The sequence below is a fragment of the Protomyctophum parallelum genome (assembly GCF_964188405.1).
Source record: "Protomyctophum parallelum genome assembly, chromosome: 23".
Taxonomy (NCBI): Eukaryota; Metazoa; Chordata; class Actinopteri; order Myctophiformes; family Myctophidae; genus Protomyctophum; species Protomyctophum parallelum.
In genome coordinates, this window is record NC_139715.1 from 18,895,907 (window position 1) to 19,008,469 (window position 112,563).

Below are 112,563 nucleotides of genomic sequence, written 5' to 3' on the forward strand. Positions count from 1 at the left end.
GGAGGGTAAATAGTCTCAAATGAGGCGCACTCTAGACCAGGCATTGCCACACGTAGAAAGATTTCAGCCATTGTAAGGTTCATCAGCATCCGTATTTATCCCTTGGATATCTGTATACTGTACTTTGGGGGGAAAAAGCTGTTAGGAGCTTAGGAGGAAAGCTGGCCAGCAGATGTCTCCATTTGAGGGCTGATAAAGAACTTACATGGTATATAGGGATAATGTGTGCAAAGACGGGAATCATGTTTGGCTGTTATGCAACGTCTCAGCCTCCATCTCGTGGGCATGTCCCTGCCTATTTGGTTTCGGCTGCACTGGGCACAAATCAACAGAAAGGAACTTAACGTCCTGGCTTTTTGACGCGATAATGTAACCCCATGGAGCATTTATGAAGTCCCCGCGTTTCTCCAGAACAATTTGGGAGTCCCTGCCACCCAACGTTTGGAGGCAATGCCGCTGTTAAAAGCCACGACGTCAAACAATGTCAAGCGGTAATGATGGTGATGGCGGCGATTGCGATGATTAACTGTTACGGTCCCTCATGTTGCGACCTCAACAGTGGGACCCCTCCGAGCCAGACTTCGACCGACTGCCACGGCCTTGGCAAAGAACCCCCCCCCCCCCCCCCCCTCGCCTGGGCCTCTTAATTCTGCGGCGTGCAGAGGTAGTTCTGTGAGCCGCAATTGTAATTCTGAGACGTGGAGTAGTAATTGGTCTGGTGCTGCTGATGCTGGAGGTTGTTGCCCTGCGGCGTGGAATAGTAGTTGTGGTGGTGGTGGTGGTGTTGGTGGTGGTGGCCGCCGTTCTGGATGTTCCCGTAGGCAAAGAGCAGGGGGGCCGTAGAGGAGGAGGCGGGGGGCACCATGGCCCCCGTTAAGCTGCCGGCACGCTGGATGGAGCCGTACCAGCTGGACGGAGCCAGCTGGGGGGCAGAGGAGAGGAGGCTGAGGAGGGGGCAGGGAAGGACAGAGGTACACAGTAGGGGGAGGGGGAGGAAATCAATTAAAGACATTACCGTCTGAGACGAGAGACCGTATTCTGCAAATGTTCTGCAAAACAGTTTTCTGAAAAAAACATATCTGTCAAAATGAAAAATACATCATGGGTTAAATCTCATTAATCGCTTGGATCGCACAACCAGTTCCTGTCTGGTGCTGGACTGAGGTAAGTACAGTGAAATACTCCAACAATAGCAGATCTATGAGCTCAAAACAGCGATTTGGCATAGATTGAAATAAAATAAAAAATAAAAAGCCACAAGTATAATCAACTCAGGTCCAGTTTACTTAGTCTATTGCAGTGGTTTTCAACCGGTGGTCCGGGGACCACCAGTGGTCCTTGAGGGTATTCCAGGTGGTCCCCAGCCAAAGGATGGAAAGTTGGTAACCAAATTGGTTGGTAACCAAATGTACCCTTCTGGTTCCATTTGGTTTCATTTTACGCTCTTGAGTTACATTATGGTTAAACATCTGCATTACCTAATTTACAAGAAGTCTACACAATTAGAGAATGTAAAATAATTGTTATTTTGATCAACGTTTGCTTGTTCTCTCCTAAATGGTACCAACATCAATACAGCATGGAATTGTGGACAAAATCTTATCCAACGATAAAAGAATATTTAGTTTTGGGTCTGAGAGTCTAAATGTTATCAAATGGTGGTCCATGGCTCAAATTCTGAATAAATAATGGGTCTTGATATAAAAAAGGTTGAAACCCACTGGGTTTATAAGTGATTTTAAGACCCATTTTCAAAAGAGCAAGTTTATTTTAAAAATAGCTGATCTACAAGCTATTTTTGAAGAATTCACGGGGAATTTTCAAAATATTCACCCATGACATGCCCAAAATAGCTGCTTCAGGGTCGATGCGGTTACCAGAAAAATACAATTTGACAGAAATACAGAAGTGGCAATAAGTGTGTGTGTGTGTGTGTGTGTGTGTGTACAAACACCTCCATGCAGAGGAAGTGCAACACGTGTTCAATGTCTTTCCTGTCGTGCAAACATGCAGAGATGTATGCATGTACTGTACTGTATGTTTGTGTTCCTGAGAGTGTATGTGTGTGTGATGTATTGATCTGTGTGCGTGTAATCTAATCTGTAACTCGGTGTGTGTGTGTCTGTCTGTCTGCGAGTGCGTGCGTGCGTGCGTGCGCGTGTGCATGCTCACCTAGCTCTATCAGCTCTGCTGGTGATACTCCTGGTTAAGTCGTCATCACTGTCGTAACGTCGGGGGTTGTCAAAGAAATAAGCCCTGGAGTTGAAACTGTGACTGTTGATCATTCCCCCCGAAGGCTACAAGGACACGCCATATGCACCGACACACACAAAGACAGACACAGACAGACAGACAGACGCAGAGAAAGAGAAAGACAGTGAGACAGATAGAAGCAATGAAATCACATTTAGGTTATTGATTTATCTATGGATTTATTGGTTTTGACTTCAATTTCAGTTTTTATTAATTAGTTCTAGTCTTTTGTCTGCGTCCGCTAGCTGAGATTTACAATATTTCATGACTCAGAGGATGGACAACAATCAGTTACAACTTACAATGGAACATATCTCCAATACTTTTATATGCGTGTGTCCCTGATAGTGGCGGAATATAGAATAGAATATAATTTACCAGGTTTTGGTTGGGTTTCTGAACTCTGAAGAAGATCACCACTAAACTAGTTGGTAGAAGCTCCCAAAAGAACAAGATGATTCCAAACACGATGTAGGCTTCACCACTCACTTCCCGCACGTCAGCCTGGAACACACACACACACACACACACACACACACACAGTACATCTGTGAGGACATAGCATTGAATTGACTCATTAATTTCCTAAACCCTTAGTTTACCTCATTAGTACATGGCTAGTCCAGAACACGTGCTACTGATAAGAAGCGGATGGTCAGTCATTTAGAATGTACATTTTAGGCAGAGGACAGGGGTCGACTGCCTTGCTCAATAAGGCAATAAGGCACGTACAGTAGTCGAATGCCTGGCTCCAACCCTCTCAGACATTATAAAATACAAGGTAACCTCGGACCTCGTGTGGCTTATTGCTTTTCTAAAATGGTTACAAACATGGCAACATGAAAATCATGAAACTATTCCTTATAATTCACTAGAGAAAGTAGTTACACTTTGCAGCCACCAGGAAGAGACACTTCCTCGGTTTCTCAGCCAGTCCAGTCAGGCTTCGTGAGGATTTGATTATCGTGAGATTTAGTACTTGGGACTAACCGTTTATTCAAACATTTCAACACCGTCACTTGTACTGACGAGTCATTTGTGTTTTCAATGCAAATTCAATGCCCAGTTCGATACGTATTAAGGCCATATCTGACCCCCATTTGATACAAGCTTTATTGCTTACGCCAGGCCGAAGGCATGGCAGAGACTATGTTTTGCAGCCTGTCCGGACAGGGTGCTCTGCTCCTGGATGCCAGAGCAGAGCCTCTGCACCGATATTTTCACATAGGTTGGTTACAGCGCCACCAGCAACCCAATTTATGTAAAACACATTCTTTGATATTACTGTATTACAAATTTCACACAAATAGGCACACATGATCTCTAGAATCATAATCAAGAAGGATGCGTTTGATGTTTCATTTTCCATCCCGTTTGGCTAAGATTGACATCTAAGGTTTGCACGAGTGGACCGCTTTGAACAACATATGCCTTGAATCATGAACGCAGCGTCAGATTGCGGTGAAACATTACACGCACAACCGCACTGTATTAAAAAAAAGAAAAAATGCAAGAAAGCATTCCATATATGCAAGAACAACACAGTGGTGCTATCCTTAAATGAACACAGCACAGCTTGAGGCACAGTTTGGATACGCAAGCTGCAACAGATCTATAATCTGTAATTTACACACACACACACACACACACACACAAACACACACACACACACACACACACGTTTTGACTGGGTTATCTCAAAGGTTGAACCCTGATGTAGGACACACACTCACGCACATGCACGCAACACACACACGCAAAACACACATGCGCGCAACACACACACACACACACACACACACACACACACACACACACACACACAGACACAGTTATTTATAGACAAACAAAGCCCTTTGCCCCACTGAGCATTGCCTTCCCAAATCCCCTAAGATGGATTGTATGCACATGCATTGAAGCGAGGGTACAGTACCGCACCCACTCTCTCTCACACACACACACACACACACACACACACACACACACACACAAACACACACACGACTACAGCACCCACACACAGGGGACCGGCGTACCTGATCGGAGACATTGTACCAGCCGTAGTTGAATAGACTGGGCTGGTCTTGTGGCGACAGTGACACTACCACCAGGTTATAACAGGCTCTCGATGTGTACAACAGCACCACCAGAGCTCCTATAGCAGTGGCCTGACATACAGATGTACCCTGCACACACACACACACACAGCACACACACACACACTGTTGAGAATCACGGGTGCATGTGTTTGGTCCGACGTACGGACGTACTAACAGTCCTACAGTCATGAGTCTGACCCCCTGCCCAAAACCCAAACTCTATACCCAACCTCACAGGGAAGCCACAGGTTAGTTTTAACCTGCCACGGGTTAGTTGTAACCTGCCACGACCAATCACAACGCGGTGCTCACGTAACTGTAGTGACGATGGAAACACAACCAAGACGGGACCATAGAGGAGATTCATGTTATTTGTGCGCGGATAGTTTTAGGAATTAACACCGACAAAACTAGTGAAAGATGAAATAACGCCGAAAACGAACTAGCCATGTTAGCTTCAACAATCGACACACTGTTTTACTTCGAGTAGGACTTAGTTTTTGACTCTGCACCGAGTGAGGGGATGCGTCACATCCGCTTTTCTCGCTTACTCGTTCCCCCCTTTTGAAACTAGCTCCTCGCCACTCGCCCTACACACTTCCACTTGGTTTGAGCATAGATACTGTATATAAATAATAGACGGCACTGGATGGGAGGGGAATTCCGGTGCCGTCTCTATTATTTATTTATATATATATATTCAAACCGAGTGGAAGTGTGTAGGGCGAGTGGTGAGGAGCTAGTTTCAAAAGGGGGGAACGAGTATTCTCCAGACTATGATGGAAGCATTTAAAAATTGCGAGAGGCCACGCAAGACTACTCGGGGCCTATGCTATGCTAGCGTAACGCAACATGTGTTTTTCAGAAAACTAAGGCATTTCGATGCTGTCAGGCAGAAACCTCTTATCTCTGTATTCTAACTTTTTGTGTTTTTTCGTAAATTTAAAATTAAACGGCACAAAGCGACGTGTTTTGAGCTTGTCGATCTGCTACTTTTGCTGTTCTTGAATTTTAATCCTTATATGTAACAGTTTTGGACATATGAGGTTTCCACACGACAGAGCACCAGCACGTCTTTACCATAGAAACAAATGGCGCTGTCAACTCAAAAAACAAACAAACGAATGAAACATAGTAAAATAGTGCATTAAGATTTATATAGCGCCTTTATCCAAGGCGTAGTCTCCAGCCTTCGGCTAGTAGCCTGAATGAATGAATCAATTCTTATTGTTGCGTCTTGTCCCAAGGGGCCATCCTAGCCCCTCTCGGGACCCTACGTAAAGCTTTTCTGAAATTTTTATGAGTTTTACGTAGGGTCCCTGTTCATGACTATATTTTCGTATGGAAATCCCTGGACACGGATGTAGAAATTCTCTCTAAAATAGGATCTGCGCCAAAAGACGGCGTTATTTTACTTGAGTTATTCTGAATTCGGGAACTTTAAGTAGCTATACATCCCGCTGCGAATATCTCCTGTGGCGCGGAAGCCGCTAAGTATTTTTAATCTTTGTTTGACCGATTTGGTCGCTTTATTTCTTCTTGTTTGTTTACCGTTTATTGTACCGCCTCCCGGTGTGCGGTTGGCTTGTGCGGCTACGTCCCTGCCTCTGATCTGCTCTGTCATAGCTATAGCGCCACTAGCTAGCCAGATAGGCGGTACAATGAGGTGTCAATAAACAAGGAAGGAAGAGATTAATCCAAGCTTCCAAATCGGGCAAACATAGATTAAAAATACTTAACGGCTTCCGCGCCACAGGAGATATTCGCAGCGGCATGTATGGATACTTATACTTCACATATTCAGAAAGCCTCACACTGAATAATATCGTCATAGAGCGCGGGGAGCCACGAAACATGTTGTTTATGTTTTAAAATGGGTGCGTCCCAGGTGGCATGGTAGCAGTGGAACAGGACCCCATGGTCTGGGTCGAACAAAATGTCAGAAACTTCAGTACCATTGGGTTCTGCTTGGAGGGCTAGGGCCATCCCTTATGGGATTATAAACACCAAAATCACAATTATAAAACAAATTGCACTCACTTCTCAACGACAGTCACGATTTACACAAAGGAGAAATTAAAAAGGTCTGTGATAGTTACTTACTACTACTGTAACTTAAAGCTTAACTTAACATAATGCTTAGTTGACCGGGGTAAGCCATACTACCCCTCTAGAGCAAATCTCTTCGGCAAAAATAGTGAATGTTCCCCCTAGAATAGGGATGCTAAGGTTCAGGTGGTTAAATATCACAGTAGGGCAGAGAGGTCTTTGCACGGTTAACATTGGATAAGAAATAATAAAATCATTGTTATTGTTAATTATTATTATTACCTTGGACTCGAGGTAAACATTGGCAGAGGACATCTTGGCAATCTTAAAGAGGCAGACGGCAAGAGAGATGGCACAGAGTACAAACAGACTATCATTGACCAGCACCCTGGCCAACACTGCATGCCTTATACCTGCATCACTACAGAGAGAGAGAGAGAGAGAGAGAGAGAGAGAGAGAATTTTAGAAGACATTTAAATACCGGTAAGTAAATATTATCCACTTAGCCACAGAACCTTTTTTTAACAGCAGATCAACAAGCTCACATGTCGCTGTGAAACTTTGGGGCTTTTTGGGCTAATTTAGAAAAGTCTTCCGAAATGATATAAATTGTTTTCATTTTCGTCCATAGTAACCTGCCCAATATAGAGTGTTGCAGTCCCACCCCCTTTCAGAACAACGAGTGGCCCAGGAAATGATTCTCCATTCATTTTCTCTATAGGCTTTTCAAAAAGTATTTATTTAAAGACGGTTACGCAGCGGACAAAGCCAACTCGGATCGTGACAAATCATGACAATAATTACAATGTTTTGGGCCGATCAAATAATTAGTAAGAAGAAAAACAAAACAAATCCTGCCTTTATTTTCTTCTTTAAAATTATTTGATCGGCACAAAATATTGTGTTTGTTGTCATGATTTGTCACGATTCGAGTTGGCTTTGTCCGCGGCGTAACCGTCTTTATATAAATACTTTTTGAAAAGCCTATGAAGAAAATTAATGGAGAATCATTTCCTGGGCCACTCGTCGTTCTGAAAGGGGGCGGGACTGCGACGCTCTATAGGGGCACCAAGTATAGAGCACCGAAGTCTGACGTCACTTTCAGTAGAGGGCGTCAGTCCCCAGGTTCATGTATTTGTTTAGTTGCATTGAAATCCCCATTGAGGCGATTTGAGATCGCCTCATATAACAACTGTGTTTGAAAAATAAACATGTCACCCCGGCCGCTTCACTCATATGGATATGAAGAATCAACTGACTGAGAGAAAACGCTAATGTTACTGCTGCTGAATTAGTTAGATTTTCGCTAGAAGCAGACTGTATCATATATGAGTGACTGACTGTTGCAAACGATACAGAGACACCTTCCCGACAATAACGCCGAGACAGCTTGTTTATTTTTGGACCACAACGCTTATAGTAGACGATATTAAGATCACCCCATGTTATTCTCCATAGAGACATTACTTCCGCGAACCAGGGGAATCGTCGGGATGAGCGAGTTACGTCAGGACTTCGGTGCTCTATAAAGTGGTTCACAGACAACAACAAAAAATCAGTATGTGTGGTTCTCAAACTTTTTCCCCAAATCTTTTCCCCAAAATTAATATGTATTCGGCCGCAGACCACCATCTGAAAATAGTTTTGTGCAAAGGACTCCCATACAAAATTTGGGTGGTTAAAATGTTTAAAAGAATATATACATTGAAAAATAACAAAAATAAAATAAAAGATGCTATAGGTGCTATATAAACTTATTTGTCAGGGGACCCCACTTTGAGAACCACTGCACTGCTGTAAATAATGGAAGCTGTATGTGAGCGGCTCCTTTACCTTGGTGGTTCAAAGCGCTCCAGGGCTCCTTGCACCAGCAGTGCACAGGTTAGATTTACCACCAGGAAAAATATACTGAGACACAGAAAGGCCAAACGCAGGGGGATCCTGATATATATATATATATATATATATATATATATAGAGAGAGAGAGAGAGAGAGAGAGAGAGAGAGAAAAGGTTTGGGAATTCTGTTCATAGCACCGTGGAATGGCAGTAAACATATGAGAATTATCGCAACACATTATGAAAGCACACATTAAAATGCATTACATTACATTACTAGAGCGATGCCTGTTGGGCACTGGCCTACTTCTTGGAACGATGCAAGTTGGAAATGCATGCCCCACCAAGTTATTATGTCTGTGTCCCTTTCATGCCCATATATGCAGTTATTTTTCAGGCATGCCCAAATATGGAGTCTATGCAGATGTGATGTAATGCATCACTTTACTGCATTATAATTATGTTATAAGGCATTATTGTGTGATTATAAGTCACTATAAGTAGTCATCACATTTATGCAAGAACACGACAATAGGTACCTGTCTACACATCAGAAATGCCATTACTTTATCTAAAGTATAGAATGACCACTTAAAGTGACTTATAATTACACTATAATGCATTATAACAGTGAACATTACTACAGCGCTTGTATAACAAATTGTGATATATAATGTATATACCGGTATACTATAATCCTTGCAAGTATTATATGATCTTATAAGTAATTATAAAATGCTTAAAAATGCGTTATATTATACTTTTTATCAATCATGTTGAGTATTTATGGTTGCTTATAACTACAATTATACAGTGTTATGATATAATATATGCATAATATAATGCATTATAAGTATGTTTATAATGCATTATAGATGCATAGCAAGTGTTACCACCAGATTTTGCACTTGCTCATAAAGACCAATGGTATCGCCGCAAGAAAGCAAGTTCAGCCAAGGGCATCGCCGCAAGGGTAGTGTTTATTTTTGGTTATAAAAAATAATAAACCCAATTTTTATGGTTGCCAAAGTAGACGAATAGAAACTATTTGGCAAAATAACATCATAAATATTATACGACACGGTTTGTCAACAAGTCATCTTCCATTTATTTGGTGAAAAACCACAGATTATCACCAAACCAAAAACACAGACTTACTTGTACTTGGTGAGTTCTGGAGAGTACTTGGCTTTGGCCTTAAACATTACCTAGACAGACAGACAGACAGACAGAGACAAAGGCAGAGAAAGAGAAAGACAGTGAGACAGATAGAAGCAATGAAATCACATTTAGAACAATAATGTATAATAATAATTTCTTAAGTTCAGAAAGAAAACAGGAAATATAAAGTATGTGTTTGGTGAACTCTTGGTCTGTTCGCTGTTTGCAATCTAACCGAGGGGCTTCGTTCAGCAAATGCTGCCGGCAAGGAAAATAAACACTTATTCATTGCTTCCACTTGGGAGGATAGTGTGAACTTAACAGAGCCTGTGACAAATTCCAGTGTATACATTCAAATCACAGACAGTCAAAAGAGAGAGAGAGAGAGAGAGACACACACACACACAGTGCTCGATTTGTAACAAAGTAAAAGACACACACACACAGAATCTTATGACTTGTTTTTCACTGTTGTTGTGTGTGTGTGTGTGTGTGTGTGCGCGCGCGCGCACGCACGCACGCATGCGACCCTGCGTATGTGTTGTCTGCGTGTGAGGACTAAATCAAACCAATGCCTAAGAAGTTGATAGTAATGTAATGGTTTTGGACACAAGGTTACCCCCCCCCCCCCCGTGTGTGGGGGGCAATTAGCTTCTAAGTGACTTTAGGCTAAACTTGATTAGTCCAAACAGACGAACAGAAAGGACATGTCAATGCTGTCATAGATGAAAGGGTTTAGCCTTCCTTAATTAATTAATTATACTAGTCCTTACCCGTTGTGAGATATTTGCCCCCCCCCCCGGTGGCCGCGGGGGGTACTGCGCCCGGGTCGCATTTTTTATTCACTAATAAATTCATTATTAATCATTAATGTGTCAAATCGAAAAAAGGGCTCCGTTACGCCCTCCATATTCATATGGTCAATGCCTGTGTGAAAAGCGATTGGTGCAGGCAATGAGGAGATAATGCGGTGTTTCTGACACACACACACACACACACACACACACACACACACACACACACACACACACACACACACACACACACACACACACACACGTTAGAATTATAGTATGATGGGTAATGATGAATCGGCTCATTATGAGAGTAAATCACTGTAAATATTCAACTTAAACACACACGATCCGTCTAGTGCAAATATTATTGACTGACTAGAAACCTAGATATGAAGCCATCAGTCAACACCACGCCACATGTCATGTGTTGGGGTAAGGTATAGTAATAGAAGCGTGTGTGTGTGTGTGTGTGTGTGTGTGTGTGTGTGTGTGTGTGTGTGTGTGTGTGTGTGTGTGTGTGTGTGTGTGTGTGTGTGTGTGTGTGTGCGCGTGCGTGCGTGCGTGCGTGCGTGCGTTCAAGCAAACATAACACACACACATTTAGAAATATTGTCTTTGTGCCTTACTGAGCAGAGGTAACACAAAGGAGAAAGCAGCCTGATATAACATACCAACAGTGGGAAGGTTGTCAAAATGAAATTGGCATAGGGTCAGGATTAGTGGATGGAAACCTTATTTAGTAACGCACATGGGTGACAAAACTTCAAAGATGATACTCGGAATATCTTTTGGATTGTGGGGTGGAATGTGGCTTTTGTTTTATTACAAATGAAAATATTCTTTATAAAATGGTGGTGGCAGAGAGAGAGACAGACAGAGAGAAATCTTAAGGGGAACTAAATCACATGACACAACTTGTATCTGACTCATGAAAAAAGCAAACGGTACGAAGGATTTCCACAACCCGTGTGTCCGACGGTACAGCATGTCATAACAGCATGATGTTTTATCAGGGGGCAAGCTGCAGTACCAACAATAACAATGTTACCATGTAAGTTCAGCGCCAATGCAGAGACTTTTGGCCACCATAATGATGAGTATCTGTGTGACAGTGTGAGCACGCAAAACGACCTCTTAGCAAACATAACACTGGTTGGAATAGAACCCATTCAACAGCCCCAGGAGAAGGGAAAAGTAACCAGAGTTAAACTCAACAGAAATACATCTCATTCAGACTCGGTTTATAGTCTGTGTGTGACCAACTTTCTCTACAACAGACCTGCTATTCAGTGATTTGGTATCAGGGTCCCGAGCTATAAGAGATCCCTGACACCACGGCACCTTGCCCAGTGGAATTTAGGCAATTTAAGCCTCTCATTCACCCCATTAGACACAGCTGTCCTTGAAATGTGTCTCTTTGCATCCATCCTTCCTATGGTTTGGAGCCACACATACTGTATGTATTGCGGTTCATATTGTATGGCGTGGCCCCTCGTTGTCAATTCACTGCTCCGTCCACAATGCCGACTGAAGTGGATGGTTGTCAGGCGGTGGACTGCAGTCAGTGGATTAGAGCCCGAGTGATGCAACATTTTTAGATCCAAAGGCAATCTTGATTTTAGACAGTACTAGACCAGTGGTTCTCAAACCTTTAAAATTCAAGGACTGAATGTCAGTACAGTATACAAATGGAACCAAATGGACCCGTTAGGGTTAATTTGGTTCCATTTGTATACCGTCAGTTGCAGACTGTACAGGTCAATTTGAACCCCCTAACACAGTGGTTTTCAACCTTTTTCATATCAAGGACCATTAGTTATTCAGCATTTAAGCCACGGGCCACCAGTTGAGATTTGGCCTCGCAGACACAAAACTAAAGAATGTTTCGTTGTTGGATAAGATTCTGTCCCCATTTCCATGCTTTATTGATGTTGGTACCATAGGAGGCAACCGTTTACAATTCTTCTACATTCTCGAATTATGTGTAGACTTCTTGTAAATTAAGTAATAGGTGTTTTAACAATAATGTTCTCTTTCCCTTAACTCGAGAACGCAAAATGAAACCAAGTTGACCCATAAGAATATCTATAAGGGTCCATTTGGTTACCAACTCTCCATCATTTAGCTGGGGACCACCTGGAACCCCCTCAAGGAACACTGGTTGAGAACCACTGCCCTACCGGGACCCTGAGAGTCCCTGGATCCCACTTTGAGAACCACAGTACTAGACTAGACCACCGTCTACCTCTAGCTTTTAACGGGGCTGCTAATGCCTGAGGTTTGTTCAGCTGAATGTCAGAGATTTTGTACCAGAAAACTTTGTTAGGAATCTGTCAGCTACACTCAACTATCTGATGAGAGAACAGCAGCCCAGTGAGCCAGCTGCAGTATTAGAATTACAAAATGCACGATTAGAGTATATCAATGGTTTTCTTTGAGATTAATAGCCTGGGTAGTGCTGACAATTTGCACTTGGCCTGGCTGAAATCACCCTAGCTGCTAGCCCTTTGCTTACCAACATTATGTGACCAAGAAAGTCAAATAACAGAGGTCCGGAGTAGACCATATTGGTTTGGCTGACATGTCGGCCATTATTATGTTGCGTTCACATGCACGGGCAGACGCAAAGACGCAGTATACCATTCATTGTCAATGGAAGCCAACGGCATGACGATGCAAAGACGTAATGATGCTCAAAATGAGTCAATGACACTCCCATTTGTCTTTGCGTCTGCCCGAGTGAACGCACCATTAGACTTTTGCGACGACATTGGTAATTTTGTAACAGCAATTATGCAGGGTGTCATTATAGGTAAAACTAATGTCATCTACAAGCTCACAACGTGACACCGATTGGCTAACTCGACCAGTCGGCCTCACTGATTGGCTGAGCTTTGCTTCACGTTTGTACCGCTTCACAATATTACTGTACATATCAGAAAATGTGAGATAAGCCTGACATATGAACATGTCAGGTAACATGTACACATTGTCTACACATTGTATTCCCAAATTGCATCGTTCCAGACTTGCGTGGTGCACTGCAAATGTAATATTTTTTAATATACTAAAACTCACTACTGCTGACCTCAAATGCACAATGAACAAAGACACTTCAGAAGTTGCTAAAATTGCCAAATTAAGTTTAAAAAGCAGCTAAATTTGTCACTCTGTGCCATTCGTAGAAAGAAAAGAAAAAAAAGGAAAAGAAGGAACGTTGGTATAGTAGTCTCAAGTCTGAAGAGTTGCTAAATCTATTAAGAAAATTGCTAAGTTGTCAACAGTGCTTCTGAATGAGCCCTAGGTCAAACTCTTCACATGTGAAGACTGAAGTTCCTCGTTGAGACTGAGGACAGGTCAGCTGACTCAGGACGTTGGTTCACCAATCACAAGACTCCAACAGCCTCATTACCCAACCCCAAATCAGCTAAGTTGATCAACGACATGGAGGACAGTGTTGCAATCTAATATTTTCCTCCACATCATCCATTCAGGATGTCTGAATGCGTTTGTGTCTTTCCAGACAGCAGTTGTATGGGTTCCATTAGAGGACAGTGGTTCTCAAAATGGGGTCAGAAGGGGGTCCCCAGTTAATTTAGTTAAATTAGTTAATATAGCATCATAATATAGCATCAGTTCAACCACTTTAACCGTCCTAACCCCTACATACTGTACATCAGCCATTTGAAAATAGCCGATCTACAAGCATTTCAACAATTTAAAAAAAATAAAAAATTGTTTTTTATACATTTTAACAAAGCAAATCTTGTAATGGCTGCCACCAACTATTTTCAGATGGGAGTCCGTGGATAAATGTATACTAATTTGGGAGTCCGTGACATGAAAAGGTTTGAGAACCATTACCATACGACGATTATGTTTATAGGTAGCTGACTATACGATTCTCCAACACAAACCATAACCTCATGTAAAATTCACCACCTACATCTAAAGCTCCAAAGGCCTGGTCACTGAAACGTGTGTGTGTGTTGCAAAACAGTCTTTGATAGTTGGAGAGGGCAGCTGTTACACAACAACTGTGAGTAACCGACTGTCTACTCTACCCCATTCACTCTCTTGCACACGCTGGCGTGTGTGTGTGTCCATGCACACACACACACTCTGACAGAGACATTTGGCAGGCAGTCTTTTCCAGCTGAATAGAACACTGTTCACATGTATTCAGTACTGTGTGTTGTTCAGTGCAAAACAGGGAACTGTCCAGGTAAAAATATTTGAATAAACATCTGCATCTAACAAAGTACAGTATGGGACCCAGAGAGAGTCTTCCGGAGTCCCGTCTGAAGGAAACATATTATTTTGCAACAGAAATAATGCGTTAGACAAAGGGAAGGAAATCTTTCTTTCACCCATTCTCACCATGGGCAATTAAAACACCTAAACATTGCGAGACATCTGTTCACATTATGTGAATGTTCATGACTGTGGTCGCCTTTCCTCATGTGACAGAAATGATGCAGTCGGATAGATCGTACGTTCAACTTCACAACACGCCTGAGCATCACCAATCACCAATACGGCTGCAACTAATGATCATCTCCGTTGCGATTATTCTGTCGAGTACTTTTTCAGACCGAATAACCGAGAACCGTGTTTTTAGGGGGCAATTTTATAAATTTTGTAATAATGACATGAAATAAATTGAAGTTAATTTGAGCCCATACTCCATAATGAAAATCTATAGACATAAGGTGCTTGAGATTTTGACTTGCACATTATTGTGAAAAGTTGAAAACCACTGGTCTACACAAACACTTGCACTATGACTTCTACAAAATCAGCCATATCTGTGATCAGCATACAAACTACTTACTGTGCGTTTGTCCTTTGCTGGGATGCAGGGAAGACATCTAAATATACACTGCAGCTTTTGTTATATGAAGAAGACTCTAGGACATACTGTACTGGTAGTGCATTTTGGATTACAGGGATTAAAGTGTCCCTTTAAAATGAGGTGACAACGAACATCTCATATAAAGGTAAAATAACCAAACAATATTTACTTTTCATTAGTGGTATTGTGTCAGTGATCCTTCTTCATGCGTTCAACCTATAGGTACAACTGATGCAGCCATCTCTAAGATCGATTCAACTTGACCATCAACACAATGGACAGTACCACAGTGCTCATTCTAGAGCAGTTATCCCACCGTTCACAAAAACAACATGCATTCACAGCATGCCATCTTTGAATTGGAGGTCAGCAAAGGTAAAGCTTTGGATACAACCCAGGGTCTGCTAGACCAGTGATACTCAACATTTTTCATTTCAAGGAACCATAGTTTTATAAGATTTATATTACATTTTCTTTTATCTTTGAGACTACACTGCAAAATGTTATTTTAACTCTGAGAGCGGGTCACAGGGCTGTCACGATCATGAAATTGAAATTTAAGTGTGAATTTGGAGTTGAACATTGGAACATATAAATCTAAATTACAGTTCTGTTTTCCTTTTAGGCTTTGTCAACAAAGATTGCACAGGGCAGATATGACAACTTGATATGACAACATAAATGACTGACAATGACCTAGCTTGTAGAACATTTTTCCAACAGATGAATTTATACACACGAATGGAAACGATTCTGACGATTATGCAAAAATAACTGATTATTTCTAATAGAATTGCAATCAGGCACCAATCAATGTGACAGCTGACAGGCCTAGACACAACGTGTTGATGATTGGGGTGGGGTGACTGGGATGACTCTATACAAAATAAGTACTATATTTTCCCTTTCTACAATGGCCTACTGTCCTAATTGGGCATAAGCCCAGCCAGGTAAGTCTGAGCATGCATAGATCTGTACTTGCACACCACACAAAAAATGCAGTTGTGGCCCATTTTACATCCCGAGCCGTAGTTAATCAAGCCAACCAATATATAGCACACACAGACATCCACAGGGGGGGAGCTGCGTGATACTCTGGATATTACATATTGTTGCTGTCGGGCAGAAATCTCATATCTCCACATCTCTCTACTTTTAATGATTTCCAAAGATGCCCTACTCGGACAATAGTGTCACACAAAAATATGCCAATCTATTGTGACAATTTTCAGTTTAAAGTGAAAATGGTTGTCTGTGTGCTCACTGCTCTGTGGGTTTTCATGAACACTGAACCAAAGAAAAGCATCAACAAGAGGTTGTGACTAAATAATAACGACATTGATAATAACCAACGATGTGGATCCATTTGGAACACAGGTGTTTCATATCCTGATGAAAACTACAAGGTTTTCATCCGATAGCGAACGATATCACACTGTCTGGAACCACAATATTTATTGGGCTATAAAACATACTGTATATAACCCATGACATCTTTGAAGGACCCCGACCTTGACAACCTTTCAAATGGGTCTCTATTATGCACCACTGTCCTATGGGGCACAAAAGCAATGTTACGACTAGAAGAGCCAGATGTTTGGGTTCGATGCTGATCCCCATTTAGGAGAGTAAGTACAAGAAGTTCTAATCCATTTTAAAAACAAAACAAATAGACAATTCATGAACAGCCGATCTACAAGCTCACAAATTTGCAACGTGTTGTGAGCTTGACATGCCCAAAATGTAAAAAATTACACATGACATCGGCTGCGTAATTGCCAATACTGATCCACCGAAAGTCAAATGCAATATTATATGGGTGTCTTAATTCCCATCACCTGGATGGGAAGCAGCTGTGATAAACTAGAAGTGCATGGTTATACAATAGCTGCAGCAGGGAACACCATTACAGTGTGTTTGTGTAGCTATGTGAGAGAGAAAGATTATGATTTTGTTGGTTCCCAGCCAAAAACGAGGAACAGTTTAAACATCCATTTGCCTTAATATCTTAATATTAAGTAAGGCATCTTAATATTCCATTATGCCAGGAGCGGCTACTGGCATAATACAACATTAGGATAAACACACCATTATTATATTACTGGATGATGCTATAATGAGACGTGTGGCCTCTCACAATCTGGCTGGCCAATTATAGATAAACAGACAACCTAATAGAAGATATATGAAAATGCTCGACTGTGACAAGCATTTTGTATGAATGCGTGTGTGTATCTCTTTAGTCTTTCCACTCTGTTTCCAGTTTAAAATTAACCATGCATGAAGTTGTAGGAGCCTCTTTCTCTCAAAGCACTGACTCATACACAATAACAGCACCACGCGGCACGCCATTCATTTATATCACTTTTTCATGTCAGTAGACACCAGGTTGATATGTATTTGGCCCCGGACCCCTGTATCGAAAATATTTTGTGGCATGATGGATGGATGGATCCCCATAAGGTACGATTTGTCCAACAATTTTAGAAAATAGCCAATCTAAAAGCTCACAACAACGCATCAAACCAGTTGTACTGTAGTCTGTAGATCGGCAAATGGATGTTTAAACTGTTCCTCGTTTTTGGCTGGGAACCAGCCGCCTGGAACCAACCGCCTGAAGGAACCCACTTTGAGAACCAGTGCTTTACAGTTTACATGACCACATCTAGCTAGTCTGTATGTCAGGTTTGTCCTTGCATCGAGGGCACTTCAGCAGCTTTGAGCAATGTATGTACATAATATACACATGTATTTATGCTTGTACATCGGCTAATTTCAGTACTTTTCCCCATGCCCGAAATAGGCTTATTAATTAATAATGATGTATTGATTATTTTATTAAATTATGGATTATCGATATTTTTCATTATCAATTATTTTGATAATCTACATGTATGGCACACAGACAGTACATGCATATGGGTTATGGGATAAACCACAGCACAGACTATAAGGATCAGACTATCATCTCCATTAAGGCAGCGAGCCACCTTACCCAGCTGCTTCCATTATGGAGCGCGGCTTCAAAATCTCTACCCATCTGTGTCTTATACGACCCAGGCCAAATGCTTACTAGACTAGAATAGACTGTGTGGAGCGGCTCAACTGGAGCCCTCTGCTCTTTAGAGTAGATGTTATTGCAGAACAGGGCATTGTGTATCGATAAAGATTAAACAGTTGGGCTGTGATTGCTGTATATTAACATCATGGAATATGAAACAATGGGGGCAAATATTGCAATGTCAGCCGTTTTAATGAAATCAGGTCACACAATGTGCAAGGTGTGTCACACTGACACACACACACACACACACACACACACACACACAGACACACACACACACACACACACACACACACACACACACACACACACACACACACACAGTTATAGGGGGGGGGGGGGGTTGGGGTCAATTTACCTGGCTGTAAGTATTATAAGTAAGTTAAATCAAAATGTATTTATATAGCAGTAGCACTTATCACAGAAAGGACTCACAAAGACAAGAATAAAAACACAGCATGAATCATTCCTAGTAACAAACACTGTGAAACGCATAGAATACAGAACACAAGCTGTGCAATAAAATCTCAGGAAAACAAACACAGCTCAGCAGACACAGTCTGGCGCACACTGACTGACTGCATACATTTAACATTTACCTGTGCGAAGTACAGGTTGAGCAGGCACAGGGTGAAGAACTGCAGGCAGACGGGCAGACAGTAGAGCAGCCAGTAGACGAGGGGCTGCAGCCGGCTGGCTTGCGCCACAGTACTGTTCTTGAAGTAGAAGGAGAACAGGGTGGTCCTGAGCGCTGCCCACAGCAGGCACAGGAACAGGAACACGCTCTGGTAGCTGAATCGCTTGTGTCCGTAGTGCAGGATGAGCCACAGCTGAAGGTAGACGAAGACGAAGAGACAGGAGTACAGGACGGTGTAAATGATGGTGATGCTCAGCTCTAGGCTAGGGGAGATGATGAGCGGTGCGTTTGCAGCAGTCCCCCCGCCGCCGGTGGCGTCTGCACGCAGCCCGGGCTCCCTTATTGTTGTCGAGGAGGTAAACACCACATTGCTGCTGCTGGGGTTGACCTCATTTTGGTACGAAAACATCTCGAGATCTGGGTGATCAACAACAAAAAAGCGACGGCTGGCACTCGGAGGGGTTTAGTGTGCGTGCACCAACCCACTGGAATTATTACATTTATTATTAGGCCCAAACTTAAGTGTTTTTTTTTGTTTTCTTCACTCGTGCGTGCATTAGGAAGGAAAAGGCGATGGTAAACAACCTATAGTCCCGTGCAAAAAACCCGCAACAATAAAAAAGCAGTTCATTCCAAAAAGGAGAGGCATTGTTGTTGAAAAGCCACGCTCTGGTGTTTTAAATCCCGGTGTATGTCGGAAGGAAGGAATTGGAGTTTAAAACGCTGGCATAATAAAAACATTCTGACAAGAAAAGGTCTTACAGAAAGAGAGATATACCCCTCTGACAAGAATCTCTGCAAAGCTGCTCTCTCTCTGCAAAAAAACAACTTGGGTAAAAAAAAAGGCAGCAGATCAGCTGTGATGCAGTTTGGACACACCCCCTCATTCTCTCCACTAATACGGAAACTGGCTGTCAGTGAGCCGCCATCTTGGCTCAAAGGAACTACATTTTTGGACTAATTTACATGAGAATTTCCAATGTTGTAATTTTTACTCGTTTTTACAGTTATTTGAAGACTTTAGTTACAAATGGTGGACCCTGTTGTAAACAAGTGTAATGCTTTATCATGGTGTTTTGTGCTTTTTCCCCCTGCAAACAGTACCATATTCAATCAATCAATCACTATATTCATTCTACCGGTATATATATTCATCTATATATATTCACTAAAGTAAAATGTTTAATACGCGCCTTCTTTTTTTAACATTTTGGTAATGCAATGCTACTTCTGAGTACTGGTACCTTAGAGTATTATGGTACCTATTGCTCCATTGTGGAGCCACGTGACGTCATCCAGGCCAGTTTCCGAGGGAATCTTGGGGAATCTCCAAAGCGAGCGTTGTAACCACGCCCACGTAACCGATACGACAGCCCATTGGCCATCGCCGCGCCCAGCCCCCACAGATCAACTGACCCGATTGGTCAGCGATGATGTCAGCTGTGGAAGATGTATCCGCCTTCTTGCTTGCGTGTGATTGGAGCTTAAATCAAGTAAAAAAACAAACGACCATCTGATTGGCCGGTTGGAGCACGTGGCTTTTGTGTAACAGGAAGATATACTAAAGTAAACACGATTAAACATTAAAAAATAAAGAAAATAAAACGTGACTAAACTTTCTGGGATGTTTCATAGGGATCTATGTATATGGTTTTGATGACCAGTTGATGAAATATAATTGATTTGTTAAGAAATGTTATACATTTGCGCAAAAATAGGCAAATCTAAGGCTAGTTATATCCCATGGACTTCAAAAGTCCCGCAATCAGCCAAATGTAACTTTATCAATGATAAAGCCGAGGAAATCAAAAACAATCCTCGGGAGCTATGGAAGTTACTAAACAATCAACTAGGCTGTGGTCGGAAACTAAAAACCAGGTTTACTAACATAAACATCAAATCGAATAACACCCTCATCACTGACAAACTCGATGTAGCCAACCACTTGAACATCTTCTTTACAAACATTGCAACAAAGCTGGTTAGCAAACTGCCCTCCCACTCTGGGCGTTTTGGTGTAGAGCACATCAAAGCCTTCTACAAAAACCTTGGTGTTTGTAAAGATGATTTTAAAATGACAATGGTAACAACCGAGGAGGTACTTAAAAAACTGAGTGCCCTCCAACCCCACAAGGCCACTGGCCATGACAATATTCCCTCCAAATTTCTCAGAGACTCAGCCTTTTCCATAGCTCCAGTCATCACCCACATAGTTAACCTCTCCATCAAACAGGGACAGGTCCCCCAAGATTTTAAACTGGCCAAAGTAACCCCCTTGTACAAAAAAGGGAGTAAATTAGAACCCGGCAACTACCGCCCTATTTCTATTCTAAGCTCCATCTCGAAAGTGATGGAAAAAATAGTCTATGAACAGGTTGAAAAGTATCTTGCCTCTAATAAATTGCTGTACGAGTTCCAATCTGGTTTCAGAACATCCCACTCCACTGACACATGCCTCCTCTATTTGAGCGATCACATCAAACACGAGGTGGATGCTGGAAAATACTGCGGCATGGTCATGCTGGACCTCCAAAAGGCTTTTGACACCGTGAACCACTCCATACTGGTTAACAAGCTTAAAGCTATTGGTTTTGATAGCACATCAGTGAGCTGGATGCAATCCTACCTGGAGGGGAGAGAACAGATGGTGGAGGTGAACGGAACACTGTCCCCTCCCCTCCCAGTGAGCTGTGGCGTCCCACAAGGAAGCATACTAGGGCCTTTACTGTTCCTAATTTATGTTAACGACATGACTTCAGCTTGTGACTGCAACTTGTTCCTGTTCGCAGATGACTCAGCACTGCTGGTCTCGGACAGGAACAAACTGCAGGTTGAAAAGACCCTCAGCTCTGAACTCGGTAGAATCTGCACCTGGCTCGCTGATAACAAACTATCCTTACACCTGGGAAAAACTGAATCCATCCTCTTCGGATCAAATAGTAAACTCAGCAAGGCAGATGGCTTCTTGGTTAGAGTGGGTGACAATATTATCACACGAAAAGATGAAATTACCTACCTAGGTTCCATCCTGGAGGCCAATCTTTCCGGTGATAAAATGGCCACCAACGTAATAAAAAAAGTCAATCAAAGAACAAGATTCCTTTACAGGATCTCCTCACTGGTCAGCAAAAACACCTTGAAGACCTTAACAGGAGCCCTCGTACAAGGTTTCTTTGACTATGCATCCACCTCTTGGTACCACAGCACCTCAAAGGCCCTTAAAACAAGGCTCCAGACCTCCCAAAACAAACTGGTCAGGCTCCTACTTGGCCTCACCCCCCGAACCCACCTCACCCCTGCCCACTTTGACAGGCTGGGATGGCTTAGGGTCGACGACAGAGTACAGCATCTTGCAATGGGTCTGGTCCACAAGATTCGATACACCACCAAGATACCCATGTACCTGTCTAAATACTTCCTTAATGTAAACGAAGTCCACACCCACAACACCAGAGGGAGTGCAACAAACCATGTACAACCCAGATTCGGCACAAACAAGGGACTAAATTCTTTTCGCTCCTATGCCACCAAAATGTGGAACGCCCTACCAACAGTCATTAAGACATGTGAATCCCTTGACTCCTTCAAAACCGCTCTCAAAGGGCACCTACGGATGGCTGCAATTCGAAACTGGCCTCTGTAAAATCTGAATCCCCCCCCACCCCCCCCCCCCCCCCCATTTTCCCTCACTGTATATTGTATCTTTTCCCTTTTTTGCTTCCCATATGATGAATTCCTGTTCTGTACTTTAGCTACATAGAAATGTCTATTTGTATGTCTCTAAATGTCTGTATGTCTTTAAATGTTTTGATGAATTGAACAATGTGGACCCTGTTGTAAACAAGTGTAATGCTTAATTGGGTCGTCCACTCACAGTTGACAGTCTTTGTATTGAGTTTGTGCTTAAAATGTACTGTAAATTCTACAAACTGTTAATAAATATTTCAATCAATTTCAATCAAAAATTATATTCTGACCCACATCACCAGTAGCCTAAATAGATGGTGTAACATGCCTAAAAACCCAGAGACAATATATTTTTTATTTTATAAAATATAAACAGGGAACACTCAAGTTTCCGTAGTGTAGTGGTTATCACGTTCGCCTAACACGCGAAAGGTCCCCGGTTCGAGACCGGGCGGAAACAGGTTTTTGTTTTGTCCGAAAGTAAAGAAAAACACTAATGCAGTTCAACTGCAGGTACAAAATGATGACCTGGGAAATTGAATTTAAAATAAATGGCCTTTAAATACAGAAAGAATTGTCAAACTGACTTGATTTTTTTTACAAGACAAGAAACAAAATGACAGCTAGTGGACATGAATAGGTGGAAACAAACTTTTCTTAAACACCTTAAGTTTAGTGTTAAAGGTTATTGTGTTGACTTTACTAAAAGCATAATGAAATTGTGAAAAAATTGCCTTATAGGCCTATAGGTCATTAATGGTAGGGTCACATATAACCCTCTGTAAAATAATTCAATACTGACACCTGGTCAGTAGGTGGATTCACGAAACGTATGTAATGTATAGACAATATTCTAGGCCAATATAAAAAAAAATACCAAATTTCCCACTTTTAACAAAAATACAGAAGAGACATTTCACACAGCCAAAGCCAACCTCAGCCGAGCAAAAAGTATTATTTTAAAGACACACAATCACAGGATTTTCAGAGAAAACAATTATTGGCATTGTGGATTTCATCTCATAATAGGACTAAAACAAAATTCTAATGAACAAATAATGTCAATAATGTCCAATTTACCTCACTTGCCTATAGGGAACAAAGTCATATTTCCTCATGGTGTGGTGTTACTGGAATTAAATGGATATTATTTCTTTGTTAAGTAACATAAAAGGCACACCACATAAAAAGACGCAGACGGGTAGTGTTTGATGATTGATGTATATTTCAACATACATTCCATGACCACTGTCACCAACTCAATTCAGAACAAAAGAAAACACCTTTACGTTAAAATTAAACTTCAGTTCTGAAAATGCCTCCCTTAAAAAATCTATTTAATAAAAGCTTCTAACACATGATGTATTGAGATATTAATGTAAGAGTCACTGTTGATCTATAAATCTCTTATTGAATGAAGATGTGCATCTCCATATTGTTGTTGGATGTTAGAGAAAATATGAGGATCATATCTAATTTTCCAAATCAAGGTCTGACCCTTGGCTCTAGATTTTGAAGAAATATTTACAGGAAAGTACATTTTTCAGTTTGATGTAGAAAAAAATAAGAGCTGTGACTTTACTTTACTAAGACATTTTGTTGCGTCAGACATTTGACAATTGACAGTATAGCAACTTGTTTTAGTTTATTTTAAAGTCCTATATAGCACTTTCCCTCTCCCCTCTTATGTACAGAGCTCGGCTTGTCCCGGGACTCAGAAGCGTCAGTTGTAGTTTAGCATCCATTCCCCATTTTAAACTCCACCCAAGCTTGTGTACTTTGAAACATAACAAAAAAAGAAATAAAAAAGAGAGCCATTTTTCCATCACTATCTTGAAATCAAAACAAAACATGTTTCTTCTTTGAACTTCATCCCCCTCCTCCTCCTCTCATCTGCCGACCTTGCCCAGCCGGTGGTCTGTCTTGGGGTCTGCGATGATTGCCTGAACGGCCACTATGGCCTCGTTGATCTTGGTCTGAAGGTCACGCAACTCCTCTATGTGCAGCAGACGCAGGATCTGAGCCGCCTCGTTCAGCGTGGCATCTGAAGGGGTGTGGTGAGCGGGAAAGGATAGCGTTTACCAGAAATACTTATTTGCAGACATTGCAGTGGTGGACAGAGAACTTTCCTTTCCAAGAATATTCCTTGTCAAGTGAAAGTTGCTACAGTCAAATTTGTTTTTGAGTTAAAGTACTGGGTTTAGGGATGCAAATGATAAATTAATTGATAGCTGATTCACGTTAACGATGAATCATTGATTAATTAAAAATCACACACACACACACACACACACACACACACACACACACACACACACACACACACACACACGTGCACTGACCTCCAGTGTCAAAACCCAAAACGTGTTTGTCCAAGGCAACTGGAAGACCCTGCAGAGGAGATGACATAGAGAATGAGGGGAGGAATAGAGGAAGGGAGACACAAGGAGAGATGGAGGACAAGAGATTAGACACTTAAAGCCAAGGGACGTTTCACCGCTGGAAGAAACTGCAGTCACTCAATGTTAATAGTATTTGTAGTAGGTAACAGAAGCACAATTTGAAATTTGGGCCGGACACATCATTAGTCAGACACCCTATTAAATCACAAATGAGAAGGTCATGTCCAGCTCTGTACCTCTTTAGTCTGGCTGGCCTTGGAGATGGCCTCTGGACTCAGTCTGTCCTGGATCAGAATGCGGATGGCCTGTAAGAGTAAGACACAGATCACAACATGACACAAACCACAACACTGAGGAAGCCAATCCATAGGGGCGGGACCCCCTATTTGTAACTATACCTTTCAAGACGGGAACCCATTTGTGTACAAAATATATATAGTAGAGCAATATAAATGTTTTGTAATTTTTAAATAAATCTTTGAAGTTTTTCAGAAAACTTAGGTCAGGATTTAGAAGGAGTTTATAGAATCAAAGCAGCTCTGTTCGACACTCGCAAAATAATAATAAAACTAATACAAAATAATCTACGTTAAATAAATGTTCACTCCGTACAAACAGCGAACACTGACTTTGAGCATGACCAGGTAGTCATCATGTCTTTGTATCTTCAGGATGTTTGCCAGAGCCATCACTCCAGCCTTGAAATCTGGATTATTACCTGAAAGCACACACACACACACACACACACACACACACACACACACCTCCTCATGTTGCTTTCCCTCTGGAACCCTTCAAGGAACACACTTGTTTTGGCCCATTTTCCACCAAAATACTTTGGTTCTAGAACTGGTTCCGTTCTAGATTCTTGGTTGGAATCCTTGGTCCCGTACCAACTTTTTCATTTTCAGTGGAAACACTGAAGGATAAAAAGAACCGAACTGGTTCAACTCAGGTGGAAAAGGGGCCTTTGTGGACCTCTGGTCTAGATTTGTTAGCAGGCAGAGAACAGTTGAAGAGCAAAATGGCAGCCATGTGAAAAGATCAATGCAGCAGCTTACTGTCCAGGTTGACGAGGGGATCGACGGGTTTATCACCGTTGTCGGAGGTGGTGGACAGCGGCTGACAGTTCTTGTACTTCTCCACTAGACCGTAACACAGACATACACAAATAAACAAACACAGATAATGATGAGTAAAGGCCTATTCATAGTCCAGTTTTCGGTGAAGGTGTCCACCGAAAACTACATGACGTCACACCGCAGTGGTAACCCGTGACCCAACACATCTTTTGGTGGTCACCTTTTCACCGTAAAACTGGACTATGAATAGCCACACTCCAAACGTTATTTTTTATGATATGGTACTAAGGAAATTGTCTTCCTGAAGATAAATGGAGAGACTGATAATAGCTGGCAGCAGTGTGATATCTTTGTTTTATAATAGTGACCTCTAGTGGTCATCCTTAATAGTGCATCATTCAAGTACACAGACATGCAACACAAATGTGTAGTGTCTCCACAGTCCAGTGAGTGTTACTTCCATTCTATTTCCCACAAAAAAACAACAACATATGAGAAGAGTTTATTCCTTATCCAGTGGTTCTAAAAGTGGAATCCAAGGTGCAGCTGTACAGGTCTGTCAATTCTGAGAGTGTTCAGATGGGTCCATTTGTACACCCTCAGAGTTATGGGGTCCTTGTTTGAGAATCAATCATCTGTGGTAATCATTAGCAGGTAGCATATGTATGATTACAGCGAGTCAGACAACAGAACAGCTCTTAGTTACCATTGTCTCCATACTCATAGCGCACAGCCAGTCCCAGCAGCCAATCAATGGACTCTTGTCTCTCTTGAGCGCTGAATGGACAGTTCAGGTCCTGCAGGTACTAAAGAGCCAGGAAAAAAGGTATTCAAAATAAATACTAGTCCTGGAACTATCATTCAACTCACTTCACTTTCATGATTCATCTAAGCTAGGTGCAAAATTGCAAATTAACTCAGCACCACTTTAACCACATGAACCCTGCTAGCACCCCTATTATGGGCATGCCATAGGGGCATGGGATGGGGGGGGAAGGGGGTTCCCCAATCCCCTTATGACAGCAAAGAGCAAAGTCACAATGTAAGGACTTGTTGAGGATTTGCCTCCAGCACATGTATGGTTCACTCAGCTTGGTATTGTGGCTGCTTTGGAGAAGTTATCTTTTAAGATGAATAATCACTAATCAGTTAGATAAATATGATTCGAAGTGGAGCGTGTTCCTCAGTCATGTTGCAGGTCCTTGATGTGATCCATGGTCAGGCAATGCCCTTTTGATTGTTTACGGTCTTATATTAGTATACATATGATGATGCTGCGTGTTTGGTCGTGTAAACTAATTTAAACTTAATTTGATTTGTATTTGTCTATCCTTTTTTATATTATGTTTTTGTGTTCATACATAATATCCATATTCTGTTGGTGTTGCTCGTTTGTTTTTTCTGTTTATTTGTAAAAAATCCAAATAAAGTACTGATCATAACAATCTAAGGTCTTGCCAATGCCTTAAAACATCAATGAAATTAAAAGAAAAAAAGACCATTACTGCATCATAAGTAATCAACAAACTATACTATAATAAGTCAATGACTGGTCAAACATTGGGCAAATTGTCAAATAATATAAGAAAGAGGCAAACAATGTGAACGTAGCTTGCAGATCGGATATTTATCTGTGGAACCGAGACAAACTAAATGTAATGCCTCGACTCCTACAATTCTCCATGTGCAGGGGTTGTGAGTGAGTGTTAATTTGTCCAAGATAGCATCCAGTTTTGCTGTAAACACCTGCTCCTTCCTAACATGGTTGTGCATGGGTCTCACCTTCTGGTAAGCAGTAGGCCATTCTGAACCGGGAATGTTCCTGAGATTGCCCCTGTCCTCGATCTTATAGTGACGAATCTTTTGGTCTTCCAGCCACACAATGCAGTTCCTAAACTCTGTCTCATCTGGACATCAGAACAAACGTATTCATTAGATAGACAAGACACAGACTCAAATAAAACCCTAAGAATGATTTGTAAAATGTTAACACACACACACACACACACACACACACTCACACTCACACACTCACACACACACACAGCTGTGTGAGTCAGTGTGACAGAGGTCACAGGCTCACTCTTAGCCAAAGATAACTTCCACAGGTTTCAAACATTCATTTGATTAAACGTTTGTTAAAACAACACAACAGGAATGTTATTATAATTAGAGTTTGAGTGTGCAATCTGCAATGTATGTCAATACATAAGCATAAAGTCATGCTCTCTGGCTGTACAGAATCTACAGATGGAACTAGCCTAAGATTTAGACTCTCGTAGATTCTGAAATGTTCAATCTGTAAGAAGCGATAAAATACATTAACAAGAATGAGTCTAAATCTTAGGCTACAGATCGAACACATCTATGGATGGATCCGAACAGCCTCGTTAGCATTAGCAGGCTAGCTAGCTGTTGCCTCGTTGAAAGCCTCAGAACGTACCTGAACAGTCAAGTCCAACCGGGTTGTGATAATCCAGGGCAGTGAGTTTTCTCCGGAACATTATTTATGAATAAAAATATTGTTTGGTGTCTCAAACAGGGACGTGACTGCAACTCGACTTGCTATGTTGTGCTGCTCTGCTCTCAGCCTGCAGCGCTGTCAATGGACTTGCACTGCGCCTGCGCGGACGAAAGTGCTACGTGCATCTGCATCCCACAGCCTGGAGGGACGCTCCCACAGCCCAGAGTAATCTAGAGTCCTCAGACCTCACCTCAACAGCTGCTCCATTTGCTTCTTCTTTGGTACATCAATGATCATCATATCAGCTTGTCTGCTTGGCTGAACTGCCAAGGATACAAGTTTATTTGGTATTTAATTAATTAATATGTTTGGGAGAGATTACTTTGAAATGTATTCAGAAATACAAATTACATGTTCATGTTTGCAATTACTACATAACCCATACAGGGTTACATGCAATATAATCTAAATACCTTTGGATTACTTTGGTTTGGAGTGCACATTCATCCATCCAATAAATGCATTTCCCCCTGAACATATTCCGATTATGTATTGCATAGTCAGGCTCACCAATCATTCTGCTTACCTTGCAAGAGTGACAGAAGGTCTAGCATGACTCCTTCGAGGCATGCTAGACCTTTATTTCTGAAACACTTCACTATAGGCAACAATTCCATTTGTCCCTTAAGTCTTTTCTCTACGGGTAAAGAGATGTGCATGCTGTAATCTTGGTGACAAATACGATACTGTAGATATCTTTCGACACTCATTGTTGTACATGATATCCCCTAAGGGCCAATGCAGTCACTGCCATTTAGTGCCCGCCAAAAATGGAAAACAAAAAGTTCTGGAAAGGTCCTATTGCAGACTTGAGTCAGAAAAAGGGTCAACATCGACAAAAGTTTGACCAAGGTTACAAAACAGGAGTACTTTTAATTATGCAAAGCAGGACCTTTGACTGTGTTGGCATCTGGTAAGGTGAACATGGAAAATTCTTTAAATAGTGATACCTGTAGGGATCACTGGAAGTAAATGATCTTTAGCCACTTGTAATATTCTTCTTTGTACTACAAGAAATTACACATTGAGTCTTTAATTGCAGTTTTATTTCATCACTTCATTGTGACAATCAAGCTGCAACACAGTACAGGTAGCTGAACATATGCAAGCGCCATCTTGTGGGCAAAAGTGGATGAGCACATTAACAGCCATTTCAGAGAAAGCCCATTATGAACAATGAACAAGACATTTCTTCGTTACAATGGCGCCTAGGAAATATACAGTTGAGTCATTGTAGTAAAGACAGACTTTATTCTTCTTCCATTTAGGAAACATTAAATATAACTTTTAACAAAATGTTCTGCATTTGGACATGTTTACCAAGTGCTAACGGGACCCTTCTGTTACTTAACCTTTCCAACAATTCCTCACCCCCCCAGGGAAACTATTTGGTGTGTGCATTTATGCAAGCTCCAATGCCATCCTCTCAGCCTTCTGAACAACTTCTTCGATGGTTCCCACCATGTAGAAGGCCTGCTCGGGGAGGGGATCGTACTCACCTGTATGGAGGGCAAGAACGAGGCATAAGAAATTAAATAGCACGATATGGTATTAAAAAATGCTTAAAGAATGTTGCAGGTGTTACTGCATGTTAATCCCATCGACTAAAGCGCCATACTCTGCATAGCTACTGATAATCTTCCAAAGCATACTGTAGCTTTTGCAATAACCCTATTATTATTTTTTGATTCAAACATTTAAGTTGACAACCAATATACTTCATTTTACCAGTGGCAAGTTAATGTAACAGACAAGACACAAAGGTACCAGGTAGAAAAAACTAACGACAGTAGGCGTCGAAAAATGTGTCACGTTCACAAACGAGGAGAAAGTCTAAATACACACCATTGAGAATGGCCTTGAATCCACTGATGGTCTCCTTGAGGGGTACAAGCTTGCCTGCATGGCCAGTGAACACCTCAGCCACCTGGAAGGGCTGCGATAGGAAACGCTGGATCTTGCGGGCACGGGCCACTGTCAGCTTGTCCTCCTCAGACAACTCATCCATACCCAGGATGGCAATGATATCCTGCAGGGACTTGTAGTCCTAGAAAAATGGTAGATATCGAAAAGGTTAATAAATCTTCTTTTGGGGTCCCTGGCACAAAACCTTTTCAGACCATTGTCAAATACATTTGGGGGTCCTCGACCAAAAAATAAATGAGAACCACTGCCATAACCAACCTGGAGGATCTTCTGCACATTACGGGCGACATCGTAGTGTTCGGCTCCGACGATGTTGGGGTCCATGATACGGGAGGTGGAATCCAGGGGATCCACGGCGGGGTAGATACCCAGCTCAGCGATGGCGCGGGACAACACAGTGGTGGCGTCCAAGTGAGCGAAGGTGGTGGCGGGGGCAGGGTCAGTCAGATCGTCAGCTGGCACATAGATGGCCTGTGAGGAAGCAACGAGAACATTTAGTCTAAAGCTACGACAGTGAAACCAAGTGAGATTGCTTCCTCAACTGCTCTACCGACTTCCATGGGATTAATAAGTAAACTGGACTGCCATTGATCAAAATTTTCATTTCAACCTTCATTTACCTGCACAGATGTGATGGAACCCTTCTTGGTGGTGGTAATCCTTTCCTGCATGGTACCCATGTCAGTGGCCAGAGTGGGCTGGTAACCCACAGCGGAGGGGATACGACCCAGCAAGGCAGACACCTAAGGACAGGAGTTCAAGACATCAGTACATTTAGTTTAGTTCATTTAGCATTTAGTTCCATTTTCTTAATGCATACTTCATTGACACCCACTGAGCACAGATTTCAAATAGGCCTGTGATTCAGAAAATGCTCCACGCACCTCAGAGCCGGCCTGCGTGAAGCGGAAGATGTTATCAATGAACAGCAACACATCCTGTCCCTCCTGATCACGGAAGTACTCAGCCACACTCAGTCCAGTCAGAGCTACTCTGGCACGGGCACCTGGGGGCTCGTTCATCTGACCGTACACCAGCGCCACCTAGTGATGGTGAAAACACAGGATGGAGTTAATCAAAAGTGCATCCAACATCCCCATCTTTGCATAAACTATAGAGACTGGACATCAACAAAAGTATTTCCATTTCACCAAGGTGTCCCCATTTGGTGAAAATGTTAACACTTTCAGATATCTTCAAAAACAGGCTAGCTTTTCTACACGATCACAACATGTCATGTTAAGAATTGCCACATGACTAGGGCATAAGTGGTTAAGATTTCCATACTAAAATGCGTTTGAGAGGAGACTTGTACCAATCCTCACCTTGGAGGAAGAGTCCTTCAGGTTGATGACTCCAGACTCAATCATTTCATGGTACAAGTCGTTTCCCTCACGGGTACGCTCTCCCACTCCGGCGAACACAGAGTAACCACCATGGGCCTTGGCCACGTTGTTGATCAGCTCCATGATCAATACAGTCTTACCCACACCGGCACCACCGAACAGACCTGTTGTGAATGTGATGAGAAATAAGTTCAGCATTACACAGGGCAGCATTTACACAAATTTACAACAGAGATATTTCTTCAAAAGAGTAATTGGTAATCAATTAAAGCTTCAGAAATATTGCTAGTCTTTCCATCTTATAAAAGAATTATGTTTTGACTGCTGGGTAAACAATCATTTTAAGTCAAATATGTACATTAACGCTATGAAAGTGCTTCAAGAGACCTCCCATGTAGTCTGTCTCACATACCAATCTTTCCTCCCTTGGCGTAGGGGGCCAGCAGATCCACCACCTTGATTCCAGTTACCAGAATCTCCTGCTCCACACTCATGTCGACAAATTCTGGAGCCTCAGCGTGAATGGGGGCAGTCCTATGAAAGGTTGGAGGAATTATCCAGTTAGTTATGAATTGAAGATTTATTTCAGCTAAAAGAGTGTGCCTCTCCCCCTGTTCATTACAGCAGTGTACTAGTATTGGATGCATTAGACAATCCAGTAGACTTACTGCTTGGTATTGATGGGACCCCTCTCATCAATGGGCTCACCAATGACATTCATAATTCGGCCCAGTGTCTCAGGTCCCACAGGGATTCTGATGGGGGCGCCAGTGTCCACAACCGGCTGTCCACGGACAAGTCCCTCCGTACCATCCATAGCGATGGTACGCACTGTGTTCTCTCCTGAAGACCCAAGGCAAAGAAAGGATTTTTAGAACGTTCTCAAAAAGGTTTTGTAGTTGGCCAGCAAAAAGCACATAGTATACAGTTACAATCTGAGAGCCTCACCGAGATGCTGAGCCACTTCAAGGACGAGTCTGGATTCCCTGCCGCCTACTTCCAGGGCGTTGAGGATGGGAGGAAGGCCCTCATCGAACTGGACGTCCACGACAGCACCGATGACAGCCACAATGCGCCCGTGGGCGATGACAGCAGCAGCAGCCGGTGTGCCATATTCTCTGCCTGTAAACCAACATCCAGACAGTTGAACATGTATTGAATACTTTAGTCAAAAATGTTAACAGACCATGGTACAGTCAAACATAAAAGCTAAAAGGACCACCATTGTGGTGCTATGCATTTTGTGGTTAACGACCCAGTTTCCACCTACAATCTTGACCTTGCAGTGATTTGAGATTCTCTTTAAAAGCACAGTCAGGTATAGAGGTTCGACTGTAAGCCAGACAACTGTGTCTGGCTGCCGACATGTAAGACAGATGCATGTTGTGGTCATGCACTCTGTGCCCTTGACTGAGGGCCTGGCCATTACCGGACAGTCTGGGGAACCCCGTCCTTGAGTAAGTACCCACTGTGGGTACCCAACGACTGCCCACTGCTCCTAAAAGTTAGAATGGGTTAAATGCAGAATAATTTCCCAAGGGGAGGGGGCCAACAAAATATAAACTCAATGTCAACTGTTTATTCTGCAATGTTATGAATCTGCAGAGGCTCTGGAACGTAAATATCCTATGTTGAGGTTACAACAGCCTCTTGATTAAGTCATGTATTAGTTAAACAATTCAATGCGACAATGAATGGGATTTAACTGGCTAATGCTAGCCACCAAGCTGCACATCAATGACAAGATGGGGGCGTGCGTGATTCAAGGTTAGCAATTAGCATTATGCCCGCTGGGTTAAAGATACATGATCCAGCGATAATAGCAGCACATGGGAAAATGCACCAATAGTTGATCGATGCAACATTCTGTCCCCCTAAACTTGGCAGTAGAAAGCGGACACTGACGTTAGCTTTTTAGCTTAGCCTGCTGTCACCGTCCTCATGTCATTACACAGAGGTCATTACCGTTTTGCACACAACAACACACGCCAAGTCATGTCATTTGAAATTACGCGTGTAGATAAGAGACAATGAGTACCACATGTCAACATTTAAATCACAAGGGCATTCATTAACATAAGCCTGGATTCATTTCATTCTGCGGCCTGCAAAGGCCAAAGTTAAACACTGCACGTTAGCCCGGCGTGTTGCTAATGCAAGTTAGCATAGGCTCCGTCCTACCGACAGAGGCAACCCCTCGTCGGGGAAAAAATGTAATGATCCATGCATCCTTTAACTTACGTGAGAGGACGGCTGGGGATCCTTTGAGGGCTTTGAGGGCAGGGAGGCCAGGCCTGAGCGCCTGCAGGGCCCCAGTACAACAGCGTCCCACAGCTCCCAACATGTTTCTGATGTTTCAAAGATGGCTGAAGGTGGAAGATACAGCTGGCGACGAGGCTTTATATTGATGACTCACGGCCACCGGGAGGCGATACTGAGCATCAGTGTTGCCAGACTGGGTGAGAGAAATAAGCCAGAATTAGAAAGCCAAATTACGTCATGATGACGTTATGATGACGTCCTCCTGTGACTCCATTGACGTTCAGGACTAGCCCATATTAGTAAACAAAACTACACTTTAGAAACTATTTTAACTACCAATATTTACAAACAACTAAAATGTGTAACACCCTACCGACAGCCATTAAGACATGTGCATCCCTTCCTTGACTCCTTCAAAACCGCTCTCAAAGGGCTAGCCACCTACGTATGCGTACGGCTGCAATTCGAAACTGACCCCCATAATTAAAGTCTGAGTTCCCCCCAGTAATAAGGGGGGGGCCCAGGCCCCACACCCCTTTTTCCCCCCATACTGCACTTGTTTTCCCCCTTTTTTAACTTTGTTTATATGATGATCACCCCTTCCCACTTTGACAGGCTGGAATGGCTAAAGGCCTATTCATAGTCTGGATTTTTGGTGATGAGGTGACCACCGCACGAGCTGAAATAACATTGAGCGGTGGTGAGTAAAAACAGAGAGATGGGCTGGAGCGGTGGCGGTGGTTTGCTCTTCACCGTGGCTCGTGACGTCATGTTGTAGTTCGGTGGTCACCTAACCACCGTAAATCCAGACTATGTATGAGCCTAGGGTCGATGACAGAGTACAGCATCTTGCAATGGGTCTGGTCCACAAGATTTGATACACCACCAAGATACCCATGTACCTGTCTAAATACTTCCTTAATGTTAACGAAGTCCACACCCACAACACCAGAGGGAGTGCAACAAACCATGTGCAACCCAGATTCGGCAGAAAGAAGGGACTAAATTATCTTCGCTCCTATGCCACCAAAATGTGGAACGCCCTACCAACAGTCATTAAGACATGCAAATTCCTTGACTCCTTCAAAACTGCTCTCAAAGGGCACCTACGGACGGCTGCAATTCGAAACTGCATGGCCCCCATAAAATCTGAATCCCCCACCCACCCCTGTTTCCCCTCACTGTATATTTCTTTCCCTTTTTACCACCTATGATGATTTATTTTTGACTACCGGTATATAGTTGTATATATTCTGTAAATGTTTTGATGAATTGAAAATGGTGGGCCCTATTGTAAACAAGTGTAATGTTTTATGGTGTCGTCCACTCAAGGCCTATTCATAGTCTGGATTTTCGGTGGTGAGGTGACCACCGCTCCGGTGGTGAGTTGACCACCGGAGCTGAAATAACGTTGAGCGGTGGTGAGTAAAAACAGAGAGAAGGGCTGGAGCGGTGGCGGTGGTTTGCTCTTCACCGCGGCTCGTGACGTCATGTTGTAGTTCGGTGGTCACCCCACCACCGTAAATCCAGACTATGTATGAGCCTTCACTGTTAACAGTTCTTGTATTGAGTTGTACTTGAAATGTACTGTAATTCTGCAAACTGTTAATAAATCAATCAATCAATATATGTCTCTAAATGTTCTGATGAATTGAAAAAGGTTGAACATGTTGTAAACAAGTGTAATGCAAGGTGTCATCCACAGTAACCGTCTTTGTATTGAGTTTTTAAATTTTAAATGTATCCATAGCAGCAAATGCCATTCTGCATACTGTCTATACAAATTTCAATCAATTAACTTTACAGGAAAAACAAGCCCAAAGTCGCTTATAATAAGTGAACATGGCAACACTGCTGAGCATTCTCGCGCTACGTAAAGGGCGGCGTTTGTAGGTCTTCGGGTCTTCGCTCGAGCGGTGTCGCGCGCACAAAATAGCAGATGTACAAGCTCACAACGCGACGCGTCTGTGACGCGTTGTGAGCTTGTAGATCTGCTATTTTTGCTACGCATGCGTGTTCTCAAGGCCTGCTTGTGCGCATGCTCTGTCTGTGCAGAAGCTGACATTCTGTCCTCTGGTGGTAAAAGTATTTGTAGTATTACATTTATATGACAACACTGTTTTGTGTTTGTTGTTGAACAACTGCAAAATGTGTTCGTCTGACACAAAGTTTACACGTTCGTTTCACTTTCATCTCTATGATTGTGTGTATCTTCCAGGAAGGATATTGTTGTGAGTGAGTGGAGTGAAGTTGCCTTAAAGTGCACATTGAGAACACTGTGTTCCATTTTGGTGGTGTGGTGCGTGAGGCTCTAATGGTCATTTAAGTTTGAAATAATGTCATTTTCCCCCACGTCCTAATTGTCCCAGCAAGCAAAGATGTGGTGAGACTGAATCCCACACACCAGATGCAGAACTACTAATTTGCCTTAAGGTATGAATCATGACACTATATTCACCAACCATCACATGGTCACTGTCTCATATTGTTATAGCTGTATCTTGCTGAATACATGTTTATCTGCAACTGCAATGAACCATTTAACATTTAACTCAGTATTCCCCACACACACACACACACACACACACACACACACACACACACACACACAGGGTAGTCGCTATAAGCAGTAAGTGCTCATTTTTAAGCAACGCCCTACACATAGAAACACACAGTCACAGACCGACATGCACATTTAAAACCTGGGAGTTGACCAGTACAACCCAGTCTAAGCAGTTCTGGGGGTTAACTTCAGTGCCTTGCTCAGGGGCACTTCAGCGGTGTTGGCGGCGAGGTGACCATTCACTTCCCCAGAATCCCCACCCAGATTTTTACTGCCAGGGAATCGAACCAGCAACCTTCTGGCAACAAGGGGGCCACCGCTGCACAACTAACAACTTTTCATCTGGATTTTTAACACACAGTAAAAGTGTGGTGGAATGCATTTATTTCTATGATGTTTCCAATCTGACTAGTGGTGTTAAGACCTTGACTGAATGTATGTTCTGTGCAGCGCAAAGGCTAAAGCAATTAAGGCACTAAAATTGCCCAGGTTATAGGGATTCCATAACTTCCATTCCGTTCTAGCCTGACCCTCCCGTTTACTATACGAGAGCTTCTGGTTACTCAGATTAGATTAGCGTACTTGATATAGAAATATTGCACAATTTGTAAAAGGAAAATGCCAGCCTGGTAAGTTAATTTGTCTATAGCTGTTCTGTGAAGCTCAAAGGCTAAAGCAAGGCACTAAAACGGCCCAGGACCGAAATTATTAGTGCAGCCGGTGAAAACTAGATTTCTCAATAGGCCCAAGTGTCCATTCAAACTCTAGACGGGCCTGCCGAAAACTTGAGTTCTCAACAGGCCCGAAAATGTAGGCCTGTCCCTACCTGGCCAAACTCTGTACACTCAAGAGTATACCACCATTAGATCTCCATATATCAATATGGAGCTGACCTGTTCTGACATTCCATATGTTGATCTGACCTCATCAAACCCTGTACACTCAAGACATGCTCCTTATATGGCCAGTACAGAATTAATTCCATGTTGATCTGACCCCCATGCCAAAGCGCCAGCGCTCGCCCAGTCACCCAGCAGTCTGCCATCAACGAGGCGGATGTGTGCACGCATCTCGCCCTCAGGCGTCTTACTGGTTATATTGCTATTACTATTATGTAATATTACTATTTGGTTGAAGTGCATGAAATTCCAAATTCAACTTGGTTAAAGATGGTCTAAACCTCAGATCGAATGCCTGGCTACGGAAAGTTCCATTGAGAAGTTTCAAAAGGATCATCTCAGATGTACAGTCCAACATCTGCAAATGTTCGGATGTGTGCTAGCCTTTGTATAGGCGGCAATAGGCCTGCATATATATTATTCCTGTTTATATTGTACATTGTGTATTGGCTCTGCACAATTTTGTGCCCCGTTACTTAAAGTGTATCACTTTCGAGATTGCACAATTGCACAATTTGTAAAAGTAATGTTTTATATTGATACATTTTTTCAGTAATATTACTACTTTAACTGGTGGGCGTGCACTAGATAATAATAGCCTAATAATATAATTGGCTTAATTTCTCTGTCCTGCAGAAGTCAGTCCACCATGTTGCCACTAGAGTGTGCTGCTGCTACACTAAACAGTGTTCCATGGGAAGATGCCAGCTCTAGGTAAGTTTATTTTATAGTTTTATTAACATATTATGCCAATATATGATAAGTATATGTAGAATATAGCCTATCCTGCATATATATGCCCTATGCAGGTTCATGTGCATATACGTATGTGGATAAATAGGAAATATGTCTCTATATAGCTTATGAAATTTATATTTCCAGGTTGGGAGGTAACAGGGGGTGCATGGCCAAAACGGTTTGGGAACCCTAGCACCATTCCATATACTACACGAATTGTAAGTGCTTTACATAAAGCATAAGGCATTAAAATGTATAATTAGACATGGAAAATAACATTCAGACATAAAGTGCTAGCCTGGAAACCAGACGAATCTGCCAGTGCAAATATAATAAAAAAAGCCCTAAGTAGATTGGTTTGGCCCTACTCGGTTATGATTGGATTTCACTGCTGGGGCACCAAGCAGGGCCGCGTATGCAAATATGTGGCGATTTTATCACCAGAGACATTGTTTTTATAGAGCGCCGATGTCCTGACGTCACTCGCTCATCCCCTGGTTCCATGGGGTTCACGCAGGGACGAATAGTTTTCATAATCCTCATGGGGGCGCGTGCCTGGTTTAGCCAGGGGAGGGCGGTGTTGGACAGTGTCTTGACTGTCTTCAGTGTGGTTGGGTGCAATTCCCCTAAAATCCTCATGGGGGCCCCCCGGCCCCCACAGACTCTTCGTCCCTGCTAATATCCCTGCGTAGATATTAGTAATGTACATTTCCAAGGGGTGAATAGAGCACCGAAGTCTGACGTCAATATCGGTAGAGGGCAAACGGGTTCATGTACTTTTTATTTGCATTGTAATCCCCATAGGGGGATTTTAGATTGCCTCATATAAGAAAAATAAACATGTCATCCCAGGATATTAGTCTCGCCATGCCAGGCTAATAAACTCCTATCATCAGCCTTGTGTGTGTCATAGTACGTAGGAGCATTTACCCTAATCTATGTTTGGCCTCAACAGGCACAAACCTCTTTCAGTATAGGAACTCAACTCACCTCTTTATTAAAACCGTTTCTACTAATCTGAAAGTATTATTTAAAATCACGAGTTTTGCCTCAGACTGGTGTCACGGCACAAGTGTTTCAGAACAAAGGTTTTGAACTTAGATTTAAAAGTAGTCGGAGTTGCCGCAAGTCTCTTATCCTCTGGAAGTTTGTTCCAACTGTGTGGCATAATGCCTAAAAGCTGCCTCACCACCATGGTGATTTGTTTTAGCTCTGGGAACAGTTAGTAGTAGACTGGTCCCGGATGACCTGAGCTTTCTTGAGGGTTCATAATGTAAAAGTAAGTCAGAGGTGTATTTTATTTTTGGCCCTAAACCACTGAGTGATTTAAGACCATGCACCACCAATATTTTTTAATCAATTCTGCGGCTTACAGGGAGCCAGTACCAAGACCTGAGAATTGGTGTCATGTGTTCAGCTTTCTTAGTTCTATAATGTAGATATAGAGCTCTAGCAGCAGCTGCTTTCGGAATGAGCTGTATGTAGTGTCTCGTAGACATTTTGGCAGACCTGATAGTCTTGTTTGGACATGAATCCTCCCATTTCTATATTTTAAAGATAGCAATAGGCTGACTTTGGTATTGACTTAATGTGGATATTAAAATGCTGATCCGAATCCGTAATTTACATCAAGAATTCCGGTTTGGACTTGAGCATTCATAGACCTGGAGTCAAGGTGAGCAGCCGTTCTTCCAAGTACACTTCAAGTCACTCTGTGAGATATTTGAGTGTTGTCCATATAATTATGGTACATTATTTTCTTATTTTGGAATAATTTACCCCTAGGCATATTAAGGAAATATATCTTATGTACTGAACTAGCAGCTGAAACATGCAGTGCTGCTGCCGATAGCAACATCTATGACAGGTTTAGTGTTTGGTTCTTATGTCAGGAGGCACCCAAAATAGTTCAGCGGCTCTGGACGAAATCAGACCATACAATTTGGGGTGCAACAATGAAAACGTATCATCTTGACCATAGGGTAATGGCTATGGTGCTAGTCATACACTGTCCTTAGCGTGGATGATTTTTACAATGTTAGGTTCGTTTGCTGACTCCCCAGTAGGCTAAGGATGCTGTGTCCCATTAGAGATGAATCATGTCAAAGTTAATAGGTGTCAGGTGGATGCTTGTTGAGGCAGTGTGTAGCTAGCATAGGTGACGATACGGTTTGATCCATGTTCAGAGTGGTTGCAGAGCATGGTGTTGAGCATTCAGGGCACTATGATTGACCTAACGTTAATTTAAAAAAAAGCCTCTTCACTATAGGAAGTGTCCACTTCATATCGAATGAAAAATGTCATCTCACCATACCCTTTACCCTTCCTCTGACATTTTAATTAGATTCTCCTCCTAAATAGCACAAAGAGAGATTCATTTGTAACTTTCTGTTTATTTGTACGTGACCAAAAAATAACAACACAAAACACAATGTGTGAATAAAGTACAAATAAGTGACTCTTTTCTGACAGAGGGTGTATACAGACATTTTTGTTTTCTGGGTATAATGGTCTATTTACATTTTGGACCAAAATGTGTTCCATGCTTTGGATGCTCTAGGCTCAGCAGGCTGTATGAGTACTGTAGATTGATTCCATATTAAACATTCCAGAGATGGTTTTGTCTTGTAGTCGATAAAACATATTCTCTGAAGTTATGTTTCATTTAATCTCAGAGGCATTGCGCTCTTGCAGTTTACCTCAAAAGCTGCTGGCATTTTGCTCTCAGTAGAATAATTGCTTTTATCTCATTAATCAATACCAAAGTAAAATCACTAGATGTAAACTAAACAAGCACAACAGTTAGCTATACTTCTTGTGTATGCATTTTTGTTTCGTCATTTTCAATTGAAATATATATCCTGTATTTTAAATAGCACAATAGCAAACCGCCATTTTTTCCCCTTTTTTTCGAAGAGATTTAACAAGCCGTGGCTTCTCTATTACCCACAGATGGCAATCTGCATGCATGCCATGTACATCTTTGCTAGTCTGTATTTGTCTGAGAAAACATTGCACATAGTTCAGCTGAGCATCATTAACATGTCAGAAATGTAGAGTCTTGACGAATGATTCCCTTGACACTGGTTAGTGCTGTTTGGTGCTTTGTGGTATCCATCCTTTGTTGTGTCGGTAGGGGTGGTGAAGTTTTGGGAAAAGCACAAGATGATCAATGCAACAACACAACACAGAATGAGTCCCAGACCTGGCTGCTTATTTTAGCTCTTGCCTTGTCATGCTGAGTCGTATGAGATTTTGTTTGGGATCGCAGGAAAACTGATCCACAAAAAATAAGTTTGGTCTTCATTCATTCAACGACTGGTTCGAAGCAAAGGAAAGATTTAACTCAGAATTCATATATATTTCTATTGTAGTACAGGGGTTTTCAACTGATTGTGAACCAGGGACCACCACCTTGACTAAGAATTAACCTGGGGACCACTGTTGTGTTGCAATGGGATATGGGCTAAGATTAGTGCTTTTGTAAGTGTAACACTTGCTATGGAAGTACTGACACGTGTGGCCCTATCTTGGGCGTGCCTTAACCTTTATCCCTACACTTCTTTGCCATATTTTACTATCTTGAAAAACATTTTAAAATAGTTCAACTAGCCGATCTACATCCACACATTATGATCTTGTAACTGGTAGGCTACACTTACCCTTCTTGAGATTCTTTCAAGAAAAGAGATTATTTTCTGTGGAATTTCTTAACCTCAGACTTCCCTGTAATTCTGATAACATTGACGGCGACGCACTTCCACGGAACAGTGCACAAAAGTTAGTGCACTGTTCCGTGGGAAGAGAATACAAAATCTTCACTTTCCTACATTACTAGTAAATGCATGGTCAGGGTCCATGGACCACCTGTTGAAAACCCCTGTTGTGGTAGAACACTGCAGGAATTGGTTATGATGGTAAATGAAACGTGTGAAAATGTGGAAATAACAATTTACAACACAATGCGCATGGCAGCCACTACAAGACAAACGGCAATGTGCAAATGACAATGTCAACCTTCAGTTAGCTGTATGAGCTTGTAGATCGGCTATTTTCAAGTGTAAAATCAGTCATTACGACGACATCAAGGTCCGCCATTCCGCCAAAATACATATTAGTCTACTAAATCAACTGTAGATTAAGATTTAGTCGACTAAAATCTTATGATATTTAGACTTACTATAGACTGATCAGCACTAGGGATGCCACAAAGTGACCATCAGCCAAATCGAATAGTCGACAGCTCTGCCGATTAATAATCGATTAATTGAACCCACCCCCCCAATTTTTTTTTTTTTAATCAATATCAGATAAAACTTTTAAGATTTGATATTATGCACATGCCATGGTCACATAACCATTATATGTTGAGTGCATGCTTTGATGGTTACAGTTTTATAATCAGTTTTGATGAGTAAACCTTTGTGGAGATCTTCTGTGGATGCTAGTTACTGCCATTCAGGATGGAAAATGAAATCCATTTGGATTTGGGGAGAAGTAGTTTCATAAGGGGCTGGTATGAAGTACTTGATATAAAGAGAACATGTTCAGTTCACTAGTCTACACTCTACTCTACACCTGCCTTCATTTCATCTGATTGTCTGTCTGGCAGGCACTTAACAAGCGATCGTTAACTGTGTCTGAGAGAGACAGCTCAACTTGATTTATACTTATAAGTTATATTCTCCACTCTGATGAAGGTTTGGACTTGAAGATGATGAATGTTCGATATATCATGCAGCCTTACTTATTAGCCTATATTTTGGCTATTAAAAGAAAAAAATCTGAAAATCGATTAATCGGTGGCATCCCTAATCAGCACCAGATTATTTGTGAAGTCACTCAGACTTCTCGAGTACCCACACACTTACGCCTATGCAGTATGCAGTGGTGTAAAAAGTAACTAAACTAAGTACATTTACTTAAGTACAATTCTGAGGCATTTTTACTTGACTTTTCAGTACTTTTACTTCTACTCCACTACATCTCAAAGGGAAAATGTTTACTTTTACTCCACTATGTTTATTTGAAAACATTTGTTACTAGTAACTTTGTACATTTGGATTATTATTATGACAAAACATAGGCTACAGTAACCACTTCAGCCCTATTCATTACTATGGAGGTAGATATGTTCAGCCATTTGAAAATAGCCGATCTACAAGCTCACAATGCGTCTGTGATGTGACGCATTGTGAGCTTGTCAAAAGATTTTTAGACATTTGAAAACTTGAAATGGGACATTCAGTATTGTTACTATTTACTTAAGTAAAGTAATTTTCCCAACACTGCCTATGCCTAGTACAGTTAATGCAATGCTACATATCTAGAGTCCTATTGTGACTCTTACACAGCCTTGGTATGCCACTGGGCTTTGCGGAGATAATTGTGCTCAGCGACGCATCCCTTTCTCGCTAAAGCTGCTATCCGAGAGTTATTGCCAGGTGCTTGAGAAGTGTCTGGACTACATTTGCTACTGCCTCTAGTAGAGACAGTAGTGGACGCTTTTTCATGATTGGCTGCCTCATCTCTAGTCTGCCTCTAAGCCAATGGGAGACCTACCCATAAAACCCATACTCTGAACGCCGCAACGTGAAGCCGTGAGCTGAGGCAGAGGCTGCGGCACATGAACTGATTATACTGTAGAGGTTCATAAACAAGATAGAGCTTTCTGAACCTGGCAGTTATGATTGAGTCATTCTTGTTTCTATCTGTTTATACAATTTAACTAGCAGCCTACATCTGCAGCGGTTGGAGGTGGTCTCCCAACTCATCCGTTGAGAAATGTAGACCTTGACTTTAGGTAAGACCCATACTGGTTGACAGCTAACGCTGCCCAAATCTCATAAGCCCAATATCACCCCTGAACAAGCAGAGATAGGTAGATATTTGGGGCCCTATTTTCGTCGTTGCCTTACCCCTTATCCCTAAACGTCTACTCACAACGGGTCGATGTAGATCGGCTATTTGAAGTATTTTAAAATAAATATTAAATATTTTTAAATAATATTATAAAAGGATAGCCCGAATACCAACAAAGTCACCCTTTTACCAACTCTCTCCGGGCGTACAGCCGGCGGAACTGGTCAGCCTGGTATTCCTAAGTATATTTCTTTCCTAAGTAAATTATGCTTAAACGGTTAAACCTAACCTTAACCTCAGTAAAACGGTGGCAAAACCAAACCCTAATCCTAACCTTATAAAGTAAAACAAACTAAAGAATACAAGAACAGCCGCACAGAGCTTTCGTTGTGAGGCCAGCGAAAATAAATGAGTGCAAGATGGATTATGGGCAAGTGGACATGTGGACAACTGATGGATTGCAGCTTTAACAGGGTGCAATGCACTAGAAGTCACAAACATTTTTTATTTTTATTTTCAAATGTGTACATGTTTTCACACTAAAAGCATGGTCTAAGAAGAAGTGTTATGTAGGAAGACATTTCAACTGGTCTAACCCACAACAAACACCCTGGCTGGCTCTTACACTCCACTCCAAAGAAAATACCACATGTGCCTTTTGCACTGTGCACCACAATGTTGCTTATTATTGTCCCAGATACATTATATTTCAGCGGCTTTTTCAGAATCTCTCGGGACAGCTTGTCAGCAGACAACCTTTAACCTCCCACAGACACTCCATTCAGGAAACACAGTTTTCCTCCAGCAAAACATGTTTTTGGCAGCACTTCAAAGGTGAATATATATAGATCCTGTTAATTAGCGAGAGATTGCAAGGTTTGGCATGGGCTGTTAGTGCCGGCTCACAGCACAATACGGAAAACACATTAAAGTGGTACCAGGTCAAACACTGTATTATAGCTATGGAGTTGCAAATAATGTTGGTTATACAGTAGAGGCCACTGGGCACAGCTCACCTCTGGTGCTGGTGGTAATTGTAAATACTGTGCATGGCTTTCAAAAGAAAAAAATGACAAGGCATTTCAGTTTGCAGATGAAAGAGTCCTTTGTTGAAGCCAACTTAGCGTGCATGTTGTGGCACACAGAGGTCATCATAAGGTTTTCAGGGTTTGCTTTGGCCTCACAGGGTGCCAGGTATAGGCAAGGTTTGTTTGCCATAAAGAACAACTGAATGACTGCAAGTCTAAAGATATTCACAGAAATGATTTGTCCAGACACTATAAACCCCATCTCTTACACACTGTACACAGCTCGCAGGGTAAACAAAAACACTGCAAGATTATTTGCACATTTATTTGTTAATTTAAGTCTGAGTTACAAATGGATAAAAACACAGAAAGTTTTACTGTGTACCGCAACTGTCAGCTCTCCTTTAGATCAGAATGTTATGGAAACTTGTCGGGACAAAGGTAAGCTACAGGTTTTTTGCTTTTGTTGCTAGGGGTAATCTTATGGAATTATAAGAGCATGATGGAAGAAGTGGATAATGGAGATGGTTAGTCATTCATGTCGCTCACGTCTGCAGAGCTGTAACTTCATATTCAAGCAACATGCATTATCTTGTGAAAACAGTGGTTAGGCTTAATTTCACAGGAAAGGTACCAGGAAGGGAGTGGGGGGGGGGGGGGGGGGGGGTCCAGGGTGGGAGCCTGGGAGGGGAGTATCAAACGGGTAGGTGATGGCTTCCACGATGCCATAAAATGAAGAGTATTTCCGTGGGATTTATTTTTGTACTTTGTTTTATGACACCCATCTGTTGGCAAGACCACTATTAAGAAAATAACACCTCAGGATGCAAACTAAACCCTGCCCACATCACGAACATCTCTTGTCTTGTCCTACGTCTCTCCATTCCTGAGAAATGACCAGTCATCATGACCGTGACCTTGACGTTGACACTCACCCAAAGGTTACTCATGTCTTCAGGGCAGCATACTGATCATTCCCACACAACGTACGTCGTCCGTCGTTCTGGGATTTCGCTGTCTCTCCAAGTTTCATGAAAATCGAGTTGAGTTATACACAAACACACCCTGCTAATGCTATGTATTGCAATACATAGCATAAAAATGCAATCAATATTTCCATATTACAAGAGGTTGAACTAATTGTGGTAGAGAAGTGCACAGTACACACGTCACCCTCAAGGTGTTGATTGTTATACTGCTGGACGCTTTGCAACCTGTCTATCAAATGCCATGAACACGCCAGGAAATAGAGGAAGAACATCCAAGCCAAAGGCATTTTCTGTTCAATTTGTCGGGATTGGGACATCTGGGTTTTTATCAGGTCCATGCACATCGCATCATTTTAACTGTCTTGACAATGACTTTATTGCCTCGCTCACATTTCATAGGAACATAATTTAGACGTTCAGCATACTGTGTGTCTTAAGAGCTAATGACTGTGACTTAGTGTATGTTCAGCTAAACACCTTATTGTAATGCTCTCCTTTGTCATGAATTACACGAGCAAAGAAACCGTTTGATGTATTTGTGATAATAGCTCATCAAAGCAGGTGCTTTCACAACAGAGGGCCCACAGTCAACTACTACAAATCCTCATGTATAAAGTAGTTCTAAAACTAATACTATATAAAAGTGACAGTGATAATTCCCACAGGATAAGTACGTGCCGTGTTATCTCTACTTCACTACAAGAAGAGGTTGGGAACACAGCCAAGTTTAAGGAGGTCCATCTTTCAGGGCAACATTCTTGGGTGACAGCCCGCCTGTGGTCGCGTTATGCCTCTGAGTGTGGAATACAGTCGACTATAAAAACACGCACATGTCATTCTTGCACCAGAGCTTTACAGTAGCAGACGGAGAGGGACCATATGGGCTTTTGAATTGCTCTGATCCAGGGCCAGGGTCATATCAAATAATCTTGATTCACATATTTTAAACTCACGAGTCCTAAAGAGAGATAAAAGACTGATATGGTTTAACCATACAGCCACATATATATATAATTATGTGTATGTATGTGTGTGTGTGTATATATATATATAATAATTATTATACTTTGTTTTACCAACAGCGAAGATTGCCGATCTACAAGCTCATAATGTGTCACAATGCAATAAGCTTGTAGATCTGCTATTTCTGACAGATGTTAACCTATTTTCTGCCAAATATTCTACTATAGTCTACTTTTCCCAAAATGTTTGTCTATGTTTGCCAATTTTTATATGTCCAGAATAGGGACTCTAGCGTTCATGTGGTTCAATAAGAATCAGAAACAGGTTTATTCACCACCTGCCTGTACATTTACTGCAACTACAGGTGTGATTCAATTCAGAAGAAGCAAAATGACCTATTTGAGTAGTTAAAGAATGTTAATTAACTCGGATTGCAATGTCTAATAGACCTGTTTTGGTGCCACTATACCCAACACCTGTTCTGACTGTAATTCAAACATGATTCCATTCAGCAGATGTGAGAAAGTCATCCCAAAGACCACAAAAAAAGAACGTACTATTGTAAATCAAAGATGAAATCAATATTTCTTTGTCTCTAGGGAATGTGTGTTTAATGTTGTGAGACTGCAGTATTTGATTTCCCAGGTGAATATTGGGTACACTAGCTGCTTCGCAGCTTCGCTGGGTGTTTGCCTTCAGGTATTCATTCTCCAGACGCCCTCTCCCAAAGGTTCATAGACCTTTCTGAAGGAGAGACACCTGGAAAGCCATTTCCCTGCACTGTAGCATAAGATACTTCCCGTTTACTGTAATGTGAGGAGAACTGAACTGGAGATTGCCCAGGTTCTATCTCTGCAAGGCTGGGACCGAACTAAGCTGCCAGGGCATCAGGCAAGAACCAACAAAGCCCTGTTATGTGATCTCAACTTTGTTGTCATAGTTATAATAAGAATAATTACCATGACAGCCTGGAGCTGCACTTTTATACATCTGTTTTTACAAAGCAGAGTTAACTAAATAAGAATGACATTCCTCTAAAAACATTGGTGGGTCTGTCATAAAGCTGTTCCACCCTCTCCTCTCTTGGAATCAAGGAGTGTCTGTCTCTGGCCATCCCTCCCAGCTACTCCTCCTTAAAATGGAAGTCGGAGGGTTTGAAAGAAGGCTGTTCCGTCCCTCATTCATTTTACCTAAGGATGTGTTCCATTGAAGTTCGCTCGAGGAGTCCTGTGTGAGTCAGAACAGAACACAGACGCTGTGTTACGTCACATTGGTACTGCTGGACCCAATACCGAGTCGACATACTTGCCTTGGCCTGCGGACTCGTCACTGAGGAGGCGGTACCACTTGATGCTCACGATAGTGGATATCTACTCTGAACGCATTTTGCAAACTTTTCATTTGCAAATCAGTGTCCAGCCGCTTGGGATAATCTAGGACTGAGAGCCCTGAGTCAGCAGAGCTGCATGGTGAGTTGCCACACACGTTCTCCATGAACGAGACATGTTTCAATCTCACACGCGTGTTCTAGCTTGTCATTTGAATGTGTTTCTGCATGTTACAGTATTAAAATGTCATGACCTTTTCAACCTCTCTCCTGCTCTCTGTCTCCCTCTCTCCTGCTCTCTCTCTCTCTCTGTCTCTCTCTCTCCTGCTCTTCTGCTCTCTCTCTCTGTGTCTCTGTCTCCCTCTCTCCTGCTCTCTCTCTCTCTCTCTCTCTCTCTCTCTCTCTCAGGGCAGTAGTGTATAGGCCATGTCCCCCCCGCTGTGCTGGTTGCTGTTGTTGCTGCTGCTGTGTAACGCACAGCGTCTTCAGGCCCAGGACTATGAAGAGGATTACGAGGAAGAGGTTGTGGACACCAGGAGGAAGAACAATAAGCATCATACGGCCAACCTAATACCCAAAAATGCCCAAAAATGTAAGTACAGTGTGAAGGCCTGAAGGAGTTCCTCTAGGAGCATTCCTGTAGCATCACACACCTACAGTATGCTGCAGGCATCAGAGAAATGGTTTAATGGTCTTAACCCAATTTGACCTGAGATCAGATTCAAAAAATGTCTTCTACTGTACATCCTGACAGTTTTTTTTTATTTGTCAATAGCTAAAGCATAACATAATGCTAACACCAAAAGGGGTTCCTGCCCAAAATGGGTTTAAATCTTCTTATAGAATCCACCTCCAACCTTGAGGTGTGCATAGTTGAGCTCCATGGCCCAAAACTGACCTACATGACCTTGAGCTTTGATCACCAAGTTGCACCATATGTTAGATACCGAGTTAGAGATCTATGAAGTTTCAAGGCGCTGTGTTGTGATTTTGACACAATGTGATACAATGTGTTGAGCCGTTTCGGGCAGAGCGACGTACAGACAAGAGAGCGTCATAACAGTTTCAGAATCGTTTTGCAGGTCGACCTACAAAAATCCTCACTTTTTCTGATGTGAGGCTGAAGTGTTTTAAGTCTGAAAGTTTAAGTCTGCTGTTTTGGAACAAATGTTCTGGTGCACTGCAGGGTGCAGGTGAAAAAAGAAGTAGAACAAAAATATGCAACAGTCAATGAAGAAGCCGCTGGAGGATGTAATTCATTTGGAGTGATCACATCTCCATTCATCAACACCATCCGTCTTTTTGGGATCGTTTCATGCTCTGCTACCTATAAACGTTTTATTCCTTGAGAACTCTCCGTGTCCTCAGGCACATTCTCAATATGACACATCACTGTGAAAATAAATGTGAATTACCCTCAGCCCATTACATCCACATGCCCCCCCCCCCCTACCGCCCTACCGCACTGCACACAGGTTCAGTTACTTTTATGTCAGCGTACAGTTGAATGTCAGATTTGTGATCTTGGGTGTCTTGGGTTCACGGTTCATGCTGATCTGACCCCTGCCTACAGCCTTATCTGTAAATCACCTCAGACTCTTTTGAAGGCGGTAAAATCTCTTCACCTCCTCCCAGGCTCTGAACCACAGCTTTGCTCCCACTGAGGCACGTTTGGTTGCGTGTCACGTTTTTGTCTTTAGCTTGACCCTTTGGAACAACTTAACACCAAACCCTTTGATATGCCTTACTGTTTTGGTTATGCAGCATTGAACTTTGACATGGTCTGGTTTTCTTTTGAACCACAAAGCAGCTACTTTGAAAGCTGCCAGGATGATGCTCCGGGGGCCGTAGCTCTTAAAGCATGCACGTGTGACCTCCTTTTTGGTCTTACCTCTTAATATGAATGACTTCAGACAGCCTTTGCAAAGCCAAGGATCAGTAACATCATACAGAATCTGAGGGAAAAGATCTCCTACCCCACAGAGGTGGATAGTAGGTACAGTATATGCTGGCATATGCAATTGTATGCCAGCAGTGAACAATCATTCAAATGCTTGATCATTCAAGCACTTAACACTTTTTTGCCCAGGAATCTTTCAGAATCTTTTCCCCCCAAAACCGGGAGGTATAATGTTCCATTACTACCTCTCGCTACCTCGTCTGATCTCTCTCTAGAAGCGTTAATAATCAAAACGAGATGCTTGATTAAGTCAGAAATGAGGACAGAACATTGGCGTTCTGATCAAAACCATGGAGAGCAACATAGATTTCGAGATCATAGACAGTTTTGTCGGGCCATAAACAAGGAAGTGAACGGCTGCGCACATGCACGAAATGCATCATTACAATCTACCTAACCTTGTGTCAGACTATCTACACCATAGCTATCCACCTCGGAGGAAAGTGTGGTAAGACAGGCAGTGTCGGTAGGCTAATCGGAGGCAGGTGGGCCGTTACCATGTCTAGAGTCGGACGTAGAGTGTAATCATGCGCGCGAAGTCGCGAAATATGTCAGAGAGCGCTGCACAAGGCGTTGCCTAGCAACAGTCCTGTAAAAAAATATATTTTAGTGATCCGGTTTTATATCATAAAAAAAGACCTTAAGACGTCCTCAGATGTCATGGGCCTCCTACTCCCCTTTGAAGCTGGGAGAGCTGATCGCTGTCTCAACAATTATGGTGCCTGTTCAGCGGGGAGCAGAACTAGAAGGGATATTATGTTGCTCCACATGCGTGACGTCCCCCGCTGAAACTCCTTACCGTCACGTGTCCCGAGGCTGTTGTTGTCTACAGTACACCCGTAACAAGACCAAACATAGGGGACATCAATGGCTACAGACAGTACATGGGGGAATTGAGAATTGACATAACTTTGGGAGATATTATTTGCCATTAGAGTACCGGTAGCATAGTCAAGTAGCAGAATAGAATAGCACAGTGACTGTGACTTGACCATCCCTCCATCCATCCAGCGACCCTTCCATCCATCCATCCTGTAGCTGTGACTTGTGTCACAGTAAATGCTAACGTGCGAATGTCCTCTTTCCACTCCAGCGCCCGGCGAGGAAAACTGCAGCTTGGAGCTGGCCTTTCTGATCGACAGCTCGGAGAGCGCCAAGGACAACCACGCCCAGGAGAAGCGCTTCGTGGCGGACGTGGTGGACCGGCTGCAGGGCCTGCGGCTGCAGACGGGCCGCGGCCTCCTGTCGCGCTCGGCGCTGCTGCAGTACAGCAGCCACGTGATCGTGGAGCAGACCTTCAAGCAGTGGCAGGGCGTCGACCACTTCAAGGCGCGCATCGCGCCCATCATCTACATCGGCCACGGCACCTACACCACCTACGCCATCACCAACCTCACACGCCTCTACCTGGAGGAGTCGGGTCCCAGCAGCATCAAGGTGGCCGTGCTGCTGTTTGACGGCGTGTCCCACCCCAGGAACCCGGACATCTTCACCGCCGTGGCCGACGCCAAGAACCAGGGCGTTCGTTTCTTCACCGTGGGCATCACGCCGGAGGCCAAGGAGGCCTCCAACATGGCCCAGCTGAGGCTGATTGCTAGTGCGCCGGCGACACGCTACCTCCACAACCTGCAGGACCGCGGCATCGTGGAGAAAGTCATCAAAGAGATTGTGAGTACAAATGGAGACGCTGAACTTGCTTTGATCCGCACATTTTTATGGGTCCCTTCTATTTTTCGTTTCCTACATTTTGGTTTTAATAATCATTTCAAAGCATTTTCAAAAAACATTCCTCAAAAATTCATGAATTAAAATGACAATCCAATGATCGTTTTAGTCATTTCATGAAGAAATCAAAGAAAAATCTAAGAAATTCCATAAATTAGAAAACAACATTTCTCTTTTGGATCACGGGCTAAAAAGTTTGGGTACCACTGCTCACAATCTGTTTGAAAGTTGCAGTGGGTGAATTTAGATGCTGACTCAGCTCTTCAGCTCTTTCCTGCACATAGATTAGTACAAGGTACATTTCAAATGTGATCAGTCTCCCCCCTCTCCTAGAAGTTGTAAATGAATCATTAGAATTCTGACAGAGGGCCAGTGCAATACAAATGTGTCATTTTATTTAAACTTTAAAGGTCTGCTGTAGTTTTTGTAATTAGGTTTTCTGAGCTCAATTGCACCCAAAAAAAACTGAACTTTGAACATTCAATAGCTTTTCTGTGGTGTAGGGTTTTCTGAATAATTAGGCTCAAACAAGTGCTCTGATTTGCCTGTGGACTGTGATGTAACAGTCCACAAATCCCATATAAGACATAACAATTTGCCAGCAGATGTCACTGTTGAGGGATTTTGTCTGTTTTCATTGCAGCTGAAAAGGCTTCAGAACACAGAGAAAGCCCCCAGACCACAGAGAATCCACTGAATGTTCAAAGTTCAGGTTGTTTGGGTGTAATTGAGGTCATAAAACCTAAAAGAAAAAAGAAAAATAAATGAAAACTAGAAAACGTGCCCCTCGGGGAGTCGGGGCACAGGTCTCCACCAGGGCAGGTCAGGTTGTGGCCTCCTGGTGGCGCTATAATAGGGCAATGTGAAAAGGGTGGGATATATTCCTCAGCCTAGTAGGAAAGTACGTGAAAGATTCCATGTAAATTGCACATTGCGTTCATGATTTTTTAAAACTTTGCCGATGTTAGCAAATTATGATGGAATCTGAAATATCGGACAGATCCGTCTTGAACACGTGACTATAGAGATAGTGTGTAAAGTAATATAAAAAAGAATGTTTTTCAAAAGTCGTCCTCCTGGTGGCGCTATAACAGGCCGTTTTGGAATATTTGGGGCAGAGGTTCATCGTTGGCATGCAGGGAGTGTGTGTGCAAAATGTGGCATCAGCCAGGTTAACGGTGCCACGCTGGTAACAGACGGACGGACGGACACAAGCACTCACACACACACACACACACGGACGGACGAAGTGCAAAAGATACTCTCTCCCCATGCCTTCAGCTGGTGGAGACAATGAATGTCATGAAACCTTTAAAGTCAAGTTACAGTTTGATTTACAGAATTCTGTAATGTTCCGCTAAATTGGAAAGTATGTATTCAGACATGACAGCTGAACAATACATCAAAAGGCGTTTTGGTCAATTAGAAATGATGCATGTATTCATTTTTTTAGTGCACTCAGCTTGTGTGTTATGGCTCCCAGTTGTGAGATTTGCATGCACAGCTTTCTGTAAAAGTTACAATGTTCTGTACTTAATTCTACTTGAATACCGTAAAATGCAAGATGCCTGATAATTGTTTACTGCTGGCGACGGCAGTGAATTCACATCAGAAGGCAGCTTTTTTTTTTAGAAATGCCAAAAAAGAAAAGCAGGCAGAGCTGAGCCAAATGAACCAAATTAACAGTTTCCGTGCCGCGAATGGATTACTCCAGGTTAATGTCGCTGCCGTATCGGACATACCCGCCTTTTGTTTTATGTGTTTAATCCGCCGTAATGTAATGAATCAAAAGAAAATCCGTCTTCGTCGCGGAGTATGAGACTGGATGGCTTCGCTGTGATGACGAAACCGGAAATCGTCACATGCTGTGGGCTGCTAGGGCTTCTGGGAAATTGAGGCCAATGGAAATGCATTGGGTGCAACGCCTCATTGAGACGAGTCTTGTGTGCGTCTTCCGGGTGCATCCGGGTGGTGGATGCGACACTCGGATCATAACAAACCACGGGACCTTTTTTCGCTGGATTTTCGCGGATTAAAAGCCCAAATAATCAGCGTATGCTCTAAAGGTAATACAACAATCTCGGCAGTGAAAGGGGGTTGATTAAAATGCGTGTTAAACGTAAAAAACAGTCAAACTGTTAAAAACAACTCCCGACCATGCAAATCAGGTCGACACTTCCTCCCAGTGACGTGTGTAAAAAAAAAACAGTGGTGGAAAGTAACTAATTACATTTAAGGTAAATTTAAGGATTTTTAGCGGCGTTTCTCAATCGGTTTTCCGATAAACGCGTCCAGTGTGCAACCACCTTTACTCTCAAGTACTGTACTTAAGTACAATATTTTGGTATTTGTACTTTACTTGATTATAGTTACTTTATATTTTACTATGTAGATTTTGGATATTATTACAAAACACTTCAGCCCCATATACATTTCGGCCATTTGAAAATAGACGATCTACAAACTCACAATGTGTCGCGATACGACGCATTGTGAGCTTGTAGATATGCTATTTTCAAAAGATTTGTAATACATTTGAAAACCTGTGAAATTGGACATTCTGCATAATGAGTACTTTCTACTAGTGTACTTTAAATGCATTTCGATAACAATACTTTTGTGCTTTTACTTGAGTAAATGTTGAATTCCGGACTGGTATATACTACTATACAGTATATACTTTTACTTAAGTAAAACAAATTAGTACATTTTCCCCACCAAAAACCTCCTACCGGAGCTGACTAACTCCTGGCGTTTCAGCGACTGCACCTGCCACCTGTTACAATAAAAAACAGTGGATCCGGTCGTCTTTTGTCATCACATACGTGTGATAATAACAACCGTGTTAAACAGAAACATTATCACCCTGGAAACCGCTCTGTAATCAGCCCTTGGCTTATAAAAATGTAATAAACGACTGTTTTGATTTGGCCTCGCACATGGGGGGGTCTTTGTGTGCCGTTTGGATAGTTAGATTACCATTAAGTACTTTGCTTCTTCTTACACTCTTGCAAATTGTTTTCCTTGACTTGGTTGATTGGGGCGATTGTCAGAAAGCCTCCGGTCTGTTTCCAGTCAGACACAATTAGAACACATGTTACACATGCACAGCGACCTCCAGTGTGTTGCTACGGAGCTCCGTCCACAGTGACCGCTCACATCTGCTCGGCATTTGAAGAAGCTTTTGTGGGAAATTCGCGGGTGCAGTCGGGAGAGAGAGAGAGAGAGGGAGAAGGAAGCCCTGCAAGACCATGCATGCACGTCAACGAGCTCCATGCACGCCACTCTTGTCTGTTGACGCAGGTGGTAGACATAAGAAAACACCGTAAATAAAACCGTCCCTGCATGTGGGATCCAGTATACCTATATTTGCCCGCCAAGCGAGGCCTCTGAACGTTGATTATTTGGCCGGGCAGTCTCTTATACGAGCTGCGACCTTGTCTTGGGCTTGCATGCAAAGCATCCAGTGGCACCCGGGCCAGCGTTGAAACTTTCATCCCTCTCTCTCTATCTCTCTCTCTCTCTGTGTGTCTCTCATGGCTCAGTATACACAGCAGCCATCTGAAAGTCATATAAGCACGCCTGTCCCGACTCCCTGCGAGTCTTTTATCTCTGGAATGTCTTTCTGTTTTGGGGGGTTTGACCGCGGTGCTCCAGTGGGGGATGAACAGACACTCACGCTGTAAAGTCACTACAGACAGTGGCCTCACACACACATGCGCGCACGCACGTGCGCACACACGCACGCACGCACACAGACACAACCTCCGTCATCATAAATATACTGGATGCTCAGAAAGGCTATCAGACTGACCAGTCCATGTGGTTCGTGTTTAGCCTCAGTGGAATTTTCCTCATTCCGTCTGTTGTACAGAGAGAATGCGGCCGGCTTTCATGTTCAAGTGTATATGAGTGAAAAGCAGGGCCTTGGCAAGATGTTTTTTTTTTTTTTGTTCTGCTGGGAATTTCAGGTTCAGGATGTGCCTGTCAAAGCCTCGGTCACAGAATCACGTTCAGGAGCATACATACTCCTGACTATACGTACATCTATCTTTAAATGCACCACGTCTCTTTACGTCTGTGTCTGTCTGTACGTCTGTCTGTACGTGTGTACGGCTGTAATGCACGTACATGCACGCCCCACCGACTTCAAATTTGACACATGCATTCCACACCCCGACAGGGAGTGCAGTTCACGGTTGTCCAGAACCGCCACAAAAGGCCTCTCTACCCAGGCTCTGGACAGAGCCAGCCAGCTCCATATATGGACCTTTTCACAACATTCCATATTTGGGCATGCCTGACACAGAACTCCATATATAGGAATAAAGGAACACAGAGAGACAGATACAGAAATCTCCATATATGGGCATAAAAGGGACACAGACAGATGGGTGGGACGGGTACTCTGACACAGGTATAACGGGTATGGATCTCCGACTTACATCGTTACTGACTCGGTGCTCTACAGCCGGGCACCGGTCTAGTGTACACTAACTGTATGGATACATATGAATACATACTCCTGTGAGTCTGAAAGTTCAGCGCCCCCCCAGGGACCCCCACACGGAGTTGCACCACTCGGGTGTGATTATTTTTAAACAATAATCTAAATCTACAAAGTAACTAGTAATTAAAGTTTTCAAATAAATGTAGTGGAGTAAAACAATATTTGCCTCTGAGATGTAGTGGACTAAGTAAAAGTATTTGAAATTGAAATTACTCAAGTAAAGTACAAATAACTCGAAATTGTTCTTAAGTACAGTACTTGATAGGATTGTCCTGATCCGATTGGGTGATCGGAAATCGGAGCCGATCACGTCATTTTCAAATGATTGGAATCGGATCGGGAGCCAAAAAACATAATATTGATACTAGGGACATCCCTAGTTGCGAACGCAGTGAGCCACTTACTATGACAGCAAGGGCTGAATGTCTGTGTGTGTGTGTGTGTGTGTCTGTGTGTCTGTGTGTCTGTCCCGCTGTTACACCACCCGCCCGCCACCAGAGGGCGCAGCTGTAGCACACACACACACACACAGGGCGCAGCTGTAGCACACACACACACACACACACACACAGGGCGCAGCTGTAGCACACACACACACACACACACACACAACCACACACACACGAGCTGCGTTCGCTTCCCGCGTTTGCGCGTCTTACTTGTATCAATATCATATACATGTCATTAGACTTGTCATTAGACTGGATATTGTCTGTGATGGCATAAACGTGTTTTCCACCACTGAGTATATACGTACATGTACTGTAACTGTATATGGATGGATATGGCCGTCTAACCTACGGAAACCTGCAGGCCTAGAGCAGTGGGAGTTTAATTGGTTGTTTAAACGGCCGGGTTGTTATGGAGGCCCTCATTTGTAATTGTGGCATGATTAGAGTGCACAGTTACCTCACCAAAGGATACAGTACCTGAGCTTTACAGAGTTGGAGCCGTCAGCTCTCATGGCAAAACGCAAGCTGTCTGTCTGTCTGTCTGTCTGTCTGTCTTTATTGTCTCCACCAGCCGAAGGCATGGGGAGAGTATGTTTTGCACTCCGTCCGTCCGTCCGTGTGTCCGTCCGTCCGTCCGTGACCAGCTAATCTCAGCCACCGTTAACCCAGTCGATGCCAAATTTTGCACACACACTCCCTGGATGCCAACCATGAACCTCTGCCCCAAACTTCCCAGAACGGCCTGTTATAGCGCCACCAGGAGGCCGTTTTGTGCAAAACAAGTTTTTTCACAGTACACCTACAGATTTTGTCCAAACATCACGCAAATTAGTACACAGTCTCTCTAGAGCCATTCAACGAAACGGGTCTTTCAGATTTCTCAGACTCCATCCTGATTGGTTAAGATTGGCTTCCAAAGTTCACAGGAGTGCTCAGTTTCAAACAAAATGCTGCAAATCATGAACACATCGCGTGATTTCCGTGAAATTGTGCACGCATATTCCCACTAGGCCGAGGACGAAATGCCACATGAACAATTTCAACTCAGCCTCAAGGTGGCGCTATAACTGGCCCAAAAGTGTTTTTACCTCTAACTGCACGGATCTGTGGATAACCTGGTGGAGACCTGTGCCCAGAAGGGCACTTTTTCTAGTTTCACTCTGTGCGTGCATGCAAACTTGCGTGCCGTGCGTGCATGCGTGCGTGTGTGTGTGTGTGTGTGTGTGTGCATTCGTAGATAATCAGTCGACTTGTTATGCTGGCAACGCCCATTGGACATGTAATGTAAGACTCTGAACCCCTAATTGCTCCTGATGTGCTGGTTGGTGCCTTGCATGGTTTCCTCCGGCATCGGTGTGTGAATGGGTGAATGTATGTAATGCACAATCTATGTAAAGCGCCTGAATGGCAGTATACAGCCACAGTACCTAATTAAAACAAATTAGATAAATAGTGACACGTTTCTGAATTTGAAAGATAATGACCCCTTCTCTGGGACATGGCCAGGAACTTATAAAAGAAAAATGTCCATATACATAACTGTAATGAATGCCAGCTATGCCATAATGTATTCTGTTGAATTTCCTTTTACTCAGCAATATAAAACTGAAAATAGACAGACTTGTCAACACAGCCTTTAGTTTGAACATTTACGAACTGTGGGTTACTGGGTTCCTCATCCCAGTTCCTCTCGAGTAACAGACTGTAGGCAAACAAGCTGTGACCTAATGACGTGTATGCGCATTGTATATATTCATTCTTTCTCCCATGAGAGAATTTGAGCTCTTTCTCTCCTGTTATTAGCCTAATAGTCTACTAGCCATGCCAGCCCATAGAGCCCCATTGTGAACCCGGATATGTTGAGTACACCATGGTTTTATGTTAAATGTTTAGTATGGGTCCCCAGCATTTAGAAACTACCGGATGCTACCTTGCATATGTTGAGCAACTTTCATAATTGGCATAATATGTGACTAATAATAATAATAATAATAAAACTTTATTTGTATAGCACCTTTCATGACATGAAATGCAGCTCAAAGTGCTTTACAGAACAATGGAGAATAAAAGAAAAGCAAGGCAACGACATTAAAAAACAAGCAGTAATGCAATACAGTGAGGACATGAATAACAAAAAATAAAAGATAAATTAAAAGCAATGTTGTAGAAGTGGGTCTTGAGCTGAGCTTTAAAAATGTCTACAGAGGCTGCCTGACGAAGGTACAGTGGGAGCTTGTTCCATGCCGACGGCCCGTAGAAGCAAAAAGCTGCTTCCCCGTATTTTTTAGTTGCCATTTTCTTAGGCAAAGCGAGCAGGCCAGCAGTGGAAGACCTTAGGGGGCGGTTTGGGACATATTTAGGCAGGCAGTCATGTAGGTAGGAAGGTGCGAGACCATTGAGAGCTTTATAGACAAGTAAAATAATTTTAAAATCAATCCTAAAAACAACCGGAAGCCAGTGCAGTGATGCCAAAACTGGAGTAATATGTTCTCTCATCTTAGTTAAAACTCTGGCTGCTGCATTTTGGACAAGTTGTAATCTGTCAGTTGTTTTCTTAGGCAGTCCTGAAAAAAGTGCATTGCAGTAATCAAGTCGAGAAAAAACAAAGGCGTGGATTAGCGTTTTTGCATCGTCCAAGGACAAATAGGCTCCGATTCGTGATCTTGGTAACATGATTAATGTGTGAATTAAAATTCAATTCAGAATCAATAATAACCCCCAGGTTCTTTACTGTACTGTTACTTTCTACTTTCTACCATTAACAACCTATAGAATTCCAAATTTCATCATGCTTTTTGTAGCATGTGACGTGTCAAACTAGGGGGTTTTCATGATGCTGAATCAATTCCAAGCATTAGTTTTGCATTAGTTTAATCAAAATTAGACTAAAAATATTGACAATTTCGTCAACAAATAAAAACTAGACTGACATTTTAGGAAGCGACTAGTGGACAAGAGATCCAGTATAAGTAAAAGTAAAAGTCATTTTACACTTGGTTGCATGCTGAAAATAGCAGATCTACAAGCTCACAACGTGTCGCGAGCTTGTAGATCTGCTATTTTCAGCTTTGTGAGCTTGTAGATCTGCTATTTTCAGCAAGTGTAAAATGAGCCATTACGACACCGTCAAGGCCCGCCAAAATACATTTTAGTCTACTCAATCAACTGTAGATTTAGTCAACTAAAATCTTATGGTATTTAGTCAACTAAAACTAGCATTCCAGGTGACTAAAATGTCACTAAAACTAAAATCAAAATTTGCCCAGCACCTGGCCTTTTCACTTTGGATGTGTGTGTACTCTAGTTAAGTGCCTTAATGCTGACATACCTAAATGACGCCTATATCTCAAGGCTAAAACATGTTCCATTTCAAAATGAAAGCCCTTGAGCGCTGCATTTTGACTATAGCATCTGACATGATGACATCATCTTCATTTACTCATCTCTTGTGTTTTTTTCATTCCCACAGACTCTACTGGCTGATGAGGGGGTAAGTCTATCTATGTAATATATTGTATAATTGTATAATTGGTGGCCTTTTCACACTTTTCTTGATTTATGATGTATCTGACTCATTCCCCATCTTTGGTCACACCTCTTCAGAGCCCACCTCACCCCCCAGCACTCCTCATTTATTTGCGTCTGTACTTGTTGCTCATCTAGATGGATGCTAGACTGGTAAACCTGATGTATAGGCTACTTAATTGCACAACGGAAATAGCAGACCTTATTATAAATATATGGACGGTGCTGTGGTGCTGTATATTAGGTACTGTGGCACGCAGCTACTGATAAATGCTGATGTGTATGTAATATGCCAACGTACTTTGCACATACAGTACATACATCATACATCTATTTATATTTTCCTATAGTATAAAACTATACTAACAATTTTTTGCGCTTGTTTTTCTCTCTTCTTTCATTTTTTTAATTATTATTATTAGCTATGCTGCTACATTGTGCGAAGGAAGCCAAACGAAAATAAGTGTGACTCTTAAGGCGCATTCATACTCCAGTACAACGTGGTGGTCAGCTATCACCACTGTGGTCAGCTATCACCACTGTGTTCAGCTATCACCACTGTGTTCAGCTATCACCACTGTGGTCAGCTATCACCACTGTGGTCAGCTATCACCACTGTGTTCAGCTATCACCACTGTGGTCAGCTATCACCACTGTGGTCAGCTATCACCACTGTGGTCAGCTATCACCACTGTGGTCAGCTATCACCACTGTGTTCAGCTATCACCACTGTGTTCAGCTATCACCACTGTGGTCAGCTATCACCACTGTGTTCAGCTATCACCACTGTGGTCAGCTATCACCACTGTGTTCAGCTATCACCACTGTGTTCAGCTATCACCACTGTGGTCAGCTATCACCACTGTGTTCAGCTATCACCACTGTGTTCAGCTATCACCACTGTGTTCAGCTATCACCACTGTGGTCAGCTATCACCACTGTGTTCAGCTATCACCACTGTGGTCAGCTATCACCACTGTGGTCAGCTATCACCACTGTGTTCAGCTATCACCACTGTGTTCAGCTATCACCACTGTGTTCAGCTATCACCACTGTGGTCAGCTATCACCACTGTGGTCAGCTATCACCACTGTGGTCAGCTATCACCGCAGATCCCGACACGACACCTCTCTCTGTTTGAACTTTCCGACAGACCTTTCAGGCGGGGGCTATCACCTCGTTCACTGATTGGTCTGGAAGTCGGGTCGGCGGTCCACTTGGTTTTGCAGGCAGAGGCGCAAACAAGCAGAGAGTGTGAGTGTGAGTGTGTGTGTGTGTGTGTGTGTGTGTGTGTGCGCGCGCGCGCGCGTGTGATGGCTGAGCGAGAGAGAGAAACCATGGGGGCGGGGGGGGGGGGGGGGGGGGGGGGGGGGGTTAATGCTTAAGGACATCACCGCGAGTATGAAGGCCTCGACTCATTATGAAGGTGATAGGTGAAGGTGATAACTTATCACCTAGAACTGGAGTATGTATGAGCCTTTATGGGCCATGTGTGCACAAGATGCAACAATAACCTTGAACCTTGACTTATACAAGCTCACAACGTGTCGCGGATGCGATGCTTCGTGAGCTTGTGCAGAATATATGGTCTGCTATTTTCGCTGCACAATGCCATGATCGTGCAACAGCTCACAAATTAGGCTTCATCCAGAATAGATGGAAAGGTTGTTTACGACTTTACGTTGTTCACATTACGCTATGTGCTGTGTATGCTGTTTGCTTTATTTGCTTTCCACAGATCTGAGTTTGTTATTCTCATTATCCAAGCAGATGCTATGTTTGATGTCTACTTGCTCTCCTTGTTACTTTGTTGCACTTACGTATTTTCCTAGCACTCTATTTTCGTATGATACTGTTTGTCGATTAGGGTTCGTGCCATTTACTCTGATCTGGCACAATCCTGTCTGCTAAATGTCTAAAGGAAAACCCAAGTCTGTGCTTTGTTCCCTCGTCTCTCCAGTGTCCCCTCGCTCAGAGTGTGTGTGCGTGCGACAAGGGCGAGAGGGGTCCCCCCGGCTCTGCCGTAAGTATTACCTCACCCCACGTTCCACCGCAGTACATTCCATGGTCAAGAAGATCACATCCCCTCTTGGAAAACCCACACATATTCGTCTGATGCCCCTTAATAGGCATTAGATAGCCTACAGTAGATTGGCCGCCTTGAAGAGGAGCATGGTACAGTGCAGCCGACAAAGGAGCCCTTGATGCAAACAGTGTAGATAATTACATGGTTTTGGGGGGGTGGGGGGGCTGGCGTCCGGGGGGTTTCGCAAATTGTGCGGTTTGTTAAAAAGCACATTTCCCTGGAGCAGTGAGAGTAGCGTGAATGCCTTGCATTCCTCTAACAGAGTTTACTGTGAACAGGCCTTAACACATAATGCAGGACTCTCCAGACCCGCTTGAAAACATTAAGTTATATGGGAAGATTTCGGCGGACGCAAGTGTGTTTTCTGGCGCGGTATGGCGCTAAATAAGATCAAATTAATTGTTTAATCTTCTCAGAGCCCGGCTGTGATGGGAACTTGTTGTATACTGAGAAGGTCACAAAGCAGAACAGGCCTGTGCGGTACTGCTTTGATGTGCTTTCACAGGATGAGTTGGGGTAATTAATGCCATAAAGCTAATGGGCTAAACAGAGACGGATGCTTACATCGTAGACAGCAGCTGCACAATGGTTGGAGCGCTGCTCGTGTGCAAATGAATGCTTTACTGTACACAAGTGGTTTTCAAAATGGGGTGTCTGTGGACCCCCAGGGCTCCTTGAGGTGGTTCTAGGCTAGCTGTTCTGTTAATATAGCATCAAAATGAGTCAACACCACTTTACTTTAAACGTACATACATCGACTATTTCAAACATTTAACAACGCAAATCTTGTAAGTAATATTTTCTGATTGGGGGTTCGCAGTCGAATTTAATTTGGGGGTCCTTGGCATGAAATGGTTTGAGAACCACTGCTGTACAATACTGAATAGGGCTACACACACACACACACACACACACACACACACACACACACACACACACACACACACACACACACACACACACACACACACGTGTCAAAGGTGTATGTAGTGAACAGCTCGTCAATAGAAAATGATTATATAACACCATTTAAAGCATTGCAGCTGCTGTCAATTCATATCCAGTCACACTGCACCGTCTGTATTATGCTTTTCGTTTTACCCTCGACATTATGTCCTCCAACTCTCTTACAGGGCAAGAAGGGTCGTTCCGGGGACGATGGAACCCCCGGTGTAAAAGGAGGCAAGGTACAGTGTTGATTTTGACAGATTTGTTTTTATTTTAGTTTTAGTCATATTCTCTTGAATAGTTTTCATTTAGTTTTATTCACATTTTAGTATTAGTCTAGTTTTAGTCATTTTTGTAGATTAAATCTACAGTTCATTTATTCGACTAAAATGTATTTTGGCGGTCGTAATGACTGATTTTACACTTGCTGAAAATAGCCGATCTACAAGCTCACAACGCGACGCGCTGCCTGTGACACATTGTGAGCTTGTAGATCGGCTATTTTCAGCATGCAACCAAGTGTAAAATGAGTTGACTTATACTGGATCTCTTGATCAATAGTCCCTTCCTTTTTTTTTTTTTTTTTTTTTTGCGGCTTACGCCTTTTATTGATTTTTGAAGGGACAGACAGTAGGCTGACAGGAAACGGGAGAGAGATGGGGGATGACATGCAGTAAAGGCCGTGTCGGGCTCGGGAGTCGAACCCGCGGCACACTGCGACTGGATTACCAGTCAGGTGCCCAGACCGTTACGCCACGGCCTGGGCCAATAGTCCCTTCCTTAACATTTTAGTCTAGTTTTTATTTGTTGACGAAATTGTCAATATATTTAGTCTTAGTGTTAGTTATCATAGCTTATTTTTTATTTATTTAGTTTTAGTTTAGTTAGTTTAGTTTTCATCAGTGAAAAAGGGTAGTCGAACATTTTTTGTCATAGTATTAGTCGACAAAATCAACACTGAGCAAGGTACAGTACAGCCTCCTCCTGCCTTTTCACTTCATTCTCTTTTCTTGTCATACTCTTATTTGTTTACTTTCATTGAGCCTTTTATTTAACCAGATAAAAATGAGATTAAACCAGGTATAAACAAGATTAAGAATCTATTGTCTTGGCCAAGACAGGCAGCAGCATGAGTAAAACCAAATACAAACACAAGGAACAGACAGAGAAAACAGAGAAGTAATATTACAATATAGAAATATAGGGGGCACGGTGGCACAGTTGGTAGTGCTGTCGCCTCACAGCTAGAAGGTCCTGGGTTCGATTCCCACTCGGGACGCTGTGGGTGCTGGCGGCGTGTTTCCTCCTCCGCGTCATCAGTGCCCATACCCGAAGGCGGGGTTGGCGAAAGTGCAAAAGTGGAGTTTGCATGTTCTCCCCGTGTCCCCTAGGGTAGGTACCCTCACAAAAAACATGCAGTAATCCTGGTCACTAAACTGCCTCCCCCTGGCCAGCCGGGGCGCATGATGGAGGGGAAAGGAACTGGTTGGAATAACGTGTTCCTTCCACGCGCTACGTCCAACCAGGGAAACTCCCCCCTGTCAGGTGTAAAGGAGCAACTTGGACACTCAGGCATGATGGAAGCATGAGTTCAAGTCCGTTGCTCTCCCCTTGTCCCCCATATATGGGGACTAGGTTGGTGGAGGGTGTGTAGAGCCCAGGTGTTATGACGCAGAGTGATTTGAACCCAATATGCAGAGTAACCACAGACAAGAATAGCCGTTTAAGGATTTATTCAAAAATAAGGCAAGTCTTACACTGGAATAGTATGCAGGGAAAATCTCAGGAAAGCAGGAAACATCAATGAGTAATGTAGCCATAAAACAGGAACAAACAGGAATCCAGGAACTTGCATCGACAACATCAAACTATGAACTGACACTGAAGTTTGCAATAAGTCCAGTCTTATAGGGGGAGGGTTGATTGACGAATTGTTCACAGGTGGAATGACGAGGGAGTTGGAGACAGGTGAGTGAATGTGACTGCAGAGTGGAAGGGGAAGTGGGATTGGCCAGGGCTGAGACATGGTCTGTGGAGTGACAGATCATGACAGTACCCCCCCTCTCAAGGGACGGATCCCAGACGTCCCACAACCTCAATGAGGAACGAGCAGGGTGGGTAGGAGGAGGGAAACCAAGGCTGGGCACCGGAATTCAGGAGGGCGGCCTGAATGATGGACCCGGGCTGAGCAGTTTACGTCTGGAGGCCGGCCGGGAGGCAGAGACGAGACGAAGGATGCGACTGGAGGTCGGCCGGGATGCTGAGACGAGGCAAAGGAGGCGCCGTCTGGAGGTCGGCCGGGAGGCCGAGACGAAGCGAAGTAGGCGCCGTCTGGAGGTCGGCCGGGAGGCCGAGACGAAGCGAAGTAGGCGCCGTCTGGAGGTCGGCCGGGAGGCCGAGACGAAGCGAAGTAGGCGCCGTCTGGAGGTCTGGCCAGGAGGCCGAGACGAGGCAAAGGAGGCGCCGTCTGGAGGTCGAGACGAGCGACGCTGGAGGTGCTGCAGGCGGAGGTGATACCGGGGATGCTGCAGGCGGATGCGACGCCGGAGGTGCTGCAGGCTCAGAAGGCGACGCCGGAGATTCTGCAGGCGGGACTGCAGGCGGAGCTGCAGGCTGGACTGCAGGCGGAGGAGGCAGAGCTGCAGGTGGAACTGCAGGCGGAGGCGGAGCTGCAGGTGGAGAACAGGAGGAGGATGCTGCAGACTCTGGAGACGGGACCCCAGAGGACGCTGCACACCCAGGAGATGAGGAGGATGCTGCAGACTCTGGAGATGGAGAGCCGACAGACAGCAGCTGACGGAAGCACTGCAGCCGAACAAAAAGCCCAGAGCCAGAGCTTCCATAACGTCAGGCTGACGCCGGTCACCACTGGAGATGAATGCCAAGGGCTCTGGCAGGTCACCGGCTGAAAGGACTGTTGAGGGTGCAGAGGGCGCAGGCAGGACACCTAGGGAGATGGCTGGCAAGGGCTCTGGCAGGTCAGCAGGAGGTACAGTCGGTGAGGGTGCAGAGGGCGCAGGCAGGTCACAAATGGAGGCAGCCGGCAAGGGCTCGTGGATGCCGGGCAGCACAGCACTCAGTGGAGTGCTGGGCAGGCTGGGCGGTGGAGAGCTGGGCGGCAGAAAACAGGACGGCGGAGAGCTGGGCAGGCTTTTCACAAAGACAGGAGACAAAGTCACTGGGAGCGAGGAACTGGGGTCAGGTAGCTGAAAAACACCCCCGGGGTCCCGCTGCCGTAGTACAGGCCTGTGACGGGGCTGCACCGCTGCAGTGCAGCAGGACGTGAAGGGGCTGCAGGCGGGACTGCAGATGGACGTGACAGGGCTGCAGGCGGGACTGCAGATGGACGTGACGGGGCTGCCCGGGTGGGCTTGGTGGCTGGGAGACCCCGGGACACACCCCCCCGCCTGTCGACACAACAGGGACCTCCCCGAGCCAGGCGGGTGCCATAATACGGATTTGTTGCATGAAGTTGTTCTGAATGAACTTCTTCACTGCCTCGAAAATGGGAAAAATAATCCATATAGTGGTTCTTCTGCTCGCTGGGAAAATATTCCATACACTGGGTCTCCTGCCGGACAGAATCAGGGCTAAGGGGATGCAGGCTCATCACTCCAACCCTAATAGAGTGAGGAGCTGGCTGGGAAGCCTGTGGTAGTGAGCTGGTCTCAAAGTTCTTCAGCCTCCCACAAACCACATCAAAATGGGGGACAAAATGGCTTGTCCATGGCCTCTCTTTAAACCACTGCTGGTGTACTGTAATCTCCCTCTGGAGTTCAGCACGCAGGTTAAGAGGAGAGGCCACAAGACAATCTACAACAGTTTCAAAACTCAGCACCTTCCTTGTCAAAAACAGTAACTCTGCTGGGTTCATTTTGATGGTCAGTTCATAATGTTATGACGCAGAGTGATTTGAACCCAATATGCAGAGTAACCACAGACAAGAATAGCCGTTTAAGGATTTAATCAAAAATACACTTACACTGGAATAGTATGCAGGGAAAATCTCAGGAACGCAGGAAACAGCAATGAGTAATGTAGCCATAAAACAGGAACAAACAGGAATCCAGGAACTTGCATCGACAACATCAAACTATGAACTGACACTGAAGTTTGCAATAAGTCCAGTCTTATAGGGGGAGGGTTGATTGACGAATTGTTCACAGGTGGAATGACGAGGGAGTTGGAGACAGGTGAGTGAATGTGACTGCAGAGTGGAAGGGGAAATGGGAGTGGCCAGGGCTGAGACATGGTCTGTGGAGTGACAGATCATGACACCAGGATCACATTAGATGATTGACACAGGGGTGAAAAATGGGTTACAAAATCGTGGGATAAAAAATATATATATAAAAAAAATATATATATATATAGAGTAAAAAGTGAGTTAAAACACAATTACACAAAGGAGTCCGCCTCCGTTTCTCTCATTCTGTATCGAATAGCATTTGATGGAGCTAATTCAGCAAGTTGTAAGTCATTCTGCAACATACTCCATGCAGAGTGTGCAGAACACACAAACAGTCTTTTTTTCCAATCTCTGAATCTCAGGAAAAAGTCCAGGGAACATAAAGCATAATATTCTGTACTTTCCTGCAAGAAATAGTGGCTGAAGTCCCAGAATAGTGTATCAGTGTATAGGCCTATACGAGTGGCCACAGCAGGCCATCATATCAGAGCATGATACAGCACAGTGATGGTGAGTGAGTTACGGTTTGTATTGAACCTCAGAGAAGCTTGATAGTCTGTGTCTAACATGCAAAGACACTGTGCAGAGATGTGCATGTATAGAAGAATTGAAGAGAGAGAAACATTATGAAAACATAACCACTTTCACCCAGCCGACCCTATATTTTGGGCCAATATATTTTTTTAATTAAAGAGGCGTGGAGAAGACCTGGAGGAGACCCGCTGTTGATCCAGGCGACAACGTCTGCGTTAATCTATGCCGGTCTGAAAGTACCTACGCCTGGATCAGCGACAGGTCTTCTCATGAGGGGCGCGGCAACGCGTGAAAGGAAAATAAATCCCAACAGAATCCAGGTCTGGTCAGTCACGGGCGTGTGCGCGAAACGACCACACGTGCAACAATTAGCCCTTCGCTAAATCCCGCCCCAAAAAGTGATTGTCCAATGCCAATCCAAATAGTTTAGCAACTGTTGCTATGCAGGTCAAGCTTTCGCCACTTCATAGCTGTCAGTGTTATTTTGCATGGCTGTGTTGTTGAACACATACACAGCTTAACGTCGAGAAAGTTACACGACTGACCCACCCAGGTGATGGCAATAATACTAATGACCGTAGTCTTACCATGCAACATGCAATGGGTAAAAGTTGGGTAAAAGTAGATTCCTCCCTCTGTAATTTCCTCGTATTTCTAGTTTATTTAAAGGTATATTCAGTGATTTCACTTAATTCAAATATCACTTATTTCTTTGTTTTGTTGTGATAATCCTCTCTACTATATAGTGTGCTGGCCATATAAGGAGTTCCTCCCTGTCCCCAGTTAACCCCTGGGGGTCAAAAAACCTTAGGTTTCGTTTTTGACTCTCTATCCTGATTGGACGAAAGGCTGGGTCCCACAGCCAAAAACGAAACCTAAGGTTTTTCGAGTGAAATCACTGAATATACCTTTAAATAATGTCATGCACATTTGTCCAGTGCATAGCCTACTGCAGGCCTGGTTGACTAGATTTAGAACACATTTTGAAGGTTTTGCTACCGAAATGATCGATTATTTTATATGGAGAAATCCCCTCATTTAACATGCATCTCAATGGGGAGAAGGACAGCTTGTCCTGTCTCCTCGCTGCTAACGTGCCTATTGGACAAGGACGGGTTGGGGAGGGACTTAGCGAAGGGATGATTTCATGGGACCGCGCCCACGTGAATTGCCCCTCAACTTCTATGTGCGTACAGAAAAAAAACGGAGCTCTCATTGAAATTGAATTACTAGGCGTGTTAATCGCTGCCCGTTTGAAAGGACCTAGTCGTACATACTGTACAGTATAGAATGCAACTCATAACTCGAACCACCAAATTGTTGTTTGTAAGGTTGTACGGTCACATTAGTAAGCACAACTGCAGAGAGTTGCCTTTTGTGTGTGTATGATGATCACGTTGCTTTGATTAGCCAGGGTTCCAAACTAAACTAACCCAAACATGTTGTCACCTGTTCATCACAGGGTGAAGCTGGGATCAGTGGATTACCTGGTCGAGAAGGGTCGGAGGTGAGTAAAGTCGTCATGCTATTCACCCGGTACAGTACAGTAGCTGTGCACAAACTGGTTTTGGTGCACTAATGCTAACATAACAGCACTCAGTAATATCATACTGTACTGCTAGAAGACGTTGTATTATTTAGAGACTGAGGAAAAGACAGGAAGCAGAGCTGGAGGTAGGTAAAATGTTGAGGTTCTCTCTAGGAGTAACAAGGATGGATAGGATCAGGAACGAGTACATCAGAGGGACAGCGGATGTCAGATGTTTTAGAGATAAAGCCAAGAGAGGCCAGACTGAGATGGTTTGGACACATACAGAGGAGGGATAGTGAGTATATCGGAAGGATGTTGAGGCTGGAACTGCCAGGCAGGAGGCCTATAGAGGAAGACCAAAGAGAAGATGTATGGATGTAGTGAAAGAGGACATGAAGTGAGTTGGTGTGAGAGAAGAGGAGGCAGGGGACAGGGTGAGATGGAGGCAGATTATTTTGCCAGGTATGTTTGTCCATACTGTGTGAGGAATTTGTCTATTATGTACACAGACGGTAGCCTGCCTAATAGTATATACATTCTGCATTGCACTTGTTGATATTATGTATACACACTGTGTAAAATCCCATGTGTTAATGGACCCTTATGGCCGGGTAGTAGCTATAGTAGTTGTGCCAGGGGTATTATTTGGAAGAGGTGATGTATGCTGTCTTCAGTGATTATCTTTCCTGCACACTTCTCAGTCCTGGAGCACCGGAGGTCCTTGAGACTGCAGGTCTTGATACTGCAGGTCCTGGGGTGCTCCAGGTCCTTGAGACTGCAGGTCCTGGGGTGCTCCAGGTCCTTGAGACTGCAGGTCCTGGGGTGCTGCAGGTACTTGAGACTGCAGGTCCTGGGGTGCTCCAGGTCCTTGAGACTGCAGGTCCTGGGGTGCTGCAGGATCTTAAGACTGCCGGTCATTGGGATGCAAAGAAGTTCTGGGTCTTTGGCATTGACTTTAAATCACCAGCCATCTGTCTAATATCTGTAAACGCCGGACACTTGTTGGATGCTGCACTACGAAAGATGGGCAACAAACTTGATGCTATAAAGGCAGAGCCAGCATTTACAAAACCCATCTTAGACCACCCAACAGCGGAATAACGTTTAACTCCCTTCCCGAGACAGTGCAGGAGTTCTTCCTAGTTTTTCTTAGTTCTTCCTCCTAAAACAATTAACGCCAGTCACTATTCAACACACGAAGTTGGATGATGAAGGCAGTGCCGCAACTAATACGTCTTTCACCATTGTGTCAAGATAACGCGTTAAGTACTTCTAATGAGTTATTATGTTCTGTAAGGGTGAAAGCAAGCCAGAGGGCCTGTTCTGTTCCTGTTCTGTGTCCATTGTTGTCTCGATCTGCCTTAACCAGACTTTGTTGTGTACACACAGGGCAAGGCCGGCTACAAAGGAGAAGCGGTATGAGTATGAATCCTACTATATACGTCTAATCAAATTGTCTTTTATAACCCATTAAAACTGGGAAAGCATCTGCCATGTTAGATGTTATCAGTGTTGATTTTGGCAGCACATTTAGATTTTAGTTTTAAGTCATGGCCTTTTGAATAGTTTTCATTTAGTTTTAGTCACATTTTAGTTCCTAACATTTTAGTCTAGTTTTTATTTGTTGACGAAATATATTTAGTCTTAGTTTTATCCATCATTTAGGTTCCATTTAGTTTTCGTCAGTGAAAAAAGGTAGTTGATGAACATTTTTCCAATCAACACGCGTTGACTTTTCAAAAATAGCAGATGTACAAGCTCACAGCACGCCACTGACATTTCGCCACGCTGTGAGCTTGTGCCCTGCAGCTAATTTAAGATTTTTTTTTATATGGCTCATGGCCTGCAACGTGTTGGAAGCCTGACAGTGTTTTTACTGACAACATCAAACTGATAACGTTTTGTATCCCTTGCAGGGAGAGAGAGGAGAATGTGGCACGCCTGGAATTAAGGGAGACAGGGTACGTTGATGTATTGTGTCACAACAGATACACACCCATGTCATCTTTGGTCTCCGCTCCACCAGTACGATTAGCATCGTTCATAATTGTTATAATTATACAGGAATGTAGTGGAGGACCACACCACCCGTGTTGCTCTGCACACCTGCCAGTGCAGTTGTGAAATATAGATCACATCGTATCCATAAGGATGCGTCACATTTGCACAATAAATTAACTACAGAAATCAACTGCAGAAATGTATAGAAGGGCAATAATATTAAAACAGTTTAAGAGCCATAAACGTCAAGACGTCTAATTGCCAATTCTGTACCGGATGCCACGGACGACAAGACGTCTTCTCTTTTTTTTTTTATCCATATTTTGAAAATTCCTCTAATCTGGTGTACAGGTGATGACATGCATAATATAATTACAAATTCTTTCTTTCTTTATAATGGGAGAATTGGCACTCAAAGCCTAAACTGGTGACCACCAGGTGGCGCTGAAATTATGTGCCCTGTGACATGATGTGATAAATGACCAAAAATCATGTGTCTTACAATTCAATCTGTAATTATTTCAGGCAAAGTTTCTACTAAATGGTAAATGGTGCATTTATATAGCGCCTTTATCCAAGGCGCTTTACAGAGATTGTGCATTACATTCACCCATTCACACACCCATTCATACACCGATGGCAGCGGAAACCATGCAAGGCACCAACTAGCACATCGGGAGCAATTAGGGGTTCAGTGTCTTGCTCTAGGACACTTCGACAGTAACTCTGGGGGAGCCCGGGTTCGAACTGGTAACCTTACGGTTACCATCCAGGCACTCTACCCCTGAGCCAACGCCGCCCCATTATGTTCAATGCTCCTTCCTTTGCGTCAATGTAACCCGCAAGTATTACATAAGGTTTAAACTTTACACACATCTAAGCATTGTGTGGGAGTTCTGTTTTACGACGCCAATTAGGCTGGTGTTGACAGAATGAAAGTTTCATTGAGCATCACCCATTTTATTATTCACCACACTGTGTTGAATGCAACCACAATGCTACGTTTAGTTTATTTGCCCAATGATAAAATGTCAAAGGAATGTGATAAAGGCACACAACACCCAACATGTGGCTTAGCTGGTAGTAAGTAGCCTTGCCGAGCCATGAGGCCCATAGGGCAGGACCCTATCTCCTGTTTCTGTAGCGTGGGGCAGCTTGATGTACAAGTACACCCCCTGGACATGACGCTAGCTAGTATGTCGCAGGGACTTACACCCCAATCCAACCCTTGATGCTGAGTGCCAAGCAGGGAGGCACTGGGTCCCAATCTAAATGATAACATGTGGGAAACATTAAACTGGTATATGCTGTCACATATGTTTAATATCGGACACAAGGCACATAAAATGACGTGTGAATAAAAGGAAATTAAATTTCTTGCCCAACTTTTGTTTTCCCCTTTTATCTTTGAAACCTCAGTTTTGCTAGTCATCAGATTAAATGCCACCACAGGACAAAAAATTGTTACATCGATCACATCCTGTTCTGTGATAAGGTAAGGCAAGGTTAAGCCATCCATGGGTTAAGTAAAGTAGGCTAAGATAAGATAAGCAACATATAGCGTAGGATAGCATTGCATAACAATATAGGCACAATGTATAGCATGTAGGATTAGCATAACAGAACAATAATGTAACATGACAGCGTAACGTACCGTAACATACACAACATAGCATTGAATTTAATGGCTGCACAACACAACACATCGTATACGTGATTTTAATTAACTGAATGTTCTCCCCAGGGTCCTGAAGGGCCAGTTGGCACCAGAGGAAACCGTGGACTTCAGGTGAGTTCTGTCGTTTCTCTCACAAGGAAAGTATCATTTTAATCACCAAGCATACGGTATTGCAATTAGCCCTTCGCCAATTCCCTCCCCAACCCGTCCTCGTCCAATAGGCACATTAGCAACGGCTACTAAGAGAGTAGACATCTTTTCCTTCTCACCCATTGAGATGCGTGTTAAATTACGGGATTTCTCCATATAAATAATCGATCATTTCAGTAGCAAGAGCTTCTTTAAATCTAGTCAACCAGGCCTGCAGTAGGCTATGCGCTGGACATGTGCATGACATTATTTCGATAAACTAGAAATACGAGGAAATGTTAAAGAAACGGTATCCAACTCAATCAACTTTAACGACCGCCCGACAGGAGTTTTCATGTAATGCACGGTAAGACTACGGTGATTCGTTTTATTGCCATCACCTGGGTTGGTCAGTCGTGTAACTTTTCCGACATGAAGCCGTGTATGTGTTCAACAACACAGCCATGCAAAATAACATTGACAGCTATGAGTTGATGAAAGCTTGCCCAGCATAGCAACGGTTGCTAAACTATAAATTGACATTGGACAATTGCTTTTGGGGTGGGGTTTAGCGAAGGGCTAATTTGGTTGTTGTAGTAGCAGACAGTAGTGGAAAAACCTTCAGCTTATAAATGGTCAGCAGGCAGCAGATGACTCTATGATGACTCTGATCGTTTAGTACTTTTTCTTTTTGTCCCCCCTCCAATTCAGGGTGTGCCTGGTCCACACGGTGATGTCGGACCTGAGGGACCCATGGGTAAAAAAGTATGTATTTCTCCATCTTTTCAAATACACACACACACATATTTCACATTTCGATTTCTTTATTTGAGTCCACATTTATAAAATACATTATCAAGGACACAAATATTTTCAGTTGCTTCTGATATACTACGCACTCGAAACATCACGTGTCTCAGTGCTTGAGTCCAAACAAGCCCTAAATGTACAGAATATAGGCAACACATGAACTTATTCACAGCCAACATTGGTCACTTCAGTCTGTCATATTACCAACACCGAAAGTAAATCATGGGTACAAAAAGCACCTTCTCCTCCAAATAGACCGACTGTCTATAATGGAGTAGATTGAACAGTATGTTGCAAGCTGCTTTGCCTTACACTTGGACAACCCTATAATCCTCAAGCCTCTGACCACTAGCCTGTGGACATGGCCCAGGCTGCCAAATATAAAAACAATGAGCTGACACGTATAGCCCAGTTGTATAATGGTCTGTACTAATGGTTGATATTTTACTTGTTTAGTAAGGAAAGCTTCCTCTAAACTTGAATCAAAAGCACAGCCAACTTCCAATAGAAAAACCTCTCTGCTGTTCGTCAATTATAATGACATCTGGTGTATTTGCAGTTATATTTGCAAACACGGTTGGGTCATTGCATTGAAGTTCTTTTACAGCTATACAGACCTTGGGCAGTTTGCTGAGAAAAAAAGAGAAACAAGTTGAAAAGATTAATGTAATTCAATGTTCTGCTTCGGCTGTCACCTCCTTTATGTACAGTACGAGTACTGTTTGTTCACAGAGGCCAGCACAAAGGCCAGGGACCTTTGGTCCCTCGCCGGGCCAAATGCATGGGTCAAAGGTGACGCTCGGCATTGAATCTGTGTGCTCAGCTGAAGGATACTGCGCTTTTGCTACTCAATATGTCTTTCCCAGAACATGGGTTCTGGTTCAAATTAAGTTTCCATCATAGTTGAAGAAAGGAGCAATCCTGAGGCTAAATTTTACCAGCCAACAGAGAGACGTGTTACCTGAGGAGAGGCAGACATGATCGATAAAACATTTCATGTATTACTCTCATCGATCAAAGGCGGGAAGAATTCATAGAAGAATGTGTCCTAATGTTTTATCTGCTGTAGGGGTGAGCTCTTTCGCAGTTTTTAAAGGATACCGTCACAGACGAGCAGCCATATTGCATTGATTCTTCACAGGCCTATACAGTGTGTACTGTACAGTAAAAGTCCTGATGAGTGTACCGTACATTGTGTGTTCGTTCGTCTGCGGCGTTGAATAACCACAGCTTTTGTGCCGTCAGTCATCGACTGACGGCACTCCAAACCATCGCCTCTTATTACCCTGTCAGTGTGTTTTGTCCGTGTCCACGCCTCCCCACCGCCCCTGCCATGGCGAATCTGACATGAGCCCACACTCCCCGTGGGGGAGTGTGGGCTCCCCTTAATTATTTTGGAGGAATGTTCATGTGGCTTGTCTGACTGTCATGTCATCCCACATTGGGACTGAATGGCAGACTAATGTCTGACTTCATGTCTTGTCTAGACGTGCCCGCAAAGGGCAAAAAAAAAAGAAAAGAAAAAAAGATGAAACAGACGGTGTGCACTGTACCGATGAGTCCACCACGCCCTCCTCACACCTTAGGGTCCTCCCACTCTATACAGCTGGAGGGAGAGGGGGGTTGGGGTATGATCTGATTTACGGCTTGTCAGTAAAGTTTTCACTGAGGGGATTTTCCGCCACCCCCAGATACATGTCTGAACCCCTCTTTAAGATAGGAAGTAGAGGGGTTAAGGAAGGACATTTTGCCTGTGTGTGTGTGTGTGCATGGCATGCGTGCGCTCGCACATGTGTTTGTGTGCGTGCGTGCGTGTGATTTATTGATGTGATCAGGAAGGTTATCTCAGAGGAACTTCCGTCATGCTGTGTCCAAGAGAGAATTCTGGCCGGGAGGTCGGTGAAAGATGTCTGTCACACTTTGAAAACCTGAGTGTACACATTTTTTACACTGTTAAAAGTAAAGGATTTTACCGTGCATGTCCTGACAATCCAAATGAGTATAAATACTAACAGAAGCCAGATTTTATTAGAAATTACCTAAACAAAGGTACACATTTTGAGGGATAAACAATATCCATTACACTTTCACAGCTCAGAGGATTATAACTTAAAGTGATCAGCACTTTATCATATGGAATTCCTCAATGGTGTCACTACATAATTGTCTAATTGTCTGTATCCGTGTGTGCGCGCGTGCGTGCGTGTCTTTTATAGGGGGAAAGGGGACTTTCTGGACCACCTGGAATCCAGGGGGAGACAGGGATCGGCCTGCCAGGACCTAAGGTGAACTCTACACCTATCCTGTTGTTTTGGAAAAATAGGAGGAAAAGAATACCGTCATGCTAACACTTATGTTCCCACCTGCACTGTGCTTATTGCCTGCCTGTCTGTACGCCCCTCCTCTCTACAGGGAGATGTCGGTTTCCAGGGACGCTTAGGGCCCCCGGGGCCACCGGGACTTGGTGAGACAGGACCACCGGTGAGTACGAGTTCAATTCCAAGTTCAATCCCCACTGAGTGCTTTGCAGCAAGGTGACACATACTGAAGGCACATACTGAAGGTACATGCTCCCTCCGACGTCGGAAAAGTTTGGAAAGTCAGGACCTCTGGCGCAGCAGGCATATCCCCCCTAAGCCCCCCTCCCCCAAAACCCAATTGACTGACTTCTATGTAAACCAAAAATTCAGTAGCTAAATAGCCAGCCCCCCCATAGTCGTCGCTGAGGAGGAGCGTCCGAAAAATCAAGTCCGAAGTCCTGAATTACGTCATAATGTAGTTATCTCACCTCCCTTTCCGGAAAAAATGATTTGGAAATCCCAGAGGAAGGAGCATGTATTGCGCTTTAGTTATGTGCAGGTGTACAACACATGCAAGTATAAATCAAGTTTGAGTATACTCTGGAATTACAAAACTGCATAGACAGATGGAGTTCTGAAAAGACTTCATGTGTGCATTCATGGTTACATTACATTTTGTACAATGCGTTTCATGGGACTAGGCAGAGAGGCATACACCACTTAAATTATTAGTAATAGTTCAGCAAATGTCCTCAACCCCCTTTCCCAAAATCATGTCTGGCATCAGCGAAAAAAAGAACAGGGCATTCATGACTTGCACAATAAATTATGCTGCTGTGAATTAAATAATACTGAAGCTTCTGGTCACACAAGAAAATGCAATAGATCACGCAATCTTTACCTATACTTGTTATTTACAAAGACTTATGGTCTTAAGTAGGTCAAGACAAGTGCGCACACACACACAAGAGACTGTCAGAAACTGTCAAACAGTACACAAACAGTACACAAGATACCGATATGCATAGACAGTGGCTCTCAGCCAGTCTGTGCACACTGAGCATATTGTGCTGGGTTCCTGGGGTTGAATGTGCATTGGTGAACACACACACACACACACACACATAGGGTGCGATCATGATTCACACCCAATCAACACATTATAAATACAATCCCAAGGAACACACACACACACACGCACGCTTTTGTGCGATTCTAGAAGAATGTTCTTGTGGTTTGCACTCATTCAACAGATGTTTGATGATCATCTGTTTGTTTATTTGTTTGCTTGTTTCCCCAGGGACCTCAAGGGCCACAGGGGATCTCAGGAGAGAAAGGGCCAATCGGAGAGGGTTTCCCTGGACCCAAGGTAAGATTAGGCCCTGCATGTCCTAAGTCCTAACCAATTTCCAATACTTTTACTTCTACTCCACTACATCTCAGATGATCCAAATACATACATACATACATTATCCACTTCAAGCGTATATACGCATTTCAGCCATTTGATTGTATGTACATTTGAAAACATTTGAAATGGGCCAATGTGCATATTAAGTATACTTTTGATGCCAATACTTTTGTACTTTTACTAAAGTACACATTGATTGAATTGTTTCTTTCACTTTCACTTAAGTAAAAGATTTGAGTACTTTTTCCACCACTGGACCTACGTATAACATTAGTGAAATTTGTCTTGCGACCCAGCAGCCTTGTACGCAACACATACACAAACATTTGACACAACACAAAACAGAAAAGAAAATACAATTTCATACTGTACCTAGTCAGTCCTAGTGGCCAAAATCCTAATTTGTGGCCCCTATACATTGTAGGAATTTTAAAGTTGTCGGCGAGTCATCAGATTGTTATGTAATTCACACTACAGCAGTTTTATTTTATTTTATCGGCTGTCATTATATCGTTGTGGTTTTCACACTAAACGTTTGATCGCCGACTAGGGGAACTAGCGCACACACACACACACACACACACACCACACGTGGTGGTCCAAATGTTTGCCCTGCGTTTAATATCAACATTATTCAAGTGAGATGCGTTGGTTTTATAGACTATTTAACAGCAATATTAGGCTAATATAGCTACCTACTGTATATATGACACCTGGATTTACCTACGGAATAAAGGTTATATTATCATCTATCGATACAAACAGACAGACATACAGACTTTCTGTCTGTGAGCACAGCTTTCCTGTGCTCTCATTGGCTGTAATACAGGCCTTCTCGGGACGTGGTCGCAACCCAGTTCATACTGTACGATGTCCAGTCGGCGAGACAGCCAAATATCAAACCTGCTACATATTCAGAAACGCTCGGGAAGGCGTCGGCGAGCTCTTTTATCGTCGCTGGATCTTCTCGCAGAGCCTTTCACACACAGCGAGCAAAATCTCGGTGGTCAAAGCCCCGATCTTGCGTCCAACCGGGGGTTTTGTCGCCGAGCGCTAAAAGTGCTTCCCGACAGCATAATGGGAGTAAATATGGTGCAGTGTGTACGAGCCCTAAGCCTCAAAGTGGACTGACTTCAGTCGGACCGGTCTGTATGCCGGAAGCTACAACACATTATGTCGCAGGCTTTCCACACATGCAGCTCTTCCTGCCGGGATCATAACCCAACGTCCCCGAGAGGCTTTGAACTTGAACTTTGAACTCCAGACCCCAACCCCCCCCCACCCCCCCATCACTCACCTACACCCCGCTGACCTGCGACAGAGGCCCCTCCGTCTGCTCTCCAGATCCCTGGCTGCAGGAAAGACAGGAAATTGACAACCTATATAATGCAGTTAACGTGAGACGATAACAGAACACAGAGGGCCCGCGAATCCGCACACGGCAACGCACGCATGCAGCGCGTCTCTCATTACCTCAGCGCCGCGTGATGCGGTTCATTGATCATCCACTACAGAGAACATGGGAACATGAGAGCACGCCGCCGCAGAGCGCCGAGCTACAAAGCCCCGTCTACGAGAATTCACAAGGGGGGGGGGGCTGGGGGGGTTTGGGGGGGGAGTACAGTACCCATGCAGGGCCACGCAGCGAGCCCACAAAAGTGACAGATGGCAAGGAGAGAATGATCCATCTCTTCATCTGTGACTCATCGTCTCAGGTTATACAGATACACATATGTGCGCTCGCGTTAGCACGCACATGCAGTCATGCACTCACGCACGCACACACACACACACACACACACACACACACACACACACACACACACACACAGGTATGTGGTTTCACAGTGATACACACATGCACAGCGAGACAGTACACACACATACAGTACATCCGCACACACGGAATCCATCTGCCAAGACCAGACTTGGTCCCTGCTACAATAGATGCCCTCATCGTATAGCTATATGCAGACGATACAGCCTTAGCATTTCTTGGTTTTTCTTTTTGCGTGACTCGCCTCTGCCCCGATTTCTTTGGGTCCTGTTTGTAGTGGCTTACAGGAGACGTGATGACATGCACACATTCCATTCAGGGACGTTGTTATTCCACACAGCCCGGTATCCCTGTACAACACATAGTTATACACAAGGCTGTGGATTTCCATTGGCAGGTGTAGCTGAGCCCAAAACGCAGTCTTGTTTTGATGAAACCAGATGGGGCCCCCTGAGTTTGTGAAACGCGATTAAGTCTGGGGAATGCACTTAAGCAGCATAATGACAAAGGCAATCGTCCTCTTTGCCTGCATTGCAACACCAAATACAGAGCAGCGGAGCCCTACACGAGAGACCGCGCGATGACCGAAATTCACTCGAGACGCCTTTTTTTTTCCACCTCACCGGATATTCATCCCATATTTCATCTGCTGCCATTCCCCGGAGAGAGAGAGAGAGAGAGAGCGACAGATACTTTCCACCCCCGATCTGGAACAGGAGGTGTATCTCCTGACTATTTCAGATTGGCCTCAGGGGGTTCTTTGCTTTTTTCTTCTTCTTTTTTTTTCTTCCTTTCTCGACGTGAGATTGACCCCCGGTCTCACAGATGGCATCCCAGTTCCAAAAAGGCAAGTGCTCCTAACCACGACGTGTCCTGACAAGCACCAGATTCACAAGAACTCAGCCACAATATCATACCCTTCCAACATAATTAGCACCCTGGCCTTGTTTGCCAAACAGGAGTGTCATGACAACAAATTTGCCTCTTTTATCATTCATCCTGGTGTGAAAGTAAAGCAATGCTTTGCTAACTAATGTACTTCCAAGGCTGCGACGGTGTTACTGTCCTTGGGTAACCCCTCAGGGTGCAGAGACGGAGGAGGAGGATAAAAAAAAATCTCTAGAAATATGACTTTTCTACGGAATCAAACAGCAAGGCACTGCAGTGCACATTTCCTATTGTACCCAGTGTTAACCGAGATTACCGGACTAATCTCTCACTTGTCTCTTTTCCCTTCTCTTGTGCGTGCTTTAATATTTCAGCTCAAAGCCCCGAGTGTGGTTACGAAGTAGACACTTCACAGGGAGTGACTTCACAGAGACAACATTCTGGTGTTTGCGTGCGACAGCTCGGATTTATTTCACTCCTGTCCTGGTGCCAAACCCACAGTCTGATTGATGCTAAACATGTCCCCACGTCAAAACCCCTCTGGACAGCACGGCCTTGAAAAGTTCTCACCCCCCCCCCCCCCTTTTTGTCCTGACACAGAGCAGTGTGTAGCGTGTGTGAGACGCGCAGATGTGGATCATGTGGCCTTTGTAGACACCCCTACTTTTTACTACATAACTGTTACTCTGTCCCCGAGAGGAAGTGTCTGGAAAGATTCACGCTCGCTTTTCAGCCATCAGAGTTTTACAAATAATGGTCTGGATTGAATTTACTTGAGGGACATTTTTTATTTTGTTTGTAGAGGCATTTAAAACCACTGACCGACTCGCCCCAGGCAGGGGTCTATCTTTTTATCCCCTTAACACCAAATGTCTTCATCGAAAATAGCCGATCTAGCACACAATATGTGCCGCAACAGGTCTTTTACTCTTTATAGATCATAGATTTTGCGAATGTTGTTCTATTTATGACTTGCCCAGAATAGTGACGCTAGGGTTCAATGGTTTGCTCTAAGTCTAAGATAACTTAATGAGAAATTGTTTGCAACGATACCTCAGAATAGGCTAATGTTAATCTGTAGGCGCACACTGTGTTTTGCATTTGCCCTTCCTTATATCTGCATATGCCATCTCTGTGAACAGCACTTTTCATTGTTCGCTCTGACGTTGTCGTGTAGACAAAAACAAAAAAGCAAACCGGAATTAGAACGGAATGTTTGCAAACATCAAAATGCTCGGTCAGGAATGCCACATTTCCTCACTGAATCGTGTTTACGATACCTGCACAAGTTGATGTTTGGTGGTCTGTGGTTTTGTGGGAGGTTGTTCCCATGCGTCGGTTCTGATGTGACATTAATGGAAGCTAGCCACCAAAATCTCTCATCGTGACCATTTAGCAGTGACTGTGGAAGGATCGTGAAAATGATGATTGATTGACTGAAGAACACTGCAGCCTCATGTCTTCCATGTACAGTACATAAACACAGCACCCTGCATGCAGCATCTTCCATGTACACGCACGCACCCACACGCACGCACGCACACACACACACACAGGGCCCTGCATGCAGCATCTTCCATGTACACGCACGCACGCACCCACACGCACGCACACGCACACACACACAGGGCCCTGCATGCAGCATCTGCCATGTACACACACGCACACTCACACAGATCTTCTATGCCATTTATTAGGCCTGTCACAATTATTACATAATCACCCAATCACAATAATTTGAGATAATCAAAATGATTTTGCATAATCGTCATAATCGTTGAAAAGAATTCATATATTTTGATTATTTTCAAACATTTTCAAAACGTAGTGGAAATAGCAGATCTATATGAGCTTGTAGATCAGCTATTTCCACTTTAAATGTTATTTTTTTAAGTATAAAGTTTTTAAATATGACAGTAATTTGCATGTTTAGGTTATTTGGCATATCTGCTCTGTAATTTCCTGCCCTGTAATTTCAAAGCTTAAAAGCTAAACAGAAATGTAATGTTTTATTCATGTGCTCAACAATGTTAATCACAATCTGACTTGTGCGTCAATTAATCGTCACGTAAAATTCCATTATCGTGACAGCCCTAGCTGTTGTATTCGTTTGATGAATCCATCTTCCAAATTGGTAATGTTCATTTCTCTCTGTCTCTTTCTCCTTTCCCCTTTGGTCTCCACAGGGCGAGCGGGGAATGGAGGGGCCACGGGGACCCAGGGGCCAAGCGGGCCATGGAGTCAAAGGGGACAAGGTAAGTGGTGCAAAGTAACTAAGAACATTTACATAAGTACTGTACTTAAGTACAATTTCGAGGTATTTTCACTTTACTTCCAACTTCAAATACTTTTACTCCACAACATTTATTTGAAAACTTTAGTTGCTAGTTACTTTGTAGATTTTGTTAATTATTACAAAACATACATTATAAATAACCACATCAGCCTATTTGAAAATAGCCGATCTACAAGCTCACGCGCTGTGATGGGACGCATTTCAGGACAGTTCAGGGCAGCACAAGACAGTACATTACTGTAGAAACAGTAGGCTGTAAATATACTCCCCCTCACACAAACTCACACATGCAGATGAACCCAGGCAGGCAGTCATCGTGAAGAACGGAAGGGCTCCAGTCAGACTAATATATAATGAGCTTTCTCTGCACAGAGAAGATGAATGGCGGGGCTAGATTAGCGGGGGGGCCTCAAAAGTAGCCTATAATGTTATATCATTGACCTAAATGGCATTATATCTACATTAAGGATAGTATGATAAAATAAAAGGTAAGGACTATCAGAAATGGCTTTGGGCATATGGAAAACTTTAGACATGCAGAGTGACACATTACTTTACCTGGGTTACATCATCTTCTGATACTTGGTTTTGACATGAAATAATAATCCCGTAGGCCTACTGTGTAGAGTTTTGTTTCATTAGCGCGAGCGTGACAGAATAGGTTACAGCTTGTTACGCTGCTGCTTGTTGAACACACGTGAATGGTAAAGATACCAAGGATTCGACAGTGATGCAAGTATAACACAGACTCTAAGCTGTTTATAAACCACAGTCAGTGACGCGTCGCTGACGAATCCTTGAATGTTAACTTTTCACCGCTGTTTGGAAATTCCTGGAGACGCACGGTTATAGTCACGGTCGGGAAAACTTGGGATTCGCTTCTCGCGTAGTGGTGGGACATGTCCCACGGACCGGCACCAGTGCACTCCAGTGGTTGGGGACCTCTGGGTTAAAAGATTTGAAGGGCAATCTTGCCGATGTTTTTATTTTTTACCTGAATGTTGTCTCGACACACAGAACACAGAAGTGCTGTGTCAGATTGTTGTGTCAAACATCAAAATTGTTCTCGAAACACTTCATCACTGTACTATCGGCCGGTGTACCCTCGGAAGGAATGACGTTTTTATGGTGTCATTGGAATGGTCGACCTTTAGTTGTGGTTGTCAGTGAAGTCATCCTCAAGGACGTTCCATGTGTGTCTTTGAGCATTTTATGTTAATTACGTGTGGTTTCTTGCCAAACTGGATTTGCCCTGGCAAGCTTACCGTACCTGTGTGGTGAAATTTATGACAGTGATAATTACAGCGATTTCATGATCTAATGACACATCAGTCAGTATAGTCAGGCCAACATTTGCATCTTGAAACCTAATAAACTTTTAAATTTACCTCGTGTTGGACACATGATTTATTATGACGTAAAAAGATGATGGATCAAATGTGTGAACAGACAGAGGAAGGGAAAGAGAGAGAGATAGCGAGAGAGACAGAATGTGCATTATTAAGAAAATTATTCTTATTATTTATTTATTTTTTACGCTGACTTATCGAAGACAAGTTCCACTTGTGCTTGAAACATCCGGTTGTGCCTCTGTCAACCACGTCCAACACTGATTCACCACTTATAGAGTTCAAGAGCCATTCATTCAGCATTGTTCCTTCATCTACGGACACCTGGAATACTTTATTATTTGCTGCAATAAACATTCTTTGTTCATTACCATATAAAACAGAACTGTGTTAAGTTATACTGTCCTATTCGGAAGCTGTACTTATTCATAGTTGTAAAGGTTTCTTTACGCGGGTATACCTTGTCGAGTGAGGTTGTTTAAAATCACGCTTTTGTAGTCATTAATAATGAACACGCAATAAAATGTGCTGGAATGTCACAAACATGGCAATTTATTACTGGGTGCTTTCCACGTGCTATAAATCATACGGAACGTGCTACTTGACATGAGGTGCTAATGCTGTGTCATAACCGCCTCACTGTTCCTCTGCCTGCATTCTCGTTATAACCTCTAGGGGGACTTTGGCCCTCCAGGGTTTCCTGGCCCTCTTGGCCTCTCAGGGGTGGGCATACAAGGGGAGAAGGTAAGTCCGTCATTACTGAAAAACTTTTTTTATTTTATTTTTATATAATCGTTTTCATATTTCCATGATTTATTTTCATGTTTTGCACTGCAAGCAGTGATCCAAATTATATCCACCGCCAGAAGACAATGTGGCATCTTAGAAAGTTATTGCATGATTTGTATGAAAAATACTATTGTTATGCATATTTGGCTAAAATTGTATTCGCAAAGAAGGGATATTTTCTATAATGAAATGACATAAACATTCTTTTTTAAATACATTACAATACATTACAATCAATTACATTGAGTATCATTGTTCATACAAGTTATTCTGTGCATTATGCCACTGACTGTGTACTAATCTCTGTGTCCATGGATCTCCAGGGTACAGAAGGGCCCAGGGGGCCAATAGGGGGTAGAGGCCCCCAGGGAGAGGGTTTCCCAGGGTCCAAGGTGTGTATGCTTTTATGCTTTAAAGGGCAATATAAATATATCAATGAATAAATAATGTGTTGAATAAAACATTATTTTAACCAAAAAAAGACCTGGACGGGCACACTGTATGGGGGAAGAGAACAGCGGGGATGAGGAGCTGATGGCTTAGATATGGTGTTATGGGGAGTGAAACAAACAAGGACAGATGGTGGTGGATTTTGTCTAAAGGATGGAAATATGGCTGTGGTGAACACCTTTATATGATAACATATAAAGGCGTACGGTATAGGAGGCACTGAGGGGGACATTCAACATAGGAGGGCTGTAGCCAGCTCAGAAACCCGTCCGCCAGTGACATCGTTAGCCAGATTTCTTTTTAAACAAGATTATTTAAAAAATATATATTTACATTTTTATTATCGTGAGAACGATTTTTTCTGCCGACCTCATGCCGACCGCTCGGTGCGGCCGTTCTTTTCTTTGTTTTACTGGGGTTAAGGTTAGGAATAAGGTTATAGTTAGGTTACTTTAGGAATACCAGGTGGTATTCCATGAAAAGTGGTGAAGTGGTCCTTGAAGCCAAGGTGTAGACCACCTACAGAGCACTTGAGTTGAGTTTAAGTAGTTTTGTATTTCTGTACTGTAGTTACATAGAGTTAAGTCATATTGTCTCATTCAGGGGGACCAAGGCTTGCCTGGGGAGGCTGGCGTCACCGGAGAGAGAGGGGCTGGTGAACCAGGACCTAAGGTGAGGACCAGGACCGTCCACAAAAACTCACCATAACTGATATCACGCACAACCTTTCTTTGATTACCAAACTGCACCGTGTATGTCAGATGTTGTGTTAAAGATGTATTATATATCTGAAGGCTCATGTTTTGATTTGAGGATGATACAGTGTATTGAGGCATTGCCAATAGAGTGACGCACACACACACACGCACGCACACGCACACACACACACACACACACACACACACACACACACACACACACACACACACACACATCAAGTAATTACTACCAATAAACTACTACCAATAAACCATTTTACAGGATCTTCTTTCTATTCATTGTGCTATAAGCACCAAGTCACCAACCAGGCCAGAGAAATGTTAAGACAAGACAGAATACACCGCAAAGTGGGAACCGTGTACTGAAACACTTTTCTTTAATATGTGGCGCACTAACGTATGATGGATGATCTCCCTCCAGGGGGAGCCAGGATCCATAGGACTGGGTGGGTTGCCAGGTCTGCCAGGGGAGGACGGAGCACCTGGACAGAAAGTATGACTCGCTTTTATCACTTATATCCTCCGTACGTGACTGTTCTAACTCCATTGGTAAACCCTGAGGAATTCACTGTGTGTGTGTGTGTGTGTGTGTGTGTGTGTGTGTGTGTGTGTGTGTGTGTGTGTGTGTGTGTGTGTGTGTGTGTGTGTGTGTGTGTGTGTGTGTGTGTGTGTGTGTGTGTGTGTGTGTGTGTGTGTGCGTGTGTGCATGTGTGCGTGCGTCCATAGGGTGAGCCAGGCTCCACAGGTCTAAGGGGACTCGAAGGCGCTGCTGGAATTGGCACGCAGGGTGAGAAGGTACGAAACGGTCTAATTCCTCCATTTATCCAAGGAACTTCTAGAACTGCCCTGCTCAAGGGCACATCTACAGCAGCAATTATAGCTCCGCGGGCCAGAATCTGACAGCATGTCTTCTGTGACTTTTGTCCCTGTTTTTGTCTTATTAGGGGGACCAAGGCGGGAGGGGAATACGAGGTTTGTCTGGTCCACCGGGCATTGCTGGGCCCTCAGGAGCCAAGGTGAGGATACATTAACATTAACACATCTTTATGACTATTTACACACAGGCCATTTTGATCTTACTGTACATCACATATGGGGCTGGGTGGACACCGTTTTTAAGTAAAAGTATCGATACCGCAATGTAGAACTTACTGTGTTATAAGTAAAAGTCCAGAATTAAAAATGTACTTGGTAAAAGTACAAAAGTAATGGCAAAGTAACTAACGCTGTCAAATAAGTAAAAGTACAATATTTGGATCGAAAATGTAGAGTAGAAGTAAAAGTATTGGAAATTGGAAATACTCAACTAAAGTACAAATACCTCAAAATAACATAAGTATGTACTGGGTTACTTTCCACTCACTCCCATTTTCCCATTTCAATCTGAGAGCAAATAGCACAATGGTGTGTGAATCTAGTCATTTATATATCCCAATAGGCCTACTTTTATTGTCCAGGCACGTACTGTCTCTGTTGTCTCTGTTATTCATAGCATCTGACTGCCTGTGCCTGATTAGGTGCAGTGTGTTGTTTTTGTAAAATATGTCTTGTCTTTCTTAAATCAAATAGTAAAAAAATAATACAAAAAAGAGGAAACACAATTAAAAAAAATGTCTTGTTCTTCTCCCCGTCACCAGGGAGAACCAGGGACGCCAGGTCGATTGGGTTTACCAGGAATGCCAGGCCGTGGGATCATAGGAGGCAAGGTATCTGTTTTCTCGTCCGTTTTATAACCTTCAACAACAAACGCATAACATCAAATTTGAAAAAGAAAGTCAGGGTTTCTAAATGAGCACAAAGAGCTTTCACCTACATTAAAACAACACAATTTAGGTAATAATATCATATACAGCCAGGAACATTAGCCATAGTATTAGAGAGTAGTGTGTGTAGTTAGTAGTGGTCATCTCATGGCTGTCAATATTTTTGCATGGCTGTGTTGTATGTTGAGGACATAAAGTTACATGACTGAGGCACCCAGGTGATGGCAATAATACTAATCACCGTACCCTTACCGTGCATTACATGAACACTCCTGTCGGATGGTGGTTAAAGTTGATTGAGTTGGATACCGTTTCTCCCTCATGTCATAATATTTCTAGTTTATTGAAATAATGTCATGCCCATTTTGTCCAGTCCATAGCCTACTGCAGGCCTGGTTGACTAGATTTAGAAGACATTTTGAAGCTCTTGCTACAGAAATGACCGACTGTTTGTATGGAGAAATCCCCGTCATTTAACATGCATCTCAATGGGTGAGAGAAGGACAGCTTGCCATCGCAGAGTGGAGTATAGGCGGGGCTTAGTGAAGTGCTAGTTGAATGTATTGTGCAACTGTGCATTCTGTATGTATTTCCATCTGCTCTCTACGTCAATGATTGAATCATGTATGTTTCCCAGGGTGATCTTGGCCCATCTGGTCTTCCTGGTCCAATAGGGGAGACTGGCTATGGACTCCCTGGTCCCAAGGTAAGACAAGATATATAAATAACGCTTAACCACTTTGCTAGAGGTTCTGGCCCTCACCACCACCCGACCCATATGACCAATTGCCCAATGTAGCATGTCCCATACATACCCTTAATAATTTCCAAATGTTTAAATATTTTTGAAAATAGCAGATTGGCTATTTTCAAATGGTCGAAATGTGCATTGGGCCGAAGTGTTTGTAATAATAATGAAAATCTAAAATGTAACTAAGCCTAGTAACTAAAGTTGTCAAAAATGTGCAGTGTAGTGAAAGTACAACATTTGGCTCTGAAATGTAGTAGAAGTTAAAGTACTGACAATATTGTACATACTCAAGTAAAGTACAAATACCTCAAAACTAGCCTGGCTCGAGCCCTGAATCGCTAGCCACGCACATTAAATAAAACATGTTCTGGCGATTAATGTCTGGGAGCGTTTTAGTCTCGATCAAGGGACAAATTAGCCATTGGGCCAGTGGGGCCGTGGCCCAGGGGCCCTTCATTGGTTGTTGATTTTGTTAAATTTAGGTTAAAAAGATGATAAAAACACGGAAAAACACGAAAATGTCGCGTGCGCTCGCTATGGGGGCCCTGCAAATATTACCGGCCCAGTGGCCCTAATGGGGGTTAATCCGTCCCTGTCTCGATCGATAATCTGATCACAGCAGCTGATTGGCCATCAGCGCCGTCACTCGACAGCGTCAAACAACAAACATGGCTGCCCCCACTGTGGTAACTTGCGACCGTATCAACCTGGCTATAAATCGCCCTATGGTAAATAGTTTCTTTACAGAAACGAGAATTTTTAGAAAAGTCTTCATCTGACATGTTTGTACAGTGTTTGTTTGCGACCGAAGGTCGCAGATAACTATGAAACCTTGCGTTTTTGTCACGACACCTAACCCACAATCCCCGTCACGTCACTCACCCCAGACAAGCCCCCAGGTCATCGTGACATCAGCCCCCATATATGGTGATCCCTGTTGTCATCAATATTGGCCAGAAACTCATCTGACCTCAAACCTCAAGCCCTTAGATCTCCATTCTCCATATATGGATATATGTCAGAACCAGTCAACCAGTCAGTCAGTCAGTCAGTCAGAAGGGGGGTGAGAGGAGAGAGAGATGTGAGGGCTGCGTAACATGGATGTGCAGGCTTTGGTTGCTAGATGTGAGGGCCGCATAGCTGCCCGAACCTCTAGTAAAATACATCTGTAGAGTTAATAACAAGCAGTTAAAAAAAGAAACGACTTCAATGTATGAATTTCACATACTGGTGAGCCGTAAATAATACATTTTAAGGAAGCAGTGGGCCATATAAAATCTGCCTTTTTCCCCCCACTATTGCCCCCGGGCCGGACTTTGGACATCACAAACCTTATGTACAACTACAAACATATGCTATTCGGACTCGGGAGAAGAAGTGTTCTGGGGGTGGAGAGTTGAATCAAAGCTACTGTAACTCATTTATTTATGTTGGAAGTTCATGTTGGATGATGTGCTTTTTTGCAGGGTGAGCGTGGGGATTCAGGGCCCCATGGGCCTTCTGGTCCCAAAGGAGACGGTTACCCCGGCCCCATGGTGAGGATACAGTGCCCATGACGGACCACCATATTATGTCCATCTGTGCACCTGTCCATGCATTCATCTGCCAATTTGTTACACGTGTCTTTACCTAGTTTTACATGGCGCTGCACGCATCCATCCATCCGTCTGTCATTGGGCTTCCTGACTCATCCATCAGTTTTACGTTTAGTATCAAGAGTTGCAGTCAAAGCCGGATGGCCAGGTTTATCCATAAACCCTCTCCATTTCATGCTAATACTTAACATACTATACTTAACATACATGTTAGGAATTCGATGGCCCCTGCCCGGACTTATGTTTCCCAACATACGTACCGAACGTCAACACATAGTTAACTTTGTGTTGAGTTGTGTTGTGTTTTTGTGTAGGGCCCTCCTGGTTTGCCAGGCCTTATGGGAGAACCTGGCGTGGAAGGAATTGGCATTCCTGGACCAAAGGTACGTACATACATACATACAGTACATACAACATACATACATAAATACATACATACATACATACATACATACATACATATGTTTTACATATATTTTTACATACGGTATAATTACAAGTGAGCTAGCAAATAATCAAGTGATATGAGGTGAATCCAAATTATTTGTGAGCTGTGCAGTGCAAGTATACCCGTATCTACATCTTTTGGGGGGGTTATCTGATGTAGCTTATGTACGTGCCGCACGAGTGTGCGTGCACAAAAGTAACAGTAGCGTCTACGTGATTCATTTATGATCAAGCAAGCTCACTCGACCTGTTTGATTGTTAGGCTGTGTGTGTGCGGGTAGCAGCCTTCAGTTCATCCAAACCCCTCTGTTCTCATCTTGCCAGGGCGATATTGGATTCCGCGGGTTGCCCGGGTTACCGGGACCTCCAGGGGAAGGCCTGCAAGGACCATCGGTAACAAAAATAACCACACACACACACACACACTGCATTATGAAGAACACTTCTGGAATGTCCCCCGCCGGCACGAAGCGCGCAGTATTACCACGGCCCTTTGTTTAAAGTAGCTTCCAAAAATACTTTTCATCAAACCATTTGTCACTGTGCTCAAAGGGTAGACGGCGCGCAGCGAGCGCTGTGTAATCTTTATTCTGATTTACAGTGCGGCCCAGGTGTTTCTGATTATCCTCAAGAGGTATTATGTTGTAGCTCTTGACAGACAGCTCCAGACGCCTTTGCCTCACCTTTGTACGTGCGAACGCACCGCACCCATACTACCAGCGGTGGAAAGTAACTAAGTACATTTACCCAAGCACTGTACTTTGTACAATTTTAGTACAATGTTAGTACAATTTTGAGATATTTGTACTTTACTTGAGTATTTCCAATTTCCAGTACTTGAACTTGTACTCCACTACATCTCAGTGGCAAATATTGTACTAGTTACAAGCTCTCTATTTTGGCTATTTGAAAATAGACGATCTACAAGCTCACTATGTGCTGCGATGCGACATAATATTATTGTGAGCTTGTAGATCTGCTATTTTCAAAAGATTTTTACAATACACATTTGAAAACTTGAAATGGGACATACTGCATAATAGGTACTTTTACTTTTGGTACTCCAAGTACATTTTGATGCCAATACCTTTGTACTTTTACTCAAGTAAATTTGGAATTCCAGACTTTTACTTGTAACCGAGTATTCCTATATTGCAGCACCACCACAGGGGCTTAGCGTGCGTTCACAGTGGCGGTTCAACCTCACCGGTGTTTATTGTGGTTCTGCCTCTGAGCCTTGTGTGAATATCGCCTGATTTATGCTCACGTACCCAAAAGTAGCCGATCTACAAGCTGAGAACGCGTCTCATATAAGAACTGTGTTTGAAAAATAAACCGATCACCCCGGCCTTTTCATTCATATGGATATGAAGCATCGACTGGAGGTGGAAATGTACACATATACCCAAAGAGTAACAAAATAAGCGTTAGAAACGAGTCAAACAACCCAGAGACTACATTTCCGGGTAGGCGGGTGGCTGCAGCTGCCCGTCGCACAACATAAACGGACATGTTTTTATAATCTTTTGTATTGATATTTAATGTTTCGTGGTTAGTACGAGTTGAGTCACTGCCAGCTGAGGAACGAGGAATCTCAGGAACGCAAGCTGGGCGTGACGTATATTAGCAGCGACATTGCTTTCATATGTAGTTTCAAGGTTTTTGCGGCCAAATGAATTCAATTTTCTCCAGAAACTGGCTGTATCAAATATGATTGGACATCATTAACGACGCACAGCCACCTCCCTGACAGAAAGGCCGGGATGATTTTATCAAACACAGTTCTAATATGAAGCGACCTAAAATCCCCCTATGGCCGCCCTCTACTGAAAGTGACGTCAGACTTCGGTGCTCTATAGGGATTATACATAATACTATTTGTTTGTTCAACTATGATGTTTGTAAACAAGTCTTCGGTGTACTATATACTATTACGTCATGCCTCATTTCTTGTCAACTTCGAGACATGTAGACAAGGTACAAAGAGTCATTTCAAGCTGCTCTGGTCTGGCACGCCTACGCTGTATCTTCTTGTAACATTCATGATGACATCTGCCTTACTCTGCACTTTAGGGTAACATCGGACGACCGGGCCCTCCGGGGCCGTCGGGGCCTCCGGGACAAGGACTTCAGGGGCCAAAGGTAGGTTGAGATAATGTGCCATGCTCAGACCGGAGTGGTCCTAAATGTATGTAGCTTACTTAGCTTCCAAGGCTAGGGGTAGGGTTGTCCCGATCCGATCACGTGGTCGGAAATCATCATCAAATGATCAGAATCGGATCGGGAGCAAAAATACAAAAACGTGATCAGGACATCCCTAGTATCAATATTATATCCTTTATCCTTATCATATTAGACTGGATATTGTCTATGATTTTGGATATTGTACTATTTTGATATGGCATAAGTGGTCTATGATGAATATATAAATATCTGATCGGAAATGGGCAGATACTAAAGAAAAAGTGATCGGGAGTCGGGACATCCCTAGGGGTTTCATTCTCACCGGGGGTGGGTGCTACATTTAACCCATTTACCCCTGGCACACACCATATAATGTGTGCGTGACGCACACGAGCCCCGCATACGCACACTCGCAGAAATAGATCCAATCCTATTTTAAAGCCTGCGTATGCAGGACTGGCGTTATCCGCGCGCATGATGTAGCCGGTGTCATTGATATCAATTGGATCTTTCCAAGCGCAGTTATGCAAGCTCACAGAGCTTGTACAATTATAAGGTATTTTTAAATAGCCAACACAGAAATCTAAAATTACACAGATGCTTTGGCTGTTTTAATGGGTTAAATCGTATGCACTCCTGATACCATAAAATGCTTTGGTTAACAGCATCTGCTAGAACTGAATTTTGTGTAAAGGTTTGTAGGGTAAATAGTTGTGAATATTGTCACATTTTCAGCTGTAGAACACTCAAGTCTACCATCCCCCTATGTAAATGTAAGAAGTCAGTTTGTGTGGTACTGCATGCATAATTAAGTCTAGGTCACGGTTATGTATATGGAATCTGTACGGGCAGCAAATTGTATGTGACAGGAGCAAAAGCAGAAAACCGCTTTATTTTATTTTTATTTTTTTCAGGGCGAGCAGGGATCCCAGGGTGTGATAGGCCCAAGAGGAATCCCTGGGGAGGGCTTCCCTGGGGCTAAGGTGAGTCAACAAGTTTGTTTCTGCTTGTGTGTGTGCTCACCTGCATATTCACACATGATATCCAATTGGCAGGTGCAACACATCACCACAATTAGCTATTATTATTATTATCTATAAGCTCTGCTATTTTCGGTGTGGAACCCCGTTATACAACACAGAGTATACTTTAGGCATAATATACAGATTGCACTTTACCAACATTCCAATGGATTATTAGTATAGTAAAGTGCACTCAGGGCATTATGCCTAATCCTAATTTATAAACAAACGGGTATTTCTGGGTAGAATGCTTTAGAATGTTTTCACTATATCAAATAAAGTGTCCAGAACTTTAGCTATGTCTAGTTCGTAGACAACCTATTTGTCAACCAGATATTTTTGAAGAAAATAATACATTTGTAATAGTCAATATCAATATTATTAGTGTCCTTTTTATTCCAGAAATAAGGTTAATGAATTATAATGCTCCAATGAGACACTGCAGTGTTATCTACCCAGAAATAAAGTTTTGGTTGTGGTCAGTTGTGTAAAGTATATTTACTCAAGTACTGTTCTGTACATTTACTTGTACTCCACTACATCTCAGAGGCAAATATTATACTTTTACTCCACTACAATTATATTAAAACTTTAGTTACTTTGTACATTTTGATTATTGTCACAAAACATATACCTGTACATTAACCACTTCAACCCTATATACATTTCAGCCATTTGAAAATAGCCAATCCAAAAGCTCACAATGCGTCGCGATGCGACACTTTTGTAAACACAATTTTGAAGATTGCTTGGTAGACGGAGAGCTTTGCCTTCTAACAGAGTATTTCTACATTGCAGTATTGATACTTTTACTTAAGTGATAAGATGGAGTACTTCTTCCACCACTGGTTGTGCGGATGTCACGATGATTCAGTCTCTTGCCTTTTCTTAGTCGTATGACTCAAAACCAGACGTGTGTGTGCGTGTGTGTGTGTGTGTGTGTGTGTGTGCGTGTGCGTGTGCGTGTGCGTGTGTGTGTGTGTGTGTGTGTGTGTGCGACAGGGGGACCGTGGCTCAGCGGGGGAGAGGGGACTGAAAGGCATCAAAGGAGAGTTGGGGGACGGAGGAGTACCAGGACAAGCCGTGAGTCATGCCCTGTTTTCTTAATGTATCTTACACTCAGTGGTGGAAAGTAACTATGAATACATTTACTTAAGTACTGTACTTAAGTAAAATGTTGAGGTATTTTTTTACTTCACTTCACTCCTTTACTCCAATTTCCAGTACTTTTACTTCTACTCCACTACATCTCAGAGGCAAATATTGTACTTTTACTTTGTAGATTTGGATTATTATTACAAAGCATACAGTCACCACTTCAGCGCTACTGTATATACATTTCGGCCATTCTAAAATAGCCGATCTACAAGCTCCCAATGCGTCACATCGCATGAGTCTTAAAAAATGGGGGTCGTCTTATAATCAGAGTCGTCTTATATTCTGCACAGTCAATACTTTTTTTTACTCAAGTAAATGATGAATTACGGACTTTTACTTGTAACAGAGTATTTCTATATTGCAGCATTGATTCTTTTACTTAAGTGAAAATTGTGAATACTTTTTCCACCTCTCTGTATCTTATTGTAACATACAGTATACAGTATATGAACATCTATTGGACAGGCTCATCGCATAGAGACCATTTTGTTTCAGTCTCACAGATTGTGTTTTGTTTTGTTTGTTTGACCTTCATTTCAAAATGAAAGATGAAAGATCTATTTTTCCCGGGAGACCTGGTTATGGGGAACATAAAAGATTCAGGACAATACACTTTAAAATAGACACATATATTCTACTAACAGGGTACCCACTAGCGTTGCCTGGGTTATTGTATGTGCAGTTGGGCACATGCACAGTTGTTGGAGGCCTGCCTCTGACATCAGTCATTACGTGATTTCAGTATATCACGACATCAGTCATCTGTCTCTACACATTAAAGGCAAAGACGCAGCCCAAGCAGCCCCTCCATTGAGTTCCAGTGTGCAGTTAAACTTTCATGAAGCTAAATATTTAAGTACAAAACATTTCAAAAAGTTCCCCAGTTCCCCAAGTCGTAATAACACACCTCTATGGACAGAGCCCAGTGCAAGACAGACAGACAAGCACGCTCAAACGCAAGCACACACACACACACACCCACACACACACACACACACACACACACACACACAAAATACACGTGCACGCACACACACACACAAAACACACACACACACATCACACATCGCAAAAATGACACAGATAAGGCATTAAATGTGTTTTCTCACTTCAGGGCCGAACAGGGGACAAAGGTGAAGCGGGTCTGACTGTAAGTCCTCCTGCTTCCATTCATGTTTTCCTTCACGTTACAGTACTCTGTTAGCCTGGTATACTCTGTCATTTTACGGAGTCTTTCACTTATAGGTTCTTTAACCCATTAAGAGGGATGGAGCCCGTTCATTATTGTTGATAACGAGCACCTTATCGATCAGGCTTATCGAGCCGGGTTCCTATCGAGCCCACATATCAAGCATTTTCTATTATTTTGTGGAAGGACGGGAGACGACAATAAATTCGGAACAGAACCAGTATCTTTTTTTTTATTGGCCATTTGTGAGTGACTGACCACCATCGAAAATGGTGTCAAATGGCTTTATATTATGAATAGTACTGTAATTTGTGCAAGTGCTAAATGGCTTTATATTATGAATAGTATAGGTAGTAGGTACTGTAATAATTAAGAACTGAACTGAGGCCAATTCTACAAATTCCTTCTAAATCAGTAGGCCTATAGTTTGTGTTTTTTATTGTGTTTTTGATTGATTTCAGAGAGAGGACATCATTCGAATGATTAAGGAGATCTGTGGTATGGCACATCATCTTTATTTAATGTTTTTCTCACGATATCATATTACTGATCTGGTGGTTCAGGTGTGGGAAAGATTTATATACATGCATGTTACATGATGTTGTGTTACCTAAACTAATAAGGCCCCTCGGTGTAAATATCACTATAATAATGGAGGACGGTATCATTAGTATAGGGAAAATGGAGGAAACGCGATAATGGTACGAGATTGGATACGAAAATAGAACCCAAAATGGGAAAGGAAAGATCCTGGATGCATTAATGCACGGTCTCATAGCCTCGTGCTGTGATCAAATATAAATGCAAATGACTTAATACAGGTACTCATAAAATGAAGAAAAAAGTAACTGTGTGGGGCTCCTTTGAAAACATCTCGCCTGAATATGTACTGTCGGCTCACAACGGGATAATATGAGATTAGCCGTGATCCTGAGCATCTTCCAAAACCCTACCAGACTCACCCGTTTTTAGAAAAGTCTCATACTTTGGTTTTATTACATTCTTCTATCTTTCTTTCATTGTTTCTATTGTGTGTCCCTCTGTAACTCCCATTTTGGACGGGGAGTTATGTCTCAAGACAAGTGGTCTAAAGTAACGAAGTACATTTACTAAGTACCGAAGCAAATATTGTACTTTTACTCCACTACATTTATTTGAAAACTTTAGTTACTAGTTAGTTTGTAGATTTTGATTATTACAAAACATACATTTACCACTTCAGCCCTATATACATTTCAGCCATTTGAAAAAGCTCACAATACTCACTCATTGTGAGCTTGTAGATCGGCTATTTAAAAAAAAAAATTATACATTTGAAAACTTGAAATGAGACATTCTGCATAAAGACTACTTTCTACTTTTTGGTACTTTAAGTACATTTTGATGCCAACACTTTTGCATGTTTACTCAATAACATTTGAATTCTGGACTTTTACTTGTAATGGAGTATTTCTAAAATGCAGTATTGGTACTTTTACTTAAGTAAAACAATTGAGTACTTTTCCCACCACTGCTCAAGACTGTATTCTCTCCCCCCCCCCCATAAAGGATGTGGCGTCAAATGCAAAGAGAGACCCATGGAGCTGGTGTTTGTGATCGACAGCTCGGAGAGCGTCGGCCCAGAGAACTTTGAGATCATCAAGGACTTTGTGGCGGCGCTGGTGGACCGCGTGACGGTGGGACGGAACGCCACCCGCATCGGACTGGTGCTCTACAGGTCTGTGAACATGTCCGAAAACCTGGTGCTCTACAGGTCTGTGAACATGTCCGAAAACCTGGTGCTCTACAGGTCTGTGAACATGTCCGAAAACCTGGTGCTCTACAGGTCTGTGAACATGTCCGAAAACCTGGTGCTCTACAGGTCTGTGAACATGTCCGAAAACCTGGTGCGCATTGTGAGCTTGTAGATTGGCTATTTTTGATTGTGGATCGTGAATGTCAAGTTCATGATGTCATCTGGACATTGTGACGTCATATTGACTTACAAATATGGAGTTATTTGCCTCTCTGTTTGACTTCCTGAACAACAACAAAAAAAGTTCGATATTTTGTGGTCCCCGAAAGTTAAATATTTCTCGGCTCCGTGAGGTATTTGATTGTTGCTCGTACCAATGGTACGCCAACGAGGAGCGCTCATCGTGGTAGAAGGCGTGGACGGGGCCGGGAAATCGACACAATGCAGCGCGTTAGTGCGTGCCCTGCAGCAACGTGGACGAGCAGCCGAGACAATGGCGTTTCCCGACAGAACCACCGAGGTCGGCCGGCTGATCGACGCCTACCTTCGGAACAAACACAACGTGGAGGACCACGCCGTGCACCTGTTGTTCTCCGCGAACCGCTGGGAGCTGGCGCCCTCGATGAAGGAGAAGCTGGAAGGAGGCACCACCCTGGTCGTGGACCGGTACGCCTTCTCCGGAGCCGCGTTCACCGGCGCCAAGCCGGGGTTCCGTCTGGACTGGTGCAAGCAGCCCGACGCGGGACTGCCGAAGCCAGACCTGGTGGTGTTCCTGCGGCTCGATCCAAACGCCGCCGCGCTCAGGGGGGGCGCCCGGTTTGGAGCGGAGAGATACGAGAACGGCGCCTTCCAGAGGGCGGTCCAGCAGGAGTTTGAGCAGCTGTCGAGAGACCCCTCGATCAACTGGCAGGTCGTCGATGCTTCCCAAAGCGTCGAGGACGTTCACGCCAGCATCAAGAGCCACAGTTTGAAAGCCATCGACACGGCTGAGAATCAGCCGCTTGGGGAACTATGGAAATCTGCTACCACTACTGCTAGTACTCAGATGAGTTGTAGTAGTAGTGACTTTGTGTGTATGTACCCCTCGTTCCTGTGACGTCATGTGGCATCCCAATCAATGGCAAAATGGCAAGATAAACTGACCACTCCAACGGCTTTGTGTGTGTGTGTGTGTGTCCACCCCGAAAACCCAGTGACCAAGTGACTCCCAAGTGTGTGCAACAGTAGATATTTATTAACCAAGAAATACATTTTATTGTATGTATCGTCAGATAAAAGATGTCTTGATCATAATTCATAATTGACCTTGTGAGGACACGCACTTCCTTTACACACGGTTTTACGTTTCTTTGGAAGAAGATGAATCAGAGATGTAGAATAAACCATGGACACTTTAATATTTTATTTTCATTTATGTTTGAAATTGTCTTTATTTGTTGTGTTGTTTTCCAGTGCAAAATGCAGAAAAGGTATGATTTTTGGTAGAGCAAACTGTGTAGGCTATTTCCTGTTTTCTCTTTTATTTGAAACACCTCACTGAAGATCTTAGATTGCACTGAGGTGCTACATGCCACACAATACCAGCAGCCACATTACATATAGTGTATATTTGAGATGTAGTAGTGGGAATAGTCTGTCTGCGTCCAGGAATAGGATGCAGACAATGGACACCGGAATGTCACACAGTCATTTATTAGTTCGGGGAATATGGGTCAACATAAAACGCATGCACTGCTCCAAATACGTCCAATGAGCAACAAAACCAGTTCAAAGCATTTTCAAAACTAACTTTGTTTCAGGGACTTCTTGGTTTCAGTCCACCAACCCTACCTTCGTTCGAAGCAAAGTATTGAAAATGTTGAATTGTGTACAGATAATAATAATCATCTTTATTTACAGTATATAGCAATTTTCACACATGCAGCTCAAGTGCTTTACAAAATAATCTTAGTAAAATAAAGGTGAAAGATATGAGTTGAAAAGAAGTTTGGCCATGGCCACATTGCACATTCGATACTTCAATTTACGTATGGCATCATAAATCCTGCATAATATACTGTATGTAATTGCATGTCCAATGGTACTATGTCTGTCTGTCTGTCTGTCTGTCTATTGATCTCTCAACCTGTCTGTCTGTGTGTGTGTGTGTGTGTCTGTCCGTCCCCAGCCTGGAGGTGAAGCTGGAGTTCAACCTGGTGCGCCACATGAGCAAGCAGGACATGAAGCACGCCATCCGGAACATCCCGTACATCGGCGAGGGCACCCACACCGGCACGGCCATCCGCAAGGCCACCCAGGAGGCCTTCTACGGCTCCCGCGCCGGAGTCAGCAAGGTGGCCATCGTCATCACGGACGGACAGACGGACAAGCGCGATTCCGTCAAGCTGGACATAGCGGTTCGCGAGGCGCACGCCGCCAACATCGAGATGTTCGCGCTGGGCATCGTCAACACCTCGGACCCGACGCAGGGCGAGTTCCTGAGGGAGCTGAACCTGATCGCGTCGGACCCGGACAGCGAGCACATGTTCCTCATCGATGACTTCAACACGCTGCCAGGTGAGGCGGGGCAACCCGTCCTGCACAGTCCAGGACTTCGTTCAACGTGCCACATGAGCTTATTGCGGGGGGGTCTTCAACGGGGGGTCCGTGACCCCTAGGGGGTCCTCAGAGATACTGCAGTGGGGCCGCCAGATCTTTGTGTGCTAGGGAGGTTTTTGAGGGCTCCTATATTCTCCTATATTAGTGGAGATCGTCCTACACAAACATTAAATTCCCATTGACAATGAATAGAGAATTGTACGTCATAGTGTCTGAGCAAATTGGCTATTTTCGTCCTACACAAAGTAATTCCCGTTGACAATGAATGGAGAATTTTACGTCATAGTGTCTGAGCAAATAGACATGTTTTACCCTCACTTAAAACGGGTGTGATTTTTATTTTACATTAACCACTTGAACCCTCGCATCCATATTCTTGGGGGAACATTAGCCGAAAATAGCCACTCTACGAGCTCACATCGCGTTGTGAGCTTGTAGATCTGCTATTTTCGGTGAAGAAGGTTTGGTATACAGGGAGAAAAGAGCAGACGAAGTATACAGAGCCAAAGGTTTACAAAGTCTTGAGGGTTTGAAAATGTCTGAAAATACATGCACATTTAACATGAATCCAACATGTAGTGGGCGTCCCTGCTTTATCTCTCATCTCAACTAAAGGCCTTTTCATACTCCAGTTTTAGGTGATAAGGTGACCACCCAAAACTCCAACATGACGTCAAGCCACAGTGATCAGCCACTCACCGCACTCACCCCAACACATCTCTCTGTTTTTACTAACCACGGTGGTCACCTTGTCACCTAAAGCTGCAGTATGAATAGACCTTTAGGGGTCCTTGGCCTGAAAAAACATTGAAGACCCCCTGGTCTTGTATTGTATTGTATCTACTATCTACTGTATGTATTCAAATCTCACACGCGGTTGGAAAACAACAGCGGTCTCTCATTAGTGTTGTGTTGTCACGTCTGTGTCTCTGACTGACTCCTTACAGTACGTCTGTGTCTCTGACTGACTCCTTACATCTGTGTCTCTGACTGACTCCTTACATCTGTGTCTCTGACTGACTCCTTACATCTGTGTCTCTGACTGACTCCTTACATCTGTGTCTCTGACTGACTCCTTACATCTGTGTCTCTGACTGACTCCTTACATCTGTGTCTCTGACTGACTCCTTACAGTACGTCTGTGTCTCTGACTGACTCCTTACATCTGTGTCTCTGACTGACTCCTTACAGTACGTCTGTGTCTCTGACTGACTCCTTACATCTGTGTCTCTGACTGACTCCTTACAGTACGTCTGTGTCTCTGACTGACTCCTTACATCTGTGTCTCTGACTGACTCCTTACATCTGTGTCTCTGACTGACTCCTTACATCTGTGTCTCTGACTGACTCCTTACATCTGTGTCTCTGACTGACTCCTTATGTCTGTGTCTCTGACTGACTCCTTACATCTGTGTCTCTGACTGACTCCTTACATCTGTGTCTCTGACTGACTCCTTACATCTGTGTCTCTGAATGACTCCTTACATCTGTGTCTCTGACTGACTCCTTACATCTGTGTCTCTGACTGACTCCTTACATCTGTGTCTCTGACTGACTCCTTACGTCTGTGTCTCTGACTGACTCCTTACGTCTGTGTCTCTGAATGACTCCTTACATCTGTGTCTCTGAATGACTCCTTACATCTGTGTCTCTGACTGACTCCTTACATCTGTGTCTCTGACTGACTCCTTACATCTGTGTCTCTGACTGACTCCTTACGTCTGTGTCTCTGACTGACTCCTTACGTCTGTGTCTCTGACTGACTCCTTACATCTGTGTCTCTGACTGACTCCTTACATCTGTGTCTCTGACTGACTCCTTACATCTGTGTCTCTCACTCCTTACGTCTGTGTCTCTGAATGACTCCTTACATCTGTGTCTCTGAATGACTCCTTACATCTGTGTCTCTCACTCCTTACGTCTGTGTCTCTCACTCCTTACATCTGTGTCTCTGAATGACTCCTTACATCTGTGTCTCTCACTCCTTACGTCTGTGTCTCTCACTCCTTACGTCTGTGTCTCTCACTCCTTACGTCTGTGTCTCTCACTCCTTACGTCTGTGTCTCTCACTCCTTACGTCTGTGTCTCTGACTGACTCCTTACATCTGTGTCTCTGACTCCTTACATCTGTGTCTCTGACTCCTTACATCTGTGTCTCTCACTCCTTACGTCTGTGTCTCTCACTCCTTACGTCTGTGTCTCTCACTCCTTACGTCTGTGTCTCTCACTCCTTACGTCTGTGTCTCTCACTCCTTACGTCTGTGTCTCCAACCCGTCGCGACGCCACAGCTCTGGAGTCCAAGCTGGTGAGTCAGTTCTGCGAGGACGAGAACGGAGCCTTGATCTACAACCGGATGAAGAACAACGGCTACAACGGCGGCAACAACGGCAACAGCGGCTACGACGGAGGCAACGGCAGGAACGGGAATAACGGGAAATACGCCATCGGCGGTCACACCTACCGGCCGGCCGGCGAACAGGAGCGGCCGCTGAATGGTCGACATAAGGGCAGCAGCACCCACAGTCAGGTTGGCAGACATAAGGGCAGCAGCACCCACAGTCAGGTTGGCAGACATAAGGGCAGCAGCACCCACAGTCAGGTTGGCAGACATAAGGGCAGCAGCACCCACAGTCAGGTTGGCAGACATAAGGGTGGCAGCACCCACAGTCAGGTTGGCAGACATAAGGGTCGCAGCACCCACAGTCAGGTTGGCAGACATAAGGGCAGCAGCACCCACAGTCAGGTTGGCAGACATAAGGGCAGCAGCACCCACAGTCAGGTTGGCAGACATAAGGGTCGCAGCACCCACAGTCAGGTTGGCAGACATAAGGGCAGCAGCACCCACAGTCAGGTTGGCAGACATAAGGGCAGCAGCACCCACAGTCAGGTTGGCAGACATAAGGGTGGCAGCACCCACAGTCAGGTTGGCAGACATAAGGGCAGCAGCACCCACAGTCAGGTTGGCAGACATAAGGGCAGCAGCACCCACAGTCAGGTTGGCAGACATAAGGGCAGCAGCACCCACAGTCAGGTTGGCAGACATAAGGGCAGCAGCACCCACAGTCAGGTTGGCAGACATAAGGGTGGCAGCACCCACAGTCAGGTTGGCAGACATAAGGGCAGCAGCACCCACAGTCAGGTTGGCAGACTACTGCTCACATACACTGTAGCTTCGAGCAGTGGTTCCCAAACCTTTTAGCTAGTAGACCCAAATGAGAAATTCGATGTCTCCCCCGGGTCCCAAACTATTTAAATGGTTTATGGAATTTCGTTGATTTTTTTTTTCATTTATTCATTGATAAACATTTGCCTGTTACCTCCTACGGTACCAACATCATATAAACATTCTTTAGTTTTGGGTCTGCAAGGCTAAATCTCATCAAATGGTTTTCCGTGACTCAAATGCAGAATACATTTTAGGCCTTGATATGAAATAAGGGTTGAAAACCACTGCCATACACTAATCCATAGATTAGACCCACTTAAGCCTGGTTATGCCTCATTGCACTTGGAGCGACACAATGTAGATATTTGGTGTGCAGCACGATGTGCAACAAAGTATAAATCAGCCATTACTCTATCCAAGAGCCTAAAAATGTAATAAAACTATTTTCCATGATAGATTATCAATTGTCTTTTCCTCTTTTATTTATTTATTATTTTTATCTAAGGGGGGCCACGAAGGAGGTGGTGGTCAGAATGTGCACGTCGTCGGGACAAACTGGGGAACGGATCGCGGGGACACGTTTAACCGCAACACCACGTCCACCGGGCTCGTCCCTCCGGTCAGGGAGGGAGCGTCCGCCAGTGTAGGAGGCTCCTCTTCATCTGGGCACTATGTACCTCCACCACAGCAGCCTCGCCCTCTTCCCAAAGGTACAAAGAACAACCGTTTACTTTTGAGACTATAGATTAGATGCTTTTATATCTTTCTGATATAAATCCAGGAATTTCTGTCTTTGTGCGTTTCTGCATGCGTCTGTCTCTCACTTGCCTTTAATTCTTGGTTGATCAACACTTGCGTATTATGGAGATCCCCGGACTCTCTTTAGTTAGGTGCATCATAGATTACCGACGCCATAGACTGACTTCTCAGATAATGGCTATCTCTCATGCCCCTTTTACACGAGAACGGTGTCCATACTAGTCTAGGAAACAGAAAATGAAGTATCGTTTGCTGGGGTCCCTTTAGAGTGAAAACGCAACAAAGTGAAAACACCTTCCAGAGTGGAATCATGGCTCACGTGGGCTCACAACGCTTATGTTTATTACATTGCTGCAAAGCTGTAGGCGATATTTGGAGTTCCTAGAATGAGCAAGCGCCCCCTCGCCCCGCTCATCCTACGATTTCAAATGTAGCGAATAGCGATGGTGAATGTAAACGATGACGTAAACAAAAAAGCCTTGTGATAGGAAGTAGAACGGAAGTGTGGTTCTTGTACATGCGTGCCTGACGTGGTGCCTGGTCTTTCTGGGAGTCCGTCACCGCCACCTAGACACCTGGCATGCACACTACAGCGTTTTCAGTCATTGCAGCGTCTCGGTGTAAAGGCTAAATAAAAATGAGAACGCAACGGGACTTTGCCGTTTTCTCTGGAGTCCGTTTCCGTCTAAAAGTGGCCTCAGATAATGGCTGACGCCATAGTGTATGTTGACTATACTTTACAGTACTGATGAGTACTCATAGACTGGGCACTAACTACAGTGTGACACTGACACAGGTTGCACTAGTATCCTGACAGTTACAATTGAGGTGTTTAGCGGACACTTATGTAAGCGATTCTCCCTCCGTTCCATTATGGTCAGTTTAGGTTTGTCTAGACAAGGCCAATAATTCTAGGCTATTCTATTCTGTAAAATCTTTGTCTACAACATGAGATCTCGCTCTCTCTCTCCTACCCCCCCCTTCCAGAAGTGGTACCACTGGACCCCCGCTGTGCTCTGGCCCTGGACCAGGGCCCGTGTCGGGACTACAACATCCGCTGGTACTACGACAAGCAGGCCAACTCCTGCGCTCAGTTCTGGTACGGCGGCTGCGAGGGCAACGCGAACCGCTACGAGACGGAGGCCGAGTGCAAGAGGACGTGCGTGTCGGCCCGGTCCGCAGCAGGTACAGCACGCACATGAGCCGACCGACGGAATGAAAACCCCCACACAACCCTAAACCCCCACACAACCCTAAACCCCCACACAACCCTAAACCCCCACACAACCCTAAACCCCCACACAACCCTAAACCCCCACACAACCCTCGTTTCTGTGGCCCGTTGATGATATAAGCGGCCGAGGGCCCATCTCCACCTCCGTACACACCCCCTCCCTCCTTTTTCTCCCTCTCAGCTTTCCCATTATCTTCCTCTATAAAGACAATTCATCTGGACTTCAGAGAGAGGACTGTTTAAAAAAAACTACATTTTGTATTTCTTTATCTGCTCTTACATATGTGGATACTGTACAGAAAAGACCTTTCCTTACCTTTACGGGGTACATTTTTCTCACTTTCATACTGTCATTCTTCTCTGGTGTGTTCTAAATGTGACTTCCTAGAGCCACGTGCTACGTCATGTTTCTTGTACTGTACGTGCAAACCTACTTGGTCACTATCTATCATCTGGCTAAACCAGGGGTGGGCAACTCTGACGATGGAGAGGGCCATTATGTTTCCACACTCACTCCAGAGGGCCACATTACATGTTAACTTTATGAACTAAATTCAAATACATTGGACACAAAAAGACTAGTCTAGTCATCAAGCTGACTGAAGTAATTAAAGCGGGTCATGTTTGGAATTGTAACAGCTGAAAACAATAATATATCAGTATTCCGATATTAACCTGCGGGCCGCATTAAGTGATGGTGGGGGCGGCATGTGTCCCCTCCATGTGTGGGCTAAGCCATCGCGTTGTCTGGCCGTAGCTGAGTGGGTGTAGAGATGCAGCCTGGGAATCAATTGGAAGGTAACCGGGTCGACCTTCGGCTTGACCGGTCCACGAGTCCCCGGAGCAAAACCCTTAACCCCCTGGTTAGCTTCCCCTGTGCAGTCTGAGCCATCTGAGCAGCCATCTGCGGGTTGAAGCAGTAAAAGTAATGTATACCCTCCCTTACTCCCTGGTCCTTTACATTTCTCTTTCTGTGCAAAGGTTCTGCGGGTCAGCGAATATTACAGCCATGCAGTTTAACAGGTGAAATGACAGACCTGTAACCGTTTTATTGGCTCTGAACATGATTGACTGCTCATGTTCCAGGTGTGTTGTCTTTTTATGTACTGTAACGCGTTTGAGACGTGGCCTCTGCCACACATCTTCTGTACAGTAGATTTTTTTTAATTGGGGGAGGTAGCTAATATTGGCCAATAATTATCTGTGATGTTCCAAGTCTCACCAATGGTTTCAAAGGAAGCCATTTAATTAATTTGATCTGCACTTATTGCGTATGGGGGAAATCTGCTAATGAGGCCTGTGAAAGCAACACGTACAATCCGTCACATTCTTTAGCACCTATTGCACAGTACCGTATATGATCTAATACTAGATGATTCTGACAGCTTGGGATAGCTACAGCACCAACAGGGTGAAAATAGACCTTATTTTTACTGACTAAATATCTCTCAAGAATCTACACGAGCACTTGGAAGAGTTTCCTTTTAAAATGGCATGTCTACAATTTGATAATAACAGCGAGTATATGAGTTTACGTTCATGACTTTTGGCCGCAGCATATGGCATAATATTATACACATTACACAAACATATTCACAGACAGAGATTATCTAATGAGAACATTTTGGAAAAGATATAGAATTCGGTAGATATTCTTATGAATTCTTATGTGTTTATTTTTAACAGATGTCTTGTTTTTATGTGTTGTTTTGTTTGTTTTTTAATCAGCACTGATCATTTCCAGATAGCAAGCTGATCTTTTCCAAAAATGATAAAGAGAATCAAAGAGTCGAATCTCAGCAGATAGACCAATGTGCCGCTCTGTCACGTTTAGCTGTAGTTTTGTTTAAGCGTTTAAAGATGGAGTGCTGTGATTTCTGTACTTTTCCTGTTTTGTATATGTGTCTATGGAGTTAACATTACTCCAATAGACCCCCAGGTGTGGTTAGAATATTGAAATATGTCTTCCCTATGTGTATGTTTGGTTTCTTCCTGAAAGCTGACATCCTTTGAGTCAAAAGGCCCAATCAAAATATCCCCTAATCCCCTTTATCATAGAATTACAGCTGTGGGTGCAGCTTCAGTTCAGGTGGATCACCACCCACCTGAAAACAAGGCATACTTAATGAACTGGTGGGTGTGGCCACATGAAACCATCGTTTTAACACTTTCTGTACATTTTTTGAAAAAACTTCCTCCTAATATAATCATAGTACCTGATGATCATATTTTGGTGGAGGGGGTCATGGCATTCCATCTTTAAGTGTTGACCCACTTACGTCCTATACATTTTTTGTTAATCTGATCTACAAGCCCTCAACACGTTGCATCACAACGTGTTGTGGGCTTGTATATCTGCCATTTTAAATGTTTTAAAACAATGTTTTTTTTTTTAACTTAAAAATGGAGAAAGATTTGAACTATTTTGAAAATGTAGCCCAACATAGTGATGCCAAGGTTAAAGTGGTTAAGCTGTGTGACATGGTGATTCGTGTGTATCTGTTTCAGGCCTGTAAAGTCGGTAAAGTCTGCAGAGAGTTTGTTTCACTAACAAAACCTAACCATAGTACCTCAGTGTAGTCTAGTCAATATTAGAGATGCTCCGATAATCGGCCACCGATTGGTGATCGGCCGATGATCACTCCAAATGACTTGATCAGCGATCGTCAATCTGGAGAAATCGTCCTATACCATTTAAGTGGTATAAAAGTCAATCAGATATATTGTATAATATCATTCTGCATCTTTGTGACAGGCCTAAACATTCTCCCCTTCCTCCACACACACACACACACACACACACAGGAGCAGTTTTGATGTGGGTTTTGACATAATTTTGGAAATATTCAAATCTTCCCATTATAGGCACAAGATCGGTATCGGCCGATCATGAGAAAAACAATCGGTGATCGGGATCGGTCCCAAAAACCCTGATCGGAGCAGCCCTAGTCAATATAGCTGATTGCCCCTTGTGGCATCGCCGTCGTTCATTTCACTTCACTGTGTTTTTTATATACTGAGAAATAAAAAATATTGAGTGTTTTAATCTGTTTAGCTCCTTGTTCACGACAGCCAGTAACATGCAATAAACCTTTTGGTCAAATCTGTTCAGTTACAGTTATAGTGGCAAATTTGCAATCAATTTAGCTTCTTTCTTTGATCCTATGGACAAATACTGTGTAACATGGAGGAATGGTCTTTGAATACACTTGAATGTGTTTATTTTTTTATTATTTTTTCAGTGAAATGTGTTTACATTGTTTCAGTAATTTGTTTACCACTAATTCAATAAACGTCAAGAATTCCTCCCTATTTTCTCTCACAAAATAATTGATATGTATATGGGGACACGCATAATCGCATATACACTAAAGCAAAGGCAAAAAAAATCACTTATCATGCCTGCGAGACCCCCCCCCCATTTGAAAAGACATGCAACGACCCCCGTAAGAGAAGACGGCTACAGCAGAGATTCTCAACCATTTTAATTTAAGGACCCTCAGTTTTATATACAATAGGCTAAGGACGGACCCCCGTTTAATGGCATTTCTGTCTCTGAGAGCCCAATTTATATTGTAACGTCAATGTTAACTTAAAGGAGAATTCCATGCTAGAATGCTTTCTTATCTTTCTTACCTTTCTTTGTAGTTGTTACGTCCCCACCAAAGAGGTCCAGGTGTTTTTTTGTGCAAAAACTCCTTATTGGCTATTTTCCCTACCATAAGCCCTCAATGAATTGCATTGCATTGAATGGGAATTGAATGGGGCTATGGGGTGTTATGCTAATTCACTTATTTCCATCGAAAGAAGTAGTAAAGTGTGCCGCTTGGGATATTATTTACATTATGAAGAGAGGATATATACAAAGAAATTATAATTTTGAGCGATGGAAATAAGCAAATTAGCACAACACCCCATAGCCCCATTAAATTCCCATTCAATTCAATGCAATTCATTTAGGGCTTATGGTAGGGGAAATAGCCAATAAGGAGCTTTTGCACAAAATAACACCTGGACCTCTTTGGTGGGGATGTAACAACTACAAAGAAAGGTAAGAAAGCCTTTTAGTATGGAATTCTCCTTTAACTCTGAGAGTGTACAAATGGAACCAAATGGACCCTATAGTTTCAGACCCGTAAGGGCCCATTTGGTTCCAAACTATCATTTAGCTGCAGCAACTGTCTCAAGGACCCGTGGGGGTCTTTTTCAGAACCATGGCTGTAAGGGAGACGGACGTTACTGTATTATATAGCTTCTGTATCAACGGCAACTTGAAAATCTCCAAAGCGTTCGCTCGAAATATCAGACCTACAAGCCACGCTACGAGCTTGTAGGTCTGCTATTTTTTTTTTTTTATCCTGAAAATGTGGCACAAATCTTTGAATATATATATTCTTTCAGAGCGAACGTTTTTTCCCTGGAACATATTTTCAGATGGGGGTCGGCGGCCAATTACATATAATCTTGGGGGTCCATGAAAGTGTTTGAGAACCACTGACATAGAAACATGGGTTTTTCAGAAAACTGTCAATATTTAATCGTTCCCAGGTCAAAATGGGTTGACATGGCTGCCGACCGTGTTTAGTGCATTTTCAGATAATGCTTATTTTAATGGTCGATTCATCAATTGTGTTCCAGCTTGGATCAATGCGAGCAAAGCTGGTACAGTAGCCTATATACTATGTTCTTTTTTTTTGGTACCGCAAAGAAGACTAATTTTCTTTCAAGGTTTTAAAGAAAAATAAATACCAATGACAAATATCCTTATGGCCCACCAGTGGGCCCCTGCCCACAGGTTGAGAACCGCCCTACCCTGAACTAACATTAGTACTACATATGCAACTCTAAACTCAATTTCATTAATATATTCTTAAGCACTTAAGCACTTAAGACCTATATACTTTGTTGTATGACATACTGAAAATAAGTTGTGTTGTGAGCTTATGAAATGGCTATTATTAGATTTTTTGTTTGTCTTTACGTTTTTTTATATATATTCACCCAGTGTCAATTTTCTAATGTAATCCTGGGTGCTAGACTCTCTCTGCCAACCTGGGGAGAGTAGCGGTCTGACCTCATTCTTCCTTATTCTATGCATGACGAGTCCAAAGCGCTTCTTTTCACCTGACCGGGGGGGGGGGGGGGGGGTAGATTTAGTCTTAGTTTTAGTCATCACAGCTTAGTTTTAATTTAGTCTCTATTTAGTTATTGTCAGTGAAAAATGGTAGTCATAGTATTAGTCGTCGAAATCAACACTGATGCATAAGACTTCCCTGTATTACTGTATAGGCTGTGAATGGAACGTTGGCCCAACAACAATTATATAGAGATATTGTTGAAAGGCGGGCGTGTGTCTTTAATATTAAAGCCTGCACAGAATACATTGCTCTCTGTCCTATAGTGCTTAAATTACATGTCAGGCCCACCGCACCTCGACGAGTGCCATAGTCTGATCTATCTTTAGTGCTCGCACACAGGAGACCCCTGTTATCTAACTCTATAACACTCCTCAACACTTTTTTTTTATCGGGCCATGGAAACGGGGCTGAAAAAAATGTAGGTTTTTACACAGGGTCCTTATAGTCACGTGCGCATGCAAGTGTCCTTAATGTGTCCACTCGTAGTATAGCTACCATTGTGCCAGGGCTCGGTGAGAGGAAACGGACCACAGCAGGCGTTCGTTCAAACATTATTTTAACATTCCGTAACATAATTCAAGGTGAGCGGTCATCATAGCTTAGTGGGAAGGGAGGCCCTTCCCAAACTTTTTACCTCGAAGTTTTCCCGGGACCCAAACTAGTGAAAATGGCACATCTACAAGCTTGTAGATCTGCTATTTTCACTACTCCTTAAACATTATTTTTGTGCTTTTATTTTATTAATTAAATAGTTTTGAAATGTTGGATTAATTTGATGAAAAGTTGTGATTTGGCAAAACGTTCTCCAGTAAACAGAAGGTGACTGGTTCACCTGCCGGTTCACCCAGATGTGTCGAAGTGTCCCTGGGCAACACACTTATAACTGCCCCCACCCCCTCATCACGACCATCTGAGCAGCCAGCAGCTGGGTGATGCTAAGGTCCTACCTTTAAGCTGCGAATGTCACACTTGTCTCCGGTCTCAGGTTATTGAAGGGAGGAGGGACTAGAAGCTACAAAGCAGAGTAAAATGGAACACACTGCCATGACAGAGGTCCTCTCCCCAGTGTATGGGGATGGATGGACGCTCTACGATTCATCCTGTGCACTGGACTAGTTCAGTGCTTTATCAAGGCACACAATTATTCTTTGTGTGCAATGATTTCCCAATTACAGACACATTCTATACTCTCACATGCTACTTAAAGCAGAAAATGTGTCAATTTTGCCTGCACAAAATGGTACCCCAACTTTCAGCAGCTGTCACAGATTCCCCCAGGGAAACTGAATTGCAGTCTTTGCGAGATGTGTTTCAAGAAATATCTTGGCAAGGAATTGATTCACAGATTTGTTTTTAATATCCCCTGATCAACTGCTTAAATCAGCCGTCACCCACAGCACGCCACCACCACCA

The 112,563-nt window shown here is 43.4% G+C and overlaps 5 protein-coding genes across 6 annotated transcripts; 2 read left to right on the top strand and 3 right to left on the bottom strand.

Moving 5' to 3' along the window:
• Positions 1-639: 639 nt before the first annotated feature.
• On the bottom strand, positions 640-19,635 carry gpr137c (G protein-coupled receptor 137c). Its single transcript, XM_083758877.1, has 8 exons — positions 18,718-19,635; positions 9,400-9,449; positions 8,236-8,343; positions 6,684-6,822; positions 4,290-4,439; positions 2,632-2,757; positions 2,173-2,297; positions 640-944 (listed from the first exon to the last, which is right to left on the bottom strand). Exons 1-8 carry the CDS (start codon positions 19,162-19,164, stop codon positions 644-646), a joined length of 1,446 nt encoding a protein of 481 aa, XP_083615003.1. The 5' UTR covers positions 19,165-19,635; the 3' UTR covers positions 640-643.
• Positions 19,636-23,644: 4,009 nt separating this feature from the next.
• rtraf (RNA transcription, translation and transport factor) lies at positions 23,645-28,536 on the bottom strand. Its single transcript, XM_083758883.1, has 8 exons — positions 28,370-28,536; positions 27,709-27,833; positions 26,633-26,732; positions 25,906-25,989; positions 25,474-25,562; positions 25,081-25,149; positions 24,785-24,833; positions 23,645-24,486 (listed from the first exon to the last, which is right to left on the bottom strand). Exons 1-8 carry the CDS (start codon positions 28,428-28,430, stop codon positions 24,332-24,334), a joined length of 732 nt encoding a protein of 243 aa, XP_083615009.1. The 5' UTR covers positions 28,431-28,536; the 3' UTR covers positions 23,645-24,331.
• Positions 28,537-29,474: 938 nt separating this feature from the next.
• On the bottom strand, positions 29,475-34,112 carry atp5f1b (ATP synthase F1 subunit beta). The gene is made up of 10 exons (XM_083758876.1): positions 33,964-34,112; positions 32,671-32,844; positions 32,391-32,565; positions 32,135-32,256; positions 31,702-31,886; positions 31,261-31,419; positions 30,997-31,119; positions 30,635-30,847; positions 30,296-30,497; positions 29,475-29,949 (listed from the first exon to the last, which is right to left on the bottom strand). Exons 1-10 carry the CDS (start codon positions 34,064-34,066, stop codon positions 29,852-29,854), a joined length of 1,554 nt encoding a protein of 517 aa, XP_083615002.1. The 5' UTR covers positions 34,067-34,112; the 3' UTR covers positions 29,475-29,851.
• Positions 34,113-48,185: 14,073 nt separating this feature from the next.
• On the top strand, positions 48,186-106,009 carry LOC310854274 (uncharacterized protein). Of its 2 annotated transcripts, none has more exons than XM_083758869.1 (36): positions 48,186-48,499; positions 48,777-48,945; positions 51,407-51,981; positions 60,470-60,490; positions 62,486-62,548; positions 63,745-63,798; positions 69,745-69,789; positions 71,203-71,229; positions 71,730-71,774; positions 73,559-73,603; positions 74,333-74,386; positions 76,648-76,716; positions 76,844-76,912; positions 78,032-78,100; positions 82,994-83,062; positions 85,128-85,196; positions 85,565-85,633; positions 86,295-86,363; positions 86,832-86,903; positions 87,137-87,205; positions 87,355-87,426; positions 88,048-88,116; positions 88,811-88,879; positions 90,391-90,459; positions 90,834-90,902; positions 91,291-91,359; positions 93,040-93,108; positions 94,065-94,133; positions 95,175-95,255; positions 96,445-96,480; positions 96,981-97,017; positions 98,068-98,236; positions 100,422-100,810; positions 103,142-103,380; positions 104,525-104,729; positions 105,766-106,009. In XM_083758869.1, exons 2-36 carry the CDS (start codon positions 48,780-48,782, stop codon positions 105,978-105,980), a joined length of 3,645 nt encoding a protein of 1,214 aa, XP_083614995.1. In that variant the 5' UTR covers positions 48,186-48,499; positions 48,777-48,779; the 3' UTR covers positions 105,981-106,009. The 2 variants fall into 2 exon arrangements, with proteins under 2 accessions (XP_083614995.1, XP_083614996.1); XM_083758870.1 differs by having other exon boundaries at positions 48,186-48,495; positions 48,770-48,945.
• On the top strand, positions 98,631-99,350 carry LOC310854319 (thymidylate kinase-like; the record flags this gene model as incomplete). Its single annotated transcript, XM_083758916.1, has 1 exon — positions 98,631-99,350. One exon carries the CDS (start codon positions 98,631-98,633, stop codon positions 99,348-99,350), a length of 720 nt encoding a protein of 239 aa, XP_083615042.1.
• Positions 106,010-112,563: the final 6,554 nt, after the last annotated feature.

What these genes read in the sequence shown, in the direction of transcription:
- LOC310854274 (XM_083758869.1), top strand. Translation starts at nt 48,780, where the DNA reads ATGTCCCCCCCGCTGTGCTGGTTGCTGTTGTTGCTGCTGCTGTGTAAC. An exon ending in AGGGACCCATGGGTAAAAAA is followed by an intron (nt 74,387 to 76,647) that starts GTATGTATTTCT and finishes TGTCTTTTATAG; the next exon opens with GGGGAAAGGGGACTTTCTGG. An exon ending in ATGGAGTCAAAGGGGACAAG is followed by an intron (nt 83,063 to 85,127) that starts GTAAGTGGTGCA and finishes TATAACCTCTAG; the next exon opens with GGGGACTTTGGCCCTCCAGG.
- rtraf (XM_083758883.1), bottom strand. Translation starts at nt 28,430, where the DNA reads ATGTTCCGGAGAAAACTCACTGCCCTGGATTATCACAACCCGGTTGGA. An exon ending in GGTTGGACTTGACTGTTCAG is followed by an intron (nt 27,834 to 28,369) that starts GTACGTTCTGAG and finishes TCTGATGTCCAG; the next exon opens with ATGAGACAGAGTTTAGGAAC. An exon ending in CTATGAGTATGGAGACAATG is followed by an intron (nt 25,990 to 26,632) that starts GTAACTAAGAGC and finishes GTTACGGTCTAG; the next exon opens with TGGAGAAGTACAAGAACTGT.
- gpr137c (XM_083758877.1), bottom strand. Translation starts at nt 19,164, where the DNA reads ATGTTTTCGTACCAAAATGAGGTCAACCCCAGCAGCAGCAATGTGGTG. An exon ending in ATGTTTACCTCGAGTCCAAG is followed by an intron (nt 4,440 to 6,683) that starts GTAATAATAATA and finishes GTGTGTGTGCAG; the next exon opens with GGTACATCTGTATGTCAGGC. An exon ending in AGCAGAGCTGATAGAGCTAG is followed by an intron (nt 945 to 2,172) that starts GTGAGCATGCAC and finishes CCCCCTCCTCAG; the next exon opens with CCTCCTCTCCTCTGCCCCCC.
- atp5f1b (XM_083758876.1), bottom strand. Translation starts at nt 34,066, where the DNA reads ATGTTGGGAGCTGTGGGACGCTGTTGTACTGGGGCCCTGCAGGCGCTC. An exon ending in TGAAGGACTCTTCCTCCAAG is followed by an intron (nt 31,420 to 31,701) that starts GTGAGGATTGGT and finishes CACCATCACTAG; the next exon opens with GTGGCGCTGGTGTACGGTCA. An exon ending in ATGTGCAGAAGATCCTCCAG is followed by an intron (nt 30,498 to 30,634) that starts GTTGGTTATGGC and finishes CCATTTTTCTAG; the next exon opens with GACTACAAGTCCCTGCAGGA.